This window comes from Elephas maximus, chromosome 14 (genome assembly GCF_024166365.1).
Source record: "Elephas maximus indicus isolate mEleMax1 chromosome 14, mEleMax1 primary haplotype, whole genome shotgun sequence".
Classification (NCBI taxonomy): Eukaryota; Metazoa; Chordata; class Mammalia; order Proboscidea; family Elephantidae; genus Elephas; species Elephas maximus.
This window is the reverse complement of record NC_064832.1, coordinates 26,816,580-26,930,636: the sequence shown is the minus strand read 5'-3', so window position 1 is coordinate 26,930,636 and position 114,057 is coordinate 26,816,580. Positions and strand designations below refer to the sequence as shown.

Genomic DNA, 114,057 nt, shown 5'->3' with positions numbered 1-114,057 from the left:
TGTTGCCAAAGAGGAGACGAAAATAGTGACCAAATATTTTGCTACAAATTTAAAACATTTAGAGAAGCAATTACCTCTATGAAGCCTGTCTACAAATCAGGTGCAGGAAAACATGGACGTGATGGCAAGACAGCAAGAGATGACATGTGAACTGGCAGGTGTTCAGGAAAGACACGAAGATGGATCAGAAGGAGAAATAGGAAATAATGAAATCACAGCAAGGAGCCAATAGGAGGAGGCAGAGCCAAGATGGCGGAATAAACTGATAATTCCGGCGAGCCCTCTTTACAACAAAGACCCAAAAAAACAGGTGAAACCAGTATATTTATGACAAGCTAGGAGCCTTGAGCATCAAAGGCAAGCTTAGAAAACAAACCGAGGGGCAGGGAGAGGAAGAGACAGTTCAGAAGGGGAGAGGAGTTACCAGACTTGAATCACGGGGAGCCCTCAGGCATCACTCCCGGAGCGACGGCAGCAGTGGACTGGTACTAGCATTCAGCCGCAGTTTCCTCAGGGAGAAACAGCCATCCACACAGCCTACTCACACCTTTGGAACCACAGAAGAATGGCGCTTTTGGCAAAAGCTAAGTACTTGTGTATATTTTACCTCACCTCCCCCACCTCAACCTGCAAGCCGGCTTCAGCGGCTAAATTCCCTGGCTTGAGATAGTCCCTGTTGAGCACCTAGACCCATCCTCCTGGCCTTGGAGAAGGAAAAAATGTGCAATTGAGGGAATAGATAATTTGCCAGCTCCACTAACCAGGGGAGCTCAGGACAGAAGTGGCTCCTGTCCAGGCACAAACGGTCCATGGACTTTGAGTACCTTTCCCCTCTGCATGGACCTGTGTGGGCCTATTTCAGGAGAATAGGCCCTTGTTGGAAGACTCCAACTGTTTCAGCTGTGCAGTGGAGAGTTGGGTGTTTGATGTTTGACATTGCTTTTCCTATTAAACAGGGCCCTCACCTACTCACATTAGGGGCCTAAGGACTTGTAGCTCCACTCAGGTCACCCAGCCACCCACGACAGGGGTCCAAGGATAACTGGTACCTCCCAGTCCTTAAAACCAAAAACATTGGCTGCCCACTGTCCGTCTGCAAAACCCACCTACCTGTATGCGCTAGGTATCAGGGACACGCTCTCCTCAGAGACACATGAGGGACGATTCTCAGCCCCTGCCTTGTTCAGAGTGTGACCCCCTGCTGCAACCAGATACCAGTACCTACACCAATCACCCCTGCCCCTCTAAGACTGTAGGACAGGGCCTGTACCACACACTTGATGATCAGCTACCTGGAAACCTGAGCTGAATTCGTACAAGAAAAGTGAATGGACTCCTAGACTGATATACATGATAACAGCTCTAGCCATCTGGGGACAGGACGCCAGAGCTCCAAAGGTGAAAATAATCAAGCTAGCTCACTCAAGCAACCCATTTGAGCATATCAAAACGAAGCAAACCAATAAGCTATGACACAGTAAGCAAACATAAAATAAACTAATACAATAACTTATAGATGGCTTGAAGACAACAGTCAATATCAAGTCACATAAAGAAACAGACCATGATCACCTCAACAAGCTCTCAAACACAAAGAATCAAGGGATCTTCTAGATGAAAGTGCCTTCCTGGAATTACCAGAGGCAGAATACAAAAGATTAATATACAGAACCCTTGAAGACATCAGGAAGGAAATGAGATAATATGCAGAACAAGCCAAGGAACACACAGATAAAGCAATTGAAGAAATTAACAATTCAACAACATAACAAAAATTTAATAAGTTGGAAAAATCCATAGAAATTCAGAAGACTAACAATAAAATTACAGAATTAGACAACTCAGTAGAAACTCAGAGAAGCACAATTGAGTAAGTGGAAGGCAGAATTTCTGAACTTGAAGATAAAGCACTTAGCACTAATGTATTTGAAGAAAAATCAAATAAAAGAATTAAAAAAAATGAAGAAACCTTAAGAATCACGTGGGACGCTGTCAAGACAAATAATGTACGAGTGACTGGAGTACCAGAACAGGGAGGGATAACAGAAAATAGAAGGAGAATTGTTAAAGATTTGTTGGCAGAAATTTCCCTGATATTGTGAAAGATGAGAAGATATCTATCCAAGATGCTCATCGAACTCCACATAAGGTAGATGTTAAAAGAAAGTCAGCAAGATGTATTATAATCAAACTTGCCAAAACCAAAGATAAAGAGAGAATTTTAAGAGCAGCTAGGGATAAACAAAAAGTCACCTACAAAGGAGAGCCAATAAGAATAAGCTCAGACTACTCAGCAGAAACCATGCAGGCAAGGAGACAATGGGAAGACTTATTTAAAAATTGAAGGAAAAAAGTTGCCAGCCAAGAATCATATATCCATCAAAACTGTCTCTTAAATATGAAGGTGATATTAGGACATTTCCAGATAAACAGTTTAGGGAATTTGTAAAAACCAAACCCAAACTGTAAGAAGTACTAAAGGGAGTTCTTTGGTTAGAAAATCAATAATATCAGGTATCAACTCAAGACTAGAACACTGGGCAGAGCAACCAGAACTCAACCCAGACAGGGAAATCAAAAAAACAAAGCAAGATTAAAAAAAAAAAAAAAAAAAGCTCAAAACAGGGAAACATCAATGCTATTATATAAAAGAAGACAACATTAAAACAATAAAGAGGGACTAAGAAATGTAGTCATAGATCTTCCAAATGGAGAAGAAGGTAAGATGATACAAAGAAATAAAATTTAGGTTTAAATTTAGAAAAATAGGGATAAATCATAAAGTAACCACAAAGGAAACAAATTATCCTACACATAAAAATAAATTCAAGAAAAAAATAGACTCAGCAGAAAAAAACTCAACAACAATAGATATGAGGAAAGGGCAATATATAAAGATAATCTACTCAGCACATAAAATTAAGTGGGCAAAAGAAACTGTTAACAACACACAAAAAAGACATCAAAATGATAGCATTAAATTCATACCTATCCATAATTACACTGAATGTAAATGGACTAAACGCACCAATAAAGAGACAGAAAGTGGCAGAATGGATTAAAAAAAAACGATCCGTCTATATGCTGCCTACAAGAGACACACCTTAGAGACACAAACAAACAAAAACTCAAAGGATGGAAAAAATATATCAAGCAAACAGCAATAAAAAAAAGAGCAGGAGTGGCAATGTTAATTTCTGACAAAATAGACTTTAAACTTAAATTCATCATAAAGGATAATGATTAAAGGGACAATATACCAAGAAGATATAACCACATTAAATATTTATGCACCCAATGACAGGCCTGCAAGGTACATAAAACAAACTCTATTAGCATTGAAAAGTGAGATAGACAGCTCCATAATAATAGTAGGAGACTTCAACACACCACTTTCGATGAACAAGAGGACATCCAGAAAGAAGCTCAATAAAGACATGGAAGATCTAAATGCCACAATCAACCAACTTGACCTCATAGACATATACAGAACACTCCACCCAACAGCAACCAAGTATACTTTCTTTTCTAGTGCACATGGAACATTCTCTGGAATAGACCACATATTAGGTCCTAAAGCAAGCCTCAGCAGAATCCAAAACATTCAAATATTACAAAGCATCTTCTTTGACCATAAGGCCATAAAAGTGGAAATCAATAACAGGAAAAACAGGGAAAAGAAATCAAACACTTGCAAACTGAACAATATCCTGCTCAAAAAAGACTGGATTATAGAAGACATTAAGGATGGAATAAAGAAATTCAGAGAATCCAATGAGAATGAAAACACTTCCTATCAGAAGCTTTGGGACACAGCGAAAGCAGTGCTCAGAGGTCAGTTCGTATCAATAAATGCACACATACAAAAAGAAGAAAGGGCCAAAATTAAAGAATTATCCCTACAACTAGAAAAAATAGAAAGAGAACAACAAAAGAAACCCTCAGGCACCAGAAGAAAAGAAATAATAAAAATTAGAGCAGAACTCAATGAAATAGAAAAACAATTGAAAGAATTAACAATACCAAAAGCTGGTTCTTTGAAAAAATCAACAAAATTGATAAACCATTGGTCAAACTGACAAAAGAAAAACAGGTGAGGAAGCAAATAACCCAAATAAGAAATGAGATGGGTGATATTACAACAGACCCAACTGAAATTAAAAGAATCATATCACATTACCGTGAAAAATTGTACTGTAATAAATCTGAAAACCTAGAAGAAATGGATGAATTCCTAGAAACACACTACCTACCTAAACTAACACAAACAGAGGTAGAACAACTAAATAGACCCATACCAAAAGAAGAGGTTGAAAAGGTAATCAAAAAATTCCCAGCAAAAACAAAGCCCTGGCCCGGACAGCTTCACTGCAGAGTTCTACCAAACTTTCAGAGAAGAGTTAACACCACTACTACTAAAGGTATTTCAGAGCATAGAAAAGGATGGAATACTACCAAACTCATTCTATGAAGCCACCATATCCCTGTTATCAAAACCAAGTAAAAAAAAAAAAACAAGTAAAGACACCACTAAAAAAGAAAATTCATGAACTTAGATGCAAAAATCCTCAACAAAATTCTAGCCAATAGAATTCAACAACATATCAAAAAAAATAATTCACCATGACCAAGTGGGATTCATACCACGTATGCAGGGATTGTTCAACATTAGAAAAACAATCAATGTAATCCATCATATAAATAAAACAAAAGACAAGAATCACATGATTTTATCAACTGATGCAGAAAAGGCATTCGACAAAGTTCGACACCCATTCATGACAAAAACTCTCAGCAAAATAGGAATAGAAGGAAAATTCCTCAGCATAATAAAGGGCATTTATACAAAGCCAATAGCCAACATCGTCGTAAATGGGGAGAGCCTGAAAGCATTCCCCTTGAGAACAGGAACCAGACAAGGATGCCCTTTATCACCCCTCTTATTCAACATTGTGCTGAAGGTCCTAGCCAGAGCAATTAGGCTAGATAAACAAATAAAGGGCATCCAGATTGGCAAGGAAGAAGTAAAAGTATCTCTGTTTGCAGAGGACATGATCTAATACACAGAAAACCCTAAGGAATCCTCAAGAAAACTACTGAAACTAATAGAGGAGTTCAGCAGAGTATCGGAATAATAAACATACAAAAATTAGATGGATTCCTCTACACCAACAAAAAGAACATCGAAGAGGAAATCACCAAATCAATACCATTTACAGTTGCCCCTAAAAAGACAAAATACTTAGGAATAAATCTTACCAGAGATGTGAAAGACTTATACAAAGAAAACTACAAAACAATTCTGCAAGAAACTCAAAGAGATGTACATAAGGGGAAAAACATACCTTGCTCATGGACAGAAAGACTTAACATTATAAAAATGTCTATTCTACCAAAAGCGATCTATAGATTTAACACAATTCCAATCCAAATTCCAACAACATTCTTTAATGAGATGGAGAAACAAATCACCAACTTCATATGGAAGGGAAAGAGGCCCCGGATAAGTAAAGCATTACTGAAAAAGAAGAACAAAGTGTGAGGCCTCACTCTACCTGATTTAAAAAAAAAAAAAAAAAAAAAACCTGATTTTAGAACCTATTATACCGCCACAGTAGTCAAAACAGCCTGGTACTGGTACAACAACAGATACGTAGACCAATGGAACAGAATTGAGAATCCAGACATAAATCCATCCACATATGAGTAGTTGATATTTGACAAAGGCCCCAAAACAGCTAAATGGGGAAAAGACAGTCTTTTTAACAAATGGTGCTGGCAAAACTAGATATCCACCTGCAAAAAAATCAAACAAGAAGCATAACTCACTCCATGCACAAAAACGAGCTCAAAATGGATCAAAGACCTAAATATAAACTCTAAAATGATAAAGATGATGAAAGAAAAAATATGGACAACGTTAGGAGCGCTAATACATGACATAAACAGTATATAAAACATTACTAACAATGCAGAAGAAAAACTAGATAACTAGGAGCTCCTAAAAATCAAACAGCTTTGCTTATCCAAAGACTTCACCAAAAGAGTAAAAAGATTACCTACAGACTGGGAAAAAGTTTTTAGCTATGACATTTCCGATCAGTGCCTGATCTCTAAAATCTACATAATAGTGCAAAAACTCAAATACAAAAAGACAAATAACCCTATTAAAAATGGGCAAAAGGTATGAACAGACACTTCACTAAAGAAGACATTCAGGTAGCTAACAGATACATGAGGAAATGCTCACTATCATTAGCCATTAGAGAAATGCAAATCAAAACTACAATGAGATTTCATCTCACTCCAAGGTTGGCATTAATCCAAAAAGACAAAACAATAAATGTTGGAGAGGCTGTGGAGCAATTGGAACACTTATACACTGCTGGTGGGAGTGTCAAATGGTACAACCACTTTGGAAATCAATTTGGTGCTTCCTTAAAAAGCTAGAAATAGGGCTACCATATGATCCAGCAATCCCACTCCTTGGAATATATCCTAGAGAAATAAGAGCCTTTACATCAACAGATATATGCATACCCATGTTCGTTGCAGCACTGTTTACAATAGCGAAAAGATGGAAGCAACCAAGGTGCCCATCAATGGATGAATGGATAAATAAATTATGGTATATTCACACCATGGAATACTACACATTAATAAAGAACAGTGATGAATCTGTGAAACATTTCATAACATGGAGGAATCTGGAAGGCATTATGCTGAGTGAAATTAGTCTGTTGAAAAAAGACACATATTGTATAAGACCAGTATTATAAGAACTCGAGAAATAGTTGAAACAGAGAGGAAAACATTCTTTGATGGTTACTAGAGGGGGAACGGAGGGAGGGTAAAAAAGATAGTGGATTATAACTACTATAGGTGAAGGGAAAGACAACACGCAATACAGGTGAGGTCAGCACATCTGGACTAAACCAAAAGCAAAGAAGTTTCCTGAATAAACTGAATGCTTTGAAGGCCAGCATAGCAGGGGCAGGGGTCTGGGGACCATGGTTTCAGGGGACATCTAAGTCAATTGGCATAATAAAATCTATTAAGAAAACATTCTGCATCTCACTTTGGAGAGAGGTGTCTGGGGTCTTAAACGCTAGCAAGCAGCCATCTAAGATGCATCAATTGGTCTCAACCCACCTGGATCAAAGGAGAATGAAGAACACCAAGGGCACAAGGCGATTACGAGCCCAAGAAAGAGAAAGGGCCACATGAAGCAAAAACTACATCATCCTGAGACCAGAAGAACTAGATGGTGCCTTGCTATAACCGATGACTGCCCTGACAGGGGACACAACAGAGAACCCCTGAGGGAACAGGAGAGCCGTGGGATGCAGACCCCAAATTCTCATAAAAAGCCCAGACTTAATGGTCTGACTGAGACTAGAAGGACCTTGGTGGTCATGTCCCCCAGGCCTTCTGCTGGCACAGGACAGGAACCATTCCCAATGCCAACTCTTCAGACATGGTTTGGACTGGACAATGGGTTGGAGAGGGATGCTGGAGAAGAGTGAGCTTCTTGGGTCAGGTGGACACTTGAGACTATGTTGGCATCTCCTGCCTGGAGGGGAGATGAGAGGGTAGAGGGGGTTAGAAACTGGTGAAATGGACACGAAAAGAGAGAGTAGAGGGACGGAGCAGGCTGCCCCATAAGGGGGAGAGCAATTGGGAGAGTGTAGCAGGGTATATGTAAGTTTTGGTGTGGGAGACTGACTTGATTTGTGAACTTTCAGGAGCCAAAAGGCTACAAATGAGAAAACCAATCAAAATGAAATTGGTATGGAAGTAGGAATGATTTATTAAATTGGGACACAGGAAGGGAGCATAATATTGATACAAAAAAATAATTTTAAGCAAAAAAAAAAAACTTACTTTAAAATACTGATGCAAAAATATAAAACAAAATATTACTAAACAGACTCAAGCAACTCTTAGAAGAATGATACGATGTGACAAAACAGGCTGTATTTATAATGCAAAGATGGTTCAATATTAAGGAGTTTATCTCTGTGAATTTACCATACTAATGATTAAAAGAAAAAATAATGTATGTGTCTTCCTAAACACTTAAAAGACACTTAGTAAAATTCAACTTCCATAATTGATCTAAAAAAAAAAATCGATGAAACAGGAATACATGTGTACTTCCATCATAAATACCAAACTGCAAGTCAACAATATGTTTAATGGGGGAAATACTAATTGCCATTAAGTATAATTCCCATTAAAGTCAGCAATAAGACCGTTCTAACCATTCTACCCAATGCAGTTAGATAAAGAAATTAGACATAAAAATTGAAAAAAAAGGAGGTAAAATTATCATCATTTGAAGACTCTCTGTCTACATGCTTGAGATGATCATGTGAAAAAGATTACAAAAAAAGAATTCAGTAAGATAGCTTAATACAAAATTAATATATACATATCAAAAGCTTTCATACACGTCAACAAAAACTAGTTATAAGAAGTAATGGAAGAAAAGACTCTTTTATACTTACAATAGCAAAAACAACAACCACTCCCCCAAAAAGCTAAAATATTTCTCATTCAGGAATAAACTGAATGAGAAATATTTCAGACCTATATGAATAAAACTTAAATGAACCCTGAAAGACACAAAAACAGTCTTAAACGAATGAGAAGTCACCATGTTCTTGGGGAAAAGAGTGAATTTCATCGTCTCAGGTATCTAGCGCTGCTGTAACAGAAGTACCACAAGTAGATGGCTTCAACAGAGAAATTTATTCTCTCACAATCTAGGAGGCTAGAGGTCCAAATTCAGGGTGCCAGCTCCAGGGGAAGGCTTTCTCTCTGTCACCTCTGGGGGAAGGTCCTTGTTATCAATCTTCCCCGTCAGGGAGCTTCTCAGTGCAGGGACTCCAGGTCTTGGCTCTCATTTCTTGGTGGTAGGAGGTCCCTCTGTCTCTCCGCTCGATTCTCTCTTTTATATCTCCAAAGAGATTCATTCTAGATACAATCTAACCTTGCAGTTTGAATCATGCCTCGTTAATATACCTGACTCTAATCCTGCCTCATTAGCCATGAGGTAGAATTTACAGCACATAAGAAAATCACGTCAGATGGTAAAATAGTGGACAGTCACACAATACTGGGAAACGTGGGCTAGCCAAGTGACACATATTTTGGGGGGACACAGCTCAATCTGTGACAATCATAAAGATACCCATTTTATTCAAGTTAATGTTTGTAATTCTAATCAATGTACTACCAGGATATTTTTGTAATTCAACAAGAGGATTCTAAAGTTCATATAAGAAAAAAAATTACAGTATTCAATACTCGGAAAAATTATTTGAAACAATAACGAGGTCTACGCTAGCCATCTCATATTAAAATATATTTTAAGTTACAAAAATTAAGAGTGTGGTATTGGTGAATGAACAGACAGATAATCAGAATAGAAAGACTACAGATAGACCCAAAAAGCATACTAAATTCAGTGTATGATAAAAGTAGCACTTCAAATCAGTAGCAAAAAGATGGACTAAATCAATAAATAATATTGGGAAAATTAAGTAGCAATTTAGAAAAAATAAAGTTAGACTTCATATATCAGGACAAATTCCAAATTAGTCAAAGCTTAAATGTTAAAACATAAAAGTAATAGGAGAAATGTAGGAGACTTAATAAAATTCTTCATGGCTAAATCAACATAAGCAAAGTCCGAAGACAAGATAACAGGGAAATAATATTTGCACCTCATATCACAAATAACTATTTCCTAGAAATTGAGAATTAAAAGAACAACCACCCAATAGAAAAATGGGCAGAGAGACAATTTAAATAAAAGGTAACACACCAAACTGCAAATGCATTTATCCTTAGACTCATTATCTGAGGCTGGGTTCTCTAGAGAAGCAAAACCAGTAAAGTGTATAAATATCTGTATAAAGAGATTTATATTAAGGAAATGGCTCATGCAGTTGTAGACGCTGGACCATCCCAAATCTGAAGGTCATGCTGGAGGCTTCTGCTGACTCAAGTAGCCACAGGGGCTGGAGAACCCAAGATGGGCAGGTCAAACAGCAGGGTTCTTGCTCATAGGCTGCAAAGACCAACGAATCCCAAGATCGTCAGCAAGACCACAGGTAAGCTGCTAGCACAAGTGCCAAGAACTGGAGGTCAGACGAACAGGAGCCAGCTACAGGATCCAAAGGGAGCAAAAAGCCCGGGAGCCTTGCCAGAGGGTCCACTTATATTTGATGAGGGCCACGCCCCCAAAGAAACTCCCTTTCACCTGATTGGCTACTCACAGCAGATCTCAAACTTGGGGTGATCACATTATATCAAAACTCATCATGAAAATAATCACATCATCATACAACTGCCAAAGTACAGTGTAGCTGCCAAACCACTGAGAATCATGGCCCAGCCATGTTGACACACAACCTTAATGATCATACTCACTAACTCTAGTTTGGGGAATTTATATACCTACAATTGCACAAAAGGATACATAAAAAAAAAAAAAAGGATACGTAGGCAAGATTATACATTACATCATTGCTTGAAATAACAAAAGACTGGAAACCCCCTGAGTGTTCATTTATAAGGGGCTAAGTAAAATAACCATGTTCAGCTTATTTATTGCTATGTAACACACTTTTTTCTTTTTAACACACTATTTCAAAATGTAGTTGTTAGAACCACAATTTTATTATTATCTCTCACTATTCTGTTTGTTGAATGGGCTCAGCTGGGTGGTTCTAACTTAGGGATTCTCATAAAATTGCAGTCAGATGTTGGCTGGGCTGAACTCATCTGAGGGCTCAACTAGCTTCATCATTCCCGTGTCCGGAGTGAGGGCTGCTTGGCTGAAATAGCTGGGTGTGTGTTAGCTTAGGCTTCCTCCGAGCATTGTAGTCTTAGTGCAGTCAGACTGCTTTCAAAACATCTGGGTCCTTCAGAGCAAGTTTTCAAGGTGGCAGCAAATGAAAAACTCCACTCTAGAAACTGTCCCAGCATCACTTCCACTGTATTCTACTGGTCAAACAAGCCGTTCAGGTCAGCACATATTCAAGCAGAGGGAATTGGAGTCTACCTTTAAGTGAGAGGAGGAACAAGGAATTTGGTGCCATCATTGATAGGCCACATAATGAGAACATATGTACATGTGAAAAAGAACAAGGAAGCTCTCTATTTACTGATGTGGAAAAACATCAGGTTTTATTAAGTGGAAAAAGCTAAGTGAACAACTGTGTAAACAGTATAGAATTTTTTGTGTAAGGTGTGGGTGAGAAATAAAAATATTTGTGCTTGCTTATATTTTCATCAAGATAATAAAATAGGAAACCAATGAACAGGTGGATAGGGACAGGGAGGAGAGAGGCCTTTTAATGTATGAACTGAAAAAAGAAAATACTTGGATCTTGAAGAAACCCAAAGATTTTCAAGCTTGTTCATTTTCTCACGGCGATGCAGCCTTTTGGGCAAGTAAATGATGGGTCCTATTTTTAAAAATCCCATTAGTTTCCAAGGAATCTTGCATTTTACCACCACAATAATACAACCTATCTAGGAAATGATCCATCTGGCTATATGTTTAGTTAGAGCTAACAGCCTCCCTCCACCCTGTATAAAAAACCAAACCCATTACCGTTGAGTTGATTCCAACTCATAGTGACCCTATAGGACAGAGTAGAACTGTCCCATAGAGTTTCCAAGGACAGCCTGATGGATTCAAACTGCTGACCTTTTTGTCAGCAGCCATAGCACTTAATTACTATGCCACCAGGGTTTCCCACCCTGTATATTGCCTACAAATTAATTGCTATATGTGTGCTGACCTAAGGGTATAGAGAGTGGTAGATTTTTCTTCGTTGCCTGTCAAACTCAAATTACCATTTGCTATGTAATTTAAGATGTTGACGTTGTCGAAACAGATTAGCCAGTGGTGTGCTGGCTCATCGTGGTTCATGACAGCCAATTGTCAAATATTCAGGAATTTTGCAAGACAGTTGGTAGCTTAAAATCAAGAGTCCTGGTGGTGCAATGGTTAAGCACTTGGCTGCTAACCCAAAGGTCAGCTGTTTGAACCCACCTAGCGGCTCCGAAGGAGAGAAGACCTAGCGATCTCTTCCAGTAAAGGTTATTGTTGTTAAGTGCTGTCAAGTTGATTTTGACTCCTAGCAACCGTATAGGACAGAGTAGAACTGCCCTATAGGATTTCTGAGGCTATAATTTTTACAGAAGCAGATCACCAAGTCTTTTCTCCCATGGAACTATGGGGTGGATTCAAACCCCCCAACCTTTAACTTAGCAGCTGAGTGCATAACTGTTGTACCACCAGTGCTCCTGCCTATAAATATTACAGCATAGGGAACCCTGTGGAGCAGTTCTACTCTATCACATAGGGCTGCTTGGCAGAGAAGGAATTGGAGTGAGTTCTCACTTATAGCAGGTGATTGGTGAAGGTGACATTTGAAAATTATATTGACTTCATCAATGAGATTTAGGTTTTCCACTTTTTCTATTTTTATAAGAAACCTTACAGACATGAGCTTAATAAGGTCTTTTTGTTTTTCCTCAATAGTTAGCATTTATTGCACTTAATGTGCAGGGTGCTATGTGCTTTGCAAGCATTCTCTCTCTAATTATTGTTACAACTTTTTAAGGTAGGCACTATGATGTTTCCGTCTTACAGAGAGTCCAGAGGTAGAAAGTGATTTGCACAAGCCAGCGGGCCACAAAGCCAGAGTCCAAACCTTGCGGCTGGGCGCCATACGTACTCATTTAGACATCATGCTGAAAACCCTTCACACTGTATTATTTGGAAAACTCAGAGAAACATGAAGAAGAAAAATAAAATCCCGCAAAATTCTAGTTCCTAAAGATAACCACTGTTAACATTTTGATCTAAATCAGTGACATTCAACCCTTTCTCCACCGGAGTTCTGTGCCTCGCTTCCATGAGTGACTGTGGCCAACTCTGAAATCATTTTCTCAGGGGTGTGAAGGTGTAATCTGAAAAATGCCACATGCAATTTTCATGTAGTCTACCTACTGTCTAATTTTATTATTTTTCTAACAAATGGCATGGTTTTTCAAAGTTCACATTGTCCATGATCAGGTGTAAAGAGGTTTGATATGTGTGTGTTGGAACGATTATTAAAAAGTTTCCTGCACTATTGCATTCCTACTGGTTTACTCTGTACTCTCTTTCTCTGGCAATTTCTTTTACTTTTCTTAGGATGTTTCGGTATTATGGTGATATACATACATAGTCATATACATATGTGCCTGAGAAGCTGGTTAACATTGAAACACACATGCATATACACACACACATATGCATATGTGTACAAATGTATAAATATACATATATGTGTACCATATTTTTATGAAAATAACATGAGAAGTATTTTCTCAAGTGCCACTATGCCATTTTTTTACACGTTGCTGTAAAAAAAAAATTAGCATAGTGGGCTTACAAAAACACCTCACTGGAGGAGGGCACAGCTGGCAAACAAATTAGAAGGTACACATTATTTGTGTGAAAGTGTGGTATGTGATGTGTATACACATAAATGTATACACATATACACACACATAATATATACATGGCAAAGCCATATTGGCTTTCACAACTTCACAATTGCTAATCAATTGTGAAAAAGTCACAATCACAAGATCATTATGATAATCATTATAAAGATCTTTTAAACACATTTCAAATAAATGTATTTAAAAAAGAGAGAAGCAAAAAAGCAAAACCAATTCTCTCTGAGGTTTTTGTTGATTTCTTTATTTTTTTTTCTATCTTAAGCCGATAGCCAAAACAGTTTTGAATGGGTTTCTAAATGATTTTCTACATTTGGGAAGTTAAAATGACTTATGTGGGGAAAATGGGGATTTGTGTATCTATCTGATGTTCATTAATCACTAGCAAATTAGTACACACTTCAGGTTTAGTTTAGTTAATAATTTCTCTCTCTCCAATTGGGTATCTTGGACTTTCAAAATCGTACTTATTAAATCTGGGGAAGTGTTAGAGATTTCTCTGTAAATTTGTTTTATTTTATGTCATATGTTCAATCAAAGATTTTCGGGGGGGGAGATGGAGTCAACATGGTACCCTAGACAGACACACTATGCCATCCCTCTGCAGCAAAGACCCAAAAAACTAAGTAAAATAGATAACAAACGTCAATCCTGGAAACCTAATATCAAATGAAGGGATAAAGAGCTAGACTAAACATCAAATGGAAGAAGGAACTGATGGAAAACAGAGAATGAGGAGAGAGACAGAATGGAGGTCCCCTGCCAACCACCACAACACAGTGTCACCATCTTTAAGCACTACTAGAAATGACCCCTTTTTTTTTTAGAAATGACCCCAGACAGGGAGTATGGGAAAGCAACTTCATGGAACTCCCAACAGGAGGCAGACCACCTGGTAACCAGAGAAACACGCTTTCCCACCCCTCACCCTTCTGCCCCATATGCCACCTTCACTCAAATCTGGCCAGCCCCCATTGCGCTGCCGTGGCTAGGAGCCACCAGCCCACCACCACCCTGGGTCCACCCCACATGAACCTACTGGTTCCTGCCGCATTGCCAATTTTTTTCTTTTCTTTCTCCCTCCCACCTAGCCCCATACGCCACCTCTCCCTCTTCCCACTGGCCCATGGGTCAACCCCACTGGCTCACTGGCCCTCACCCTGCTGCCATTTTTTTCTCTCTTTCTCCCTTTTCTTTCTGCTTCCCATCTAGCCTTGTACACCACCTTCCCCTCTTCCCACCCGCCCGCAGTTCTACCCCATCCCACTCACTGGCCCTCACTATGCCACTACTTTTTTCTCTTTTCCTTTTTCTGTTTCTTCCTTTTCTTTATCCCTTCCACCTAGCACCATACACCACCTCCCCTCCTTCCCATTGGCCCCCACCACACCTCAGTAGGTACACAGTCGCCAGCCCACAACCACCCTAGGCTCGCCACACTCCCGCCTGTCTGCTTTCACCACCCTGTCATTTTTTTTCCTCTTTTTTTTTCTTTCTCCCTCCCATCTAGCCCTGTGAGCCACCTCCCCCTCCTTCCCACCATCCCCCAGGTCCCCACCACAACCATTCATCAGCCTACACCATGCCATTATATTTTTCCCCTTTATTCCCTTTTTTTCTTTCTTACTTTTCTTTCTCCCTGCCACCTAGCCCTGTGTGCCAGCCCCCCTTCCAATCATTCCCCATTGCACTGCTGTGGATAGAGCGCTACTTGTCCATCAGCCCACTACTGCCCTGGGTCGGCCCCACACCAACCACTGGCCCCCATCGAGCAGCCATTTGTATTTTTTTTTTTTATTAACTTTTATTGAGCTTCAAGTGAACGTTTACAAATCAAGTCAGACTGTCACATATAAGTTTATATACACCTTACTCCGTACTCCCACTTCTTCTCCCCCTAATGGGTCAGCCCTTCCAGTCTCTCCTTTCGTGACAATTTTGCCAGCTTCCAACTCTCTCTATTCTCCCATCCCCCCTCCAGACAGGAGATGCCAACACAATCTCAAGTGTCCACCTGATATAATTAGCTCACTCTTCATCAGCATCTCTCTCCTACCCACTGTCCAGTCCCTTTCATGTCTGATGAGTTGTCTTCGGGAATGGTTCCTGTCCTGGGCCAACAGAAGGTTTGGGGACCATGACCGCCGGGATTCCTCTAGTCTCAGTCAGACCATTAAGTCTGGTCTCTTTATGAGAATTTGGGGTCTGCATCCCACTGATCTGCTCCCTCAGGGGTTCTCTGTTGTGCTCCCTGTCAGGGCAGTCATCGATTGTGGCCGGGCACCAACTAGTTCTTCTGGTCTCAGGATGATGTAGGTCTCTGGTTCATGTGGCCCTTTCTGTCTCTTGGGCTCTTAGTTATCGTGTGCCCTTGGTGTTCTTCATTCTCCTTTGATCCAGGTGGGTTGAGACCAACTGATGCATCTTAGATGGCCGCTTGTTAGCATTTAAGACCCCAGACGCCACATTTCAAAGTGGGATGCAGAATGTTTTCATAATAGAATTATTTTGCCAATTGACTTAGAAGTCCGCTTAAACCATGGTCCCCAAACCTCCACCCTTGCTCCGCTGACCTTTGAAGCATTCAGTTTATCCCAGAAACTTCTTTGCTTTTGGTCCAGTCCAGTTGAGCTGACCTTCCATGTATTGAGTATCGTCCTTCCCTTCACCTAAAGCAGTTCTTATCTACTAATTAATCAGTAAAAACCTCCCTCCCACCCTCCCTCCCTCCCCCCTTCGTAACCACAAAAGTATGTGTTCTTCTCAGGTTATACTATTTCTCAAGATCTTATAATAGTGGTCTTATACAATATTTGTCCTTTTGCCTCTGACTAATATCGCTCAGCATAATGCCTTCCAGGTTCCTCCATGTTATGAAATGTTTCACAGATTCGTCACTGTTCTTTATCGATGCGTAGTATTCCATTGTGTGAATATACCACAATTTATTTACCCATTCATCCGTTGATGGACACCTTGGTTGCTTCCAGCTTTTTGCTATTGTAAAAAGAGCTGCAATAAACATGGGTGTGCATATATCTGTTTGTGTGAAGGCTCTTATTTCTCTAGGGTATATTCCGAGGAGTGGGATTTCTGGGTTGTATGGTAGTTCTATTTCTAACTGTTTAAGATAACACCAGATAGATTTCCAAAGTGGTTGTACCATTTTACATTCCCACCAGCAGTGTATAAGAGTTCCAATCTCTCCACAGCCTCTCCAACATTTATTATTTTGTGTTTTTTGGATTAATGCCAGCCTTGTTGGAGTGAGACGGAAGCTCATCGTGGTTTTAATTTGCATTTCTCTAATGGCTAATGATCGAGAGCATTTTCTCATGTATCTGTTAGCTGCCTGAATATCTTCTTTAGCGAAGTGTGTGTTCATATCCTTTGCCCACTTCTTGATTGGGTTGTTTGTCTTTTTGTGGTTGAGTTTTGACAGAATCATATAGATTTTAGAAATCAGGTGCTGGTCGGAGATGTCGTAGCTGAAAATTCTTTCCCAGTCTGTAGGTGGTCTTTTTACTCTTTTGGTGAAGTCTTTAGATGAGCATTTTTTTAGGTGAGCACAGGTGTTTGATTTTTAGGAGCTCCCAGTTATCTGGTTTCTCTTCGTCATTTTTGGTAATGTTTTGTATTCTGTTTATGCCTTATATTAGGGCTCCTAAGGTTGTCCCAATTTTTTCTTCCATGATCTTTATCGTTTTAGTCTTTATGTTTAGGTCTTTGATCCACTTGGAGTTAGTTTTTGTGCATGGTGTGAGGTATGGGTCGTGTTTCATTTTTTTTGCAAATGGATATCCAGTTATGCCAGCACCATTTGTTAAAGAGACTATCTTTTCCCTAATTAACTGACACTGGGCCTTTGTCAAATATCAGCTGCTCATATGTGGATGGATTTATATCTGGGTTCTCAATTCTGTTCCACTGGTCTATGTGTCTGTTGTTGTACCAGTACCAGGCTGTTTTGACTACTGTGGCTGTATAATAGGTTCTGAAATCAGGTAGATGGAGGCCTCCCACTTTCTTCTTCTTTCTCAGTAATGCTTTTCTTATCCGAGGCTTCTTTCCCTTCCATATGAAGTTGGTGATTTGTTTCTCTATCACCTTAAAAAATGACATTGGAATTTGGATCGGAAGTGCATTGTATGTATAGATGGCTTTTGGTGGAATAGACATTTTTACTATGTTAAATCTTCCTATCCATGAGCAAGGTATGTTTTTCCACTTAAGTATGTCCTTTTTAATTTCTTGTAGTAGAGCTTTGTAGTTTTCTTTGTATAGTTCTTTTACATCCTTGGTAAGATTTATTCCTAAGTATTTTATCTTCTTGGGGGCTAATGTGAATGGTATTGATTTGGTTATTTCTTCTTCGATGTTCTTTTTGTTGATGTAGAGGAATCCAAGTGATTTTTGTATGTTTATCTTATAACCTGAGACTCTGCCAAACTCTTCTATTAGTTTCAGTAGTTTTCTGGAGGATTCCTTGGGGTTTTCTGTGTATAAGATCATGTCATCTGCAAATAGAGATAATTTTACTTCCTCTTTGCAATCCGGATGCCCTTTATTTCTTTGTCTAGCCTAATTGCTCTGGCTAGGACTTCTAGCACAATGTTGAATAAGAGCGGTGATAAAGGGCATCCTTGTCTGGTTCCCGTTCTCAAGGGAAATGCTTTCAGGCTCTCTCCATTTAGAGTGATGTTGGCTGTTGGCTTTGCATAGATGCCCTTTATTATGTTGAGGAATTTTCCTTCAATTCCTATTTTGCTTAGAGTTTTTATCATAAATGGGTGTTGGACTTTGTCAAATGCCTTTTCTGCATCAATTGATAAGATCATGTGGTTTTTGTCTTTTGTTTCATTTATATGGTGGATTACATTAATGGTTTTTCTAATATTAAACCAGGCTTGCATACCTGGTATAAATCCCACTTGGTCGTGGTGAATTATTTTTTTTATATGTTGTTGAATTCTATTGGCTAGGATTTTGTTGAGGATTTTTGCATCTATGTTCATGAGGGATATAGGTCTGTAATTTTTTTTTTTTGTGATGTTTATGTCTTTACCTGGTTTTGGTATCAGGGAAATGATGGCTTCATAGAATGAGTTGGGTAGTATTCCTTCATTTTCTATGCTTTGAAATACCTTTAGTAGTAGTGGTGTTAACTCTTCTCTGAAAGTTTGGTAGAACTCTGCAGTATAGCCATCTGGGCCAGGGTTTTTTTTTGTTGGGAGTTTTTCAATTACCGTTTCAATCTCTTTTTTTGTTATGGGTCTATTTAGTTGTTCTACTTCTGATTGTGTTAGTTCAGGTAGGTAGTGTTTTTCCAGGAATTCATCCATTTCTTCTAGGTTTCAAATTAGAGTACAATTTTTCGTAATAATCTGATATGATTCTTTTAATTTCAGTTGGGTCTGTTGTGATGTGGCCCTTCTCGTTTCTTATTCGGGTTATTTGTTTCCTGTATTTCTTTAGTCAATCTAGCCAATGGTTTATCAATTTTGTTAATTTTTTCAAAGAACCAGCTTTTGGCTTTGTTAATTCTTTCAATTGTTTTTCTGTTCTCTAATTCATTTAGTTCAGCTCTAATTTTTATTATTTGTTTTCTTCTGGTGCCTGATGGATTCTTTTGTTGCTCACTTTCTATTTGTTTAAGTTGTAGGGACAGTTCTCTGATTTTGGCTCTTTCTTCTTTTTGTATGTGTGCATTTATCGATATAAATTGGCCTCTGAGCACTGCTTTTGCTGTGTCCCAGAGGTTTTGATAGGAAGTATTTTCATTCTCGTTGCTTTCTATGAATTTCCTTATTCCCTCCTTAATGTCTTCTATAACCCAGTCTTTTTTCAGGAGGGTATTGTTCAGTTGCCAAGTATTTGATTTCTTTTCCCTAGTTTTTCTGTTATTGATTTCTACTTTTATGGCCTTGTGGTCTGAGAAGATGCTTTGTAATATTTTGATGTTTTGGATTCTGCAAAGGCTTGTTTTATGACCTAATATGTGGTCTATTCTAGAGAATGTTCCATGTGCGCTAGAAAAAAAAGTATACTTTGCAGCAGTTGGGTGAAGAGTTCTGTATAAGTCAATGAGGTCAAGTTGGTTGATTGTTGCAATTAGGTCTTCCGTGTCTTTATTGAGCTTGTCACTGGATGTCCTGTCCTTCTCTGAAAGTGGTGTGTTGAAGTCTCCTACTATAATTGTGGAGGTATCTATCTCACTTTTCAGTTCTGTTAAAATTTGATTTATGTATCCTGCAGCCCTGTCATTGGGTGCATAAATATTTAATATGGTTATATCTTCCTGATCAATTGTCCCTTTTATCATTATGTAGTGTCCTTCTTTATCCATTGTGGTGGATTTAAGTTTAAAGTCTATTTTGTCAGAAATTAATATTGCTACTCCTCTTCTTTTTTTGCTTATTGTTTGCTTGATATATTTTTTTCCATCCTTTGAGTTTTAGTTTGTTTGTGTCTCTAAGTCTAAGGTGTGTCTCTTGTAGGCAGCGTATAGACGGATTGTGTTTCTTTATCCAGTCCGTGACTCTCTGTCTCTTTATTGGTGCATTTAGTCCATTTACATTCAGCGTAATTATAGATAAGTGTTTAGTGTTGTCATTTTGATGCCTTTTTATGTGTGTTGTTGACAATTTCATTTTTCCACTTACTTTTTTGTGCTGAGACGTTTTTCTTTGTAAATTGTGAGGTCCTCATTTTCATAGTATTTGACTTTATGTTTGTTGAGTCATTACGTTTTTCTTGGCTTTTATTTTGAGTTATGGAGTTGTTATACCTCTTTGTGGTTACCTTAATATTTACCCCTATTTTTCTAAGTAAAAACCTGACTTGTATTGTCCTATATCACCTTGTATCCCTGTCCATATGGCAGTTCTATGCCACCTGTATTTAGTCCCTCTTTTTGATTATTGTGATCTTTTACATATTGACTTCAATGATTCCCCGTTTTGAGCTTTTTTTTTTTAATTTATTTAATCTTAATTTGTTTTTGTGATTTCCCTATTTGAGTTGATATCAGGATGTTCTGTTCTGTGACCTTGTGTTGTGCTGGTATCTGATATTATTGGCTTTCTGACCAAACAATTTCCTTTAGTATTTCTTGTAGCTTTGGTTTGGTTTTTGCAAATTCTCTAAACTTGTGTTTATCTGTAAATATCTTAATTTCGCCTTCATATTTGAGAGAGAGTTTTGCTGGATATATGATCCTTGGCTGGCAGTTTTTCTCCTTCAGTGCTCTGTATATGTCGTCCCATTGCCTTCTTGCCTGAATGGTTTCTGCTGAGTAGTCTGAACTTATTCTTATTGATTCTCCCTTGAAGGAGACCTTTCTTTTATCCCTGGCTGCTTTTAAAATTTTCTCTTTATCTTTGGTTTTGGCAAGTTTGATGATAATATGTCTTGGCGTTTTTCTTTTTGGATCAATCTTAAATGGGGTTCGATGAGCATCTTGGATAGATATCCTTTCGTCTTTCATGATGTCAGGGAAGTTTTCTGTCAGCAGATCTTCAACTAGTCTCTCTGTGTTTTCTGTCCTCCCTCCCTGTTCTGGGACTCCAATCACATGCAAGTTATCCTTCTTGATAGAGTCCCACATGATTCTTAGGGTTTCTTCATTTTTTTAAATTCTTTTATCTGATTTTTTTTCAGCTATGTTGGTGTTAATTCCCTGGTCCTCCAGATTTCCCAGTCTGCATTCTAATTGCTTGAGTCTGCTCCTCTGACTTCCTATTGCGTTGTCTAATTCTGTAATTTTATTGTTAATCTTTTGGATTTCTGCATGCTGTCTCTCTATGGATTCTTGTAACTTATTAATTTTTCCACTATGTTCTTGAATAATCTTTTTGAGTTCTTCAACTGTTTTATCAGTGTGTTCCTTGGCTTTTTCTGCAGTTTGCCTTATTTCATTTCTGAGGTCATCCCTGATGTCTTGAAGCATTCTGTAAATTAGTTTTTTATATTCTATATCTGATAATTCCAGGATTGTATCTTCATTTGGGAAAGATTTTGATTCTTTTGTTTGGGGGGTTGTAGAAGCTGTCATGGTCTGCTTCTTTATGTGGTTTTGATATCGACTGCTGTCTCCAAGCCATCACTAAGATAATTTATTCTATAATTGCTCACTGAGTCTTATCTTGTTTTGTTTTCTTTCAATATATGTGGATGGGCTACTGGATTGTGCTGTCTTGTTTGTTGTAACCCTTGACTTACTTATGATCTATTACCAGCTGGTTTGGGCTGTTGCCAGATATATATGCCTGAGTCTATTCACTATTCTTGAGTAGAATCTGATTTTGGGTCATCAAGTGTGTGCTGCACCCTAACACCTATCCACCTCGAGAAGTAGTGGTGATAGTTGTGTGCACCAGATTCTATTAGCAGCTGGCATTCACACTCCAGGGGGGCAGGATGCTGACAGGCTTCCCCCAAGTGTCAGTGAGGTAGGTGTGTCTCTATTCCTATAGCACCTTGGTGGGAGGGCTCTGCATCTGTACCTTAGGCCCCCAATGCAAGTACCTCTACTGATTGGTAGGTGTCACCCTCCTTAGAACCCCTAAGGCAAGAAGCTAGGTGGTCTGGGGGGAGCTTCAGCCCTCAGTTCCCTGTTGTGGGTCAGTTAGGGCTCTGTTGAATAAGCAGAGATATCAGACCTGGGAAACTTATTTTTCCAGTAAATCCACTAAAAAAAATGCAGTCAGATCCCTCTCAGAACTGCCTTTGCATTATAACAGCCACCTTGTTCCCTATAAGGATGGAAGACCGAAATTTGGATCATATATGCTCAGCTGGAGCTGGTTCTGTGTTTTTAGTCCAATTAGGGAAAGATTTTTGGTCCCTGGGTTTTTTGTGGTTGCTTCTCTCAGGCCGGAAGAATGGGTTAGGAAAGACAAAAGGAAAAAAAAAAAGGGAAAAGCAAAGCCACGGAGCCGGAGCCGTTCTCCCTCTGGCTCAGGAAATTCCAATGTTAATGAAGCCACCTGGGAAGGGGAGGGGAGGGTTCAGAAAAACAGGAGAGAGTAGCACCCTGGAATATAGCCAAAGTTGCTTATCTTGCTTGGGATGACTATTTTATCTGAGATTCCCGAGGGGTGTGTCACCTATGTGTGCTGGCTGTGTGGAGATTGTCCCCGAGGGTCTGGCCCGCTGAAGCCACGGTCAGATCCTCCGCTGCCAATCCAAAGCCCAGCATCAAGGTTCCCCTGCTGGGTCGCTGCACTCCCGGCCCCAAAATCAGTCGCTGCCTCCCGGGAACTTCTCGTCCCGCCAGCCGTATCGCCCTGCCGCCCCTGCGGACCAGCTGGTCCCCTTCCCAGGGTTAGTTCAGGGGAGTAGGGCTGCGCCCTGTGTTCGCGCCATGACCGGATGCCGTGTTCAGCTCCCCCGTGCCCAGTCTAAAGCCCGGCGCCAAGGTTCCCCGGCTGGGACGCTGCACTCCCGGCTCCAAAACCAGTCACTGCCTCCCGGGGACTTCTCCTCCCACCAGCCGCGTCACCACGCCACCCGCGCGGACCGGCTGGGCCCCCTCCCGGAGTCAGTTCAGGGGGGTAGGGCTGCGCCCCGTGTTTGCGTCGTCACAAGATGTTGTGTTCATCTCCCCTGGGCCCAGTCCTAAGCCCAGCGCCAAGGTTACCTGACTGGGACGCTGGCTCCAGGCTCCAAAAACAGTCGCTGCTTCCCCCTAGTCATTCGTTCTCCGTCTCTGTCACTCAGGTCAACTCTTTAAATCTGTGTTTGTTGTTCAGGGTTCGTAGATTGTCATGTATGTGATCAATTCACTTGTTTTTCCAAGTCTTTGTTGCAAGAGGGATCCGAGGTAGCGTCTACCTAGTCAGCCATCTTTCTGTAGTTCAGCCATTTGTTTATTTAGTATTTTTCTTTCTTTCTCACCCCCACATAGTCCCATAAGCCACCTTCCCCCACCTTACCGTGGCTCCTTGGTTCACCCCTCCCCCACCTGCCAGCTATACAGCTCTGTCTCTTTTTTCTTTCTCATTTCTATTCCTTCTCCCCCCCACCCCCACCTAGCCCCTTATGCCACCTTCCCCCCTTCCCACAAGCCTCCACTGCCCCACTGTGGCTATAGTGTTCCTGGCACCCAGGCCTACCACTTCACTGGGCCCACACCACCCCTCCCCTCCTGCAACTCAACTAGCTTCTGAATGGTGGGAAGCAAGCCCGTTCCACTCCCCATCTAACACCCCCATCCATCTGGAGAGGAGTTGTGAATACTCCCACACTTCTGGACCAACACCAGAAGACAGTCTGCCCTCAGCTACCTCAGCAAATCAGTGTACAGTGAAGCAGGCTCACCATGCCTGCTGCTGCCCTGCCCCCCCCCAGACAAAGTAGTAAGAGCTATGATACCCACAGACAAGCAAACATCAAAGCACACTCGGCCCACCCGCCCTGACAAAACAAAACAAAAAAGCAAAACAGAACAAATGAACATACAATCAATAAACAAAACAATACCTTAATGTCTTGGAGATAGCAAACAACTCGAAAACATATAAATAAGCAACACGAGATGGCTCCAGCAAATGATCAAAATAAAGAATCAGAAAACCAACCAGTAGAAGGCGAGGAAGTGGAACTACCTGATACGGAATTCAAAAGACTAATATTTAGGTCTCTCCAAGGGATTAAGAAGGAGATCAAGGAAAACACAGACAAAGTAAGAGAATTCAGGAAAATAATACAAGAACAAAATGTCAAAATAAACAAACAATTAGAAATCATACAGAAACAGCAACCAGAAATCCAAAAGGTAAACAATAAAATTTCAGAAATGAACAACTCAATATAAGGTTTTAGGAACAAATTGGAAACAATGGAAGACAGAATCAGCCAGATTGAAGACAAATCCATGGATGCCACTTGTTGGAGGAAAAAATCAGAGAAAAAAAGGAAGAAAGATAAAGAAAACCTAACAATTATGTGGGACACAATCAAGAGCAAAAAGTTGTGCATGATCAAAGTTCTAGAACGGGAATAAAATGGAAAACACAGAAGACTGTTGAAGGTTTGCTGGCAGAAAACTTCCCGAATATTATGAAAGTTAAAAAATTGACCACCCAAGAAGTGCAATGAACCCCATATAGGATAGACCCTAAAAAGTCACCAAGACATATCATAATCACACTTGCCAAAATGGAAAACAAAGAAAGAATACTGAGATCAGCTCGAGAAAAACAAAAACTCAGATACAAAGGGGAAACAGTAAACTTAAAAAAAAAAAAAAAAAATTTTTTTTTTTTTTAGTAAGCTTAAACCCTGATTATTTGGCAGAAACTATGCAGGCAAGAAGCAATGGGATGACATATATAAAACCTTGAAAGACAAAAACTGCCAGCCAAGAATAATACATCCTACAAAGCTTTTTCTCAAATATGATGGCAAAATTAGGACATTTCCAGATAAGTAGAAGTTAATGGAAATTGTAAAAACAAAACCAAACTTACAAGAAATATTAAAGGGAGTCCTTCAGTTAGAGCATGAACAACATCAGGAAACAACCAGAGTCTAGGACACAGGACATCATCAGCCAGATACCAGCAAATGTAAAGAGCTCTCAATAATAAAACAAAGCTAAAAGACTTTTTTTTAAAAAGACTTAAAACATGGAAACAGAGGTTGCAATCTGTAAATGACGACAACATCAAAACAATAAAAGGGGGAATAAACAGTGTAGGTATAGAACTTTGAAATGGAAGTCGAGTTGATATCAAATAATAAATGACTGGTTCAAAATTAGGAAGATAAGGGTAAGTTCTAGGTAACCACAAAGAAAGTTAACAAACCCACTCATCAAAAGAAAAAAAGTCATGAAGACTCAGTAAACATAAAATCTATAATAATGAAAGAAAAGAAAATGCACAAACAAATGAACTCAGCACAGGAAAGTAAGAGGAACAAAAAAAAGTCAGCACCACAAAAAAGCACAACAATATGACAGCAATAAACTTATGCCTATCTATAGTCACACTAAATATAAATGGCTTAAAAGCACTCATAAGGAGAGAGTGGCAGAATGCATTAAAACAAACAAAAAAAAGACCCATCAATATGCTGTCTATGCTTTAGACACAAATACATAAATATATTAAAAATTAAAGGATGGAAAAAATATATTAAGCAAACTAACCAAAAAAGATCAGCAGTAGCAATACTAATCTCAGATAAAATAGACTTTATCCTCCATAAAAGACAAGGAAGGACATTATATAATGGTTAAAGGCACAACCCATCAAGAAGACATAACCCTAATAAATATCTACTCACCCAATGACAGGGTTCCAAAATACATAAACTCTAACAGCACTGAAAAGAGAAATAGACAGTTTCACAATAATAGTAGGAAACTTCAACACACCACTCTTGGTAAAGGACATCTAGAAAGAAGCTCAACAAAGATACAGCAAATTTAAAGGCCACAATCAACCAACTTGACCTCACAGATATATATAGAACACTCCACCCAATAACAGCAAAGTATGCATTCTTTTCCAACACACATGAAACACCCTCCAGATAAGACCACATTTTAGGCCGCAAAGCAACCCTCAATAAAATCCAAAACGTCAAAATAATAGAAAGCATTCTGTCTCATCACAACACCATAAAAGTAGAGTCAATAACTTAGAGAGCAAGAAAAAAAACAAGTACATGGAAACTGAATAACACTTTGCTTAAAAAGAAATCAAAGAGGGAATCAAAAAAATTCTTAAAATCAAATCAGAATGAAAACACATCATACCAAAACCTTTGGGACACAGCAAAGAAGTGCTCAGAGGTCAATTACAGCAATAAACAGATATATTAAAAAAGAAAAATAGGCCAAAATCAAAATGTTAGCCCTACAATTCAAAATAGAAAGAGAACAGCAAAAGAAGTCCATGGGCACCAGAAGAAAGGAAATAATAAAGATTAGGGCAGAAATAAATGAAATAGAAAACAAAACACAACAGAAAGAATCAACAAGACCAAATATTGGCTCTTCGAAAAGATCAACAAAACTGACAAACCACTGGCCAGACAAAAGAAATAACCCAAATAAGAAATGAGATGGGAGACATTATAAGAGACCCAACTGGAATGAAAAGGATCATAACAAACTACTATGAAAAATTGTACTCCAACAAATTTAAGAACCTAGAGGAAATGGACAAATTTCTAGAAACATACTGCCTACCTAAACTAACAAAAACTAAGGTAGAAAATCTCAACAGACCCATAACAAGAGAAAAGATTGAAGAGATAATAATAAAACTCCCAATAAAAAAAAAGCCCCTGCCCAGATGGCTTCACTGGAGAATTCTACCAAACATTCAGAGAAGAGTTCACACCAAAAGTACTCAAACTACTACAGATCATAGAAAAGGAAGGAATACTCCTGAATACATTCTATGAAGCTAGCATAACACTAATGCCAAAACCAGGCAAAGACCCACAAAAAAAGAAAATTAGACCAATACCTCTCATGAATATAGATGTAAAAGTTCTCCACAAAATTCTAGCCAATGGAATTCAGCATCATTTCAAAAAAAGAATATACCACAACCAAGTGGGATTCATATTCATTGTGCAAGGATGGTTCAGCATTAGAAAATCTTTCAACACGATCCACCACACAAACAGAACAAAAGAAAAAAATCACATCATCTCAATTGACACAGAAAAGTCATTTGATAAAGTCCAATACGCATTCCTAACAAAAATTCTCAATAAAATAGGAATAGAAGGGAAGTTCCTCGACATAAGAAAGGGCATCTATACAAAACCAGTGGAAACCCTGGTGGCACAGTGGTTAAGTGCTATGGCTGTTAACCAAAATGTCGGCAGTTCGAATCCACTGGGCACTCTTTGGAAACGCTATGGGGCAGTTCTACTCTGCCCTATAGGGTTGCCATAAGTCGGAATCAACTCAACAGTAACGGGTTTGGTTTTTTGGTTATACAAAACCAACAGCCAACATCATTCTGAATATAGAGAGGCTGAAAGCATTCCCCCTGAGAACGGGAACAAGACAATTATGCCCTTTAACACCACTCCTTTTTAACATTCTGCTGGAAGTCTTCGTTAGGACAGTAAGACAAGAAAAAGAAATAAAGGGCATCCATATTGGAAAGGAAGAAGTAAAATGATCCGTATTTGCAGGTGATATGACCCTACACATAAAGAACCCCAAAGATTCCACAAGAAAACTATTGGAACTAAAAGAAAGATTCAGCAGTATAGCAGGATACAAGATCAACATACAAAAATCAGTTTGATTCATATACACCAACAAGAGCACTTTGAAAAGGAAAACAATATCATTTATAACAGCCCTGAAAAAGATAAAATACTTAGGAATAAATCTAACCAGGGACATAAAAGACCTATACAAGGAAAACTACAACACGCTATTGCAAGAAACAAAAAGAGACCTACATAAATGGAAAAACACACCATGCTTACGGATAGAAAGACTCAACATTGTGAAAATTTCAATTCTACCCAAAGCATTCTACAGATATAATGCAATCTCAATCCAAATATCAACAGCATTCTTTAACGAGATGGTGTAACTAATCAACTTTTTATGGAAAGGAAAGAGGTCCCAGATAAGCAAGCATTATTGAAGAAAAAGGCCTCAAACTACCTGATCTCAAAACCTACTATACAGACAGCTACAGTAGTTAAAACAGCCTGGTACTTGTACAACAACAGACACATAGACCAATGGAACAGAATAGAGAATCCAGATGTAAATCTATTCACCTATGGTCAGCTGGCCTTTGACAATGGACCAAAGTCCATTAACTGGGGAAAATACAGTCTTTTTGACAAATGGTGCTGGCAAAACTGGATGTCCATTTGTAAAAAACATGAAACAGGATCCATACCTCACCCCAAAAACACAAACTAGCTAAAAATTCATCAAAGACCTAAATATAAAATCTAAAACAATAAAGATCATGGAAGAAAAAATAGGGCCAACACTAGAGGTCCTAATATATGGCATAAATACAATACTAACAATGCACAAATATCAAAAGATAAACTAGATAACTGGGTGCTCCTAAAAATTAAACTCCAATGCTCATCAAAAGAGTTAAAAGAGAACCTACGGACTGGGAAATAATTTTTGACTACAACATATCTGAGTAGGGGCTAATCTCTAAAATCTGTAGAATACTTCAGCACCTCAACAACAAAAAGACAAATAATCCAAGTAAAAAATGGACAAAGGATATGAACGGACACTTTACCAAAGAAGACATTCAGGCAGCTAATAGACACATGAGGAAGTGCTCCTGATCATTAGCCATTAGAGAAATGCAGATCAAAACTACAGTGAGATAGTATCTCACCCTGACATTACTGGCACTAACACTAATTAAAAAATAATAACAGATGTTGGAGAGGTTGTAGAATTACCAGAACTCTTATGCACTGCTGGTGGGAATGTAAAATGATACAACCGCTGTGAAAAACAATATGGATCCTCCTTAAAAAGCTAGAAATTAGAAATATCATACCATCCAGCAATCCAATTCCTAAGAATATATCCTAGAGAATAAAAGCTGCCACATGAACAGACACATGCACACCTATGTTTATGCAGCATTATTCACAATAGCAAAAAGATGGAAACAACCTAAGTGGCCATTAACAGATGAATGAATAAACAAATTATGGTGCATATGCACAATGAAATACTACACAATGACACAGAACAATGATGAATCCTGGAAACATCTAACAACATGGATGAATCTGGAGGGCATTATGCTGAGTGAAAGAAGTCAGTCACAAGAGAACAAATATTATATGAGATCACTATTATAAAAACCCAAGAAAAGGTTAAAAAACCAAACCCAGTGCCATCGAGTCAATTCCGACTCTTAGCGACCCTATAGGACAGAGTAGAACTGCCCCATAGAGTTTCCAAGGAGCGCCCGGTGGACTCAAACTGCCGACCCTTTGGTTGACAGCTGTAGCACTTAACCACTACACCACCAGGGTTTCCAAGAAAAGGTTTACGTACATGAAAAAACAAACAATATTTGGTGTCTATGAAGGAGAGGGAGGGTGGGGAGGGGAACTCACTGCTAGATGATAGACAAGTGTTAACTCTGGTGACGGAAAAGGCAATACAAAATATAAGGAAAGTCAACACAACTTGACCAAGGCAAAGTTATAGAAGCTTCCTAGACACATCCAAATACCTTAAGGGACCAAGTTACTGGGACTAAAATAGTCTCAGGGAACATCTAAGTCAATGGCATAACATAGTTCTTAAAGAAAATGTTCTACATCCTACTTTGGTGAGTAGCATCTGGGGTCTTAAAAGCTTGTGAGTGGCCATCTAAGATACATCTACTGGTCCCATCCAGTCTAAAGTAAAAGAGAACGAAGAAAATCAAAGACACAGGAAAATATTAATACAAAGGACTGATGGATCACATGAACCACAGCCTCTACTTCCTGAACCTTCTAGAACTAGATGATGCCCTGCTATCACCACGGACGACTCTGACAGGGATCACAATAGAGGGTCCTGGACAGAAAAAGGACAGAGTGGGAGAAAATTGTAGAACAAAATTCAAATTCTCAAAAAAAAAAAAAAAAACAGACTTACTGTTCTGACAGAGACTAGAGGAACCGCTGACAATAGGTCCCCTGCTAACTCAGAACTGAAGCCACTCCTGAAGTTCACCTTTCAGCCAAAGATTGAACAGGCCTATAAAATAAACAATAACACACGTGAGGAATGTCCTTCTTAGTTCAATCAAGTATAAGAGACCAAATGAGCAACACCTGCCCAAAAGCACTGACGAGAAGGCAGGTAGGGACAGGGAAACTGGATAAATGGATCAGGAAACCGGAATGTAAAGGGAAAGGGGGACAGTGCTGACACAATGAGGGGATTGCAACCCATGTCACAAAACAACTTGTGTATACATTTTTGAGTGAGAATGAATTTGCTCTGTAAACTTTCACCTAAAGCACAATAAAATCATCATAATAAAAGATGCTTTTTCGTTTGTTAAAAACTTTTCACAGAGACAAAGAGATTTCTTTGTGTAAAGATATCTTCTGATAACTCATCACAGGCAATTGAATCACAAGTGTTTTGAGGGTTCTTGACCTCAATTTTAGTTCTTCCTGATTTCTTTAATGCTGGCTTTGATTGGTTTCCCATTTTCTTATCATTTTCAGTAGAAAGGAGCCATTGTGGGGTGATGGTCTGTGTGGTCTGGCTGTCCCCAGGAGCTCTAGAAAACCAATCCATGGGACAATGTTCCTATTATCCATTCTTGAGGGATTTGTGACTTCTGCCTCTTTTGTGCTTGTCACTAGTGTCAATTCTTTTAATTAAGATGTTCATTGGAGAGGGCACTTTAATGATATTTTCCATCTCTGCAATGCAATTATTTAATTAATTATTATACTAATATTTCCAAACAAATGTGCTAAATAGCAATGAAAATTTCTCTTTCAGCAGAATTTAACTTTTTTCCTAACATAACACAAAGCTGATGGTCTAAAAGGTTTTGAATCGCCCGACATATTTTTCTACCCCCGGATAAGATAAAATGACTCAGGATTAGAGGAAGGTGATCTGTGTGCAACTACGTTTATTAAAACCCAGTGCCGTTGAGTGGATTCCGACTCATAGCGACCCTATAGGACAGAGTAGAACTGCCCCATAGAGTTTCCAAGGAGCACCTTGCAGATTCGAACTGCCAACCCTTTGGTTAGCAGCTGTAGCACTTAACCATTATGCCACCAGGGTTTCCTCTTAGTCACTAGCAAATGAGTAGATGTTTTGCCTCCTACACTCCTTTTTTTTTTTTCTTTTTTTAATTGTACTTTAGATGAGGGTTTACAGAACAATCTCGTTTCTCATTAAACAGTTAGTATACATGCTGTTTTATGACTTTGGTTAACCCCACGACATGTCAACGCTCTCCCTTCTCAACCTTGGGTTTCTCATTACCAGCTTTCCTGTCCCCTCTTGCCTTCTAGTCTTTGCCCCCAGGCTGGTGTGCCCCCTTAGTTTCATTTTGTTTTATCGGCCTGTCTAATCTTTGGCTGAAGGGTGAACTTCAGGAATGACTTCGTTACTGAGCTAAAAGGGTTTCTGGGGGTTTCTCCAGTCTCTGTCAGGCCAGTAAGTCTGGCCTTTCTTTTTGAGTTAGAATTTTGTTCTACATTTTTCTCCAGCTCTGTTGGGGACCCTCTATTTTGATTCCTATAAGAGCAGTCAATGGTGGTAGCCAGACCCCATCTAGTTGTACTGGACTCAGTCTGGTAGAGGCTATGATAGATGTAGTCCATTAGCCCTTTGGACTAATATTTCCCTTGTATCTTTAGTTTTCTTCATTCTTCTTTGCCCTCAAAGGAGTGAGACCAGTTGGGTGTCTTAGATGGCCGCTCACAGGCTTTTAAGACCCCAGACACTACTAACCAAAGGAGAATATGGAACATTTTCTTTATGAACTATGTTATGCCATTTGAGCTGGATGTTCCCCGAGACCATGGTTCCCACAGCCCTCAGCCCAGCAATTCAGTCCCTCAGGAAGTTCGGATGTATCTATGGAGCTTCCATGACCTTGCCTTGTACAAGTTGTGCTGGCTTCCCTAGGGTTGTGAACTTTCTTACCCTTCACCAAAATTACTGCTTATCTATTGTTTATTGTTTTTCCATTCCCATCCCTCCCCTCTCTCATAACCATCAAAGATAGTTTCTTTTTGTGTGTAAGCCTTTTCATGAGTTTTTACAGTAGTGGTCTCATACAATATTTGTCTTTTTGTGATTGACTTATTTCACTCAGCGTAATGCCCTCCGTCCATTTTGTTTTGTTAATGTTTTCTCTCTACGGTGGAGCCTCTTGGACTTTCAGAATGGCACTTGTTGCATCCGGGAATGCATTAGATTCCTACATAAATCTGCTTTATCTTTTAATCATATTCATAGTAAAAAATACTTATTTGAAAGATAAATGTCTTCTCTTTTCTCCCAATTCTAACTGGGCATCAGTTTTAGTGTATCCAAGGCAGGTGCTTAGTGAGGAGATCAGGGGCCACTGAAGACCAAAGCCACACAGACCAAATCCTTCCCGTCTATTTCCTCCATGACAAAAGAGAGCAATGCCTGTATTTGGGGCACTTTACTTCTGGGGAAAATCAGCTAATTTAAAACCAGTTTTGGATATATCGAGTGATGAACTTTACTGCATATTTCAGACTCCAAATAAATCTTTTGTTTTAACAGCCGGATATTTTAGGGAAAGAAATGTCTTAACTTTTATTTAGGTCTCTCCTGTTTATTCACTCAAAACATATGTGTTTGATACGAGCTTGGTTTATAAAGTGCGCATAAGTGAGTCTGAATCTTTCCTCCTGCTGCTTGTAGAAGCTGTGCTCAAAGGCAACATTAGCGGGACTCAACCCAGTGGTCAAGAGCCAAGGCCAGAGTCAGATAGGACTGAGCCTGAAGCCCAGTTCTTCCACTTACTGCTGTGTTTCAGTTTCCTCATCTATAAAATGAGGATAATAATAGTGCCTACCTCACACTTGACGGTAAATTTCTCATGTTCCATGCGGGAGACTCAAGCTTGATTCCCGACCAATGCACCTCATGCCCAGCCACCACCCATCTGTCAATAGAAGCTTGTGTGTTGCTATGATGCTGAGCAGATTTCAGTGGACTTCCAGACTAAGATGGACTAGGAAGAAAGACCTGGTGATCTGCTTCCCAAAATCAGCCGATGAAAACCCTGTGGATCACAAGGGTCCGATCTGCGCCCACTCGTGGCGATGGTGCAGGACTACGCAGCATTTCGTTCCATTGTGCATGGAGCCGCCATGAGTTGGGGTCTACTCCACAATAGCTAACAACAACAGCACTCATGTTTACAGGACTACAGGGGGCCATGCACATACAACGTTAGCCAGTGCTTGGCACATGCCAAGTACCCAACCAATGGCAGCATGCCGGTTACCCTATTTTCCAGCAGAAGTTCCTAGATATCTAAGATTGGATGTAGACATGAAGCTGCTCCATCACATAGACCTCACACTGCTATGCCCTCCTTCTTTATGCCAACTGGAGCCCACCATGAGGGGGAAATGGAACAAACTAAAATACTCTGAAGGCCTGCATTTGGAAACGGGAAAACAGATGCACAGAGCAGCATCTGCCCGTGTTTGATGTGTGTTTTAATGGGCCTCCCAATGCTCCTTTACAAGGGTGAGTTAAGCAGCTCCTTGACGTATCATTATCACATTTTGAAGTTAAACAGCCATAGGCTCTATAAGCTCTTATCACACAGTTAATTCTGCCTGGTTTTCTGTGCTCTTGAAACATGTTCTATTTACCGAACGTTCCCCTGGGAGCATTGGCCGCCTTTGTCCCCATGACATGGCCAGTGGAGTAAAACCTCCGCACCTGCCAGCTTTCTCCATGTGAAGCATAATTGCCTTATTTCCATTTGAAAGTATGGCTCTGACATTAAAACTACATAACCCAGCAATGATAACAATGATTTCCTGACACCTACAAGAGGGACGGGGCCAGGGGGGTATAATGTGGAAATAAATATGTGTACCAGATGAACACTTGCCTGGAGAAGGAGCGGGTCTGAAGGTACAGCTGCAGATGAAGTGTTCCTCAGGAACAAAAAAAAAAAAAGAATAAAGAAAAAGAAACCAACAGATTAGCATCAGCGCTAGTCTGTTGAAGCCAGATGGCTCTCTGTGGAAAGCAAGCTTCCTTGCTTTTTTCCACTCACCCCAACCCGCAGACAGCCAGCCTGCTAAGATGGGAGAGAAATGATCTCATTCCTCCAACGGGCACGTGATTCTCCGTCTTTCTCTCACATACAACGCGAGCTGAAGGAAAGCTGGAAGGGAGAAAGGGGGGTAAGAAGGAGGAGGCTGGGTTGTTGTGAAGAATGAGCACGTTGTAGATCAAACGGGGTAAGCCGCAGCCCTGGGCAGACCCAGCTGTGCAAACTGGTTCCATGCCCACAAAGGGTAAAGCTGTGCAGAGAGGGAGGCAGGCAGAAGGGGCATCCTGGCATATGCCATCCACCGTCGAGTGCTGCACAGGAGGCTTAGTGTTCAGAGGGTTTGTGAGGAGGGGTAGGGCCCAGACTGTGGAAACCATGGGATTAAGTACTGTGGCCTCTGGGTGAGAACAGTGGACAGTGTTTTCAAGTTCTCAGTAATATACACGTCCGCCTCTCTCCAGAGCTGGAGGCTGGTGGGTTTGTAATAGTCCGTGGCCTGCTATACCAGGTTGGAAGTTGGACTAGCCATCTGCTTGGAGGTGAGTCTGTCAAGCAGCTGGACTGGTGCCCTGAGGTGGAGGGAGTGGGAGCAGGCAAGAGAGAGGCAGGGCTACTGGGTAAAACGAACCTAACAAGTTGTAGGTGTGAGAGGGCTCCTCTCCTGGAAGGTTCTAAGGCTTTGGAGGGGCCACCACCTAGAGTCATTTTACTTCCCTGCTGAGCAAAGTATTCGCTGCTCATAAAGAAAAGTCTGTTATCTGCAGTGGAAGCCAGACTTGCAGCTGATGGGCATCAGGCAGACCACTAGGTGCTGCCACGAGGACAGAACGTTTGCAGAGGTGTGCAGATGCTGCTGTGAGAACAGAGTGTTTGCCCAGGTGTGCAGGCGCTGCCACGAGGACAGCACGTTTGCAGAGGTGTGCAGATGCTGCTGTGAGAACAGAGTGTTTGCCCAGGTGTGCAGGCGCTGCCACGAGGACAGCACGTTTGCAGAGGTGTGCAGATGCTGCTGCCACGGGCAGAAAGTGTTTGCAGAGGTGTGCTAAACACTGGTAGAGACAAGCTTCAGGTGCTCAGGGAGCCTAGCAAGGCTGAAGACATGCTCTGTGCGCTCCCAACATACCCAGGAGAGCCTCGCTCTTTCTTGGATTCACCTCACTGGGTCAGAGCCCTGGCGCCAGGCTGGGGTGTGCGAAAGCCCCCTAAGAGGGCAGAATGGCTTGCGGGTCGCCTGTACCTGTGCAAACGCTCTGTTCTTGCAGAAGCATCTGTACACCTCTGCACTCTGTGCTCACAGCAGCAGCATCTGCACACCTCTGCAAACACTCTGTGCTCACCGCAGCAGCACCTGCACACCTCTGCACTCTGTCCTCACCGCAGCAGCACCTGTACACCTCTGCACTCTGTCCTCACCGCAGCAGCAACTGTACACCTCTGCAAACACTCTGTGCTCACCGCAGCAGCATCTGCACACCTCTGCAAACACTCTGTGCTCACCGCAGCAGCATCTGCACACCTCTGCAAACACTCTGTGCTCACCGCAGCAGCATCTGCACACCTCTGCAAACACTCTGTGCTCACCGCAGCAGCACCTGCACACCTCTGCAAACACTCTGTGCTCACCGCAGCAGCACCTGTACACCTCTGCAAACACTCTGTGCTCACCGCAGCAGCACCTGCACACCTCTGCAAACACTCTGTGCTCACCGCAGCAGCATCTGCACACCTCTGCAAACACTCTGTTCTCACCGCAGCAGCATCTGCACACCTCTGCAAACACTCTGTGCTCACCGCAGCAGCATCTGCACACCTCTGCAAACACTCTGTGCTCACCGCAGCAGCATCTGCACACCTCTGCACTCTGTGCTCACCGCAGCAGCATCTGCACACCTCTGCAAACACTCTGTGCTCACCGCAGCAGCACCTGCACACCTCTGCACTCTGTCCTCACCGCAGCAGCACCTGTACACCTCTGCACTCTGTCCTCACCGCAGCAGCAACTGTACACCTCTGCAAACACTCTGTGCTCACCGCAGCAGCATCTGCACACCTCTGCAAACACTCTGTGCTCACCGCAGCAGCATCTGCACACCTCTGCAAACACTCTGTGCTCACCGCAGCAGCATCTGCACACCTCTGCAAACACTCTGTGCTCACCGCAGCAGCACCTGCACACCTCTGCAAACACTCTGTGCTCACCGCAGCAGCACCTGTACACCTCTGCAAACACTCTGTGCTCACCGCAGCAGCACCTGCACACCTCTGCAAACACTCTGTGCTCACCGCAGCAGCATCTGCACACCTCTGCAAACACTCTGTTCTCACCGCAGCAGCATCTGCACACCTCTGCAAACACTCTGTGCTCACCGCAGCAGCATCTGCACACCTCTGCAAACACTCTGTGCTCACCGCAGCAGCATCTGCACACCTCTGCACTCTGTGCTCACCGCAGCAGCATCTGCACACCTCTGCAAACACTCTGTGCTCACCGCAGCAGCATCTGCACACCTCTGCACTCTGTGCTCACCGCAGCAGCATCTGCACACCTCTGCAAACACTCTGTTCTCACCGCAGCAGCACCTGTACACCTCTGCAAACACTCTGTCCTCACCGCAGCATCTACACATCTCTGCAAACACTCTGTGCTCACAGCAGCATCTACACATCTCTGCAAACACTCTGTGCTCACAGCAGCATCTACACATCTCTGCAAACACTCTGTGCTCACTGCAGGAGCATCTGCACACCTCTGCAAACACTCTGTGCTCACTGCAGGAGCATCTGCACACCTCTGCAAACACTCTGTGCTCAGAGCAGCACCTACACACCTCTGCTAACATTTAAAGAGGGCTTGCTAAGTGTCAGTAACTCTTGTAAGTGCTTTGCTTGTGTTTCATTTAATCCTCATGACAACCTTCTGAGGCAGATCCTCTGACTCTACTGATTATTCTCTATTATACAAAAGGGATACTAAGGCACAGAGATGTTAAGCAACTTTCCCAAAGTCCCACAGCTGCTAGGCAGAGAGACGGGATTCAAACCTGGCTATACCCGGCTCCAGGGTCTGCACCTCCATGCTATCCTGACTCTCTGATGTTATAATACTGAGCGCCACTCTTCTGGCTTCAACTAGTCAACGGCTATGTGACCTTGGGCCATGAATTCCTCTGCGCCTCAGTTTCCTGATCTGTCAGTTGGGGTCTGAAGAGCTGTCTGACAGGGTTGTTGCCGGATCAGAAGTAACATGCGTGAGGGACCAGCACAGTGACTGCACATGGTTGATTGCAATGAATGTTTGTAGTTACTATAATTGTGCGTACCACTGTCACCTTTGTGCTCTTATATTTCATGGAATCCTCACAAACATCCTGTGAGGTAAGCAGGGGGGCTATCATCAACCCCATTTTATAGCTGGTGAAACTGAGATACCAAGACATCAAGGGGTGGAGCCTGGAAAAGCACCCACATCTCTGGACTCAGGGTCCAGGCCTCTGTTCTTTGTGTTCAGTCTAATCTGAGCTTGGTGTGGCCCTGCTGAGCTCTGGGTTACGAGCTGCTGTCAAGTCAACCCCAACCCCTGGCAACCCCAACCCATGGCAACCTCAACTCATGGCAACCCAATGTATGTCAGAGTGGAACTGTGCACCATAGGATTGTCAGTGGCTGGGTTTTCAGAAGTGATCTCCAGGCCTTTCATCTGAGGTGCCTCTGCTTGGACTCCAACTTCCAAGCTTTTGGTTAGCACCACCCAGGGACTCTGAACTATGAACTATACCTGTCTGATTCTAGGCACAAGATACAGGTGCCATTTGGAAGGACGGGGCAGGGAAATAAACTCTCGGTGGCCTTGCCTCCCCCCTCCCACCTGGGGCTGGCTGGGAACAGAGCCAGACCCCGCCCATGCCATCCTGGGAATTACAGAAAGGCACTTACTGCCTCTTGAGACAAGCAAGGTACTAACAAGGATGAGTCACAAGCTTACGTGTGCCCTTAAGGTTTTCTTAATTATCTAAGTCAAAAAGTACATAATTTGTTACCATGATCAAATGTCAACACGCAGTCCATAGACCACAGCCCTGCACCCGCTCCATGTCCCTGCGAACATTCTCAGCGCTCCTTTGTAGAAGGGTTTCTATGCCTCCAGCTAGAAGCGGGAGAGGAGCTATCTGTGTCTGGCTGCAATGCCTTGTTTTCTGTAGCTTCCCTAACTCTGCCCTTTCAGTGATTTTCACATATTCCCCCTCCATTTTATTTTCAAAAACCTCTGGGGAACACAGTTTTTGTTCTCTTGCTTCACGTAATTCCCAGGGCTGGGGATGAAAATTATTTCCTTTCACAATGCTTGCAGCGTGCTTTCACATCCTGCCTGTGTTACGGGGTGGTTTATAAAATGCGGGTCTGGGTCTCTTTCCTCCTCCTTTTCCTCCTCCTTCCCTCCCATCACCACTTAAAACCATACATTGCACACCACAGGCCTCCAAGGTCAGGGTGTCCTTGAAGTCAGCCACAAGGCAGAGCTTCACCTGAACCACAGTGAGGAAAGCGTGGAAGCAGTTCATTCCTGTCAGAAGAAAAAGAATCGGCCCCACAGCAGAACTTAGCATTTCTGACAACAACTAAGGCCTGAAGTCTACAAGTCTGGGGCTTGACTTTGGTCTAAGAATGTAAAAGCACAGTTTCCAAACTTGCAGGATTGTGTTTTGTTTTCAGACTTTTATTCTCAAAGGAACTATGAGGAAGAGACACCGCTAAAAGATTTTTAGGCTGAGATGAAATCACTTATTTTTGCCATCACAGAACTTAAGAGCGGGGAAAATTAAGACAAGGGGTTCACTTTCCTTCAGTTACAGCAAAGCACAGAAACCAGATGGCACAGGGTCATTTTGGAAAGGATGTGTCTTTGCCTGATCTGGAGGCCGTTGTTTGTCAACTCCCTCCACCAAGTCCTGTCCTGCAGCCTGGCTGTCCTCAGGTGTCAATTCCTCAGGAGCTGAAATAAGACAGAGAGTGGGGGCGCTGAATCAGTCAGGGGGTTCCAGTCTGACCCAGGCCCAGGGACACAGTGTCGACACTACAGGCTTGTTTTGCTGGGCCTTGCATGATGCTGGGCAGAAGAATGTCTACACAGCCCATTCAGACCATTGCCTTGTGGCGCTAACAATGTTCCTTTTGGCCTTCACCCATGTCATCTTGTTGGCCACACACCAAATCTTTATTTCTGCAACACTCCCGTAACCGCACTGAGTCTCCAGACCTGCTGGCCCCGTGACTGTACTGAGTTACGGGCATCACAGTCCCATGGGCTAAGGTTCAGACCCTAGCACCGCCACCACTCATCATGTGATCTTGGACAAACTACACCACCTCTCCAGGCCTCAGCTTCATCAGCTGACAAATGGGGAAAGGTCATTTTACCTACCTCCTGGGGTGGTTGTGATAATTAAATTAGAAGATACATATAACATGGTTAACACAATGCCTAACACAGAGTATAAACCCAAGGATGCTAATTATTCTATCTAAGCATGGGAGGGAGCCCAGGCAGAGGGCACTGGAAAAGAATGGTCTCTGGGACTGTGGGCCAAGGTACAGGGGGAAAGGCAGGGCTGAGAGAGGGTGGAAACCAGAAGGCTGGAGAGAAGATGCCTCTCTGTCTGTTGTTGCTATCTTTGCAGTTTCATTAGAAAGGTCAGTCTTTGCGATTTTAAAACCATACATCATTCCCAATTTTTTTAAGAGTAATGTACTAATAACTGTGTTAAATGTTCCAAAAAAACGTTAAATTCCGGAGAGGCTCATGTGTTAGATTTGAGGTGCAGGCATTTCTAGTGTTCTAACGGTCAGGTAATACAGGAGAGAGTCCTATGTCAGCCTTCTGTTCTCAAAGCTAGCAAATGGCTTCTTTTCACCGTTGGGGCTGTTAGCACCTCAGGCTCCTTCTTGAACCTGGATCGGTGATAAATTTTAAGATCCTCAGAGCAATTGGTAGTTTTTAGCACAAATAATTAGCCTGAGACATGCTCAATTTGCTAATTTACTGGTGATTAATGAACACAAGTTATGGCACACATGTGGAAAATTTTGGAGAGAGTCTTTGGAGGGAAAACACACTGGAGAAGCCCAAGATGTTTCTCGCCAATTTTTCGTGCTGTTAGTGGTTTGCTGGGGCCATAGTTGCTAGTCCTTTATCTGCTGCTAGGGCACTGGGTGGCCGTGGTGACAGCTGCAGCTGGGAGGGAAGTAAAGAAGGGGGCAGTGGGAAGGGAGACGGGTTGGGGCTTTCTCTCTGCTTTCCCTTCTCTGCCAGACCTCCCGTATCTCATCCCAGTCTCAGGCTCTGGATGAGGTGAGAGTTGGTGAGAGGGGCCTGGAGCAAAGGGGGATTGCTGGGACACCTAGAACCACATCACTGGGGCAGCTCCGCAGAGTGATTCATATGGAGTATTTAGGTCATGCTTGAATCAGGGCTAATCTGACAAGGAATGAAGGCATTTTAATGGGGCATTTTTATAGGGTATGATTAAACCAGAGCTGGCTAAATGCAGGTGTCATTTGCTACAGGTTCATTTGCGTTCTATAACGCATTTCCTCATCCCTACCCCAAATTCATGCTTGCTCTCCTTCTTGCTCTCTCTGCCTCCTCTTCTACATACCCCCGCCCCCACACACACATGAAGGAATCATGTTCAATGATATTTTATGCTTTTCAGGATATTTGGTTGTGCTCTTTGGAAACTGGTAATTCAAGTATTTTTTGTTTCTTTGTGTTTTTTTTTTCCCCTCCTAATTCTCTACTGATTTTATTTTTTTTTAATTTCATTTTTTTTAATTCTCTACTGATTTTATTACTCCAAATACCCATTATCCCTTTCATTTTGAATTACGGAGTTTATTGCGGTTTGCGTTGACTTGAGTTGTAAGTCCTATTTTTAAAGGAATTAAAATTTTCAAAACTGAAAACTTACAGGTTAAATGATAAGAACAAAGTGTTTGAAAGATTTAGGTTCTGTTTTGTTTCAGCATCATAGCAAATAAAAGGAAAAAGTGTTGTATTACGCATATAAATGTGATTTCTTTTTATTGAGAAGATGTGGCTAGCTGTCTCCGGTCTATCACTGCCCTTCAGTACAAAAGAGGCCAATTGAATTCTTTCCAACTAGCATCTCTCTGTGTCTCGGTCTTTCCAGATGTAAAAAGATACTGTCATGGATTGGATTATGTCCCCCCAAAAATACGTGTATCAGTTTGGCTGGGCCATGATTCCCAGTATTATGTGGTTGTCCTCCATTTTGTGATTGTGATCTTATGTTAAAGAGTATTAGGGTAGGGTCGGAACACCCTTACTAAGGTCACATCCCTGATCCAACGTAAAGTGAGTTTCTCTGGGATGTGGCCTGCACCACCTTTTATCTTATAAGAGATAAAAGGAAAGGGAATCAAGCAGAGAGACAGGGGGACTTCATACCACCAAGAAAGCAGTGTTGGGAGCAGAGCACGTCCTTTGCACCCAGGGTCCCTGCTTAGAGAAGCTCCTAGTTCTGGGAAAGATTGATGAGAAGGCCAACAGAGAGAGAAAGCCTTCCCCTGGGGCTGATGCCTTGAGACTGAGAAAATAAATTTCTCTTTGTTAAAGCCATCCACTTGTGGTATTTCTGTTACAGCAGCACTAGATGACTAAGACAGATACTAAACAGTACTTCTGTCTCCCCCTCACCTCGTAGAAATGTTATGAGAATCTATAACAGAATAGCTCTACAAAACAGTGTGATGATCACAGAACATATTTGTTTTCTGTCTTTGTAATTGCACAAAAAGTGGTGGTTAGCCTAATGAAAATGAAAAGTGTGCAAGACGGGATTGGAGCTGCTAACAGAAGAGGGACTAGAGCAAAGGAAAACATTCCCATTACCTACCAGCAGTCAGGCTCCTGCTTCCAGACGGCACAGTGACTTCTTTGTAACCAAGATGAATAATCTATTTTCTGGCTTACCCTTTCACAAAGAATTTTGCACGTAAACTCATCACCAGGAAATATTTCATAGATCTCTTAGTCTCGTCTTTCCTCAACACTTTTTTCATGCTTTCCTTATTTCTAATTTCTTGTCTTGAAAATTTTTAAACTTAGCTTTTCATCTCTGATTCATTTCTCTCTCGGCCGTTTTTCATTTTCTTGCTTGTATCTTCATTGCAGTGTTCCTTCTCTTCCATTTCTATTAATATTTCCTTCATGTTTCCATTAAACAGACTAACCCATCTGCCAGTTTGTCATACTGTGGTGGCTTGCATGTTGCTGTGATGCCAGAAGCTATGCCAATGGTATTTCAAATACCAGTAGGGTCACTCATGACGGAAAGGTTTCAGCGGAGCTTCCAGACTAGGACAGACTAAGAAGAAAGGCTTGGTGATCTATTCTAAAAATTAGCCAACGAAAACATTGTCTGATATTGCGCTGGGGGTTGAGCCCCCGGGGTTGGAAGGCACTCAGAATACACAGTGGCCGCAACAGTGGACTCACACATACCAACAATCGTGAGGACGGTGCAGGATCAGGAAATGTTTTCTTCTATCGTACAAGGGGTTGCCACAAGTCAGAGCTGCCTCGACAGCAGCTAACAACGACACCACCTGGGGCGCTTTCCCTTTGCCCGTGTGTACCTTCACTGCGGTGACCGCGGTTTTCCTTCTCCACCTCTACTCTCATTTCTCTGGCATCTCCATTAAACTCATTCTCCTCTTTCCCCTTTCTTCCCTTGAGAAAAAGTTCTCTGATCAACAGGGAGGAAATGACAACCCGCAAGGGTTGTATCGTGAGAGAGAACTGAAGCAGCATTTTGATGGCTGGGCAGATCAAGCACGACGACTGACGCTTCCTGGCCATTCAAACTAGCCTTGGTCGACACAGAACATCCAGACTCGGAATCTCTACACGTGGGTGTCTGACATATCACCCCTTTCCAACTCCATAGTCCAGAGGGCAGGGGAATGTCCTTGTTTACTTGAGAAGAATTCTCGTCCATCATCTTAGCTCCCAAAAGACCACTGCTCACAGCCCCGGAGGACTATCTGTACCAACATTCTGCTACCGTTGACACTGATTTGTGGTGCACGGTTGGGAAAGGCAGAGTTTGGGCTAATTAAGTTTTTTTGATTGAGAATTACAGGGTTTATCTTCCATGGATCTTGATATCAATCAAGACACCTGAAATCATCTAAACACCAAAGCTAAATTGAACAGTTTAATCTCCCTTGGAAAATTCAGAGGAAACGTCAGGACTCACAGAACATCGGGATCACCATGGATATGTTGTATATATGTGCAGGATAATTGGGATTTCCACTGATATAATGCAAATGAGGCTTTGCCTATATAACAACACAAGTCACATGTCCAGCACAGTAAGCATTTTTAAATTTTCCTCATCTGTTTTAAAATGTGTTTAAATGTTCAACATGTTGTTATGATGCTGAACAGGTTTCAGCGGAGCTTCCAGACTAAGATGAACTAGGAAGAAAGATCTGGCAATCTATTTCCAAGAAAACAGCCAAAGAAAGCCCTGTGGATCACAACAATCCGATCCGCTACCAATTATGGGGATGGCACAGGGCTGGGCAGCATTTTGTTCTGTTGTGCATGGGGTCCCCATGAACTGGGGCCAACTTGACAGCAGCTAACAACAACAAATATTCAAAGGAAAGGGTTTTGTGACCTGCCAAGTTACAAAACAGTATATGTAAGACAATCTCATTTTTGTAAGAAAAAGTATATGTATGTACTACAAATGAATAAATAAATACAAAGAAATGAATAAATAATCTTTACTTGGGCAAACTAACTCAGCCCAGTAAAGAATTAAAAGCAGCATAGAAACCCATTTCAGTGTAGATTAAGAATGGATTAAATGAAATGAATGGTTGTAGAAAACAACCATCCCATGAGTCACGGTGTTAAATATGAACTCGGGGGAGCTTGTGGTGCAGGCAACGTGGCAACTGGGGAATAGAAACTGTTGCCTTGGGAATGTAGGTGGGATACGGATCAGTGTCTGGTTATTGCAGGCAGGGCCCTCTGAGTCATAAATGATATGAATATAGGGTTCCAAGAAAAAATTCTTACACCTGTGATTAAAATACCCCCCCCCTTTTTTTTTTCATTTCTACATCTGTTTCTAACCTCCTAGACAGAATAACATACAGAAGACCATATCTTGGTTTTGGTACTGGTTCTCCATGACTAGGGCAGGGAGCCTGGCCTGCAGTTTGGTCTTCTCTGTCATCAACAAGGGTGTCCACTGGCTTTACCCCAATCCTGGTACTTCCCGGCATGGCCCCTGTTGCTGGCCATCCCACAGGTACCTTGCACACTCCCCCACCCCTGGCCCTGGCCTTTACTCCACATGGTTTCCAGGTGTGTGGAACACTTTAACCCCCTCCTGCTTGGTTTCATCTCAGTTAATTTTCCAGTGCATTCACCTGCTCTGGGGTCCAGGTAGGACGACCTTCCCAGAGGTGTGAACAGAGATTCCAGAAACGAAATTTTTGGAGGGAAACTCTGCCAGCCAGAGTAGAATTTTATCCTAGCAAACAGGGATATGAAGAGTGCAATGGAGTCTCCAGGATGCAGGGAGGGGGCCCACTCTAGAACCACCCCTGGTTCCTTTTTCTCCTATTTCCATCCATGGGCAAAAGTGGCCAAGGCCTGATGGAAGAACATCTCTGGCCTCCAGAAGCCCAGCGATCTCTGGAGAGCAGAGCAGAGCAAAGCCACAGCCTGCCCACGCCTGTCTCTGCCATCACCTACCCGCCACTAAGAGTCTGTGTCCCAGTGTCACCTGCGCCCACTGTCAGTGCTGACTGGGATCCTGACTCCCACATGCAGGTGTTCTTCCCACTCATCTGAAGCTCCTCAGTGCACCAGGTCATTCTTATTTTTTGGAACCCCCAAAGTAGCTATTACAGAGCTCCTAGGTGGTGCAAACGGTTAACGCATTCAGATGCTAATGGAAAGGCTGGAGGTTCAAGTCCACCCAGAGATGCCTCAGAAGAAAGGCCTGGCTATCTACGTCCAAGAAACCAACCATTGAAAACCCTATGGAGCAACAGGTCTACTCTGACATGAGGTCACCATGAGTGGGACCAACTCCATGGCAACTGGTAAGGTAAGGTTAGTATTTACGGCAGTTTTGTGCCAACACCCATGTATTTAAGTGAATGAACTCCCAGTAATGGAGTCCACAAGCAAGTCAGCAGCTGGAATACCTGATACATTTTCAGCACTTTGCAGTTTACAAATGATACATACTATCCCATCTATTCCTCAAAGCAGCCATATGATGCAAGTGCTCCTATTACCCTGCTTCAAGGATGAGAAAAATGAAGCAAAGTAGACCTGACAGAGTTACACAGCTAGTTGCTGGGTTCCAGGAGCTGGACTCAGGCCCAGGAGTTCTGATTTCAATGTAGTGCTCTTGCCTACACAACCAAAAAAACAATGCAAACCAGCTGTTGTCAAGTTGATTTTGACTGACGGTGACCCCCATATGTGCTAGAGTAGAACTGTGCTCCATAAGGTTTTCAATGGGTAATTTTTTTTTCCCAGAAGTAGATCACTAGGGCTTTCTAAAAGCCCCCTCTGGGTGGACTTGAACTACCAACTTTTCAGTTAGCAGCCAAGCGCTTAACCATTTGAGCCGCCCAAGAACCTTCCACCACAACCCGGGTCCCCAAACCTGATGGCTCATCAGAATCCTGTGTAGAGGTGGGTAAAAACCCAGAGTGGCAGGCAGTCTCTGGACCTCCTGTGTCTCTCTCTGGGGCAGGGGGGGCCTACCAGTCCATATTACTAGCAAGGCATTCCCCATGACTGTGATACCCCACCATCAGCTGCCTGCCCACGCCCAGCTCTTATATTACATCCCCACCTGTGATAACCAAGGGGACAACAATGGCTTTAGATACTACCCTTAACACTGAAAATCCTATTTTGCTCTGCAGTGACCTCCTTCTTTGTGAAGAGTTCTTTTACACCTCCCACGCTCTTCCAACTAGAGACCTTCCCTGGGTTAACAGCTCAACTTCCAGAAAGCCAGAGGTCAAAAGCAGCAATGCCATTCATCAGCGCAAAGCAGAAAAGGTCAGGAAAGTTTGCCAGCCATGCTTAAGAGGGCCTCAAAAAGACTGCTGAAAGGCCTCTGAGCAGAGAATAGCGGCCCAGCCTTCCTTTAGGGGCCTGGCTCCAAACCAGCTGGGCCCCAGCTAATTGGCCGCGTCATTGTCAGGACTCTGTAAAGCAAGGAGCAAGGACTCAGGCAATTAAATGACCACAAACCCATCCAAGAATTACCCATCAGGGGGATTGCAAATGACAGGAAAGTTCTTCCTGTTTGGAAGAGTGAGTCGAATTTGGAGGGAATCTGCAAACCCCAAACATCAGACAGTTAAGTCCTAAACTCTAGCCTCACACCCTTGCCACTAAAGTTCTCCTGAGGAACAATTAGGACTTGGTTTAAGAAGTCCCCCAAGCTGAATTAACCTGCCAGGAACCCGGTGAGTGGACACCCTGACTGTGATTTATGGGGGGGGGGGGTCACATCCAGAAAGGAGCCTGGGCGTCTTGCCAAAGTGCCGTGTGCAGGTCAGCCTGGAACCCATTATTATAATCCTCAGGAAAATCAGTTAGGGAGACAAGTTGAAATTTGAAAAACACATTCACCGGGGCCTGATGAGATGCCAGAAGAGCCTGCTAGCAGGGACAGCTGAAAGGCCAATTTCTCAGTCAAGACTAAAAGGTGGCTGCTTAAATATCTGAGTCGACACACACAAATTTCTCTTCAGCTCAATACTCCTGTTTAATTGCACTGGGGAGTCTCTCCACTGACACAACCAACACCCAAATACAGAGAAGAGTGAAAGACAAGCACGCTATTGAAGTGCAAATGAGGTCCTGGGTGCTGCCTGCAGGCCTGGGTGGCTGGGGCCTCAGAGTGATTCAGTGAGGCCCCCTTCTTAAAGAGGGGCCAGGAAGCTTAGCGGTGAGCTTCCTACCCTCTGCTGGCCCTCAGAGGGGGAGTCTAGGAGTGCCGCTCGGCTGGCTGTGCAGCTCCATGTGCTGCCAAGGCAGTGACATAGTGGTTTGTCAGGAGCTGTGTGTTTTTTGGGTGGTCGTACTCACAGGGGAAGGAGGGAGAGGAACCCTGCTTCCCACACCCTGAGCCAAGTCAGAGAGCCATCGTAGGTGTGGCTATCAGGTGACAAACTGGTGAGGCTGATGGCAGACCTGGCGAGCCATTCTAAGTCTGGTAATCAGGTGACAGCCTGGTGAGGTTGATGGCAGATGTGATTAATGAGGTGAGTCTTGAATGTTCTCCTGACTGCCTAGAGATTCAGAAGCAGGCAGATCTCTGAGGTAGCAAGTGCCAACAGCTTAACCTTAGAAGTGCTCAGAGGCTTTGGCTACTGATGAGAACACTTTTCCATAGTAATGCCCACATAGGAGCCAGGGGGAATGGCCCAGGGGTCAGAGGTGAGGTTGGGTGCTCCTGCATTGACCCTCGGAAGCTTTTACTTACCTCAAAGCTAAGCATGACATAACAGACCTAACAAGGCTTGAAAACCCATGAGAACTGGGACCTAAACCACAATGAAAAGGCAGGTCCTGTGAGCAGGTGGGAGTCCCTGGGTGGTATAAACAGCTAACATGCTTGGCTGCTAACCAAAAAGGTTGGAGGCTCCTTGGAAGAAAGGCCTGGTGATCTACTTGTGAAAAATCAGCCACTGAAAACCCAATGGAGCACAGTTCTACTCTTGACACACACGGGATCGTCATAAGTTGGTGTCCACTTGAAGGCAACTGATTTGGTCTTTGGCTTTGGTGAGCAGGTGACATGAATTCTACAAGGCTGAAGTCTATGCTTTACTCTGTCATGTGTGCTGCCAACCATCAGAGATAAGGAAGAAGCCCACGTAGGTGGTGAACACGAACATTACTGTGCAAATAAATCACCTGGGAAAGTTATTAAAAGGATTTTTCTAATTTGTTAGGTGAAGTAGGTAGGTTGCTAAAGTGAAGTCCAATAGCCCAGCTTGCTTTGTCCACATTCCTCCAAGCTTGTGGCTCACACAAGACGTTTATCATCCACCCATAAACCAAAACCAAATGAAACCTGTTGTCGTCAAGTCACTTCCAACTCATAGTGACCCTATAGGACCGAGCAGAACTGCCCCATAGGGTTTCCGAGGAGTGGCCAGTGGATTCAAACTGCTGACCTTTGGGTTAGCAGCCAAGCTCTTAACCACTGCACCATCAGGGCTCCCACCCATCCATAATGTGGATACACCTGCTGATCTAGTTCTTTACTCACACCCCACAATCAGAAATCTGCTCGGATAAGGCCCAGAGGATCCCACTGCAAAGCCAAGAAATGCAAGTGCAGTGGCTATGACTTGGATAGACCTTTCATTACCACTGGCATAAACAGCATGCCAGTCACTTTTTATGCCTCTGGACCTCAGAGGTAAAGCGTTATTCTGGTTCTAACGCATTTAGCATCAAGGTGGGTCCCTTTTGAAATGCATGAGGCTCAGTCGGAATCCACTCGAAGGCACTGGATTGGGCAGCAGATCAGAACGGAGTTGGAGACTCATTGTTGTATAGGTTCAGCATTCTATTAGATGATGCTTCCTGGACGTTAGTTTTGTAAACTTGCTGTTTTTCCCTTTATTTCTTTCTCTGAGATAAGGCTTGCAAGCATTATTATGGCTTTCCTGTGTGATAGTTAGGGAGCCCTGATGGGTTTACTTTGGTTTTTCTGTGTCCTATTAGGAAAACCAGAGGTTCCCCATGTAACCTAATGGAAATGGAAAGGTACTAGCAGTAAATTATCTACCTAGTTCCCAGTGGCATACTGTCATGCCACAGATTGGTGGTGCCAAACTGCCACTCACCTCAATGGTGGATTGTATTGCCAGAACATATTTCTCAAAATCCATATGACTAAGCAAAAATTTAAATACACTCAATTAGTAAGCACGCATTCCAATACTGAAAACACATGCCATCAAAAAAAAATTAATGAGAAAAAATGTGGTAACTTTAACAGAAGAGATAAACTATGAAATTGTTACACTCTTCAAAGAAGGCTCACATGGTCTGCCCAAGACAAACAAAATCAGATCTTACTTCTTCCACTTACTAGTTGTGTGACCTTACATAAATTAGGCACTCTTTCTGAACTTCAGTATTCTTACCTCTGTTGTGGACATAGTAATGCCTACTTCATGTGACTGTTGTATCAAATGAGAGAATGTACAGATAATGAGATAATGCACAGAGCACAGCACAATTGCCAAAAAGATGTCAGTTCTCCACCCTTCCCCTAGGTGACCTCAGTTGCTCCTTCTCTAGTCACCAGGGTTTGTTTTTGTCCACAAAAACAGCAGTTAGAAGAGGTACTGAATCAGGAGCCCAATCGAGAAATTTCTGTCTTCCATTTCTAAGCAAGATGCCCAGCCCTGCCCAGCCTTGCTGGTTTCTCCCATGGAGAGACCACCATGCAGGAGAAGTTTAGAAAATGAATTTGCTCATCTTCCTGGAGCGTGAGCACTTCTTAGAGCTTCCCTTCTGAGCTCTTTGTGGAGCCGTCATGGGAGTTGAGATAGCAGAGGACTTCTCCCTGCAAATCCCACCAGGAAGCCACACCAGCTCCCCATCTTACCCCATACTTCATGCTCATATTTTTCGCATGTGGGTAAGTAAGCTGAAGTTCAAGACTGCCTGAGGCCCCTGCCCACCTTTCTGACTGCATCTCCTACTGCTCCCTTCCTCTCCCCCACCCCCCTTCAGACACACTGGCCTTCTTACTCTCCTTTGAACTTGTTCTTTCTGCCTGGAACCTCTGACACCAGGTAGCCATGGGCTGGCTCTTTCCCTTCATCCCAGTCTCAGCTTTGATACTGCTCCCTCAAAGAGGCCTTCACTGACCCCTTCTCCAGCACTCACTTTTCTTTTCTTCTTAACATTTATCACTATCTGAACTGATATCATTTGTTTTATTACATGTGACATGTCTATCTCCCTATGCTAAGATGTAAGCTCGATGAAGGCAGAGACTTCATGTGTTTAGTTCAATAAGCACCCACAGATCCCAGAATAATGCCTGGCCTCAATGTTCTATGTATCCCAGAGTGTCAACAGATTTTCAAGAAATATTGTTGAATGAATCAATGAAGGGTACAATTCTATACCATGATAGCAATAGCATCGGACGCTGTTCAGAACTTGAGTACCACCAGACACATGCAACTATTGGGGACTAGAGAATAGTAGGGGGAGGAAATGCCTCTGGAGAATGGCAGAACATCTGCTTGGAGCTTTCCATTTCCCAGGACCCAAAATTCCACTTGACCCTGGAGCCAACCGAGGAAAGTTTCGCTCTACCCCCCTCACCGGTGAATGAACGGAAAGGTGCTGATCGTTCCCTCAACTCCAGGTTCTGGGACCAAACTAGAGAAACATCTTCAGGTATCAGGGGTCAATGTCTGAAAGCCATGGGCCTGGGAGACACTCAACTGAAGAGACATCATCTAATACAATTAACAACAGCTAAGCTCTTTATGGAATCCCTGGGTGGTGTAGGCAGATAAGCACTCAATTACTGGCTGAAAGATTGGCCGTTTGAACCCACCCAGAAGAACCTCAGAAGACAAGCCCGTGACCTGCTCCAGAAAGGTCACAGCCTTGAAAACCCTATGAAGCAGTTCTACTCTGCACACATAGGGTCACCATGAGTTGGAATCAAATCAACAGCAACTAACAACAACAAGCTCTTTATAGGGATTATTAGGATGTTCTACTCTTTATATGGTTATATGGGTTGAATGACAGAGCCCCGATGGTGCAATGATTAGTTAAGCACTTGGCTGCTAAATGAAAGCTTGATAGTTCAAACCCACCAGCTACTTCCCGGGAGAAAAGACCTGGCAATCTGCTCCCGTAAGATTGCAGCCTTGGAAACCCCATGGGGCAGTCCTACAGGTTCACTATGAGTAGGTATAGACTTGAGGGCAAGCAACATAGGTTGAATTGAGTCCCTCTCAAAAATGTGTTAAGAACATACCTACGCATGAGAAAAGAACAATACTAATGCCCACTTCCTGTTCAATGTGAATTTGTTTGGAAACAGGATGTTTGAAGATATTATTCGTTAGGTTAACATGAGGTCATACTGTAGTAGGGTGGGTCCTAATCCAATCTGAGTGGTGTCCTCATAGAAAGAGAAGACACAGAGACATAGATGGCCACCTGAAGATGGTGACAGAGACATGGAGTATAGATGGCCACGTGAAGGTGGGGCAGAGACACAGGGCATAGGTGGCCACGTGAAGATGGAGACAGAGACACAGAGCATAGATGGCCACGTGAAGATGGAGGCAGAGACACAGAGCACAGACGGCTATGTGAAATGGAGGCAGAGATTGAAGTGATACAGCTGCAAGCCAAGGAATGTCAAGGAACACCAGGGATTGCTGGAAATCATGTGATGGGAACAGTGAGTATGTCTCCTTAATAAGATTAGGTGCATTCCTGAGGGCCACAATGTCAAGAGAAACTTCATTTTGTGGGTATGTGGGGACTAAAAAGTTTCTCTGAGTGTTATGGATTGAATTGTGTTCCCCAAAATATGTGCTGGAATCCTAACCCCTGTACCTGTGGCTGTGATCCTGTTTGGAAATAGGGTTTTGTTTGCTATGTTGTTGTTTTGTTAGTTGTTGTCGAGTCAGTTCTGACTCATGGCGACCCCATGAGTTACAAAGTAGAACTGCACTCCATCAGGTTTTGTTGACTGTAATCTTTGTGGAAGCCGATCGCCAGGACTTTTCTTATGTAATACTGCTGGGTAGGTTTGAACCACCAACCTTTAGGTTAGCAGTTGAGCACAAATCCTTTGCAACACCTAGGGGCCTTTTTGTTATGTTAATGAAGCCGTGTCAGTATAGGGTGGGACCTAAACCTCATCACTCCTGAGTTATAAAATGAGCCGGTCATAACACAGGCATGTACACACTGGGGAAGACAAGCGGCATGTGAGGATCACCCCCAAGCAAAGGAATGCCGAGGATCACCGGCAGACCCCAGAAACTAGAAGAGAAGCTCGCAGAAGGAATCGACACAGCCAAGATCCTGATTTGGACTTTTAGCCCGGAATTGGGAGAAAATAAATTTCTGTTCTTTCAGCCACCCATTTGTGGTATTTTTGTTACAGCAGCAGTAGATAACTAAGACACTAAGTATTCTAGACCCTTTTGGAGGGGATTGTAGAGCCCTTCCAGAATGAGGAGCTCCCTGGGTCCTTCGGGGTGGGGAGGTGGGAGGGTATGTGGTGCTAAGGGCTAAAGATTGTACAAAATATAGCAAACAATGAGTCAGATGAGTCCTGCCCCACAGCCAGCCAGTTTCCTCGACTCTCACCCCAACTCTCTGCCCCTACGAGCTGTCCCCCAGAATCAGCTGATCCTCTGTAAGGGCAACACAGTGCTGGGAGCTGGGAGCATTGTGAAACAAGCCCTTGGTGGACTCACCCTCAGCCTCCCTGTTGGGAGATGGCTGCTGACTGTCAGTGTACCTCATTACACCAGCGGTTTTGTTGTCTTGATGTCCGTGAGAACTTGCTTCTGCAAGAGAGCAAGAGGGGTAGGAAAAATAAAATGGGACTTACAAACGGGCCTCCCAACAGACACAAGGTGGGAGGGCCTTCTTGGATGCCTCTGAGCCTCAGCAGCTGCTTTGATATTTCCTTTGGATGCCTGTCAAGTGAAGGACTGGAAAAGTGCTCTGGCTGTTAAATGTCACTGCCGGGATGGTGAGGGACATTTAATACCCTTAACATATTCAACACCCAGAAGAGGAGTGAGCAAACACACTGGCTTTGAAGAATCTAAAAACCAGCTGCCGTCCAGTGAATTCTGACACACCCCATGTGGGCCAGAGTAGAACTGTGCTCCACAGGGTTTTCGATGGCTGATTTTTTGGAAATAGGTCTCCAGGCCTTTCTTCCAAGGCACCTCTAGGTGGACTCGAACCTCCAACCTTTCAGTTAGCGGCCAAGCGAGTTTGCACCACCCAGGGGAGAAAAGGAGAGGCTAAAGAAGAGCTGGCCTAGACACCATCCTTTGGTTTTCCTGTTCCCTTCTGGGCATCTTCAAGCAGGAGGCAGGTGGGGAGTCTCCTGCTACTGCTCCTGCTCCTGCTTGGGTCTGAGACACAATTCTTCCCTCTGGCTGCACATTAGAATCACTCCAAGTTCATCTTCTGGCTTTCCCTCACACCCCTCCCCACAAATCATTCAAAAAGCCAGCATGTGTATTCTGTGGGAGGAGAGAAGCAAAACTGGGAAGAGAATTTGCTGAGCAGGTTTCGGCCGAGCTTCCAGACTAAGATGGACTGGGAACAAAGGCCTGGTGAACTCCTTCCAAAAATCAGCCAATGAAAGCTCCGTGATCACAATGGTTCAGTTCACAACTGATCATTGGGATGGTGTAGGCGCGGGCAGTGTTTTGTTCCATTGTTCTTGGGGTCACCATGAGTCGGGAGCCAATGCCAAGGCAGCTACCAACAACAACAATATTAATATACATGACACCAAGGAAAAAATTAAAAACTCACTTGTTCTCAAATCACTTCTGACTCACAGCAACCCCATGTGTCGCAAAGTAGGAATGTGCTCCGCAGGGTTTTCAAGGCCGTGCCCTTCTGGAAGCAGACTGTCCGGACTTTCTTCTGAGGTACCTCTAGGTGGGTTCCAATCGCCAGCCGCTCGGTTAGTGGTTGAGCACTTACGCATTTATGCTGCTCAGGGACTCCCACATACATAATAGTGTTTCCGTATCTCTCCTCCTCTGTCACTGGCTTTGAGAAGTGCAGTTTGGCTGTGTGGGAGACAGCAATGGTCCCTGGGAAAATTCACATGGGCTCACATTCTCACGGCACTTGGGAAGCCGTTTGAGGACTTGGGGCTCCCTGAGAGTCCCTGGCCTTCCCCAGCCTGCTGGAGTCCCCAGCCCTGAGCTCCAGGGGAGATGGGAAGGGCAGGTCTCTGAGAGGCAGGCGCAATGAGACCAAAACTCCAGATCCTGAGAGCTGAGGCTCACAACTGGGAATCCACAGCCTGATGGGGAATGGGGTGCGGGAAATGTGTAGAAGTGGGAAACAAGGCTCTCTTATGCAGAAAAGGAGCCTGGAACCCTCCCTCCTTGGGGCCGCACGTAGGGTTGCGAGGTTCCACTGCACAGAGGCACGTGGTAAGGGTCGGCTGGGGGCTGCATCAGCCCAAAGTAAGGGATGCGTTTCCTCTATTATAAGTCGATCAGCTGCGCTGGGGGCTACCTGCTCCCCACAGGTCACCTTTCCCTTAGTTTGCACAGGAGCACTGTTTAGGGTCTTGGGGAAATGGAGGCACTCTAACTTAACCTATACTACATTTGTGTTCTTCTCTCCCAGCTCAGAACTGAACGTGCCCCGGCCACGTTCTAGAATAGTGCTTCTCAAACTGGAAAGTTTAGGAACCACCTGCAGGGTGAACGGTAGAAAGCAGTCCCGGACTTGTGTTAGGCACGTCTTCTGAGCACGACTCTGCCCTGTCATCGCGCCAATGTCTCCAGCCCTGCCTTCCTCTCTTCCTCGACCACGTGGCACAACAACCCCCTCCTCCCTTTACTTTGTCCATTTCTGACAACAAAGAAAAGAAAAATGTTTGGTTACTCCTCTCTTCTGAGAAAACTAGCAACCCGGCTGTAGGATGTGTGGTGCATGTTGGGGAGGGAGGGACGGTGTTGGTAGGTGGGGTGCCCAGAGACTGCTCTAGAAATTCATCAACGGTTAAAACTCTAACGAGAGTGGCTCCTGGTGTTTATTTGTCAGCTTTATTTCTAGCTTTTATTTATATCTTTCTATCTCAGTGTCTCCATCAGTAAAATGTAGCCAAATCAGTCATAGCTCACAGGGATACTAGGGAAAGACATTCTTGAGACAAGGGCATTGTGAATGACTTTAAAAGGTTTCTTCAAACACCTACGTCTGTGTGCAGTGTCGCGCCACTTTGAAAATAGTAACTAAAACACATGTGCTCCACAGAGACTTCCTGCACGTATGTGCTATGCAAATGAGGGGCCTCTGGACTTCCAGACTTTCCTCCGTGGGCTCCGGGAGTGGCTAAAGATTAGCTCTTGTCAGAAGGAATGGCTCTCCTTCTCGAGTGTGCATGAGGGTTCAGAAAGGTTTGTCTCCTGCTACAGGGCTTCCCCTTCAGGTCAGTATTACCCTCTTGACCAGGGGCCCTGAGCATGTGGATGGATCGGCCTTGCAGCTGATGGGGGCTCTGGTGTGGATTCCAGCTTCTTGTTTTGAACACCGTGGGCCAGCTAAGCACTGGGTCATTTTACCCTAAACTCCCATCCTCTAATCATTACTGGAACCAAATGTGTTAAGAATTTTGTTCTTTTGGGTTTCTGAAAAAGCAGTCGTTGAAAACCCTATGGGGGGGCAATTCTACTCTGACACAGGGGGCGCCATGAGTGAGAGTTGACGCCACGGCAAATCGTTTCCCACGTGGAAGGTCCAGCGTGTGAGGAAAACCTGTTCTGGAGCCTTCTCTGAGGCTGAGGAGCAGAGGGAGCATTCTGAAATCATCCCCTGAGGCAGTAGAGTTGATGGAGAAAGATCCTTTCTTGAGCAGAGAACAGCCTCAAAAGCTAACCCATCAGGTACCCTTTAGTCTGGGTCCATCAGCACAATTTAACCAAAAAAACCCCAAACCCACTGCCATCAAGTTGATTCCGACTCATAGCGACCCTATCTAAAAATCTGGGACATCGCAGTATTCAGTATACAAAGACGGGTGTTTGGGGCAAAATGGTTGAACCACTTCTCAGTAGCTTATCCAGATGTAGAGCCACTGGGTGGTACAAACAGCTAATGCACTCAGCTCCTAACTAAAAGGTTGGAGGTTCGAGTTCACTCAGAGGCACCTCAGAAGAAAGGCCTGGCTGGTAATTTACTTTTGAAAAATCATTCCTTGAAACCCTCGTGGAGGGCAGTTCTGCTCTAGCGCACATGGGGTCGCCCCGAGTTGGGGTTGGCTCACCGGCAACTGGCTGCTGTTGTTCCTTAACCAAAGGGCAGGCAGCTGCCCGGCAGCTGACACACCTGATGCTGCTGACAGAGAGAACACCCCATTCTCTTGCTCACCCTTGTGACCCAGACGGATGTTAGGCTTCCCCATGATGTCATCCTCTGTGGCCTTCAAGTTCTGGATCAAAAAGTATGTCGTCATTTTTCCTTTACCTTTCACTTCAATTTCGCCCCTCTCAATTATTTCAAACCCTTGATTTTCCAGGGCTCTGCACAGAGAAGGAAATGCACTAGGTATCAGAGATTTGGCAACAAGGCAAAGGGTGTTGGAAGAGAAGTCTGGGATGCAGACACACCACGGGGAGAAGAGAGGACTTCGCCACCCAGGGCATGCTGAGGGCAAAGAGGCTCAGGGAGAGAGGAGAGAGGCATGAACGTCACATGGTGTGAACGGGATGCTGAAGGCAGGGGGAGATACAACAGGCCCAATCCAACCCTGTACCCCTACCACCAGCTTTCCTCCTTCCAGCACATCCCCATACAGGCCGCATTTACATCTCCACACACTGCGCTGTCAGCGCCCTGTGCGCACCTGACCACATGGTTCCGAAACAGAAGGCTTCTTGGGTATCTTCACCCTTCTTTCCATCTTCCACCAAACACCCAGTGTACCCTGCAGTTGTCATCCTGCTCACTCTACCTACCTCAGCTTTCTCTGCCATGATTTTCGGCTACCAAGGCACTGAAGAGCATAGGGAAGGTGCCATGAAAAGCAACCAAGAAGTGGGATAGTTTATTCGTGTATCTACCGTACTGACAGCTGAGTGATGTTGGTGATACATCACAGAACCATACCATTAGTGATGTCTCACATTCAAGGTCACCTGCCTCAGCTGGGCCTTGGAACTCCATCAAGGCTTCGTTCGTCTTTGGCCAACTTTCCACTCTTCCCACCACCCACCCCCCCCCCCCATTTGACATCTGCTCCCTGACTCTCCAGCTGCTGGCCATGCCTTCTACTTCGTGACCCCATTCACCTATAAAATTGCAATCATAGACTTGATCCTGCAACGTTTTATTCACCCTTTCCCCCAACCTCAGAGAATAAAGTGTCCTTCTTCTGTTCCAGGGTGCCCACTCATGCTCCTGACCCACCCCTCCCTCCTCCTCTGGGCCTTGCTCCATTAGCCACCCCTCCCTCTCTTATCGTCAGCTTCTTTCCATTTGTGTCTTCCCCTCAGCCTGCTAGCAAGCTCAAGTCCTTCCACCCTAAAGAGAAGCAAATAATTCTCACTTGACTACCTCCTGCTTCAATTCCATATAAGCTCACTCTTCCTTTCCAGCGTCTATTCCCACCATCCTACTGTAACCACTTTTGGTAATGTCCCCAAAACCTGAATATGTTTTCAGTCCTTGCTATCATGTTTGAGATTTTTGTTCATTTCCTCCTCGTTAACATCATCCACAGGGGGCTTCTCACCCTGAACTCTCCCAGTTCTTTTGTTTCTTCCTCTGCCTCTTACATGGGCTCCTCTTCCTCCACCTGCCACAAAATCTGGGTCCCTCCCAAGACTCCAAGACTCACTTCCTCTGTTCTTCCCACACTGATCTCATCAACGCTCAGGGTTTTAATTACCACCTGTATGTTGCTCGGAGTCTCTGAGCGGTGCAAATGGTTAATGTACTTAGCCGCTAAACTAAAGGTTGGTGGTTTGAGACCATCCAGAGGCACCTCAGAAGAAAGGCCTGGAGATTTACTTCCCAAAAAATCAGTCTATGAAAACCCTGTGGAGCACAGTTCTACTCTGACACACATGGACTCACCGTGAATCAGAGCCGACTCGATGGTAACTGGTTCTGGTTCTATATTGCTCACTCTTAGTCTGTATCTCCACTCTACAACTCCCCTCCACAGGTCATCCATCCATCTAATGGTGCCTCTACCTAGATGCTCTGGAGCTCCTTCGAATTCAGCATGTCCAGAAGTGAACTCTGCCCCTGTGAACAGGCTATTCCTCTTTGTGTCCAATCTCAGAGATACCATCAGTCAGGCACCTGAGGCTCCTCCCTCTTTCTCACCCTCATTTCTAACGATTACTAAGATTAGCTGATTACCTCTCCCCTATATTCCCACCACCAACGTACTGGGTCAGACTAAACTCCTAACAGGTCTTCCTTTCTAATTCCTTGCCCTCAAATCTGTCCTTCTCAGTGTCTTTGGAGTGATTAGTGTAAAACAGGACTCTGACCACCTTTGTCTCCAGTCTAACGTTCCTGGGGGCTTTTCCTCACCTGGGTGTAAATCCCTGCCCTTCAGTGTAGCACACACGACTCTCTCACCACGTTCTGCCTCAGGTTTTTCGCTCCAACAGAGCTAAATTGCTTGTAGTTCTCGCCACATATTCTATGCCCATCTGTGCTGCTTGTTTTTGGCTAAATCCCCTTCTTGGCTGAATCCAACTCTTGAACTCCTCACCGTTGAAGATTCAGCTCAGGAATCTCCTTCTCCAAAAAGCCCTTCTTAACTGGGTTAGGCACATGTCCCCTGAGCTCCCATGGGGGGGAAAAAAAAACAGCTGCCTTCAGGTCTACTCCGACTCATGGCGACTCCACGTGTGCCAGAGTAGAACTGCGCTCTATAGGGTTTTCAGTGGCTGAACTTCCATAAGTAGATCTCTAGGCCTTTCTTCTGAGGCACCTCTGGGTGGACTTGAAGCACCAACCTTTCAATTAACAGCCAAGTACCTTGACTGTTTGCAGCACCCCCAATCTTGGCTAAATCCTACTCTTATGTTAGAGATCATCTAATACTCTTGCTTTTATGTCTAAATTAAGGCATAATTACATAAAATTATAAGGGACTCTCATCTGTAAATAGGGGTAATAATGGAATCTACCTTCATAGAAACCAAACCGAAAACCAAACCCATTGCTGTCGAGTCAATTCCGACTCATATCAACCCTATAGTACAGAGTAGAACTGCCTTATAGAGTTTCCAAGGAGCAGACGGTAGATGTGAACTGCCATCCTTTTGATTAGCATCTGAGCTCTTAAACACTGAGCCACCAGGCTCCACCTTCATAGAGTTGTTGTAACAATAAACAAATTAACAACGTACAAATTCAGAACAGAATGTGGTCTATAGTGAGTGCTCAAGTAAGAATTGTTTTATGCACATCTCTATCATTGTACTTATCACACTTTTAAAATAATTATCTATGAATATTTCTTCTTCCACTAAACCAAGGGCCAGTAAGCTTTTTCTGAAAAGCCAGATAGTAAATATTTTAGGCTTTGAGGGTGATATGGTCTCTTTCACCATTACTCAACACTACTGTTGTATCACGAAATCGGACATAGACAATCTATAAACAAAAAGGTATGGCTGTGTACCAATAAAACTTTATTTACGAACGCAAGCATCACGTTGGGTTCGGCCTGTGGGTTATAATTTCCCAGTTCCTGAACTAGCCTGTGTGCTCCTTGAGAGCAAAATGAGGGTAGAGTAGAGGCTAAGTGATAGACACAATGTCTGCGTACAGCATGGAGTGGAGGGAAAGCACAGGGTATAGGGTGGAGTGGAGGAAACGCACATGGGTTTCCTCCCCTACCCTCGGGTCATGGCTGCTGTTGTCTGAGCAGGCACTCCATAGGTTCTGGAGGGAGGGAGGGAGCCAGCGACAAAGGGAAGCATGCCTAAGTGCAGGCTACCTGTAGGCCGTGGGGCAGATGTGCACTTTGTCGGGAAGTCCATGACTTTGCATCCTAGATGCTGTGTTCACAGTGTCACCAAACAAGCAGTACCGGGGCATTTTGTCCCCCACGACGCCTGCTAAGACAGGTCCAGTGTGGATCCCCACTCTGATTTGTAAGAGAGAACCTCACTGAATAGACCACCTAATACTCTTGGTTTTTATGTTTAAATTGAGATATAATTTACATGAAATTAAAACACAGGTCTTTAGGTGTTTAGCTTCATGAGTTCTAACAAGTTCATATATCCCTGTAACCAGCATCCAAAATAAAGTACAGAATAATTCCATGACCTCAGGAAATTATCATGTGCTCCTTGCAATTAAGCTCCGTCCCTCGCCTGAGAGGAAACCGCTTTCGTGTTTCTTTCACAAAAGATTCATTTGCCTATTCTAGAGCGTCACATAAAGAGAATATATAGTATATGCCGTTTTGTGTCTGGCTTTACTTACTCGACGTAATGTTTTTGAGGTTCATTCATACTGTTGCATGTATCAGTAGTTCATTCTTTTGTTGCTGAACAGTATTCCATTGTAAGGCTACACCACAATCTATTCAGCCATTCCCTTCTTCATGGACATTTAGGTTAGCTCCAGTTTGGAGCTGTTATAAACAAGGCTGCTGTGAACATCCCTGTACAGATCATTTTGTGGACATGTTTTCATTTCTCTTAAGTAACTATCAGAAGTGGAATTCCTGGGTCACAAGGTAGATGTATATTTAATGTCACAAAAAATAAATAACTGCCCACTAATTTTTTTTTTTTAATTTTCTAAAGGTGTGCCATTTTACATTTCTATTAGCAATATGAAGCTTCCAGTTGTCCCACATTCTCATCAGCATTCCTCTTCTGGTAGATTCGAAATGATAACTCACTGTGGTTTTAATTTGCTTATCCCTGATGACTATTGATGTTAAACACACTTTCAAGTGCTTAAAAACAAAACCAAACCCTTTGCTGTTGAGTTGATTCCAACTCACGGGACCCTATAGGGCAGAACAGAACTGCCCCACAGGGTTTCTAAGGCTGTAATTCTTTACGGAAGCAGACTGCACATCTTCTCCCTCGAAGTAGCTGGTGGGTTTAAACCACTGACCTTTTGGTCAGCAGGCGAATGCTTTAACCATTGCACCATCGAGATCTTTTCATGTGCTTACCGTCCCTACTTTGTTCGTGGTAAATCTGCCATGACAGTAGCCAGGGATTCATTGTTTGCTTTCAATCTTAGCAGTGTAGCATGATTTTGATCTTTGTTGCCATGCCCCTTTCCCTACTCTTTTTTACTGAGTCTTCTTCAGTGGGTTGGTTTCAGTCTTACTCCTCTTACCTGGAGAGATTTCATATGTATAGATGTAGATACAAATATGTAGATATAAATATAATAGAAACACACATATATGTATTGTTTCTATTTGTTGTTGTTAGGTGCTGTCGAGTTGGTTCCAACTCATACAGACCATTTGTACAACAGAACAAAACGCTGCCTGGTCCTGCGCCATTCTCACAATCATTATGCTTGAGCCCATTGTTGGAGCCACCGTGTCAATCCATATCACTCAGGGTCTTCCTCTTTTTCGCTGACCCTATTCTTTACCAAGCATGATGTCCTTCCCCAGGGCCTGATCCCTCCTGATAACACGTCCAAAGCACTTGAGACATAGTCTTGGCATTATCTTGCTTCCAAGGAGCATTCTGGTTGTACTTCTTCCAAGGCAGATTTGTTCTTTTGGCAATCCATGGTATTTTCAATATTTTTTGCCAACACCACAATTCAAAGGCATCAGTTCTTCCTGGGTCTTCCTTATTCATTGTCCAGCTTTTGCATGCATACGAGGCAACTGAAAACACCATGGCTTGGGTCAGGCGCACCTTAGTCTTCCAGGTGACACCTTTGCTTTGTAACACTCTAAAGAGGTCTTTTACAGCAGATTGACCCAACGCAATGGGCAAATTTACATAACCATATATTTTCAATTAGTTTTTCTTTGGTGGTTTAGATTAGAGTCTTTTAACGGAAATGTTCACCTCTTGTCTGACCTTCTCATTTCTACTACCTCATTACTTCCCATTCTGATTCTACCCGCCCCCATTGGCTGCTTTTCCGAAGTAGATCATCAGGCCTTTCTTTCTAGTTCGTCTTAGTCTGGAAGCCCTGCTGAAACCTGTTTAGCACCTTAGCAACACGCAAGCCCCTGCTAAAAGACACATTGTGGCCCTGCTTAAGGTACATTGGCCAGGAACGAACCTGGGTCTCCCGCATGGAAGGTCAGAAGTCTGCCACTGAACCCCCACTGCCTCATCCTGCCTTTGGTTTATCAAACTTTGTGGACACTTTGTTATTTTGCTTACCTGAAGCCAGCTCTGACTTAGAATATTGCAGTAGGCGCTGTAGCTAGGATCTGCACTGTTTCTCAGCTTCTCAACCACTGTGGTGAGGGTGAGATGAATACATATTCAGAATCCCCCAGAAAGGAGCTATGCTTTGGAAAGATCATATTCCATCTTAGAATTGGCTTTATTTATGTGTAGTCAGCTAATTATTTTGAATTTTTGACTGGCGTGTTCAGGGGAGGGGGTCTAGATGTCAAAGGCAGAGAGACACTGCTCTCTTCCACCTCGGGGTGCTTGGTTTCTGCTAAGCAGGGTTCCAGAAAAGGACACCTGCTTTTCATCTCCAGACTGTCTAACTTTTGTAGTGTGAACAGCCTTCTATACTTGGAAGAGAAGCTTCCTGTGAGAAAGGCAGCAGATGTCTGAGCTAATGGCCCATGGTGGGAGGAAGGCTATTCTGAATATCTTATGGCACCCCGTGTCTCCCTGCTGGCTGCGGGCAGTTTCACAGCTCAGCCTGAGTTCTGAACCTGTCAGACAGCGGGTGGATGCCCAACTGCACTAAGTGGGAAAAGTTGGCTATTCAGTAAATTTGAGCCACTTGTTGAAATGTTTGAACCATACATAGCAGGGATTATAAATGATCTGGCTCCCCAAAAGAGTTGAGCCGTACAAAGTAAACGCGGAGAGGGACTCAGCACTGTCCTGAGTGATGGACAAAGGAAGCTGGCAGCAAATCCCATGAAAATCAGGACCTCCGCATGCCTCTGCTGAAATCTGAGAGACGTTTAGGAAGTGCTATCCTTACTGATACCTCTGTTCAACCAGCTGTCGTCAAATTGGTCTGACACACGGCAACCCCGTGTGTGTCAGAGGGGACCTGTGCTCCAGAACGGCAACCACATGTGTGTCAGAGGGGACCTGTGCTCCAGAACGGCAATCCCGTGTGTGTCAGAGGGGACCTGTACTCCGGAGGATTTCCAGTGGCCGATATTTTTGGAAGTAGATCACCAGGTTTTTCTTCTAAGGTGCCTCTGGGTGGACTTGAATCTCTAACCTTTAGTGCAATATCTCTGTTACTTAGGAACATACGTAAGATAAGAGTTGGGACAAAATGCCTACTTTAATTACTGTAACATTGAACCATTTGAGCAGAGTAATAAACAGAATTCTCCTTTTTTATGTGAGATGTTTGGTATTCGGCAAAGTACCCAGTCGCTCTCTACCTGGATGGGCTCTCCGGTAACAGGATTCACCACCTCTCTTGCAGAAATTCTCATCCCCAATGCAAAATTAGCCATTCTTTGAGCATGGTTTCCAACAGGCACTGGTACGCCCCCAACCACCATATAAGCATCTCCTATGGTTTCCACCTGTAAGGAAAAATGGGTAGCCGGGGGGTTTCCTTCCTTATTGCACTAAACATTTCACTAAATATTTTGGTCATTTCCCATATTGACAAAAAGACCATATTAATATTTGTGATTATTTGCTAGGGCATGAGGGTTGGGGGTGGGGGAGGCGGTGGGAAGGAAAATGGCCCTGGAAGCAACCATGGAGAGCCAAAAGGCCTTTCAGCTTTTGGTGGAAACAAACCCAGAGAAGATGAAACTCCCGGGGTAGCCATATGATGTTATATATGAAATAATATATCACTTGGATTAAGCTTTCTGCTGAACTGAAGGAGTAGGAGAACTATTTTCTGGGAAAACAGTGTTTTCTATTCAAAGGCTGCAGAGCACTATCTTAGCACTGGATACTTTATAAGGATTCCCCAAACCCAAAATTCCTAAACTACCTCCAATCCCCTCTCAGCCTTTCCTCCTCACCCCACTCCCACCCACACTGTGATGGTTAATTTTACATGTCACTGGGCAAGGCTGCGGTGCTCAGTGGTTTGGTCCACAATGGTCCACATTTTGCTGTGAAGGTATTCTGTTGACGTGGTTAACACTGATAGCCAGTTGATTCTAAGTAAAGGATATGAGCCTTAATAATGTGGATGGGCTTCATCTAAGTGGTTCAAGGCCTTCAGAGCAAAAATGGAAGTTTCCTGGAGAACCCGAGGTTTCCTGTCTCAAGACTGGAGCATAGAAATCCTGCCAGAGTTTGACACCTGCTGCCAGGCCTACAGACTTTTGGATTTGCCAGCCCCACAACTGCATGAAGCAATTCCTTAAAATCTCTCTCCTTCTCTGTGTACATATATATATGTGTGTGTATGTATGTGTGTATGTATGTATATATATCTGTTATATAGATACTTACCTATTGTCATCCAGTGGACTCTGACTCATGGCAACCCCATGTGTGTCAGAGTAGAACTGTGCCCCACATGGTTTTCAACAGCCAGTTTGGGGGAAGCAGGTCATTAGGGGATTCTTCCAAGGAGCCTCTGGGTGAATTCAAATCTCTAACCTTTTGGTTAGCAGCCAAGTGCATTAATTGTCTGCACCACCCAAAGACTCTGTTCTCTCTTTCTCACAGGGTATATATATATATATACATATATATATATACACATATATATATATATACACATATATACACACACATATATTTAAAAAAAAAAAAAAACCCTCAAGTCAATTCCAACTCGCAGTGACCCTGTGGGACAGAGTAGAACTGCCCTATAGGGTTTCCTAGGAGTGGCAAGTGGATTCAAACTGCCCACCTTTTGATTCATAGCCGAGCTCTTAACCATGAGCCACCAGGGCTCCTATATATATGTATATGGGTTCTGTTTCTCTGGAGAACCCTGGCAAATATACACACCAAACTCTGGACCAGCGAAGACAGAGGCAAAGGAAGACTTCATTCAAGTACCTGTCCTGCCTGCACACACTGAAGTGCCCCACACAGCACAGAACGCTTACTTTGTAGACACCGTGGATGCTGGTTAACCTGTCAAACCTGGAGTACATGGAGTTCAGCATAGTCACTGTTTGAATAGGTTCGCAGGCAGCACAGATGCTAGTGAAGGTCACCACATCACTGAAAAGAATTGTGCAGGTTTTAAATTCTCCTGTAACAGAAGCCAGGTATCAGCGACAGCCAAGGACATAGATAACTAATTCTACAAATTCTGAATTCAACTGCCCTTTGGGAAGCATGCCCTCCTGGGCACTGGGGAAAGGGGCTGGATGCTGCTCTCTGCTCACTGAACGGCATTTACTGAGTGCCCGCTCTGACCTAGTTCTCAGGCTGGGAGAGCCACATACATCAATAGACAGGGCCCCTGAAGGAGTAGGGGAGTTAGCTTAGTGAAGGAGCCAGAAGGGTAGGCAAACAACCCCAGCACCATATGACACAAGTGGGGTGGCACGGGCACTGGCTCGAAGGAAGCCCCTGGCAGGAGGGCCAAGGCAGAAGCTGAGCTGCAGGAGCTGCAGAGTCACCGTGATGTGGTGGAGGTCCCCTATCTTTGCGTGGCTGGGAGGCTAGCATGGCCTCAAGTCTAACACGTCCTTCTAACTAGTCCCCCTGCTTCCACTTTTCTTGTTTTTGTTAGCTGCTGTGGAGTTGGCCCCCAGCTCATGGAACCTCATGCAAAATGAAGCAAAACACTGCCAAGTCCCCAGGATTGGTTGGGGATCGGACCATTGTGATCCACAGGGTTTTCACCACTTGAGTTTCAAAAATAGATTGCCAGGCCTTTCTACCTAGTCTGTCTTAGTCTGGAAGTTCCCCTGAAACCTGTTCAGCATCTCAGCAACACACAAGCCCCCGCTGACAGGTGGTAGCTGCACAGGAGGTGGATTGGCTGGGAACTGAGCTCGAGTCTACCACAGTAAGGGAGGAATTCTGCCGCTGAACCGACGCCATCACCTCACAATTTCCATATCGCAGCCAGATCTCTGTAAGTCAGCGTCTCCCTCCCCCCTCTCCTCTATCTGAAGCCCTCCAGAGCTTCTGTCACACTTAGAATAAAATACAAACCCCTTACTGTGGCCTACAGGGCCTATGGGATGTGGCCCCACTGTCCCTTGACCTCTGTCCTGACACTCTTCCTCTCCCTCACTCTCCTGCAGCATACCAGCCTCCTCAGTGGTCCCCACAGGCATCTCAGGTGCGACTGCACTAACCTGACCTTATCATCCTCCCCGCAAGCCTGCTCCTCCTTCTGGTTCTGTCTTAGGATAAAGCGTCACATCTTTCCATGCTGAAACCTTCAGAGTCCTCGCTTCTCAGTTCCCATCTTATCAGTTATGGCTCCTGCTGATCCCTGCTCAGGCCCCTTAGTGCGGACTCCACTGTCACTCCGCTGGACTCGTGAGGGGCTTTCTGTTTGCCTCATTCTACCGTGTTCCCTACACTGTAGCCAGAATCTTATTTATAAAACTAATCTTCTCACTTCTACTTTAAGAGGAAAAGAGACTTCAATGAATCCCCACTGTACAAAATAAAAGACAGTTTCCTTTCTCCATGACAGTTGAGATCCATCCCTATATTCCCTGAGCTTCACCTATCTACCCAGCTCATCAGATACCACTTTTCCACGCACCCTGTGTCCTAGGACACTGCCATGTGTATTTTCACACGGACTTGCCCTTTGCTCTTGCTATCCCCTTCGCCTGGAAAGCCTTGCCCTTCTTCGCTTGCTGAAAGTCAGCCTCAAGTCCCAGCTCAGGTGCTGCGCTCCTCATACAGGCAAGTCTGCTGACAAACACAAGCCCACGACAAACGGCCAGTTCCGAGCGAGCATGGCCTCTCGCCCTCCAGAAGTAGCTGCTCTCCCAGAATGGCCCTCAGAGCCGCCCTGTATGTCAACTGCCATAGCTAAGAGCCCTTCTCATGGTCACTGGGCAATGAGACAAGCCTCAGGACACACCTTTAAATCCTTTGTTGTTGTTGTTGTGAGCCATTGAGTTGATTCTGACTCATAGCAACCCTACAGGACAAAACAGAACTGCCTTGTAGGGTTTCCAAGGCTGTAATCTGTAAAAATGGGCTCAAAGATAACAACCATTGTGAGGATGGCGCACAGCCAGGCAGTGTTATGTTCTGTTGTGCATAGGGTCGCTGTGAGTCAGAACCAACTCCACAGGACCTAACAACAACAACAATCTTTACGGGAGCAGATCGCCAGGTCTTTTCTTCCACAGAGTGGCTGGTGGGTTTGAACTGCCAACCTTTCAGTTAGCAGCTGAATGCCACCAAAAAAAAGCCATATCAAACCCACTGCTGTCAAGTCGATTCCAACTCAAAGTGATGACTGTGCCACTAAAAAAAAAAAAGCTCCTTAAAATCCTTAGAGAACCTAATATATGTGCCTGCAGTTGATATACATTTTAATTTAATCCATATGTCACTCCTGTATTATTTTTATTATTCTCAGTTTAGAGAGAGGAAAACTGAAGACATGCAGGTCGGGTACTTAGCCAAAGGTCATGTAGCTACAAGTAACAGAGCCAGAATTCAAACTCAGAGCTGGCTGGCTTCAAAGCCTGTGTCCCTAACCACTAAAGCACACTGTGCCCTGCTCCGGGGCCCCCGGGAAGGGAAGGCCTGCCATACCTGCAGCGACCTTTTTGCCCTCCTTCAGCTGGTTGGCCACGTGTTCAGGCAGCATGGCGTACAGCAAGGTCTCCGTTTTCTTCTTTTCTAAGGCCAGGTGCTTGGAGAGGACCCGCAGCTCCTCCTTCTTCCTCTCTAGCTGGTTGGACAGCTCGATCTCAGCCAGCCGCTGCTGGTTCAGGAGGATGAGATCCCTGGTGGCGTCGTGGGGTGCGATGTCAGAAAGGTGCATCTTGCGCTCCTCCAGCTCCTGCAGGCTGCGCAGCTTCGGTGAGCACATGTATACCATGCACCGCATGGACTCCATCCAGATCATCTGGCCTTTCCATCAGGAGGGAAAAGCCACAAGAGAGTAGGTCACCAAGAAGGAACTTCACCAGGGAACTCTACGCAACAAGTGTTAGCATATTAAGGTCCCTGGGTGGCACACATGGTTTGCCCTTGGATACTAATCAAAAGGTTGATGGTTCCAACCCACCCAGTAGTGCCATGGAAGAAAGGCCTGGCGCTCTGCTTCCAAAAAGTCAGCCACTAAAAACCCTGTGGAGCACATTTCTACTCTGATACACATGGGGTTGCCATGAGTCAGAATCTATTCAGTGCCAATGGATTTGGTTTGGTTTTGGTTAGAGTTTTAACCACTTTTTTTGGAGAATTATCTAAAACATATGCTTTTCTTGCATTCTTAAACACAGTACATATGCTTAACATATTTAAACTTTTATCAATGACTCAACATCAAGATACTCAGTATCTGTCCCTCTGTTGTGTTATGTATAATAAAGCCAGGGGAATATTTAGGGCGTATTTTTGTTTTTACGAGATTTTTGTTTTGTGTTTGTTTAATTTTTCTAACTCTTCCCATCTGACAGGCTCTTGGTGATCTTCCTGCGTGGACGTGTCAGTAGATGGACTGCTGTCCTTTATCCACCCTCCAGACCTACTCCAGCGAGTCAGCCGTGGGCTTGAGAACCAGATAAACAGGTTTGTCTTTATTCAAAAACATTTGGTTTAAATGAAAATAGATAGATTCTGAGGGCAGGCTTGAAGAAGTCTATCCGGAATAAAGCGCGTGAGCCTTAGTGCGTACTTGGTTTCACAAAGTCCCTGAGTGGCTGCCAAGCTAAAGGTCGGCAGCTGGAACCCACCTAGAGGTTCCTCAGAAGAAAGGCAACAACTCTATTCTCTTGTCTCTTTGTGAAGGGAATTTTAGTGTCATTTCTTTTTCCCTCTAATTGCTTCCGTAAAGATTACAGCTGAGAAAACCCTACGGAGCAGCTCTAGTCTGTAACACATGGGGTTGCTATGAATTGGAATCGACTCAACAGGCAAGAAGTTTGGTTTTGTTGTTGTTGCTCAGTTGAGATAAGCAATCTCTAGATAGCTGACAAGTTACCATGGCCAAAGGCAAACTCCTTTACAGATTAATCTGGGGAAATAACTACCAAGCAAGATATAGTAACTATTTCAGGATCTTTAGGGAGTGAAAGGATGTGTAGGAGGCCAAGAGGAGCAAGGAGGATAGATGTGCTGATCACATTGCCAGCAAATGTGCTGCTGTGTCTCCCTAAGGAGGCAGCATAGCAAAACTGTCAAGAACACGGTGCCAGGGGCAGACTAAACCAAAAACCAAAGCCAGTAGCCATTGAGTTGACTCCAGTTCATGGTGACCTTGCGGATGTCAGAGTAAAACTGTGCTCCATAGGGTTCTCAATAAAAAAAACCCAGTGCCCTCGAGAGCTGTGGCTTTTTGGAAGTAGATCTCCAGGCTTTTTTTCCGAGGCACCTCTGGGTAGATTTGAGCCTCCAACTTTTGGGTTAGTAGCTGAGTGCTTAACCATCTGTGCCACCAGGGACTGCCCACATGCCTCCTGAGTGATCATTCAAATCTGACCATGAAGGGCACTTAAGCGTGCCTCCAACTCCAGACAGAGTTCAAGCTCTTTATCTTGCAACTTTGTCTCCCGTCATCACTCCCGTCTGCCACTGACTTGGGGTTCCCAGAGCTTGTCATTTTCCTCCTCCCAGATGTCTCCCACAGCTTTGCCTGGAACACCCAACCATCAGTCTAATGGAAGGACAGCGCAAACATGTGTCATGTGACCAGTCGGCCGGGTATGCCATGTATGTTGCTATGTAAAGGACAGACGTTAAATCAACACCATTAGTAACACACGCATTCTGGAAATTTTTGAAACAGAGACCAGAATTACATAACTCAGCACGTTTATACATAAACCAGAAATGGCTGAGGAAGTAACATATACTGTTTGCAGATTGGGCCGAATGGAAATGTTGGAAAAAAAGCGACTGTTCTCAATATAGTCCCTTCCCTGCATTTTATGTAATTTTTTAAAGGAAATTGGAAAACTGTCTCTCCCCTTTCTGGCCAATTTCCCACACAGGCAGAGAACCATGGGAAAGGGGTGATTTAGCACCTCGGAGTTTGAGCACGGGCTTTGTTTTCCACACTTCAGGCATCATTTCTCGTCGTGTTTTCAAGACAAATTGACTGTTGCTAAACTTGCAGATGCTGAAGATGTTGAAGGTAACTTGGGGATGAACGATGCAGAAATGCTCGTCTACTCGAATCTTCTGGGTTAGGAGCCCTGGGACATACTTCTGGATGTTCACTCCGGCTTGCTTGACCCTCAGCTATCCCCAGAGGACAGATGCAAGACTGGGGATTAGAAGGCAACCTACACCAGAGACTTTCCCTGAGAAACAACATTCTGGACATGGGGTGGAGTGGAGGTGGGCGGGGGGGTGGTAATGGAATAAATGCTATGGAAGTAACAAATATTTTAAAAAATCAAACCTGCAGCTAATCTCTGAAAGAGAAAAGAAGAGTATGGGAATACCCAGAAGCATATTTCTGACTAACAAGAAACGAGGCTAACACTCTCGATTGGGCTAATAGCCTTCCCTGGGCTCTATGAAACAGAACTCTCTCTCCCTGTACAGTTACCTAGTAACACAGACTAGCAGGTTCTGGAGCGTTGGAACTACCACCCAGGCGTGAGTAAAGGACCCCATCTTGGAGGCAGGGAGACCCCTTTCACTGATACCTCCAGGGAGCGGAAAGGAGAAAGAAATATTAGTAATGTGCGTCCTTTACGTAAAGTGCCCGATGCTGGTGCAGTTGTCCAGGAACCCGCAACTTCACTCACCATGGGGACTCCTGCTACGCTATAGAAATCAACCTAACCGTTTGGAATAAGTATCGTTACATTTTCTGTCATTCTGTGCCTACAACTTAAAAAGAGATTTTTTAAAAAATGGTCCAGAATTAAAAATACTAATAGTAGCAAGGATAAGAACGCCTGTGGAGCTGAGGAAAAGTCAAGGTGCACTGCTTTATAATTCCCTACTTGTTTCATGTGGGCAGCGTTTGTTTTCCTCAGTTAAATCATAAACTCTTGGTGCGCAGAGACTACCCTCAAAAGAGTACCTTTCATAGACGCTCTACCCAGCAGTCACCGGTAGGTGTGATTTAATATATCTATGGGTTCAAATCGATGTCAAAGAAAATCACAATGCTGCAGGCACTTTAATGGATGTTTTTGACCAAACTTCTTTTGCCTAACTAACCTTTAAATGATTTAAACATCAGCTCAGTTGGCATATATTTCATCCAAGTACATTCATGAAGATCAAACTTAAATGGGCATTCTCTGATCCCCCAGAACAGGGACATGAGGTGGCACAGACCTCTTCCCCACCTTCACCATGCAAACCATGCAAAAGTGTGGAACTGGGACATTCCACAGTGGCCACAATGATGGCAGGGGGTCAGGTTTAGAATTCCACCCTACTCTTACTACTAGCATTTTGTTGTCTCTTTCTGAAGTGAATTTCAGTGGCACTTCCTTTTCCCCTAATGGCAGACTTTGTGATGGTTTGAACCCCTTGGTGTTCCTCCCTTTTATACTTACAGAGAAGAAACCAGTTGCCATCAAGTCGATTCTGAGTCATGGCGATCCCATGTGTGTCAGAGTAGAACTGTGCTCCACAGGGTTTTCAGGGGCTGATTTTTAAGAAGTAGATCCCCAGGCCTCTCTTTTTAGACACCTCCTGGTGGACTTGAACTACCAACCTTTCTGTCAGTAGCCCACTGTGTAAGCTGTTTGCACCACCTGGGCATTCCACTTACCAAGAAGATCCTGCACTCTGGTTTCTGGAGGATGCTACAATGAAAAGAAGTTAGTGGTCCTGCCAGGCTAAAGTCTCATCTCTCAAGCCCTGGGAACTTTGAGACACTTGAGCTTCCCCACTCGCCACAGAAGACTAGGGAACATTCTCCGTTCACGAGCCTATCCCCAACCTCAAGCTTACCGACTCATCAAACACAATGTGGAAAGGAAAGGCATTGCAGAATGTTTTCTCTTCAATCCAGAGTCTCTCAGGATAAACCATCTCAAAGGTGTTCATGAGATGCCCTGGATGTAGAAAAAAGGAACGTTCTGATGAGAGGCAACTGCTCCACCCTAACACAAAGCAAAGCTCGGGATATTATTTGTGTTTCACGGGCAAAGTGTAATACACTCCCTTTAGCACAGGCTCCCTCCGCGTCTCCAGATGGCCACAGCAATTCTTCTTCCAAATTAAAACAAACAGAAAACTTGCTACCAGGTTGAGAAGCCCTCCTGCCCCCTGCCAAGTTTCTGCCCAGCGCTGAAGAGCTTCTGGGCCAATTGAGTATGCCTCTCCAGGAAAACAGAGGCGGCATTGAAACCTTGACAGCCAGACAATGAGCGAGCAGAGCGAAGCGTGTGCCCCCAGCCCCGCGTCAGGGACATTTGCCATGGAGCATTTGAGACTGACAGTTTTGGGTGGCACATGAAAATTTAACCAACAGCCCTATTTGGCAGGGGGAGAGATTCGAAATGGAGCCTTTTTGATATGAAAATCTCCTAGACAAAGGATGTCAATTGCATGTTTGACTTGGCTTGAAGACTCCAAATGCAGCCTCTGAGCCCTGCAGACCTTCTCCCAGATGCAAGTCATCAAGACCCATCAGGGCACTAGGAGGAGCCAGCCCTGCCAGCCCCCCTTTTCCCAGAGGACCAGGGCCCTTATGCTAACTCAGGCTTTTGGTGCTCATCAGGAGGCAGAGTGCTCTGCGCTTCTGGGGTCCTTAACCCTTTCATGGGTGAATTTTTTTTTTTAATTTTTTTTGGTGATGCCATGAGTTTTCACTAATGGGATGGATGCAGAATCATTGTTTGTTGGTAGTCTTTTATTATTTGAAAAAACGGGGTGCCAATTGCAAGCAGGCCCTAGAGCCACCATATTCCATGAAGCACATCACAATCACAGCACGTGTCGGTACCACCGCCCAAGAAGTGCAACCCACTTCCTGGTGACACTTGAGCCATAAACTGTCTTATTCAACTTTTCAAAAATACACACGGAATACTAAATAAACATCACACTTGCTGCATATAATTGTTATCGGTTTGATTTAGAGCGGGCCGCATCGGTACCACGTCCCAAGAAGTACATCACACACGTGGTACATATCCGTACCGTCACCCAGGAAGTGCATCACGAACTGTTCTCACCTCAAAAATAACTCATTTACTTGAATACTTTCGAATGCTGTAACTGTACCTTTCCAATAACACAAAGGAAATAGTAAACATACTTGCAAGCCTTATCTTGCTTCACAGAAGCCAAAAGACACAAAATTTCACACAATCATTCCTCTGGGAAGCATCCCCTCACACGAATGGCTGTCAACACTCAAATGTGGCGCAGACCAATGTCCTTGTGTTTTAGGCCGCTACACCAGTATCTGCCACAATGCCAAAATGTACTAAAGTGGCTCAAACGTCTGCCAATAGGCCTCTAGAGGAGGAAAATGTAACAAGGCCATATGTTTCCCAGAGCCTACTGCCTTCATTTTGCAGATGGGAAGATGGAGGACAAGCGACTGTGGTGTCTTCTGTAAAGTCACACAGCTTGAGAAATCTGCTTTCCTGGCTCTTAGGCCAGTGTCGTTTGTGTACTGGTTGACCACAGTTACTACCACAGACTTCCAGGCCAGAAGTGCTTCCCATTCAAGAAGGCCTAAATCCAGAAGGAGCTGGGGAAAATTCATTGTTCTGGATAATACTTCAGTAATCAACCTTCTCTTCAACACAGTCACCAACTGGGACTGATCTCACTTTCCCTGATTATAGGGGGCAGTGTCTCTAGGTCACTCACTTGAATAAAGGGGGCAAGACCCTCACCCTGTTTTGCTGCCACTGGTTCAGGGACAGAGTGTTTTAACCCTTTCAAAACCCAGTTATTTTCTGCTTTGAAGTTTTTGTTGATGCCTTTTGTTTTCAGTAATGGAATGCATATTGAGTTATTGAGTGTGTTTAAAATTTTCGTTGGTGATATAGATTTTGAGAAATATCATGTGAAAATAATCATTGTGGGAGCCCACCTGGCCCACCAGTCTTTGGGGTGCCTTCCATTTGAGTATATGGGGCACCTCTGGTTTTTCCTAATACCCCAGCTATTTTGCTTCAACGAACGTTTGTTTTGCCTTTCACCGTTACACAAGTCCCCACTGGAGGGAAGCAAATACTTTTAGCAGGAAAAGTATCCTTCTGAAGAACTCCAGAGGCATAAAAAGTGGATGAGATACTGTATGTTCCACAAACCATAAAACGGTTAAAGTTAAAAACCATGCCCACCAGGTCCAAGATCCACGGAACTGAGAGACTGCACGCTCCTAGAGGATCCTGCCCCATGTGTGAGCACTGCTGCCACCCCCCAAGAACCACGCCATCCCTCTGGCCAGTGGAACAACAGCAACCATTCCAAACTAGAAGCTAAGGGTGGGAGAAGAGCCCAGTCACCTTTTCCAAACATGACTATGCTTCTCACAATATCCCAGCGAGATTTCTTCATGGGACAAAGACATACGCTCAGATACTTCTCCTTCATTCTAAGAAAAGCTGTCTCAAGGGCCTGCAGAGGGCAGAGGAGAAGGAGGTGTGTAAGCCCCACGTTTCCTGTTTCGGGCCCAGCTTAATGGGGAAACACTTTGTCCTTGGACCGGTGGCAGAGAAACAGGTGAGGGCTTGTGAGGTCAATTCTACCAAGACTTCAGAAGCCCTCAGACTTTAATTAATTCTCATGCTGGTCATCCGCCAAAGGCAGCAAGAACTTCATCAAAATCTCGAGAGCTCGGATGATATCTGGCAGGATAATCGCACATGACATCTCTTCCTTGGTTGAAGATTCTGCCTGTGAACAGACTCTGAGATAAACTTTGAATGCTCTGAGATACAAACACCCTGTGCTCCAGGAATCACAGACTTATCTGGACATTTGCGCATGTTTTGTGGGCACAAAGAGTTGCTCACCTAACCTATGTGGCCCCTAAACAGGTAGTACAGTCCCTGGGTAGTACAAACGGTTAAAATGCTCAGCTGCTAACTGAAAGGCTAGAGGTTTGAGTCTACCCAGAAGCACTTCAGAAGAAAGTCCTGATGATCTAAAAACTGAGCCGATGAAAACTCAGTAGAGCACAGTTCTACTCTGACACACATGGGGTCACCATGAGTCGGAATCAACCAGATGGCAAGTGGCTGGTTTTAAAACGGATACTAACATTCACCCTTAGAGTTGAGGTGGAGGCGGACAAGCACAGGATCTCGCATTGACTCCAGAGCCCTGACTCGCCCCAGCTGTGGAAGTGGGCTCTGAGGACTTGAAAGCCTGATTTATTTTAGAGGAATTGCGAAATAAGCCACGAGGCCCAAATTTCAAACCTTTTATACTGGTATTTTTGTAGGTGAAAACCTTTCCGGCTAAGGTACATCCCAGAAAGTCTCTCAGTGTGTATCCAGGTGTGAAGATTAATTTTACATGTCAAGTTGGCTGGCCTATGGTGTCCAGTTGTTTGGCCAAACACTAGCCCAAATGTTGCTGGGAAGGTATTTTCTAGATGTGTTTAGCATTTACCATCGGTTGACTTTAAGTAAAAGAGATTCCCCTTGATAATGTGGGGGGGCCTCATGCAATCAGCTGAAGGCCTTAAGAACAAAAACTGAGGTTTGATTCCCAGAGAAGAAGGAATTCTGTCACAACACTGTAACATAGAAATCCTGCCTGAGTATCTAGCCCATCAGTCTGTCCTGTGGATTTTGGACTCAAGACTGCAACATCAACTCTTACTTCAGTTTTCAGTCTGCTGGTCTGCCCACAGATTTTCAGACCCCACAATAATGTAAGCCAATTCCTTCAGTCAATCTGTGTGTGTCTCTCTCTGTGTATCTATCTATCTTTCTCTCTATCTGGAAGCCCTGGTGGCACAGTGGTTAAGAATTCAGCTACTAACCAAAAGGTCACCAGTTCGAATCCTCCAGCTGCTCCTTGGCACCCCTGTGGGGCAGTTCTGCTCTGTCCTATAGGGTCACTATGAGTCAGAATTGACTCCACAGCAACGGGTTTGGTTCTCTCGGTTTATCTATCTATCCGATTGGGTTCGTTTCCCTGGAGAAAACTGACTGATACAGCAAATCACCTTAACCCAGTAGTTGTCAACCAAAGGTGATTTTTCCCCCTTCCTAGGGGGATATTTGGTAATGCTTGAAGACAGCAGGGGTGAGGGAAAGTGCTACTGGCATCTAGTGGGTAGAGGCCAGGGATGCTGCTAAATATGCTACAATGCAAAGGACAGTTTTCCACAACAAAAAATTACCTGGTCCAAAATGTCACTGGTGCTGAGGTTTAGAACCTCTTCCTTAACCCTGTTATTGGAAAGTCCATTGACTCTGTTCTTTGCATAGATTGTTCTAAGACTGCTGGCTCCACTTAGGGAGAACAGTGCTTTCTGAACAACAGCAAACGCAGTACCTCTTGGGCTCTCTGGACGTCCTGGCCTTCTTGTGACCTGCCTGGATTTGCTCTTCTCATCTGTCTGTATGTCTTCTGCACAACCAGAAACACAACGTGCTCCTTTTTCCCTGTCCTCTCCTCCTCTTCATTTATGTCAAGTATTTCCATGTTTACATCAATGTCAAAGAAGTCCTGGGCCACAGCCTTAATGATACCTGCAGCAGAAGGACACCTGTTGGTGAGTGATGGCAAAAATCATAAGATGATCAAGTTATACAACTTCTGACAAGCATTACACAGTTTATCAAGCCAGGGCCCTGCCTCAAGACAGGCAGCATATGACAGACAGGTCAATAAAATGAAAATATGTAGAGATTTAAGTTATATATGTCTGGGTGCCAAAAATATCCCTGCTGCTCTAATCTCTTATTTAGCACCTGTTCATTTGCTCGTTTATTTTAGGAAGGCAGTTAACTCATTGAACAAACAAATGAACAAACTCATGGTTTTGTAAGCAAATTTCTGTTATAAAAGCGTTAAAAAGTGTTCATCTGGGAATCTATCCCAGGGCTATAATCTAAAGCATGGGGAAAGCATGCATGAAGATGTTCATGCCAGCATCGTTTAGCGATAGCAAAAGATTACCGCCAACTAAAAGTTGTACAATAGAGGACTAGTTAGGATAATTACAATACGGAATATCATTCAGCCATTTAAGGTGGTGGTGTGAGGCTCTGTGAAAAATGGAAAGACACCTTTTCTATAACACTGAATACAAAAACAGTTGATATTAAATAATATATGCTGAATTATTGCTTTGTTGTTGTTGCTGTCGAGTCAGCTCTGACTCAAGGTGACACTCTGTACAACAGAACAAAATGCTGGCTGGTCCTGCGCCATCTTCATGACTGTTGGTATGTTTGAGTCCATTGTTGCAGCTAGTATGTACTGCATTCCAGTCTAGGGGCTCATCTTCCAGCACTACGTGGGACACTATTCTGTTGTGGTACATAAGGTTTCCACTGGCTAATTTTCTGAGTTGATCTCCAGGCTTTTCTTCCTAGTCTGTCTTCATTTGGAAACTCTGCTGAAACCATGGGTGATCACGATGCTGTTTGAAATACTGGTGGCATAGCTTCCAGCATTGTAGCAACCCTCAAGGCACCCCAGTACGACCAACTGACAGACAGATGGTGGGCAGGATTATTACAACTACGTAAAAACCAGCATAACACTAAAAATGTTGGGAGAGAAACAAAAACTATTCTTTCTGTTGGCACTTTGGAAACTTATTCTAAAGGCTCAAAGACTTTGGGAATAATGGTCAAGATGGCAGTGAGTCAGACTTCATAAGAGATAGAGTTTTAAGTCCCTTCTCCCAGCCGGCTACTGGCCACCCCAGAGAATATAGGAATGCTTTCCTCACCCTAAAGGCCACATGGCTCTGAGTCTGGTTCAGCCATTCCCATACCTGGTACAATGTGACACAGACCACTTCTATCAGAGTAGTAATGAAGAAGCATTTTCCCGTCTGCTCCTTTCTCCACACGAAACGATGGCGCATTCATCTCCTAATTAAAAACAAAACATGTTTTCCCAATGAATGCAAGTTGTTTAAATTCTGCTTAGAGGCTCTGTAAAGCAATAGTACTTACCCATTATATCACACAGGACTCTATCCCAGCCTCCCCTTCCAATCACATAAAGATCAACACTACCATGGTTTTGGCTACTCTATTTTTTTGTTGTTGTTGGCTGCCATCAAGTCAGCCCCAACTCATGGCAACCCCATGCACAATGGCAGGAAATGCTGTCTAGTCCTGTTCCATCCCCATGATTCGTTGTGGATCAGACCATTTTGATTCATATGTTTTTCATTAGCTGATTTTTGGAAGTGGATCCACTGAAACCTGTTCAGCATCATAGCAACATTCAAGCCTCACTGATAGATGAGTGGTAGCTCACTGAGGTGCATCGGCTGGGAACTGAACTCAGTGAGAATTCTACCACTGAACCACCAGTGTCTCACCTTCTATGTTAGGAACGTTATGTTATCCCTAATCCCCAAACAACTCTATATGGCAGGTATTATCTCTATCTTAAAGAGGAGAAAGCTGAGGCTCAGAGAAGTTAAGGTTCAAATTAATGATAGAACAGCAAATGAAACTTTCTACCGTACCATGCAACTTCTGCCCATACTCCAGGGGGTGGCTGGCTAATTGGTACCAGGAAGCCTTAGTGAGGTTTCTAACTGTTTGGTCTATGACCAAATGACCATGGGCATATTCACTCTCAGAAAGATCAGAGGCTCCGAGGGGTTTGCAAGTAAAAAAGAGTTAATTTCTTGTTCTGTAAGAATCCATGCTGTAAAGTTACACATTTGGAAAAAGAACTAGGATGGTTAACTTTATGGCTCTCAGTGGTTTGGCCAAACATTAGTCCAGCTGCAGTTCCATAATGTGCTGTAATATGATATAATCAATCAGTCAGTTGAAAAGGGAGTGTCCTTATGGTGTGTTCTGCCTTCAGTCTATAAATAGGTATTTTGGCAGACTTCACTCTGTCTCTCCACTCTGCACTCTTCCCATAACCTGACCTATGAATCTGGGACACAGCCTGCAGGAGTCTCCAGCCTGCTACCGTACCTATTTTGGACTTTACAGCCCCTGACAATTTTGTCACGCAATTCCATGAAATAAATCTCTCTCCCTCTTTAGGTAGATAGATAGATAGAGATAGATACACTCCCCCCCCAAAAGAAACCAAACCAACTGCCCTCAAGTCAATTCCAACTCATAGCAACCCGTAGGGTTTCTAAGGCTGTAAATCTTAATGGAAACAGACGGCCACATTTTTCTCCCACAGAGCTGCTGGTGGTTTCGAACCACCAACCTTTTGATTAGCAGTCGATAGCTTTAACCACTATGCCACCAAGGCTCCTAGAGATAAATATAGATACACCCCTTGCTGTCAAGTCGATTCCGACTCATAGCGACCCTATACATATAGATAGATATAAAGATTCTGTTTCCCTAGAGATACCCGACTAAGACAAAAGCCTTCAAGGATACGTCTTCTCCAGGAAAAATGCTGATTTTCAAGTTTGCACTGTCTATGTTAGGAAACAAGGATAAAGACCTTGTCTGAGATACTTTCGGAGAGAAACAATTTCCTCCCCTGTGTAGGTGACTCAGCACTCTGGGCACGCAGCTTTTGGTCTGAGTGAGGGAAGAGATTAAGAAGGTAGGCTCCTTCCAAAATTGTTGCCCTTTTCCATAGTGTGGGGCTGCTAGTTAAAATGGGCTTCTTTTAGTTCAAATACTTATTTTATGTTTCCAAAAGCATATGTCGAGAAAGTATGTGTGTTTGTATGTGCGTGTGTACATCTTGACTGAAACTAGAGTATTTGAGAAGTACCTATAAAAAGCATAAGATAAAATAGAATTCTAAAAGTTGTTTTTAAAGATGATATCAAAATTCTACAAAGTGAAAATAGAATCAGTGAGTACAAAAAAACAAAAAACCCCAGTCAGTGAGTACAGAAGGGCTTAAACGACAATCCACATGCTCCTGCTGCCATCCTGTGGGGTAAAAGGGTTAACTTTACCCAGAGAATGTGGTTTTTGTCCTTTGTTCCAGAGAATTAACCACTAAAACCATGGAATTTCCCCAGTTATTGAGGTGCCTTTGTTATCTATAGGGTCGCTATGAGTCGGAATCGACTCAATGGCAACAGGTTTGGTTTGGTTATCTGTAGGCTTCAAAACACACCTGAGATATTATGCTAATAAGGTGACTCAGGTAGGGGCAGGCCAGGCCAGAAAGACCACTGCATGGTGTGGTATCAGCCAACCTCAGAAGAGGCTCTGGGCATGGAAGTTACATGGGCTTTCTGGTTGGTGAAAAAATCAGTGCATGTGGGAGGACAGTGCATCCATTTTGGGGACATGGGAAGCTCCATGTTGGGAACCTTCCCAGACCTTGCCCCATGCATTTCTTCATTTGTATGGTTTTTTCCCCCTTCTTAATAAAACTGTAATCAAAAATATAGCACTTTCCATGAGTTCTGTGAGTCATTCTATCAAATTATTGAACCTAAGGGACTAGTGGGAGCCAGTAGACCAGAAGTGAGGGAGATGGGTACTCCCGTGCTTGCAGCTGGCATCCAGAGGGAGTAGAGGGAACCCCCAAATCTGTAGTCAGGAGGCCAGAAGTGAAGGCGTTGTGGGGCCCCCCAAGCTTGTGGCTGGTGTCTGAGGTCTCGGCAGACATGGCAGTCTGGAAGACTGTGTCCTATAACCTGTGAGGTCTGCTGTAGCTCCAAGTGGCTAAGAGGAAGTGCTGAATGGGCAGCTCAGGTCAGAACAGAAGTGGAACAGAACTGAATTGATTGATCCTCACAGTTTGGTGTGAGAAATGGTGTTAGAAAAGTGGGATTTGATATTTTCCACACACACCCCCACCCAGCCCACTGCCCAGAGACACTTCCAAAAATTGTGCTTTTGGTTCTTTTTGTCAGCGTCACCAAGTTTCTAAATAATATCTTTATACTTTTATTTTTTGATTAAAATAGACTTTTTTTAAAAAAAATGAAGAATCAGGGCAAAGGGAAAAAACGAGAGGCAGACCGGAGCATGGTTTTTGAAGACAGGCACATCTTGGTTTGGGTCCTAGCTCAGCCACCATAACCTGGGGAATTAAGGACATTACTTGATCTTTCTAGACTTCAGTTTTCTCATCTGTATACTGAGAAAAAATAAGAGTACCTATTCTCAGGAGAGTTAAGAAGGTAAGTCAATAAGGTGACTTATCAGCATCTGCCTCATCATTTGTACTCAATAATTTAGGCAAAAAAAAAAAAAAAACAAGATTAAGGGCACAATTATGCCCAGAAATATATGCCTGAAGGTACTGCCAAATTACTATAAATAAGCATTTTAAAAAACCAGTGTTGTTTTACTTTATTTTGCCTGAGGAGACAATCTACAATATTTTCTCGGTATAAAGTACTATACAGCTGTCAAGTGTCATCGCACGTATTTTATTTCAACTTGCGTATTATAGCATTTACATATTTATCTCATCATATGCAAAATGTCCTCTTCCCTCCTTCCACGCCCCCAGAGAACTTCTCTTGCTTTTCTGGCATTGGTCTAGCACATGAGGGTGACTATCAGAGGAAGGGCAGCTGGGTAGGGTATAAAAACAAAGAACCTGGGACTTCAGAACCTAAATTCCTTTCACTTTTATTTCATAAGGATATAGTAACATGGTGAGAACAATGTTTGGAACATGAAAGATATTACATAAGTGTTTGTGGATTTAATGAATGAATGGAAGAATATCAGTTCCTTTTCTGTAACTGGGGCATAAAATACTAACCAAATTGTTAGATGAAAGACTGTTGAAGAGACCTAACTATAGTTCTTTATATCCTAATTGCAGTGCTTTTGCTGAGAAATTTGAAAGGAAGTTGCCATGTGAATGACCGTAATTTTACAACTCGCCATACTGAACAGAAAGAAAAGGGAAGGAAAGGGAGGGAGGTATTGCTTCTGGAATATGTTCTCTGGGCCATTTACCATGCTAGGGATTTTCACTTGTTATCTGTTGTAATCCACACATTGTTGTGAGGTAGGTTTTTTTTTTTTCTATTTATTGTTTTTGTCTCTGTGTGTCTCTGACGACTAAAATGTGTTTGGCACTTAGTAGGCACTCAATAAATATTTATTAAATGCATAAATTTAAAAATTGAGGTTCAGAGGGGGCAAGTAACTTGCCTAAGGTCACACAGCTAATAAGTTCAGAACTGATCAGGCAGAGCTGTAGGCCCATCTGATGTGTAGCCAGGGCTCTGTCCACTCACTCTATCCTTGAACAGTTCATTAGATAACAACACATCCAGCAACTCATTCTACTTGAAGCCAATTCAGATTGCCGAGCCTCGATTCTGTATCTGAAAAGTGGAGAAAATGATGATTTTAACCACAATTATCATTCCATTTTATCCTCATGACCACCCCGGAAGGGTGGTTGTGAGTATGAAATACAGAAACGGTATTAAAAAAAGAGCTCGGTAAACGACAAAGTGCCCTAAACAAAACTACTATTGTGATCTGGGTAAACGCTGCTTTGCCTTTTCAATAAAGCATTTTCTTTTCTAAAAAGGCACGTGAATTTCTGATGATCTCTAAAAACAAGATAACCAAGGAGTGAACTCCAGAAGGACATATCCCAACGGGGAAATTAGTTTCTTAACACCTCAGTCAGTCACCCCGTGGGTTAATCAGAGTTGGCTGGGTTCCAGTTCCAGCTCTTGGCCCTGTCAAGCCTTTCCTTCTGATACACGAATAACATGAATCTGGCTGTTCCATCCAGATCAGGAAACCTTAAGAGAGAATTTCCAAATCCACAGAAATATGACTGTATTCCAGCCTTTGTTTCCATTGGGATCAGTCCTGAAATTTCGTTCCATACCCAAACTAGCCCCAATTAGAATAGGCCCTCGCCCATCACAAAACTGGGCCTCTCCAGCTTGCCCTTCTTTGATTTTTGTTGTGTAGTTTATTAAAGTGACCAACAAGCATTTATTTTCCATTCCTTTCCCAAAAGAAATACCAGTCCACTGGCACCATTTGCCAGTGACTGGGCAGCTGATGGGAGCCATGTCCTTTGCAGCTGAAACCCTGTTGGGGAGAATGGCTGATGCCCAGGACTTCTGCAGGCATTTGCTGTTGTTAGTCAAGTTGGCCTCCAATTAACGGTGACCCCAAGCACAACAGGACCAGACCATCGTGACCCACAGGGTTTTCATTGGCTGATATTCAGAAGTAGATCACTAGGCCTTCCTCCCTAGCCCATCTTAGTCCGCAAGCTCTGCTGAAACCTGTTCAGCATCATAGCAACATGCAAGCCTCCACTGACAGACGGGTGCTGGCTACGCATGATATACATTGGCTGGGAATTGAACCCGGATCTCTCGCACGGAAGGCAAGGATTCTACCACGGAGCCAGGACTGCTCTCACTGCAAGCATTTGCTTCCTGCAAATACTCCCTGAAGACCAGCCCCAGATGCCCTTACCTGATAAGACAGCGCGAGGTAACTGTGGAGGGCATCCAGATTTTCAATAAACTCCACAAGATTCCCTCCCAGTGTCCGCAGCATCCTGTCATAGCCATACATCTTACAGAATTTAAAGAAGTATTCGCCAAAGACTTTCAGAATGGCTTCCACGGAGACACCTGGGGAACCCAAAGCATAACCAGTTAACCAGTTGTGGTCGAGTCAGTGACTTGTGGTGACCCCATTTGCATCAGAGTAGAACTGTGCTCCCTAGGGTGCCAAATCCTTGAAAGGTAGATAATCTTATGATCATCTCCCTGTTGAGCAGTGACCTGAGCATCATCTTTGTGAATTGCCAGTGGCAGAGGCCAGACTTGCAGGACAGGCTGTCCCTCTACATTCTGTGTTCTTCTACCATACCCTGCAGCCAGAGAAACTAGCAGGCTCCCCAGGGCAGAGCTGCCCATTGGTTCTCATTGTTGGCACAGAAGACAGGCATCCACGGAATCTGGTGGCCTGGAGCTTCTGGGAGAGAATGGGCTTATCTACACTGGTGCTGCGACTCGAGCTAAGTCCTGGGGGGTGGTGCTGCCCTGGTTTATGTGAGACCTGCAGGATTCACAACCACCAGCCAAAGCCCCTCCTTAGCTGGGTCTTTGAAGGGGGAGACAGTTACACCTTGGCTGTATGCTTCCCTGGGTCTGTGTTGTAGTTTGAATCGTGTCCTCCAAAGATATATGTGCTGAAATCCTAACCCCTGTGCCTGTCAATACGACCCTGTTTGGAAATAGGAGTTTTCTTTTGTTATGTTAATGAGGCCATTCCTGTAGGGTGGGTGCTAAACCTAATCACTTCTTAGTTATAAAAAGACCAAAATGAAGACACACACACACACTTAGGGGCAGACAGATTCCAAGAAACCCCAAGGATCATGGCAGACACCAGAAACTACGAGATAGGCCCACAGAGGATTTTAGCCTCCAGAACTGTGAGAAAATACATTTCTGTTCTTTAAGCCCCTCACTTTGGTATTCCTGTTGTGGTAGCCCTAAGAGACTAAGACAGCCTAGAATTCACAGCCAGGGGCTTTCTAGGCTCTCGAGCTCTTCAGGACCAATTGCTACAGGGTAGTGGGGCTCCCAGGACGTCCGCGCACCTTCTAGCCTCTGCTTACTTCCTAGGATGCTCTGAGCAGCAGAAGCCCTATAGCTCATTGCCGACAGCCAGACTGTCGGGCGAAAAATTGTTCTGGAGTATAAGCAGGATAGAGGCCCCACTGAGTGGCTCTGGTCTTGTCAGAGGTGAGTTATACATACTTCCCAAAGATTTATTAGCCTGGTCTTCTAAATCTGGACAAGGCTTGGGATGGAAGCGCAGGAGGTGGTTGAAGCCTGCGTTAACCACTTGATATGAGTTCTTTGCTTGTGGGTCCCTGGCTGAACGTCTGTGACAGTGGCCACCTGAGCCCTGTCATTGTTGTTAGTTGCTGTAAGTCACCTCCTATGTCATCTTCACTATCATTGCCGAAAAAAAAAAAAAAAACAAGCATAGCGCACTTTTGAAAATACCTGGGTGCGGGGGGTGGTGTGGATGCCACTGTTGGCAAATGAACATAGAATATGAGCATTATTTGGGTATAAAAATATAAGTATTTCTTCCTTCCACTAGGATCTTGGATACAGACGTGGGGGTCTCCATCTGTGCTGGGTTTGCAGCTTCTTCCAGAATCTTTGGTTGAGAATGCTTGTCTAACAAAGGATGAAGACCATTATTTAAAAGCAACACGAATTTTATTTTGGTATACAACTTCAGCTCAGTGAATTTAGGTTTCCTAGAACGCTTTAAGCCACAGGGGGACAGGAATTTACAGGAAATTGTAAGAAGATGCAAGGGAGAACTAAACACAAATCTTATGTGCTTTAAAATGTTTTTTTAATAGCACAAAGGAGAATCTATAGTATACTTAGTATTCTACCTTTTATGTAAGAAAGAAGGAAATATTTGTGTATCTGCTTATTTGTGCAAAATTAAATAAAAAAGGATAAACCAGGAACATCTGAGGCTGGTTAGCTACAGGGAATTGGTAAGAACGGGGTGGAAAGTATAGGTGTGCAAGGGAGGGAATGGCACTTTTCTGAGCATCGCTTTTTGAACAGTTCTACTTTTTGGAACTATGATAATGTTTCACATATGTACAAAAGAGGTAAAATTAATATCAATAAGGAAAGATAGAATACAAACAGAAACAAGCAAAAAGGTATCTCAAATGAGTAACATAGTTACACAGGGTGTAGTGGTTTAGTGCTTGGCGGCCAACCAAAAGGTCAGCAGTTTGAATCCACCAGGTGCTCCTTGGAAGTTCCATCGGGCAGTTCCACTCTGTCCTGTAGGTTCGCTATGAGTCAGAATTGACTCAATGGCAATGGGTTTCATTTTTTTTTTATTATTTGTCCTCAGTCCTAGACAGAAGTAACCTTAAACAAGTATTGAACTCTAGTTAGTAGGCTTCTTTTTCACAGAGGCTGAGGTTAGCAATTCTGAAACTACTTTCTGAACAGTCTACAACTGAGCAAATAAGTAAACATATTGTGGATAATGGGAGCCAGGCTTCTCACTGCCTGAGAACGAAGTTGCAGTTGTGGAAAGAGTAAAAGTAGAACAAACCCTTGGTGTTGGGCTGGAATTACAGCTATTAGTATGGACTCACGGCATAGAGGGGGCTGTGGTGGTTCAGTGGTAGAATTCTCGCCTTCCGTGTGGGAGATTCAGGTTCAATTCCCACAGGGATCACCCGCCTGTCAGTAGAGGCTTGCATGTTGCTAAAATGCTGAACAGGTTGCAAAATAGTTTCCAGACTAAGATGGACTAGGAAAAAAGGCATGGTGATCTAATTCCAAGAAAACTCTATGGATCATAACAGTCTGATCCTCAACTGATCATGGCGATGGTGCCGGACCAGGCAGTGTTTGTTCCATTGTGCATGGGGTTGCCATGAACTGGGGGCTAACTCAATGGCAGCTACCATGACATACATAGATAACATCGTGGCAGAGAGAGAGAGATGTGTGTATGTGGATATATATGTGTGTATATGTGTATATGAATAATATTGCACAGAATCGGAATTCCAGAACTCTTAATTGTGCTCATGGAGAACCAGTACATACACCAAGAGGCAGCCATTCAAACAGGACAAGGGGATACTGAATGGTTTAAAACCAGGGAAGGTGTGTGTCAGGGTTGTATCCTTTCAACATACTTATTCAATCTATTTGCTGAGCAAATAATCTGAGAAGCTGGCCTATAAGAAGAATAAAGAGGCATCAGGATTGGAGGAAGACGCGTTAACAAGCTGCAATATGCCGATGACACAACCTTGCTTGCTGAAAGTGAAGAGGGCTTGAAGCACTTACTGTTGAAGATCAAAGACCACAGCCTTCAGTATGGATTGCACCTCAACATAACAAAAACAAAAATCCTCACAACTAGACCAATAAGCAAAATGATAAACGGAGAAAAGACTGAAGTTGTCAAGGATTTCATTTTACCTGGATCCACAATCAACACCTATGGAAGCAACAGTCAATAATTCAAAAGATGCATTGCACTGGGCAAATCTGCTGCAAAAGACCTCTTTAAAGAGTTAAGAAGCAAACACATCACTTTGAGGACTGAGGTACTCCTGACCCAAGCTATGGTATTTTTCAATCGCCTCAAATGCACATGAAAGCTGGACAATGAATAAGGAAGACCAAAGGCGAATTGATGCCTTTGAATTATGGTGTTGGAGAAGAATATTGAATATACCATGGATTGCCAGAAGAACGAACAAATCTGTCTTGGAAGAAGTACAACCAGAATGCTCTTTAGAAGTAAGGATGGCAAGACTTTGTCTCACATACTTTGGAAATGTTATCAGGAAAGACCAGTCTCTGGAGAAGGACATCATGCTTGGTAAAGTAGTTGTTGTTGTTGTGTGCTGTTGAGTCGATTCCGACTCATAGCAATCCTATAGGACAGGGTAGAACTGTCCCATAGGGTTTCTAAGGAGTGGGTGGTGAATTTGAATTGCTGACTGTTTGGTTAGCAGCCTGAGCTCTTAACCACTTTACCACTGGTAAAGTAGAGGCTCAGGGAAAGAAAGAAAGACCCTCAATGAAATGGACTGACACAGTGGCTCCAACAATGGGCTCAAACAATGGGCTCAAACATAGCAATGATTATTGGACGGCACAGGACTGGGCAGCATTTTGTTCTGTTGTACATAGGGCCACTATGAATCAGAACTGACTAGAGGGCACCTAACAACAACATGTGTGTATATAGACATCTACTTTCCAGATCTAGCTAGTGAGAGGGCCTAGAAGCAGTGACACTTAAGTAGCAATGAGGTCTTGGTTTTTAAATGGCACTCTCAACTAAAAAGAACCAGAATTCTTTCGAGAAGTGGCAGACTCTAGGGCTGGGACAAGGAGACGATAAGATGAGCCTGTATCACCTTGTCACTCCAGGAAGTAAAGAAGCGATCCAAGAATGATGGGAGCATGTCAAAAGGACACAGGGCCAGCTTGGAGATGTTCCCACTGAACGAATCTGGGAGAATCTGAGCATCAAAATAAATGGCCAAAGTAACAGATTACAACCCATAAATAAATAAGAATCAAGAGTCCACACTGATATAAATAAATAAAAGGGGGACAGGGAAATTTTTCTTTATAATATGAATCCAACTAATAGACATGAAAGGAATGACAGATTGAAAACATCACCATTTGACCATCATCATGATTATTGACTCAGGCCGGAATTACCAGTGCTCACTAAAGTTAGGGTATGGAGGGATTTGAGAAGCAACAGGGTATTTACAAGGCCTAATTTGGAACTTGACAGTGGAGAAACCTGGCAGGCACCACCTGGACCAAGTGATCAGCATTGACATCACCGTTAATGGGATAAGCTGACCTGGTATGCCTCCTGGAATGATTTATTAAGAAAAACACATCATCGTTTCTGTGGTGCTCCTCCCAAAAAAGCATGACCTGAGTCTGATCATGAAGAAGAAACAAAAATCCTGACTTGATGGACAGTCTACAAAAGAAGTGGCCGGTACTTTCTAAAACAACAATGTTATAAGACACAAGGAGAGACTCAGGAACTGTTCCAGGTGAAGGAAGGCGGAAGAGAAATGACAACTGAGATGATTCAGGACTCTTTTGTTCTAAAGGGGACATTATTGGGGCAAGTGGAAAAACCTCAATAAGGTCTGTAGATTAGATAGTAGTAAGTACATCAATCCACTACCCATCTGTCAGTTTGTTGTACTGTGGTGGCTTGCGTGTTGCTTTGATGCTGGTAGCTATGCCACTGATATTTTGAATACCAGCAATGTCATCCATGGTGGACAGGTTTCAACTGAGCTTCCAGACTAAGATGAAGAAGAAAGTCTTGGCTATCTACTTCCAAAGTGTAGCCAGTGAAAACTCTTGGATCATAACCAAATATTGTCTGGCATAGTGCTGGAAGATAAGCCCTCTAGGATGGAAGGCACTCAAAATATACAGTGGCCTTAACAGTGGACTCGAGCATATCAATGATTGTAAGATGGTGCAGGACCAGGTCATGTTTCATTCTGTTGTACACGAGTCAGAGCTGACTCGACGGCAATGAACAATAACAACAATAACTATATTAACACTATTTAAAAAAAAAAAGCCCCATTGCCATCAAGTTGATTCCAACTCATAGTGACCCTATAGAACAGAGCAGAACTGCCCCCATAGGGTTTCCAAGGAGCAGCTGGTGGATTCGAACTGTCAGCCTTTTGGTTAGCAGCTGAGCTCTTAGCCACTGCACCACCAGGGCTCCATATTAATTATAGTTATCAATATACCATTTTCTGAGTTTGATGATTGTATTGTGGTTCCATAAGAGAATTTTTAGGGGTAAAAAGGAAAGGCATCATGTTGACAACTTACTAACAATTCATAAAAAGTACAGCTATAGAGAGAAGGCCAGAGCAACGATGACAAGTGTTAACACGTGGGGACTCTGGACGAGGACTACGTAGGGCTTCTTGTTACAACGCTTGCAAACTTCCTGTGAGTTTGAGATTACGTCAAAGTAAAAAGTTTAAAAAAAGTTTTTGCTGATAGCCCTGAAAAGACCTTAGGAAATCTACTATAAGGAGACCACAAATGCCACACTTCTCCATGGTCAGCTGTAGTAGCAGGGGCCTCTGGGCTGCTCTGGATTTTGTTAGGTGTAATCAGGGCACTGTGAGGATGATTTAAAATGTCTTTGTCTTCTTAGAGACTCGTACTGAAATATTTATGGTGAAGTTACAGGAAGCCCGAGACTTGCTTTAAGACATTCCAGTGAAAACAGAAACAGAAAAAGGGCAGAGAGAGCAAACAGAACAAGATTGGCAAAATACAGGCGATTAGTGAAGCCAGGTGAGGGGTACGTGGGCTTCAGTATACAATTCTCTACTTTTTGCATGTGTGAAAAGCTCTATTAAAAGGTTTTGTTTTGTTGTTTAAATAAAAGACATCTTCTTTGCCAGGAAAATAGCTGTAATAAAGTGTCTGAACCTGGCATCCCAGGAGCCTTGTGGTACCCCCAACAAGCTCTGAAATTGGAATGATGGATGAACTCAAACTTTCTGACTTAACTTTCCGACTAACACTTTTCTGCATCTCCAGGAAATGTTTACTTCTTGCTGGCTTACCAGAGAAAAGACTGGAAAGAGGAGAAGCAGGCTGTCAGGGCAGAGGGAGAGAGCACACCTCTAAAGCCGGCCACAGTCCTGAGTGAGGGCTGGCAGGCAGAGGAACACAGCCGAGTCACAAGCTGCCACAGCCGGGCTTTCTGGGAAAAGTGCCAGACCAGGGCTGGGCTTCCCAAGGCCGCCTCCCAGCTCTCATCATGCAAGGTCCAACAATGAGAGCTGTTCCTCAGAGTGACCAAGTGATGGAGGAGGCAATGCTCTTCCAAAAGACAGGGAAGGATGTGCTATCTATTTTAGAAAGTTTCTTGTTGACACTGGATACTTTTTTTTTCCCACAGCTTTGTTACCCAAAAGAATGAATTTCAGGTATCTGGAGTCATTCATCTAAAGTTCTCTCACTTAAGTCAGGCATGATATCACTTAAGTCAGACATGATATCATTTAAGTCAGGCATGATATCATTTAAGTCAGGCATGATATCACTTAAGTCAGACATGATATCATTTAAGTCAGGCATGATATCACTTAAGTCAGGCGTGATGCCATTTAAGTCAGGTGTGATATCACTTAAGTCAGGCGTGACACCATTTAAGTCAGGTGTGACATTCCTTAAGTCAGGTATGACATCCCTTAAGTCAGGCATGATATCATTGAAGTCAGACATGATATCGCTGAAGTCTGGCATGATATTACTGAAGTCAGGCACGATATGCAGTCAGGCATGAAATAATGTATGGAGGGATATTTTGAGTAGAAGAAGGAGTTTAAGAAAAGGAGGAAAGCAGTTACCCATGCGGATACCGTAGGCTGCAAGAAGGGAGCTGACCGTATATTGGGAGGGTTGGCTTTCAGATGTAGCAATGTTTACTAGGGTGTAGAGAAAAAAGACTCATACAGGGTCATCATGAGTCGGAACTGCACACAACGACAGAGAAAAAAGAAGTGAGCAATAGAATAAGGCAGCCAAGCTGGGGGGTCCTTCGCAGGGATTAAGTTGCTCTGCTCAAGCTCGATTGATAAGAAGCTGCCCACTTCCCATCAAACCTTGGGAAGAGAAGCCTTCCCAACCAGGGACCAGAGCAGAAGGGTGGAGGTCTATTAGGTGGGGTAGAGAGAAGGGGGCCTGGGGAAGGGACTACTTTGCTGAGTACTGCCCTAGTTACCTATTGCTGCCTTAATGGAAATGCTACAAAATATGTGGCTCGATTGTTATTTTCTCACCATTCTGGAGGCTAAAAATCCAAATCAGGGCCTTGGCCCTGTCAATTCCCTCTGTGAGCCCCTCTGCTAGTTTCTGCTATCTATCAGCAATATTTGGCACTCCTTGGTGTTCCCTGGTGTTTCTTGACATCTGTCTTTCCCCAGTGTGTATCTCTGTGTCTCTTCTGGCATTTGCTCACAGCTAACTGTTGAAACGTGTTTTACTACTGGTTTCTCAGTGAGCAAAGTCTGTGCTGACATAGCTGTGCCAAATGGCTGTTGTGTGTTGTTTTTAATTTTGTCACTTCAGATCACTAATAACCCACTTACATGCTAAGTAGGCACTTATTCTTATACAGACCAATTCGTTATACAGTGCTCGACCTGCCATCTGGTCCCATCCTGAATTATGCTAATCAGAAAGCACAGAGCTATGCAGTGGCAGAATGGCCTGGAAAAGTCCCAACAGTGGCTTGAAGGTAGGGGAATTGCATTCTGGAGCCCACTTGGAAGGCAAAACACTGCCTAGTGGTAGCTGAACGTGTTTTCCCCTTTTCCAAGTAAGGAAAGTCTCAGTTGACTAGTACACTTCTTTGAACAGTAAAATCCTTCCCATAGCCTTCCTGTAGCAGGCCTCACTCTCCCTGACTCATGAGAATTGTACATACACATGGCCCAGGTTTTCCAGAAAAGTCCTCATTCCAAATCACATGCGTGAGCTTACTTGATTTTATATTTTGATTTTTTATTTGAAAAATGCACTCATCATACTTCTATACCCTTTTGGGTATAGGCCAAAGATATTACTGAGACAAACAACAAGAAGAAAAAAGTTTCTGCCTCTCAAAGCTGGACAGAGAGAAACCACAGTGATACTCTTTGGCTCTTGGTGGATAGGTGATGTGGTCGGTCCACACCTGGTCTCTGAGCTTGTTGCTGCCTCTAACTGTATTGGTTGGTTTGGAAATGAGAATGCATGAGGGCAGGTGAGTGAAGACATACGTTACATGTACAGCCTCACCCACAGCATGCAACGTTCATGATCACACACATTTACAAAAACAGAACTGGGAGTGGCAGGGGACATACAGAATAAGATCTAAAAACTTACTGGGATTCTTAAGTGTCATGGATTGAATTGTGTCCCCACAAAATATGTGTCAACTCAACTAGGCGTTGTGTGGTTGTCCACCATTTTGCCATCTGATGTAATTTTCCTATGTGTTGTAAATTCTACCTCTACAATGTTAATGAGCCAGGATTAGAGGCAGTTGTGGGCCACTGCACCACGGAGGGGGCTTTCATGGGTTTTCAAAGGTCCAGGGGGTGCTGGTGCTCTTGGACCTGAATCCACGCTTCCTGGGTTTTATTTCCAGTCTTAGCTCTAATAGGAAGGTGCAGGTGCCAAGGTACCAGGCGTGAACACACATCCGGTTGGAAGCTATTGCAATGACCAGTGGGTGCCCTGGACTCTGCCTAGTTCTAACGCCATCTTCCTGCCAGACCTCGTGGCCCCTGCATGGCTCTGAGGCTCCAGAACAGACCAGGGTGGCCTCAGGAGCCTGGGGCAGCAGCTGCCCGGAGTTGGCAGGGGGCGGGTGACTACCCGGACTGCAGAGAAATCTGATCCTTACACAGGCTCAGCTCCGAGAGAGACGCAGCAGCCTCCCCATCCTGGCTCTAGGACTCTGCAAGATGCAGATTTCTAGGAGGTTCTCTGCATCCAGGAGAAGACCAGGAACAGGAGAAAAGACACAAGTGCCAGTCAAGCTGCCACATAACAATAAAGGGAAGCGCCTCCTTTTCTATCAGCCCAGGTGCATGGGGTTAAAACTGGAGCTATTTCTTAATCAAAAAATTTGTTTGACATTCAGAGAAAAGGGAAATCAGCTCAGAACCTTCCCAACACAGGCACGTTAACACATTACTACTTGGTACTAGAGAAGCCACCTGTCCCTGCAGGCTTCGGGTTAGCTAGCTGATCCGGTATGTTCTCAGGAGCACCTGCTGTTCCGTATTGTGGTGTCTGGACCTGGCTCAGAGCTACAACCACCTCGCATGGAACTCCCGAGGACAGCAGACTGATCTGTGGGGTTCTCACATGTCATCAGCTGCTGTCAAGTCAGCCACCGACTCCCGGTGGCGCCATTCACAAGAGGTTCAGACCATTGTGATCCACAGGGTCTTCACTGGCTGATTTTTCAGAATGATGCCAGTCCTTTCTTCTGCTGGGCCCCCAGAGGCACCGTGAAAACCAGCTGGAGACCAGGGGCCCTGCTGCCCAACCCTTGACTGGCCCTGAGCTCTGGGCTAACACTTCAGCAATCCTGCTCTAAGGTCTGAGCTGCGGGGCAGATGCTGGTGCAGTCTCCACCCACGATAATCTCTAAGTGCCATCTCAATTCGCGCAGGGACCCAAAGGCTGCATTGCCTGTGAGGAAGAGGTGAAGGAGTTTCAGTGGGACGGAAACAGGGACATGGGTGTGGAGAGCCTGGAAGTGTGCAGGGGCCTCCTCTGCTTCCTGACTCATCTCCGTAGAGCCCGGGGCAGTGGAGGCTGCCATCCCCACCCTCCCTGCAGCCCCACCCCCCAGCTCACTGTGTGCTCAAAGCTGGTGAGAAGGGAGGAGGAAAGAATATACTTTTTAAGAGCTTACTGTATGCTGGAAACCACATTTGAAATTTTGACACACATTATCTTGTTGAATTTTCAAACCAACTCTGAAGGGTAGATCTTATTACTATTAAACCTGTTCCTCACTCAAAACATGGTTAGTTTCCAAAGACCAGGTTGTTATGTGAAAATCAGCATTATACAAAAATGGAGGATGACCACATCAGGTCACAAAACAGAGGATGACTACATCATTACATAATTGTGAAATTACATCATAACGTAACTGCCAAATTATGTCATTACATAACAGCCAAATTACATCATTACATAAATGCCAAACCACTGAGAATCATGGTCCACCCAAGTTGACACATAACTTTAACCACCACAGCCAGCGTTACAGAGGCCTCATACTTCAACATTTATTATCGCCAGATGAATGTCGTTAATGTGCAAGATAGCTGGATAGTAAATTTTTTACTGTTGTCATAAATGTGAAATGTCAGACAACAAGATAGTTGATAAGTAAGGGGTAGGTGTATTCTTATTTAGCCAATGAGAAAATTGTTGTTGTTAGGTGCCATTGAGTCAGTTCGACTCATAGCGAACCTATGTACAATAGAATGAAACACTTCCCAGTCCTGCGCCATCCTTACAATCATCGCTATGTTTGCGCCCATTGTTGCAGCTACTATGCCACTCCATTTCGTTGAGGGCCTTCCTCTTTTTCGCTGACCTTCTACTTTATCAAGCATAATATCCTTCTCCAGGGACTGGTCCCTACTGATAACATGTCCAAAGTATGTGAAACAAAGTCTTGACATCATCCTCGGTTCTAAAGAGTATTCTGGCTGTGCTTCTTCCAAGACAGACTTGTTTGTTCTTCTGGCAGTCCGTGGTCTATTCAATATTCTTCACCAACACCATAATTCAAAGGCATCAATTCTTCTTCAGTCTTCTACCTTTTGCATACATATGAAGCTATTGAAAATATCATGGCTTAGGTCAGTCCTCAAGGTGACATCTTTGCTTTTTAACTCTTTGAAGAGGACTTTTGCAGCAGATTTGCCCAATGCAATGTATCATTTGATTTCTTCACCGCAGCTGGCATGGGTGTGGATTGTGGATCCAGGTAAAATGAAATCCTTGACAACTTCAGTCTTTTCTCCATTTATAATGATGTTGCTTATTGGTCCAGTTGTGAGGATTTTTGTTCTCTTTATGTTGAGGTATAATCCACACTGAAGGCTGAAGTCTTTGATCTTCATCAGTAAGTGCTATCAAGTCCTTTCACTTTCAGCAAGCAAGGTTGAGTCATCTGCATATTGCAGGTTGTTAATGAATCTTCCTTCAATCCCCACGCCACATTCTTCTTCATACAGTCCAGCTTCTTGGATTATTTGCTCAGCATACAGATTGAATACGTATGTTGAAAGGATACGACCCTAACGCACACGTTTCCTGACTTTAAACCATGTGGTATCCCCTTGTTCCGTTTGAACAATGGCCTCTTGGTTTATGTACAGGTTCCCCATGAGCACAATTAAGTGTTCTGGAATTCCCCTTCTTCACAATGTTACCCATAATTTGTTATGATCCACACAGTCAAATGCCTTTGCATAGTCAATAAAACACAGGTAAACATCTTTCTGGTATTCTCTGTTTTCAGCCAAGCTCCGTCTGACATCAGCAACCTTCCACGTCATCCTCTGAATCTGGCTTGAATTTCTGGCAGTTCCTTGTCAATGTACTGCTGCAGCTGCTTTTGAATTATCTTCAGCATAATTTTATTGGTTGGTGGGTTGGGTGATATTAATAATATTGTTCTATAACTTCCGCACTCTGTTGGATCACCTTTCTTGGGAATGGGCGTATATACGGATCTCTTCCAGTCATTTGGCCAGGTAGCTGTCTTCTAAATTTCTTGGCATAGATGAGTAAGCGCTTCCAGCGTTGCATCTGTTTGTTGAAATATCTCAATTGGTACTCCATCAATTCCTGGAGCCTTGTTTTCTGTCAATGCCTTCAGTTTATCTTGGACTTCTTCCTTCAGTACCATTGGTTCTTGATTATACGCTACCTCATGAAATGACTGAATGTTGACCAATCCTTTTGGGTACAGTGACTGTGTATCCTTCTGTTTTCTTTTGATGTTCCCTGTGTCATTCAGTATTTTAGCCATAGAATATTTCAACTATAACTCCTCAAATAACTTGTCCTGGGTCATTAAACCAGAAAGCGACAGAGCTAAAATTTTCTTTGCCCCATACCTCTTCCTCTCAGAGCCTGGGGTGGGCCAGGTAATATAAAAACACTCTTGCTGACACATCCCCAGGAGAAATCAGCCCAGGAGTACATGTACGTTACAGTGGGATCATCTGAACTAAGCTTTCACACGGGGCTGCCACGAGTCGGAATCAACTTGACGCAACTGGAAAACAACATTTTAGGAGCCCCTGGGTAGTGCAAGTGGTTCGCCAAAAGTTTGGTGGTTCAAATCCACCCAGAGAGGCACCTCAGAAGATAGGCCTGGCCATCTGAAAAATCAGTCACTGAAAACCCTTTGGAGCACAGCTCTACTCTGACACACATGGGGTCGCCATGAGTTGGAGTCGGCTCGACAGCAAGTGAACTGATAGCATTTTAAAGTCTGGAAAGATGGGGATGAAGAGGCTCAGCACCCTGCCGAGCACACCATCCACGTCCAGACAAACAGGACCCTGGCTGCCATTAGGGAACTCTCACTGCTTAATCCTCCTGACACTCAGAGTTAATCATGGTAGCCCATTCTGAATATATTACAATACCTGTCAAAGCCAACATTAATGCCAACTGTGACGGTGATGGTGCAGATGATGATACTCAGAGTGATACCCATGGCAGCTTTTGTCTACGAGAAGCCTAAGACTTATGCCAAGGGAAAGGACCACCCATGAGCCCTTTCCACACTTACCCAGAACCTTCTGGGCCTCTTGGATGAGCTTAATGGTGATAATATCATCATACACTGTGTAAGTCATGAAGGCTTCTTGTACTTCTGCAGAAGCTCTGAAAGATAAATCAAGGGGCAATGAAAACCCATCAACTGTGAGCTTAGCCCCGGGGACACAGCCATAGACCCAGCAAGATATAGTAAAAAGACTCCGGATTGTAAGGAATGTTAGACCTTGGAGTGTTCTGGCGTCGACTCCTCCAAGAAGCCTCCTCTGGACCCTTTTGTGCCAAGAGCTCCCTTCTCCAAGCTCCCACAGTAGCCTATGCATTTCCCTAACTTACATTAAGATTGTTGGCCTCACCCCTGCCTGGGCTCCTTGAGGGCGGGCACGGTGACTGCTTTTGATCTGTGACGCCTGACCCCAGCAAGTAGCACTGTGCTTTGCACAAGGTGAGAACTTAATACATGATCGTGAACTTGGAACTGAGGGGTGATGGAGTCTCATTCTCTGAAGCAGGGAGAACACCTGATTGAGCATTTCACATGGTCCTGCAGCAAGCAGCTAGCCAAAGCTGGTGAGAAGACACTTAAGCTGGGAATCAGAGGCCTTGTGCCACTAGTCAGCAATTCAGTCAACCAATGGGAGTCAGGTGGTCAGGGAATGCTTCCCTGAGAAAGGGGTGTTTAACTGAAGAGTGAGGAGGGTGAGGAAATGGTGTACTGAAAGGCTCTGGGGTTGCAGAGAGTATGTTTGAAGACATTTAAATTTATCCCAGAACATATCACAGAATCTGGGAACTGGGAGAGGTATGAAATTGCTTAATTGTTCAATTTCCCACCCTATACTCTCTCCGATTGCTGGTCTTCCAGTTTCTGCTTGAATGCTCCTAGTGACAAGAAGCTCACTCCTTTGCAAGGCATCACATGCCATATACAGACTGCTGTCTTTGATAAAAAGTGCTTTCTCATGTGGAACCAAAACCTACTTCTGGGCCCTAGTACCAGCATACCTCGTTTTTTGCACTTCGCAGTATTGCATTTTTTACAAATTGAAGGTTTCTGGCAAACCTACATCGAGCATGTCTATCAGCACCATTTTTCCAACATGTGCTCACTTCATAACTCTGTGTCACATTTCGGTAATTTTTGCAAATTTTTTAACTTTTTCATTATTACTGTATCTGTTATGGTGATCCGTGATCAGTGATCTTTGATATTACTATTGTAATTGTTTTGGGGTGCCACAAACTGAGCCCATATAAGACGATGAACTTAATAAATGTTGTGTGTGTTCTGACCGCCCCACTGACCAGCCGTTCCTGTCCCTCTCCTTGGGCCTCCCTATACCCTGAGACAGGACAATATTTAAATTAGGCCAATTTAATAACCCTGCAATGGCCTCTAAGTGTTCCAGTGAAAGGAAAAGTCAAGCGTCTCTCACATTAAATCAAAAGCTAGATATGATTTAGCTTAGCAAGGAAGGCACGTCCAAAGCTGAGACAGGCCTAAAACTAGGCCTCTTGTGCCAAACAGCCAAGTTGTGAATGCAAAGAAAAAGTTCTTGAAGGAAATTAAAAGCAGTACTCCAGTGAACACATGGAGGATAAGAAAGCCAAACAGCTTTATTGCTGTTACAAAGAAAGTTTTAGTGGTATGCGCAGAAGATCAAACCAACCCCGACATTCCCTTAAGCCAAGGTCTAATCCAGAGCAAGACCCTCACTCTCAATTCTATGAAGGCTGAGAGAGGTGAGGAAGCTGCAGAAGAAAAGTCTGAAGTTAGCAGAGGTTGGTACATGAGGTTTAAGGAAGGAAGCCGACTCCGTAACATAAAAGTGCAAGGGGAAGCAGCAGGTGGTGATGTAGAAGCTGCCCCAAGTTACCCAGAAGATCCAGCTAAGGTAACGGATGACGGTGGCTACACTAAACAACAGAGTTTCAGTGTAGACAAAGCAGCCTTTTATTGGAAGCAGACACCATCTAGGACTTTCACAGCTAGAGAGAAGTCAGTGCCTGACTTCAAAGCCTCAAAGGACAGGCTGGCTCTCTTGCTGGGGGCTAATCCAGCTGGTGACTTAAAGTTGAAGCCAATGCTCATTTACCATTCCCAAAATCCTAGGGCCTAAAATCTTAAGAATTATGCTAAACCTACTCTGCCTGTGCTCTATAAATGGAACAACAAAGCCCAGATGACACCATATCTGTTTACAACATGGTTTACTGACTATTTTAAGCCCCCTGTTCAGACCTACTGCTCAGAAAAAAAAAAGATTCCTTTCAAAATATTACTGCTTATTGGCATTGCACCTGGTCATCCAAGAGCTCTGATGTACAAGGAGATTAATGTTTTCATGCCTACTAAGCCAACATGCGTTCTGTAGCCCATGGATCAAGGAGAAATTTCAACTGTCAAGTCTTAGTATTTAAGAAACATATTTTGTAAGGCTATAGCTCCCATAGATAGTAATGGGCAAAGTCAATTGAAAACCTTCAGCAAAGGATTTATAATTCTAGATGCTATTAAGAACATTCATGATTCATGGGAGGGGGTCAAAATATCAACATTCGAGAGTTTGGAAGAAATTGACTCCAACCTTCATGGATACCTTTAAGGAGCTCAAGACTTCAATGGAGGAACTAACTGCAGATGTGGTAGAAATAGCAAGAGAACTAGAATTGGAAGTGGAGCCCGAGATGTGACTGAATTGCTGCAATCTCATGATGACACTTTAATGGATGAGGAGTTCCTTCTTATGAATGAGCAAAGAAAGTGGTTTGTTGAGATGGAATCTACTCCCGGTGAAGATGCTGTGAACATTGCTGAAATGACAGCAAAGGGTTACATAAACTTAGCTGATAAAGCAGCAGCAGGGTTTGAGAAGACTGACTCCAATTCTGAAAGAAGTTCTACTGTGGGTAAAATGCTATCAAACAGCATCACAAGCTACAGAGGAATCTTTTGTGAAAGGAAGAGTCAGTTGATGCAGCAGACTTCATTGTTGTCTTATTGCCACAGCCACTCCGACTTTGAGCAATCACCGCCCTGATCAGTCAGCAGCCATCAACATCAAGGCAAGACCCTCCATCAGCAAAACGATTACAACTCACTGAAGGTTCAGATGATGGCTAGCATTTTTTAGCAATGAAGTATTTTTAAAAAAATATTTAAGTGGTATTTATCATTTACCAGACAGTAACCTTAATTCATGTAACATTTACCTTAGCTCAGGGAGGCAGTATAGTTATCCCTATTCCACGGACCAAGAAATCACAGCGCACAGCGGGTAAGGGACTTGCCCAAGCTTATTTAGCTGGCAGAGGGCAGAATGGAGATTCAAACCCAGCCAGCCAGGCACCAGAGACCATGTTCCCAAATGCTGAACCGTAAAGCCTTACACGTGAAGATGGTTGTTGGGTAACAACACAGCGGCACCTGAACCCAAGGTCAGCCCCATCTCCAAGAGACCAAAGAAAGACTCCAGAACCAGTGATCATGACATATGTATGGTTTCTTTGGGAAGCTTACTTACAGGACTGTGGCCCAGGGTGGCGGCTGGACCAGTATAGCGCTCCGTAACCACCTAGCAAGGGACACAAGCTTATATACCATTCCAGCTGGGACCAAGGCTCATTGTTTTTCTCCCACGACCTTGGGCAGTCAGTGTTCCCAGGGACTTCAGGTCCAGGCCCAGGTGTTTTCCTTCTTGTTGCTAAGGCCTTCCTTGGCCTTGGTCGCTGGCCCAGTCATGCCCCTCCCGGCCTCGTACCTTAGCCCAAGTCCATCCCGAATTCATCCCCAGCATGCTTCGGGGAAGAGCAAAGCTGATTCTATTAGGAGGGGATGCATACAGCTGAATAGTATTACCCTACAATTGTCATAGTGTTATTTGTGTATGTTCCTGTGTGTGCTGCAGGTGAAAAGTTTACAGGGCAAATTGGTTTCTCATTCAAAAAATTATACACAGATTGTTTTGTGACATTGGTTGCAATCCCCACAATATGTCAGCACTGCCCCTTTCCTTTTCCACCCTGGGTTGCCTGTGTCCATTCCTCCAGTTTTCCTGTCCCTTCCTGCCTTCTCATCTTTGCCTTGATGCAAGTATTGTCCATTTGATCTCGTATACTTGGTTGAACTAAGAAGCATTTTCCCTCACGTGTGTTACTGTTTGTTTGTTTTATAGGCCTGTCTAATCTTTGGCTGAAAGGTGGGCTTTGGGGGTGGCTTCAGTTCTGAGTTAGCAGGGTGTCCAGGGACCATAGTCTGGGGATTTCTCCATTCTCTGTCAGACCAGTAAGTCTTGCCTTTTTTGTGTGTGTGAATTTGAATTTTGTTCTATATTTTTCTCCCATTCTGACATTATGATCCCTGTCAGAGCAGTAGGTAATGGAATCCAGGCCCAGGAGGCAGAGGTCGTGGTTCGTGTGGACCGTTAGTCCTTTGGACTAATATTTTCCTTGAGTTTTTCGTTTTCTTCATTCTCCTCTGCTCAGTACATGATGGGACCAATTTTTTAATTAAGGTATGTACTTTTTTTTTTTAGATATAACGCTATTGCACACTTAATACTACAGTATAGCGTAAACATAACTTTTATGTGCACTGGGAAACTAAAAAATTCATGTGGCTTGCTTTATTGCAGTATTCACTTTATGGCGGTGGTCTGGAACCGAACCCACAATATCTCTAAGGTGTGCCTATAATGGAAACCCTGGTGGTGTAGCGGCGAAATGCTACAGCTGCTAACCAAGAGGTTGGCAGTTTGAATCTGCCAGGTGCTCCTTGGAAACTCTATGGGGCTGTTCTACTCAGTCCTATAGGGTTGCTATGAGTCGGAATTGACTCGACGGCAGCGGGTTTGGTTTGGGGTGGGTATGCCTATAATACCTTCTATTTGATGAATATCTACTTTTAGCCAAAGAGATGACAAATTATTTCTGATTATCTGTTTTACTATTGAGAATGCCGATGCTCAGAGAGGCTAAGTAAGTATATTGCCAGGATCACCCAGTTGGCAAGGGAAGGATCTGGGCTCTGACCCCAAGCCTGTCAAACTCCGAAGCCCATAGACCTCCTGCACCTTGCCGCTTTCGTTCATTGGTCCTAGCTCCACCCTCCGGGGAAATGCAAACTGGGCTGGTCCCTCTTCCAGATGGGAAACCTCTCACATTTGGAGTTCTCTAGAAAGACCTGGCTACCTTCTTCTGAAAAATTAGTCAGTTAAAACCCTATGGATTCCACTAGACTTACTGGACCAGTTAGAGAACTCACCAAGACAATTGCCCTGAAACACTCTTTAAACCTTGAACCAAACTCTCCCCCGAGGTCATTTTTTAGCTAAATAACTGATGGGCTCAGAAAATAAAGACTGTCACCAGTGAGTACTATATTCCTTTAAAAAATTATCTGTATGAGACCAAACAGTCAACAATTACTTTAAAACAAAAATGAGAAGGCAAGGGGGCAGGGAAACTAGATTAATGGAAATGGAACAACTGGAACAGAAATATTGAGAAGGTTCACAAATTGTGAAGGATGTAACCAATGTCACTGAACAATTTGTGTATACATTGTTGAATGTCTACATAGCACTGTTACCTGCTGTGTAAACCTTCACCAAAAACACACACAAAAAAATTATTAAAAAAAAAAAAAACCTATGGATCCCAACAGAATATTGTCCAATGTAGTGCTAGAAGAGGAGCCCCTTAGATTCAATGGCACTCAGAATACACAGTGGCCTCAACAGTGGACTCCAGCACACCAACGATGGGGAAGGTGGCAGAAGACCAAGCAACGGGATGATCTGTTGTGCATGGGCTCACCATGAATCAAAGCTAACTCAACAGCGGCTAACAACCACCAATTCTTTCCTAAATCTGTATTTTTCTGGGCTAAACACCCTTTTATCTTTCTAGAATTCATTCTTTCTCGTTGTACAATGGAGTAATAACATCTGTCACCCCTTACAGGAATGTTGACTGGATAAAATAGGATCACAGAAGGGAGCAAGCTTGGGGAAAACCACCACCACCACACAGATCTGAGGAGATGCTGCAGTGATCATGACGACAGAGGCAGCACTGTGTGCTGGCAGGGGACCTGAGCTAAGGAGTTAGGAGACCTGCTTCCAGACCTTTTCCTGACACAAATTTGCTCTGAGGGAAAATCACTTCCCCTCTCCAGGCCTCCATTTTCTTACGTGAATGACAAGGGACCACCTGTCAGTTTGTCGTACTGTGGTGGCTTACATGCGGCTATGGTTTTGGATGCTTTGCCACTGGTATTTCAAATACCAGCAGGGTCAACCGTGGTGGACATGTTTCAATGGAGTTTCCAGACTAAAACAGATTAGGAAGAAAGGCCTGGCAATCTACTTCTGAAAATCGGTCAGCGAAAACCCTACAGATCACAGTAGAACATTGTCCAATATAGTTAGTGCTAGAAAATGATCCCCTTGGTGGGAAGGCACTCAAAATGCACAGTGGCTACAACAGTGGGCTCCAGCACACCAAAAGCTGTGATGATGGCACAGGACCAGGAATATTTTGTCCTGTTGTGCACAGAGTAGCCGTGAATTGGAGCTGACTCATCGGCAGCTAACGACACCAAGATCAGTGTTCCTCAGTCTTTTGAAAAACCCATGCCCCTCCCACACACGCATGCACTGGGATGCTCAAACAGCCCCAGCAGCCTTTGCCCCGTTGAGGATCTCTGGCCCACAAGCTGTCTAGTTGCCTGCCACCTGTGAGAACCCCCGTCTTGCTCCGCATCTGTACCATCTGTACTGTGGCTTCAGTATGGTGGATGCAGCTGCTCAGAGAAGCCGGATGTGGGGCCACCACGCTCCCTGTGCTGGGCTGTTCTCTGCCATGTTCCCATCTGCTCTCCACCTGCCTGCCCCGGGCCCACAGGCGGTGTGAAAACCTGTGCCCTTTTTCTGTGCCTATGAGCAAAACAGAAACCTTATGGACAAGCCCCACACTTAAACTTGACCCGGGGTCATAATTTGTTCTGAAGACCGCATCTCCAGGATAGCTGGGAATGTAACATCTGCAGCCCAGTCCTCTGGTGGGACCACCTGTTCATTCCCGTCTGGGCCTGGCAGACTTTTCTTCTCTGGAGGCTGAACTGATAACACTTTGGTGTAGGAGATTTATGTGGGTCTGTACAGATGACGCCAGACGCGCTCAGTCTGGACTGGTTGCACAGATTTTTGGCCTTGTTTATTGGTTCCTGTGCTGGTGCGTGTGACACTTCCCACAGAGCCAGCGCACTCTTTATTCCCCCAGAGTCATTCAAACCACTCTGTGAAACCGTATGTTCACCAAGAATAAAAATAAATGTGATATTTTCTAACGAGGCGGCACAACCGCCAAGAAGAAGGAGGAAAGAAAAATGGCTATTAGAAAATGTCTGGAAGAGATTGGGGTTTGGGAAAGGAACAAATGTGGCCATTGCAGTAAGCGTTCGCTGCTTCCAGCTCATACGGTAAGGGGTGCATTTTGTGGACACAAAAAATGCCAACCACGCAAGATGGTCACATGTGCACCTGTGCAGGAACCTAAATGGAGCAGCCAGGTTCCGGCTAACCAGCTGTCATCGAGTCGACTCTGACTCAAGATGACCCCATGTGTGTCAGATTATAGCTGTGCTCCACACAATTTTCAATGACTGATTTTTCAGAAGTAAATTTTTCCAAGGTGCCTCTGGGTAGAGTCGAAGCCCCAACCTTCTGGTTAGTAGCTGAGCACTTAACTGCCTGCACCACCCAGAGACTCTTAGTTCTAACCAGGGATGGCCAAAATATCTGGGCAAGAGACCAGTGCCAGGCTGCCTGTACCGGAATAACCTGGGGAGTAAAATTAGCGTGCAGACTCTGGGCCCTCGCACGCTGTCTGGCACTCTCTATTTTTAACCACTTGTCTCAGATGACGCTCCAGGTTGGGAAACCACTGCTCAGAAACACTTTCTAGGATTCAATTTGGCAGGGCAACAGATTACAAATTATAGATCTTACATCGTTCAACACGACTGAATTGAGGTAATGGTTCCTCAGAACTCAGAGCAAGCCATAAAGTCCCCAGGAAAAATAAATAGCACTTTTGTAGCAAGTTTCAGGCCAAGAAATGGGATCAGTTCTAAGCCAGGGGAAGTCAAGACCTCCCTTACTGAAGGCTGGAAATTCACCTCACAAGCCCGCATCAACCTGGTGATTCTCGTTACAGTGAGCAAAGTGAGGTCCAGAGAGTTGAAGAGCTTTCCTAGGGTCATGACCATCTGCTAATTGAGAAAAGCAGCCTGCCTGCCATTCTAGTGAGTCCTCCGAGGCCCCACTGCTGATAATGCCCAGAGTTCTTGGGTTGACATGCCAACACTTTCACGACCTGGCCCCTGTACCTCCCACTCTTACCTCTACCCAAGCCTCTGGCTACTTCTAGTTCTGGAATGGGCCACGCCATCCCAGTCCTCCAAGCTTCCCAAGGGCGATCCCTCACTCAGAAAGCCCTTGCTCCTCCCATCTGCTAACCCCTCCTTCCCACTCGGATTAGGAATCACAGACTCTGTTCTTTCTGAGCCACATTCACATTCAGCTGTCCTTCCTCTGAGCTCCTGAGGTGAGAGCTTACCATTTCTTAGCACTAGCACTGGAGGTATCTTTGTCTGCATGCTTCCCAGGCTACAAAGTCCCAAACAGCAGGGAAATTATTCTATTTTATATCCTACACATGACAAAACCCATTGCCGTCAACTCAGAGTGACCCCGTAGGACAGAGTAGAACCCCACAGGGTTTCCAAGGAGCAGCTGGTGGATTCAAACTGCTAACCTTTTGGTTAGCAGCCAGGCTCTTACCCCCTACACACATAACAAGAGCCTGAAATATGTATAGACGAACTTAGGAAAAAATGAGATATCTAGCTAGACAGGGAGTCCCCAGGTGGCGCAAACAGTTAATGCACTCTGTTGCTAACTGAAAGACTGGCGGCTCAAGTCCAGCCAGAGGCACCTCAGAAGAAAGGCCTGGTGATCTACTTCTGAAAAATCAGCCACTGAAAACCCCATGGACTTGGCTATCACTACCGAAGATTCTAATCAGGGCCACAACTGATGGACCCTGATAGAAAGGGAGAAAATGTAGAACAGAACTTCAAATTCCTAAAAAGAAAGCAAAAACCAGACCTGCATAACTGGTTGAGGCTGGAGGACTCCCCAAGACTATAGCCCTGAGATACTCTTTACACTTTGAACAGAAACTAACCCCTGAGATCACCTCATAGCTAAATAAGGATTTCACTCACAAAATAATGAATATAGCCTGGGAGTGCTGTGCTGCTTTAAAAAATCACCTGTATGAGACCAAACAGTCAACAATTACTTTAAAACAAAGATGAGAATGTAAGGGGGCTGGGAAGCTAGATGAATGGAAATGGAATGACCAGAACGGAAAAAATGAGAATGTTCACACATTGTGAAGAATGTAACCAACGTCACTGAACAATGTGCATAGAAATTGTTGAATGGGAACCTAAATTGCTGTGTAAACCTTCACTGAAAACACAATGAAATCTTATTAAAAAAAAAAAAAGAGCCCAGTTCCACTCTGATACACATGGGGTTGCCAGGAGTCGGAATTAACTCGACAGCAACTGGAAGAACCTTGGCAGAGGCTTACATCTTGCATGTGGGTTAGAGGACCTGGAAGTCAATTCTGCCTCCACCACAGTCTAGCTGCATGACTCGGGACCAATCTCACTGTGCCTCTGTTTCTTTATTTTTACAATGATAGCATTGGATTAGGTCAATGTTTCCATGGAGATTTTGATGTGGCACCCTCCCTTCCTCTCCCCAAGCCACCAACAATGTTTCCATTCAGGTCCTCTGATCCACTGAGAATGCCTGGGGCACTTAACCAGCACCTCTGAGTGTGATAAACCCCAGGCGTCCCTGAGACACCTGCAGGAGTTCAAGAAGTCAATAATAATAACCGAGATGTTATTTCCCACTTCCGCTGGCTGACATTTTGCTAATGATACAAAAGCAACGGTGGGTGCCATCAGGGGTACGTCAGCACTATTAGCAGCCGCTGCATTCTTCACAGTCACACGCTTGCAGTTACAAGAAAGAAATGCCAGTTTCACCTCAGATTACCCTCAACGAGCAGTGAAAATGGTCAGCTTTACTAATCTCCACCCCACTGCTCGCCTTTGAATGTTCTGTGTGATGAGACAGGAAGCTGCGTAAGGCACTTGTGCAGGGCACAAAGGTCATCGATCCATCGTGCGGCTGTCTGAGTTGTGAGCTGAATCCTTTTCTCATGGAACGTCATTTCTACTTAAAAGAGCCACGGACAGACCGACTATGGTTCCTCAGACTTGGGTATCTAGCAGGCATTTTCTTTAAAAAGGAACAAAGCGAGCCTGCCGTTTCAAGGAAAATAACGACAGGCTTTGTTGCCAGTGATCAAATTCAAACTTAAAAGCGAAAATTAGAATTGTGGGAAGCTTGCATCTGCCACCGTGAGCTCATTCACTTTGCAATATTTAGAGGCTTTTCTGAGGTTGTGGGGATACTGACAAACAAGGCTCCAATCCAGTGCAGTGAAACCTGTCAACATCTGGGAGAGCCGCCTACCTCCGGGGGGAATGCCGTCCACATGACTGACGCGTGACAGGACAAAACGATGGCAAAAGATTCACTTCAATGTGTGAGACAGACCAAGTGATTCTAACTAACGGAACAGAACATGACAAGGGGCATCGGTAGGGCTTCCTGTTCAAGGTGGTAAGTGCTCTTCAAGAAACCACCATTTGTGAGGTCTGGTGAGCTTTAAAAGAAGAATGTCCACAATCATCTAAAGAGCATTAAAGCACTTCTTCCTTCTACATGTACATGTCTATGTAAGGTCAGATTTTTTTCGTACATTTCAACCCAAACCATATATCACAGCAGACAGAGCACGCAGGGGCTAGAACTGTGAAGTCAAACATTCAAGAGAGCTGCGGAGACGCAAAACACCACCACTCCTGTCAGTAATGATTTTTACTTGGCTAATTTTTTTATTTTTTAATTTTAATCTAAGGTTATTTATTTTTTTAATTTTAATCTAAGGTTATTTTTTCATGAAAATATGTTATTTATCACGTAGTATGTTTATTGTTGTTTTTAGATGAATATATAGCTATTTTTTTAATTTCTCAGTTTTATCTCTAACACAGTAAATGCAAATACATAAACCAAAGCTCTTTGGAGTCCTCATTCATTGTTAAGAGTACAAGGTTTCCTAAGACCAAAATTTTGAGAACCGCACTGCACACTCAAACCGATGGTGAGTCAGATTTGCTTTTGGAGCTAAGGAAATGGAGGCTTCCGGCACCTGGAGGAAGCAGCCCTGCCCAGCCTCCTCCAGTGTGGAGTCACCCTGAGCCTGGGGGCCACCTGTATGCCCCGGTGGTGGTCCTGGGTGCTGCAGGTGGGGCTGCAGGCCTCTAACACCATCTCCATAAATGGCCTCCAGGCCCACCTGCCCCTGGTGGACTCAGCAAGCATCCAGACCCTAACGTGACCCCCCAAAAGGCACCTGGACAAGAGGCTGCGCATTTCCTGATTGATACCACTTCTCCCCAGAGGACGGGCCCTAAAACAGGCAGGAAGGAGGGGGGCATGTAGGGAGATGGAGAGCTGGAGTTGTCCGAGGGCTTGTCACCAGGAAAGAAGCACACTCAGCAGAAAGCGTGGTTACCTCAGCAGAAGCTGCGCCAAACGCTGTGCTGTTACCGTTGTTGAGGTTAGTTGCCACCAGGTCCCTTCTGACTCCTGAGGTCCCCATGTGTGCGGAGTAGGACCGCTCCACAGGGCTTCAAGGCTGGAACCTTTTAGAAGCAGCTCACTAGGCCCTTCTTCTGAGGCACCTCTGAGTGGGTTCAAACCGCTAACCTTCCAACAGTCCTAGAGTGCTCAACTGTTTGTGCCATCCAGGGAAAGAGATTTTTCTAAGCTATCAACAAAAATAAAATATAATAAAAACAATTTCAACCAATCATGCTACAGGGATATTGATTCTCTCCTTTTTATAGAAAATGGTATTATAAAATGATTATTTATCAGATGAAGAGGCAAACCAAATACAACCAAACATCTGGGGAAAAATATCATAAAGTTGGGTTAGGTATCAAGTAGTTAATTCACAACAAAATGTTATTTTCTGGATTTTTGATGTTTTTGTTATCTGTCAGCTTTTTAAAATATGTAATTTATTGTAATTTTGTCATTCTAAATAAACTCACTTTTGTAGCTAACTTTTTATTTGTAGTTTCATATTCTTTTTAAAAGAAGGTTCTCCAAATTAAGATAAGCTTCAGGCCTCATAATATTTGGTTTGAGTCCTGCTAAGTTTATCTTTCATATACTCCCATTAGACAAAAATATTCCTCAAGCTTTACTTTCTATGGTTTTTATTAGAGACATAATTTCTACTTTATAAGTATTATGATATTAAGTATACTTTTTAGATTTATTAAACCCTTGAATATTGTAATATGACTGTTGAGGGGGTCAATCCCCTAATTCAGATACCCTGACCACACTGATGCTAAGGGCCCTGGTTCTAATGATCTGTGGTTTTAGGCAGCCTTGCAAACCCCGTCATAGACAGGAAGAGGGTGGGACTGGGGAGACAGACAGCATTCTTGGATAAAAGTTAAAATATAAAAGCTCTCTGCTTTCAGTAAGTCCCTGGGTGACCCAAATGGTTAACACACTTTGCTGCAAACCAAAAGGTTGGAGGTTTGAGTCTACCCAGAAAGCACCTCAGAAGAAAGGCCTGGCAATCTGCTTTTGAAAAGTCACAGCTTTGAAAAACCTATGGAGTACAGTTCTACTTTGCAACACTTTGGGTAGCTATTGACTCAACAGCAAGAGAAAGGAAGGAAAAAAAACTCTGCTTTCAGCTACTTTTGAATTAGAATTTGCTGGTACTCTACTTATGGGAAAGGTATCAAACATGGTGAGTGCTTTCAAATTCCGAGGGAGGGTATTTACTCGGTGGGTAAAAACAAGGGAGCAAAACAAACAAACAAACAAACAAAACCCCTTTGCTCTCGACTCAATTCTGACTCATAGCAACCCTACAGGACAGAGTAGTACTGCCCCATAGGGTTTCCAAGGAGTGGCCGGTAGATTTGAATTGGCAGTCTTTTGGTTAGCAGCCAAACGCTTAACCACGTAGCCATCAGGGCCCCGAGAGGGCAGAAAGGGGGATAAATGAAGCCATTCCGACTGTTTTTTTTTTTCTGGATCAAATAGTTGTTCAACATATTTGAAGGAATTTCCTCAAGATATCAGCATGTTAGGAGCATATCCTATTTATTGAGAACCAAAATCCAAAGAATGCATAGGCAGGGTCCTTGAGCTTTTTAGGGCCTAGACCTCTTGAGGATTCTGGTGAACACAATGGCCCCTCTCCCCATGTCTGTAAGTACCAGGCAGCGTTTCACTGTTATACGTAAGGTTGCCACGAGTCAGAGCCCGCGTGACGGCAGCTTACAGCAGTAACAACAGCATTTCCACTTTCGTCTCCTGCCAGACTTCTCGTTCTTGACACTTCAGCCACACTGAGCTTTCCCCTCGGGCTCAAGTTCACCAAGCTCAGTCCCATCCCAGGACATTGGCACTTGCTGTTCTTGTTGCCTGAAGCATATTTCGCCTGACTGGCTGGCTTCTTCCTTCCTTTCAGTTCCCATATCACCTTCGCAGAGAGGCCTTCTCTGATGACCTGGGCGAGACCGCCATCTTCTCTCCCCAGTCACTATCAAGCACCTTGGGTATTTATAGCCCTTTTCACCATCTGAAAGGTTTTTATTTATTTATTTACTTGCTATTGTCTGCCCCTTCACATTGGAATATACACTCACAGGGAACACAGCCCTTGTCTGTTCCCTTCACAACTACCCCCAGGGCCCGGAACTCTGCTTGGCACACGCCAGGAGCTGATTTGTATTTGTCGAATGAATTATCTTGCCCAAGTCAAACAGCTAGAGTGTCATCCAAGCAAATGTATCTGACTCAAAGGCTGTTTGTTCTCTTCCCAGTGTATTGGTTCTCATTGTTAAGCTCTGATAAAGGTTGTAGCCGGGAGGCTATAAAAGAGCGGTCCATAACGAGAATCTCTAAGTCTAGGCTCTATGGGAAGAAAATAATGCAGGCAAAGGAGGAGAAACATCTGGTCCTGATTATTTCATATAAAAAAAAATTATATCCTAAAGTACAGAGACATACTTCATTTTGCCTAATAGTTTCTTCTTAAAATTTGTGTAGGGACCGATAGATTTTTCTTTTTCAGCTAGAATTCTATTTTAAAAGCACCCGGGAACTGCTATTTAAATGTAGTCTGAAGCAAATCCTTTTGCACAGCAAATAATCTTGCCTTAATGTGAGTATTATAAGTTGAGTTTTCTGCACTTTTTTTTTTTTTTTTAACGAGCTCCGGCGTGATGCAATTTTCACAGCTGGCTAGGCTTGTTAGATAGCTTTGCCTTTGGTTAAAGGTGCATTACCACTGCAGTGGCATGGTATCTACTGCTCCAGATACGAACGTATCCTTTGAGACTAAAGTAAGCAGGGAATTGGCGCTTCAAGATTAAAGAGAGAAAACCCACTGACGCAGACAGGACATGGACCCCTTGGTTCTACACCTGGACATAGATGCTGACTCCCTCGCCTCGTGTCCACCCCTCAGTCACTTGTCCTTATCGCAGTCACCGTGGGGCTCATGTGGCTCCCAAGGCCCTTGCTTGCTCAGGAATGCTGCCAGGAATGGGAAGGAAGAGGAGGCAGGCCGTCCCTTTCAGAGAGGTCGCGGCCACGATCCACAAGCTACCAGGTCTCTTCTGTCTACTCAGACATGGAAAGCTGGTTTTCCCTGGATTTGCAAAACTGTATTGACTACTGCAACCATTCAGGGTGCAGGTAGCTGGGTGCACATTTGCTCAGGAGTTTATGGGAGGGCAAGAGGCCTTCTTTAAATTGTACATCTCAGCTGCCTGTCATAGTGCAGGAGGACAGGTGTTTTACTGCCACTCATGTCTGGGTGCTCCGGTTATTTCTGGTTATTTCCAGAGCCCTGACCTCTCTCCTAGGCGAAACAGAATCTTTTGAGCCACCAGCTGAGCTGATGAGAAGGCCCTACCAGGAGTTCAGATGGTACGAGGTTCATGAGACAAAATCAATCAACAAATATCAACCCCTCCCTCTCACGGGCTGGTCACTAGTGTTCATGCTTTCCTCAAGGCAGGGCTAGACAGGGCCACACCAAGTGTCAGGGAGATGATGCACATTCTTTTCGACAGGTCTTTTTTTCTGAGAAGCTGCTCGGTAGGTTCAAACTGCTGACCTTTCAGTTGGCAGCTGAGCGCTGAACCATTGTGCCACTAGGGCTCCTACATAAACATATATAAAACCCATTGCTGTCGAGTCGATTCCAACTCATAGCGACCCTACAGGACAAAGTGGAACTGCCCCATAAAGTTTCCAAAGAGCAGCTGGTAGATTCGAACTGCTGACGTTTTAGTTAGCAGCCGAGCTCTTAACCACTGCACCACCAGGGCTCCAGAATAGATTGTATCTCTAAGAGTGATTCTGACCAAACTTAAAAGGGATGGCTCCTTTTCTGTAGGATTCCAGCAGCTCTGTCTTTGTGCAATGAAAATAATTCAGTTACTTTCTCTTCTGCAATTAAAGGAGCAAATGCAAATATGTTCATGGGATGAAAAGTATGATCATATTGGTACACACAGTGAACCCTGCTTTAGAGCTGGTTTTAGGAGCTGAGACTGATAGCTTCCTTACAGAGATGGAATACAGGGTTTTTCTGCATCTAGTTGGTATATTTAAGGCACTTGAATTGATCTCCCTGGTAACTGAATCTCTTTGAATACCAGCGCAATACAATAATGGGTCTATTCAGCTCACAGAGGGGCACTGGTGGTTCAGTGTAGAATTCTGGGTTGGGTTCCTTGCCAGCACCCCTCATGCACAGCCACCACCCATCTGTCAGTGGACGCTTGTGTGTTGCTATAATGCTGGCCAGGTTTCAGCGAAGCTTCCAGACTAAGACAGGCTAGGAAGAAAGGCCTGGTGATTTATTTTCAAAAATCAGCCAGTGAAAATCCTGCAGATCACCATGGTCTGATCCCACTGTATGGTGTCCCCAGGAGTCTGCAGCTAACAACATTCAATTAACTGCTTTAAGCAAAAGGTCAGTCAATGAAAACCAGTTACCTCTAAAAAACTGGAGGCTTACCAGTTGCACCAGGGATGCTTCATTTTTCTTTTAATATACTTACTTCAGTTTTTCCCAGATCTCTTCACCAAACTTCTCTATCACAAGAGACTGCAGACAGGCATTGATGAATCCGTACTAGAACACAAAACAGAGGAAAACTGTGCATAATCGGGTGCGGAATCCCCGCAAAGACATCTTCACGGTCACTTTTAGGAAAAGCGCGATGACACCCACTTGGGGAGACAAAGTACACCTTTTCCTTGTTTCCAGTGAGTCCATGCGTTTAATGCTGCACACCTTCCTGGCGTCTGCCAACCTTGCAGCCCACCACTCGTGTTGTTTCCA

The 114,057-nt window shown here is 43.9% G+C and overlaps 1 protein-coding gene across 1 annotated transcript; it reads right to left on the bottom strand.

The window, feature by feature from the left end:
• Positions 1 to 52,806: 52,806 nt before the first annotated feature.
• LOC126057987 (guanylate cyclase soluble subunit beta-2-like) lies at positions 52,807 to 113,841 on the bottom strand. Its single transcript, XM_049852898.1, has 14 exons — positions 113,774 to 113,841; positions 97,454 to 97,548; positions 83,975 to 84,135; positions 78,364 to 78,463; positions 76,911 to 77,107; positions 74,906 to 75,017; positions 72,387 to 72,490; positions 70,490 to 70,706; positions 68,052 to 68,372; positions 65,411 to 65,559; positions 63,754 to 63,907; positions 60,161 to 60,308; positions 56,566 to 56,717; positions 52,807 to 52,994 (listed from the first exon to the last, which is right to left on the bottom strand). Exons 2-14 carry the CDS (start codon positions 97,518 to 97,520, stop codon positions 52,807 to 52,809), a joined length of 2,070 nt encoding a protein of 689 aa, XP_049708855.1. The 5' UTR covers positions 97,521 to 97,548; positions 113,774 to 113,841.
• Between the last annotated feature and the right edge of the window lie 216 nt (positions 113,842 to 114,057).

What these genes read in the sequence shown, in the direction of transcription:
- LOC126057987 (XM_049852898.1), bottom strand. Translation starts at nt 97,520, where the DNA reads ATGACTTACACAGTGTATGATGATATTATCACCATTAAGCTCATCCAA. An exon ending in ACCTCGCGCTGTCTTATCAG is followed by an intron (nt 78,464 to 83,974) that starts GTAAGGGCATCT and finishes GTTTTTAATTAG; the next exon opens with GAGATGAATGCGCCATCGTT. An exon ending in GCATCCACGGTGTCTACAAA is followed by an intron (nt 63,908 to 65,410) that starts GTAAGCGTTCTG and finishes TTTTCCTTACAG; the next exon opens with GTGGAAACCATAGGAGATGC.